Source organism: Pristiophorus japonicus, chromosome 18 (assembly GCF_044704955.1).
Source record: "Pristiophorus japonicus isolate sPriJap1 chromosome 18, sPriJap1.hap1, whole genome shotgun sequence".
Lineage (NCBI taxonomy): Eukaryota > Metazoa > Chordata > Chondrichthyes > Pristiophoridae > Pristiophorus > Pristiophorus japonicus.
In genome coordinates, this window is record NC_091994.1 from 109,563,307 (window position 1) to 109,685,202 (window position 121,896).

At 43.1% G+C, this 121,896-nt stretch overlaps 1 protein-coding gene across 4 annotated transcripts; it reads left to right on the forward strand.

Annotated features, from left to right (window-relative positions):
• The first annotated feature begins 37,301 nt into the window (after window positions 1-37,301).
• clstn1 (calsyntenin 1) lies at window positions 37,302-112,155 on the forward strand. Of its 4 annotated transcripts, XM_070860531.1 has the most exons (19): window positions 37,302-37,468; window positions 71,853-71,975; window positions 78,508-78,537; window positions 82,457-82,652; window positions 86,231-86,439; window positions 88,881-89,030; window positions 89,697-89,882; window positions 91,742-91,999; window positions 94,516-94,637; window positions 96,398-96,560; window positions 98,071-98,121; window positions 99,771-99,928; window positions 102,340-102,488; window positions 104,647-104,873; window positions 105,209-105,379; window positions 107,168-107,313; window positions 107,826-107,961; window positions 109,083-109,267; window positions 109,974-112,155. In XM_070860531.1, the coding sequence occupies exons 1-19, from the start codon at window positions 37,387-37,389 to the stop codon at window positions 110,169-110,171; spliced, it is 2,940 nt and encodes a 979-aa protein (XP_070716632.1). In that variant the 5' UTR covers window positions 37,302-37,386; the 3' UTR covers window positions 110,172-112,155. The 4 variants fall into 4 exon arrangements, with proteins under 4 accessions (XP_070716632.1, XP_070716634.1, XP_070716633.1 ...); XM_070860533.1 differs by lacking the exon at window positions 98,071-98,121; XM_070860532.1 differs by lacking the exon at window positions 78,508-78,537.
• The last annotated feature ends 9,741 nt before the right edge of the window (window positions 112,156-121,896 follow it).

A 121,896-nucleotide genomic window follows, 5' to 3' on the forward strand; every position in this document is an offset into this window, starting at 1 on the left:
AGTGGGCCAGCCCGATTGTTCCAGTACTCAAAAGTGATGACATGGTCAGGATTTGCGACGCTTATAAAGTAACTATTAATCGTTGCTCGCTACAGGACCAATACTCGCTACCTAAAGCAGGCGACCTATTTGCGACGCTGGCAGGAGGCAAGACATTCACCAAGCTTGACCTGACTTCGGCCGACATGACGCAGGAGCTGGAGGAGTCTTCGAAGGGCCTCACCTGCAACAACACGCACAAGGGACTGTTCATCTACAACAGATGCCTGTTTGGAATTCGGTCGGCTGCAGCGATCTTCCAGAGAAACATGGAGAGCCTACTCAAGTCGGTACCACACACGGTGGTCTTTCAGGACGACATATTGGTCACGGGTTGGGACACCGCCGAGCACCTACAAAACCTGGAGAAGGTCCTCCAGCGACTGGATCGCGTAGGGCTGCAGCTGAAGAGGTCGAAATGCGTCTTCATGGCAACAGAAGTGGAGTTTTTGGGGAGAAAGATCGCGGCGGACGGCATTCGGCCCACAGACGCCAAGATAGAGGCTATCAGGAACGCGCCCAGGCCACAGAACGTCACGGAGCTGCGGTCATTCCTGGGACTCCTCAACTATTTTGGTAACTTCTTACCGGGGTTAAGCACCCACTTAGAGCCCCTACATGTGTTATTGCGTAAAGGTGAGAACAGGGTATGGGGGAAAAAACTAAGTAATTGCTTTTGAGAAAGCCAGAAACATTTTATTTTATGCTCCAACAAGCTGCTTGTATTGTATAACCCGTGTAAAAGACTTGTGCTAGCATGTGACGTGTCGTCATACGGAGTCGGGTGTGTATTACAACAAGCTAATGTTGCTGGGATGTTGCAACCTGTCGCCTATGCTTCCAGGAGCTTGTCTAAGGCCGAGAGGGCCTACTGCATGATTGAGAAAGAGGCATTAGCGTGTGTGTTCGGGGTAAAGAAAATGCATCAGTACCTGTTTGGCCTCAAATTTGTGCTGGAGACCGATCACAAGTTCCTCACATCCCTGTTCGCTGAAAACAAGGGGATAAATACTAATGCCTCAGCCCGCATACAAAGGTGGGCACTCGCGCTATCAGCGTATAACTATACCATCCGCCACAGGCCAGGCATCGAGAACTGTGCGGATGCTCTCAGTCGGCTACCATTGCCCACCACAGGGGCGGAAATGGCGCAGCCTGAAAACTTGTTGATGGTGGCGCAGCCCGCAGACTTGTTGATGGTCATGGAAGCGTTTGAAAATGATAAATCACCTGTCACGGCCCGCCAGATTAGGAATTGGACCAGCCAAGATCCTATGCTGTCCCTAGTAAAAAACTGTGTGCTGCATGGGAGCTGGGCCAGCATCCCCGTTGAAATGCAAGAGCCAATCAAGCCGTTCCAGTGGCGAAAGGACGAGCTGTCCATTCAGGCAGACTGCCTGTTGTGGGATAACCGCGTAGTGCTACCAAAAAAGGGCAGGGAGACGTTCATCTCGGATCTCCACAGCACACACCTGGGTATAGTAATGATGAAAGCGATAGCCAGATCCTATGTGAGATGGCCCGGTATCAACTCTGACTTAGAGTCATGTGTACGGCAATGCAGCATATGTGCTCAGTTGAGCAATGCGCCCAGAAAGGCACCACTAAGTTTGTGGTTCTGGCCCTCCAGACCATGGTCGAGGATCCATGTCGACTATGCGGGCCCGTTTCTCGGTAAAATGTTCCTGGTGGTGGTGGATGCTTTTTCAAAATGGATTGAATGTGAAATAATGTCGGGAAGCACCGCCACCGCCACCATTGAAAGCCTGAGGGCCATGTTTGCCACCCACGGCCTGCCTGACATATTGGTCAGTGACAACGGGCCATGTTTAAAGAATTCATGACCCACAATGGGATCAAACATTTCACCTCGGCCCTGTTTCAACCAGCCTCCAATGGGCAGGCAGAGCGGGCAGTACAAACAATCAAACAGAGCCTTAAACAAGTCACAGAAGACTCACTCTAAACCCGCCTGTCCCGAGTACTGCTCAGCTACTGCACGAGACCCCACACGCTCACAGGGGTGCCCCCGGCTGAGCTACTCATGAAAAGGACACTGAAAACCAGACTCTCGCTGGTTCACCCCAACCTGCATGATCAGGTAGAGAGCAGGCGGCAGCAACAAAATGTAAACGATGGTCGCGCCACTGTGTCACGGGAAATTGATCTGAATGACCCTGTGTATGTGCTAAACTATGGACATGGTCCCAAGTGGATCGCGGGCACGGTGATAGCTAAAGAAGAGAATAGGGTGTTTGTAGTCAAACTAGACAATGCACAAGTTTGCAGAAAGCACCTGGACCAAACGAGGCTGCGGTTCACAGACTGCCCTGAACAACCCACAGCAGACACCACCTTTTTCAAGCCCACAACACACACCCAAAGGATCAACGACACCACTCCGGACCAGGAAATCGAACCCATCACACCCAACATCCCAGCAAGGCCAGGCTCAGCCAGCAGCCCTGCAGGGCCACAACACGCCAGCCCAGCAAGGGCACAGCCAACACACCAGAACAGACATTTGTACCGAGGCGGTCCACCAGGGAAAGAAAGGCTCCCGACCGCCTCACCTTGTAAATAGTTTTCACTTTGACTTTGGCGGGGGAGTGATGTTGTGTATCTGTAAAGCATGCACTCCCATGTTCCGCCACCCGGGAGCTCATCCCTGAAGTCCCAAGAGATCCCAGCATCCCTTGGGAGCACTGTATATAAGCCGGCCCCTAAGGCCTGTTCCTCACTCTGGAGTGTCTTAATAAAGACTGAGGTCACTGTTACTTTAACCTCCCTGTGTGCAGTCTCATCTGTGTTAGAAACACAACACCTGGGATACCTGGACCTCTAAGCAGGCCTACCCGTAGAGGCCCAGGGCCACAAATCTCCGTAGATCCGGGACCATCAGGTAAATTCGTAGAAAATGTTCAGGTCAGAGACATCCGCCCGCGGGAAGCCTCCGACCGCAATTTCTGGCCATTAGTAGAGCTCCCCTAGTGGTCTAGTGCATAGAGGCAACACTTGGTACCTGGACCAGAAGTTTTAGCCTGCACTGACTTACCCGATCTCAGTCAGGGCAACGGGTTGCTGTTAGAATTTGCCTCCGTAATTCTGTGTAAGGGAGGAGGGGGGAAACCAGCCAAGGTTCCTGTCCGTGACCACTATCCAGTGACCTCCACTGGAAAGGCTGGATATCACACGATGGCAGGATTGAACTCAGTTGTGATGCCATCAATGATCAAACGGCCTCAACATTTTAGGCCCAAACATGGAGAACAGCCACTTGGGCGAGGTATCGGAGGGTTGTCAATTCTATATCAACCTCCCCCTTATTATTGTTTTGTTCGTCAGCTGTGGCTCCGATCCCACGGCACTATTTCAAAGAAGAGCAGGGGAGTTATCCCCGGTGTCCTGGCCAATATTTATCTCTCAGTCAACATCACTAAAAAAACAGATTATCTGGTCATTAGCACATTGCTGTTTGTGGGAGCTTGCTGTGCACAATATGACTGTTGCGTTTCTCACATTACAACAGTGACGAGACTTCAAAAAGTATTTGATTGGCTGTAGAGGTGCTATATAAATGCAAGTTCCTTCCTTCCTTCCTTCTATTCCTTCCTTCCTGTCTCTGCTATACTAAATGTGTCTGCCATGTATGAGTACCAAAAAGATTTTTTAAAAATCTACAAATCATAAAGAATAATTAATCCCTGTCAGTGAATTGAAAATACTGATTAAATCACTGGGTGCTGCTGTTCATAAACTCAAGCGATGCTGTTATGTTTTATGACACGACAGCAAGGCTTGATTGAAGTACTTCCCCCGTAATTCACTGTGGCTGTCAGCCCTCTGTTCATCTATTTTTAATTTGTAATGCAAAGTCTTAATTTTATCTTTCACATTTTACGATATTGGGGAATCTCATAGCAGCTCTGAGAGATGGAAGAGAGAGTGTAATTCTGGTCTTAAATACGGTAACATTGTGTGGGGAAAACAGTTCAGTCACTTGAATAGATTCTTTTTATTTTATATATTGCTTTACAATTTTGTAAATTGGCTCATACAAGCTGTGAGACCAATAATGTCATGTGATAGTTCTCTGATGTGCGTGGCTTACAAATTTATTTTGACTAAGATAACAGCCTAGCGCTGTGAGGCACCTCCAGTTGAATAAAAAACATCAAAGAGCCAGCTGTAACTATAGCAACCGGGGCCTAATAACTGCACTTGTTCATTGTACCTCACTCTGTGCAAGAATAAAAGGCTATCATATCAGGCCGATTTTTAATGACGTGAGCACATGGGGATCTTATATTGTATATAAGTAGAATATTGCGTAGAAACGTACTGAATATGTGTGGAGGAGGCCTGCATACCTCGCTCACCAACTTCATGTCCAAAGGCCAGGGTCAATCCGTCAGGTAGACTTTTAGCAAAAAGTTAGTTTCCCTTCTGTAATGTATTTGCTCCATGGGTTCTTTGCTGAAGAATTCATAGCAGCACATTGCTATTAAGAACTAGTTGGTTTATTAGCAAAAGGTTTAACAATCACACTACACATTATCAGTTCATCCACCAGGCTCACAACCACCTGCCCCCTCGTGGATCCCTCGAACCCAACTGGCCGGGGTTTTATTGAGTCTTGTGCGCATCACGTGACTGGCTAAGCCACTCCCAACTCAACAGCTCTACCAACCTGACCGGTGCATACGTTACAGCTACCCATGGGATGTGGTGTGGATGGAAAACGTTGCAGGGAGGAAGGGCTCCAGCCTACACTAACCTGTTGCTCGGCACCCTGGAATGAGAGTCAGCTCATGAGGGTGTGCCTATTTGCCGAAGCCTCTTTATGGAAAAAGCTGTATGAAGCAATTAACAACGAGTGAGTCTAGTGCATAGAAATGGCTTGGATGTCAAGAACATCAAAAAGAAAAACAGAAACGTAAGACTTGCATTTATATAGCACCTTTCACATCCACCGCACATCTCAAAGTGCTTTACAGCCAATGGAGTACTTTTGGAGTGTAGTCACTGTTGTAATGTGGGAAACGCGGCAGCCAATTCGCGCACAGCAAGCTCCCACAAACAGCAATGTGATAATGACCAGATAATCTGTTTTTGTTATGTTGATTGAGGGAAAAATATTGGCCCCAGGACACCGGGGATAACTCCCCTGCTCTTCTTCGAAATAGTGCCGTGGGATCTTTTATGTCCACCTGAGAACGCAGATGTGACCTCGGTTTAACGTCCCATGTGAAAGACAGCACCTCCGACAGGGCAGCGCTCCCTCGGCACTGCACTGGGGTAACCAGCCTCGATCTATGTGCTCCAATACCTAAGCCAAGCCGGTCCATAGATATCCAGAACACCGCAGATGATTGGTGGAACCTGCAAGGGTAGACTTGTTGCTGGGGTTTGGAGTCTGCCCACTCAGTGCCAGATAACTATTCAAGCCAAAGTCCCCGTGGCTAGGGAAACCAACCGATGCCCTGTGCTGGCTCTCTGCACTTAGGCAAGGTGTATCCCTATGAGGAGAGTGTATGTAGTCCATATCAGGTAAATTGAATCTCTGTTTAGGTGTCTTTCAAAATTCTCATCCTTGTGAACATCACGTGACTGGCTAAGCCACTCACAACTCAACAGCTCAACAAAACCTGTGAGCGTGCTCACAGTGTGCGTACATTACAGAGTGCAATGATTGGGGAGTTCATTTGATGCCCACAGATACAAAATACCCACTTTAATGGAATTGTCCCAGTGTCATTTTTCATTGTAATACCATATTTATAAACATGCTGTGATTTCCCCAGAGAGAGAGAAAGGCCAAGGAGGAAGTGAAACATTATTGTTGGTTTCACTCTAATGAATTCAGTGAAATGATTACAGAATTTGGATTTTGCTCTCTTCATGGGAACGCAAAACATGGAAAGAGATTCTAAACTAGCCAGTTTGCTCAAACCTTTATCTGGAACCAATAGCAGAAGCCAAAGAATGCATTATGTGTTGAGTTGCGGTTTGTAAACATACAGAGTGACAGCAATACAGTAGTGGGATTTCCCTTTGGAATGCCCATTCTAATCATACCATGGTCGTGTGGTTATTTCCCTCACTGTGCAAGTTGCGGCTGGAAACTACTTTCTCATGTGGCAGTCACAGCCTCCCTTGGCTCCAGATGAACTTGAGGTCCGTGTGATCTCCTGGACTGGTTTTGATCGCCTCAGGAGGATCGGAGAGGAATTTTCCAGATACTTTTCCCCTTATTGTGTCAGCCATGGATCAGTGGGCAGCACTCTCACCTCTGAGTCAGAAGGTTGTGGGTTCAAGTCCCACTCCAGGGACTTGAGCACAAAACATCCAGGCTGACACTCCCAGTGCAGTGCTGAGCGAGTGCTGCACTGTCGGAGGTGCCGTCTTTCAGATGAGATGTTAAACCGAGGCCCTGTCTGCTCTCTCAGGTGGATGTAAAAGATCCCAAGGCATTATTTCGAAGATGAGCTGGGATGTTATCCCCGATGTCCTGAGGCCGATATTTATCCCTGAATCAGCATCACGAAAACAGATTATCTGGTCATTGCTGTTTGTGGGAGCTTGCTGTGCGCAAATTGGCTGCCGCATTTTCCACATTACAACAGTAACTACACTCCAAAAAGTATTTCATTGGCTGTAAAGCGCTTTGAGACACCCGGTGGTCGTGATAGGCGCTATATAAATGCAAGTCTTTCTTTATATAAGAAATAGGAGCAGGAATAGGCCATGCGGCCCCTCGAGCCTGCTCCAACATTCAATAAGATCACGGCTGATGTGATCTTGGCCTCAACTCCACTTCCCTGCCTGTTCCCTACAACCCTTGTGTGTCCCTGGTGTGCAGTGGGAGTGCTGATATCTGTCTGTTCGATCTACTGCTAGCAATAGTCATCTACACTCAGAACTGGGAGGATTTACGGTCTCCGCCCCAATTTATATTCATTCACAAAACCTGTCTGCCATGGAAATTCCTGTGTTCGAAGGAATTGGTTCACACATTCAAGTCAAATTTCAGCCTGCTATTTTAATGAAATCGTCAACTGGTTTTAAAATAGACGTGTTAACGATGACCATGTTTAAGTAGAGAACAGAGGAAAATTCACGTTCACGGTCATAAAACAATTCTTCCAATCATTCAACAGCTTTAACATTTGCCATTTAAAAACACATCATGCTTTGTGAAAGCTTCAAAAGATTTGTCTTGTGATTCGATTTAAACGGTCTTTCCAGACCTTACCTGGGCAGAGTATGCAATGTATTTGTTTCATGGGTTCTTTGCTGAAGAATTCATAGCAACACATTGCTATTAAGAGCTAGTTGGTTTATTAGCAAAGGTTTAACAATCACTCTACACATTACCGGTTCATCCACCAGGCTCACAACCACCTGCCTCATCGTGTATCCCCCGAACCCAACTGGCTGGGGTTTTATTGAGTCTTGTGAACATCACGTGACTGGCTAAGCCACTCCCAACTCAACAGCTCTACAACTATTTTAATTCTAATTTTAAATCAAATGCCCCCTTATTCAAGAGGCACTAAAACCGACAAATAATCAAATTATACTTTTGAAAAACTATTGTCAAATTAAAATTTAGTTGTCAGGGGTGATGATGCACTCCAGTCCCTCTGGCGGAAGGCCGCGAGCGTACCGGTGGACACCGCGTGCTCCATCTCCAGGGACACCCTGGCGCGGATGTAACCGCGGAAGAGAGACAGGCAGTCGGGCTGAACGACCCCCTCGACCGCCCGCTGTCTGGACCGGCTGATGTCAACAGCTCAACAAAACCTGTGAGCGTGCTCACAGTGTGCGTAAATTACAGAGTGCAATGATTGGGGAGTTCATTTGATGCCCACAGATACAAAATACCCACTTTAATGGAATTGTCCCAGTGTCATTTTTCATTGTAATACCATATTTATAAACATGCTGTGATTTCCCCAGAGAGAGAGAAAGGCCAAGGAGGAAGTGAGACACTATTGTTGGTTTCACTCTAATCAATTCACAGAATCTCTTCACGGGAATGCAAAACATGGAAAGAGATTCGAAACTAGCCAGTTTGCTCAAACCTTTGTTTGGAACCAATAGCAGAAGCCAAAGAATGCAGTATGTGTTGAGTTGCGGTTTGTAATACAGTAGTGGGATTTCCCTTGGGAATGCCCATTCTAATCACACCATGTTCGTGTGGTTATTTCCCTCACTGTGAAAGGTGCGTCTGGAAACCACTTTCTCATGGCAGTCACAGCCTCCCATGGCTCCAGATTAACTTAAGGTCCGTGTGATCTCCTGGTTTGGTTTTCCGTGTACTGCTTTCATCTGCACAGTACTACATGTAACGTGATTTACGGAATATACTAAACTGTACCTTGAAATGAAATGCACGTTAGTGCATTGTATGGAACTGCTGTCAGCATCCAAACGAATTGTATGGAATTGCTGACTGCAAGGTACAGAACTATTTTCCAATGTATTGTGAAAATTTTATATGAATAAAGTATAATTTTGGGGAAAAAAAGGTCTGGTTTTGATCACCTGAGGGGAATTGAAGAGGAATCTTCCAGATACCTTTTTCCTTTATTGTGTCAGCCGTGGCTCAGTGGGCAGCACTCTCGCCTCTGAGTCAGAAGGTTGTGGGTTCAAGTCCCACTGCAGGGACTTGAGCAGGAAACATCTAGGCTGACACTCCCAGTGCAGTGCTGAGGGAGCGCTGCACTGTCGGAGGTGCTGTCTTTCGGATGAGATGTTAAACCGAGGCCCTGTCTGCCCTCTCAGGTGGATGTAAAAGATCCCACGGCACTATTTTGAAAAAGAGCGGGGGAGTTATCCCCAGTGTCCTGGGCCAATATTTATCCCTCAATCAACATAACAAAAAACAGATTATCTGGTCATTATCACATTGGTGCTTGTGGGAGCTTGCTGTGTGCAAATTGGCTGCTGCGTTTCCCACATTGCAACAGTGACTACACTCCAAAAGTACTTCATTGGCTGTAAAGCGCTTTGAGACATCCAGTAGTCGTGAAAGGCGCTATAGAAATGCAAGTCTCATCTGAAAGATGGCAGTACAGCTCTCCCTCAGCAGTGCGCTAGAGTGTCAGCCGAGGATTTTTGTGCTGTAGCCTCTGGAGTGGGACTTGAACCCACAACCTTCTGACTCAGAGGCGAGAGTGCTGCCCACTCCTTCCTTCTTGACACTTCCTTCTTGTCTTCCAGGAAGGGTAGTGTGAGGGAAGTCTCTGGATTAATTTAAGAAATAGTGGATGGGCCGTAGGTTGATTCTCAATGGGTGAGCCAGGGTATGCTTTCCTCATCTGTATCTATTTTGTGATTAAATCTGCCACAGTGCATTGAGGCTAGAAAGAGGACAATTGCCCAGGGTGCGTGCTCCTGATTTGCACAGCCTCTGATGACGGAATGTGTGCGTGGATACTGGAGTGGATCGGATCAGACCTGGCTGTGTCGATCCCCACCCTATTGAACAAACAAGCCCGACAATACTCACTGTCATGGCCACTTGGGTGAGGTACTGGAAAGTCCCCAGCACTCTTGGAACCAGCAATGAGTCAATGCCTTCGGGAGAGGAGGGAAGGGGAGGAGGTAATTGGGATTAGACTGGATAACCTTTGTTGGCCTGCGTAGATATAATGGTAAGTACTGCAGGGAATCGAATACAGCCAGGGTGATCTCCTGGACTAGTTTCGATCGCCTGGATGAGTTGGAGAGAAATTTTCCCAGCTTTTTGTTTCTCCCCCAATTAGCCTGGGTTTTTATCTGGTTTTTTTGCCTCTCCCAGGAGATCACATGGCTCCGGTTGGGGTGGAGTGTAGAATGTTTCAGTACAAGGGGTGTCGCAGTTGTGTGGGGCGGACTGGTTGGACCAGGTGCTCTTTACCTTTCCGCCATTGTTCATTGTTCGTAGGTTTATATATAACCTTCAGGGCTGCTGACCGAGGGCCGTGCGGCTCTTTGTCGGCCGGTGCGGACACGATGGGCCGGAATGGCCGCCTTCTGCGCTGTAAATTTCTATGTTTGAGAGTGGGGCAGATAATTGGTGAAAGAAATATAAAAGCAGTATTCCAGTGTTGCTCCTAATGTAAACATCCTACATATATATGTCAGCTACGTGCAGTAATTGTGTTGGAAACCACACCAATAACCAGAAAATAGATTCCTGAGATTTCTAAAACTTTCTTGTAATCCAGAAGTTGCAAATAGATTTTGCGGCATCGAACAGCTTGGGTACTACATGGCCCTGGTTCTAATTAGAGTGAATTGGCATGGTATAAATCCATTCTCAATCTTCCTCGCTGCCATGCTCCACCTCACAGTCAACAAGCTGGAGTGCAACTAAATTACAGAACCAGTGGGAAGCTGTTTAACCTACGCCGGCTCCAGGCCAGGTCCAAGATCACCCCAACCTCCGTCATCGAGCTACAGTATGCAGACGACGCCTGTGTCTGCGCACATTCTGAGGCTGAACTCCAGGATATAACCGATGTATTCACCGAAACATATGAAAGCACGGGCCTTACACTTAACATCCGTAGGACAAAGGTCTTCCACCAGCCTGTCCTCGCCGCACAGCACTGCCCCCCAGTCATCAAGATCCACGGCGCGGCCCTCGACAACGTGGACCACTTCCCATACCTCAGGATCCTCTTATCAACAAAGGCAGACATTGATGCGGACATTCAACACCGCCTCCAGTGCGTCAGCGCAGCCTTCGGCCGCCTGAGGAAAAGAATGTTTGAAGATCAGGCCCTCAAATCTACCACCAAGCTCATGCTCTACAGGGCTGTAGTAATACCCACTCTCCTGTATGGATCTGAGGCATGGACGATGTACAGTAGACACCTCAAGTCGCTGGAGATATATCACCAATGATGTCTCCGCAAGATCCTGCAAATCCCCTGGGAGGACAGGCGCACCAACATCAGTGTCCTCGACCAGGCTAACATCCCCAGTATTGACGCACGAACCACACTCGATCAGCTTCGCTGGGCAGGCCACATTGTTCGCATGGCAGACACGAGACTCCCTAAGCAAATGCTTTATGCGGAGCTCCTTCACGGCAAATGAGCCAAAGGTGGGCAGCGGAAACATTACAAGGACACCCTCAAAGCCTCCCTGGTAAAGTGTGACATCACCACTGACACCTGGGAGAACCTGGCCGAAGACCGCCCTAGGTGGAGAAAGTGCATCTGGGAGGGCGTTGAGCTCTTCGAATCTCAACGCTGAGAGCGTGAAGAGGTCAAGCGCAGGCAACGGAAGGAGTGTGCGGCAAACCAGTCCCACCCAACCCTTCCCTAGGCAAATGTCTGTCCCACATGTGAGAGGATCTGTGGCTCCAGTATTGGACTGTTCAAACAACAAAGAACTCAATTCAGGAGTGGAAGCAAGTCTTCCTCAATTCCGAGGGACTGCCTATGTATTTAACCCTTGGCAACCTGTATCACACCACCACCAGGGGGCCTACTTGTTGGAGTCCCAAGGGATCCCAGCATCCCTCGGGAGCACTGTATACAAAGAGGCCACCCACACGGTACCTGCACTCTGGAGTCTAATTAAAGGAGCTAAGGTCACGCTTATTCATTGCTTACAGTACTCAGTTTCATCCTTTATTATGAGCATATCAATTGGCGATGAGATAACGAACAACTGTGCGAAAATGCAAAGAACAGTCGGTATCCTGGAGAAGTTCTCATAAGGGGATGATTGGGAGGCCTTCCTGGGGAGACTCGACCAATAATTCGTGGCCAACGAGCTGGAGGGGGACGAGAATGTTACCAAACAAAGGGCGATCCTCCTTACCATCTATGGGGCAATAACCTATGGCCTCATGAAGAACCTTCTAGCTCCGGTAAAACCAACAACCAAACCCTGCAAAGAATTGTGTACACTGGTCCGGGAGCACCTAAATCCTAAGGAAAGTGTTTTGATGGCGAGGTATCGGTTCTACACGTGTCAACGGTCGGCGGGCCAGGAAGTGGCGAGCTATGTCGCCGAACTAAGGCGCCTCGCAGGACATTGCGAATTTGATGGATTCCTAGAACAAATGCTGAGAGACTTTTTTGTGCTTGGCATTGACCATGAGGTAATCCTTCGCAAACTATTGACTGTTGAAACACCGAACCTGAGCAAAGTCATAACGATAGCGCAGGCATTTATGTCTACCAGTGATAACATCAAACAGATTTCGCAGAGTAAAGAGGTTTCGGCCAGTACTGTGCACAAAGTAACGTCGTTTTCTAGCAGAAATATACATGGCAGAACGTACACGCTGGCTGCTGCACGACCTCAGATGACCCAGAGTCTGCCATCAATCGTTAATGTGAGGCAGTTAACACCTTGTTGGCGTTGTGGAGATGATCATCGAGCCTATCAATGCCGCTTCAAGCACTATGCGTGCAACGGCTGCAGAACAATGGGACACCTCCAGCGAATGTGCAGGCGAGCTGCAAACCCTGCAAACCACCACGTTGTAGAGGCAGATCGATCCACTGTGGATCAGGCTGAACTAGAGACTCGAACCGAGGAGGCAGAAGTGTACGGGATACATATCTTCACTACAAAATGTCCACCAATAATGTTAAAAGTTGAACAGAACGGAATTCCAGTATCTATTGAACTGGACACGGGTGCGAGTCAGTCCACAATGAGCAAAAAGGCCTTCGACAGGCTGCAGTGCAACAAGACACACAGGCCCAAGCTCAGCCCCATTCACACCAAGCTAAGAACTTACACCAAGGAACTGATCCCTGTAATTGGCAGTGCAGAAGTCAAAGTCTCCTTTGATGGAGCAGTACACGAACTCCCACTATGGATCGTGCCAGGGGATGGCCCCACACTGTTTAGCAGAAGCTGGCTGGGAAAAATCCGCTGGAACTGGGACGACATCTGAGCACTTTCGTCCGTCAACAATGCCTCATGTGCCCAGGTTCAGAGCAGATTTCCATCGTTGTTCGAGCCAGGCATTGGAAGTTTCTCGGGGGCGAAAGTGCAGATCTATTTGGTTCCCGGTACATGACCCATCCACCACAAGGCACGGGTGGTACCGTATATGATGCGAGAGAAAGTGGAAATTGAGCTGGACAGGCTGCAGCGAGAAGGTATCATCGCGCCGGTGGAATTCAACGAATGGGCCAGTCCGATTGTCCTGGTACTCAAAGGTGACGGCAGGGTCAGAATTTGTGGGGACTATAAAATAACGACTAACTGTTTTTCGCTACAGGACCAGTACCCGCTACCCAAGGCAGACGACCTATTTGCGACCCTGGCTGGAGGGAAAACGCTCACCAAGTTAGACCTGACCTCGGCCTACATGATGCAGGAGCTGGAGGAGTCTTCGAAAGGCCTCACCTGCATCAACATGCACAAAGGTTTGTTCATCTATAACCGGTGCCCATTCAGGATTCGGCCGGCCGCGGCAATCTTCCAACGGAACATGGAGGGCCTGCTAAAGTTGATTCCTCACACCGTGGTTTTCTAGGTCGGGACACCATCGAACACTTGAAGAATCTGGAAGAGGTTCTAAGTCGGCTATATCGCGTGGGACTCAGGTTGAAATGCTCGAAGTGTGTTTTCCTGGCGCCGGAGGTCGAGTTCTTGGGAAGAAGAATCGCAGCAGACGGCATCAGACCCACCGACGCCAAGACGGAGGCCATCAAGAACGCGGCAAGACCACAGAACGTGACGGAGCTGCGGTCGTTCCTGGGACTCCTCAACTATTTCGGTAATTTCCTACCTGGGTTAAGCACCCTGCTAGAACCCTTACATGTGCTACTGTGCAAGGGAGATGATTGGGTATGGGGGAATTCGCAAGAGGCTGCCTTTGAGAAAGCCAGAAATCTGTATGTTCAAACAAACCTCTTGTTCTGTATAACCCATGTAAACGATTAATGCTAGCTTGCGATGCTTCGTCATACGGGGTCGGGTGTGTGTTACAACAGGCTAACGAATCGGGGATTTTGCGTCCAGGAGTCTGTCCAAGGCCGAAAGGGCTTACAGCATGATTGAAAAAGAAGCTCTGCCGTGTATTTACGGGGTGAAAAAAATGCACCAGTATTTGTTTGATCTCAAGTTTGAGCTTGAAACTGACCATAAGCCACTCATATCGCTATTCTCAGAGAGCAAAGGGATTAACACTAATGCCTCTGCCCGCATCCAAAGATGGGCACTCATGCTGTCGGCATACAACTATGTAATCTGCCACAGACCGGGCACAGAGAACTGCGCTAATGCTCTCAGTCGGCTACCATTGCCCACCACAGGGGTGGAAATGGCACAGCCTGCAGACTTGCTCATGGTGATGGATGCATTCGAAAACGAAAAGCCACCCTTTACGGCCCGCCAGATCAGGACCTGGACCAGCCAGGATCCTTTACTGTCCCTGGTAAAAAAAACTGTGTCCTCCATGGGAGCTGGTCCAGCGTCCCAGCGGAGATGCAGGAGGCGATTTAGCCATTCCACAGGTCTTTGCAGGCGGACTGTCTTTTGTGGGGTAATTGCATGGTCTTGCCAAGAAAGACAGAGAAACGTTCATTCGTGACCTACACAGCACCCACCCAGGCATTGTAATGATGAAAGCTATAGCCAGATCCCATGTGTGGTGGCCCGGCATCGACTCAGATTTAGAGTCACGCGTGCGCCAGTGCAACACTTGCTCTCAACTGAGCAATGCACCCAGAGAGGCACCGCTAAGTTTGTGGTCGTGGCCCTCCAAACTGTGGTCTAGGATCCACGTTGACTATGGGGGCCCATTTCTAGGCAAAATGTTCTTGGTTGTTGTGGATGCTTATTCAAAGTGGATTGAATGTGTAATAATGTCTGTAAGCACGTCCACCCCCACTATCGAAAGCCTACGAGCCATGTTTGCCACACACGGCCTGTCTGATGTCCTAGTCAGCGACAATGGGCTGTGTTTCACCAGTGCTGAATTCAAGGAATTCATGACCCGCAATGGGATCAAGCACGTCACATCTGCCCCGTTCAAGCCCGCATCCAATAGCCAGGTAGAACGGGCAGTTCAGACCATCAAGCAAAGCTTGAAACACGTGTCGGAAGGCTCCCTGCAGACCCAACTGTCCAGAGTTCTGCTCAGCTACCGCACCAGACCCCACTCAATCACCGGGGTTCCCCCAGCCGAGCTGCTCATGAAAAGGGCGCTCAAAACAAGGCTCTCTCTTGTCCACCCTGATCTACATGATCACATCGAGGGCAGGCGGCATCAACAAAGTATGTACCATGATCACACAAATTTGTCACGCGATATTGAGGTCAATGACCCTGTGTTTGTACTCAATTATGGACATAGTCCCAAATAGCTTGCTGGCACGGTCAAAGCTGAAGAAGAGAGTAGGGTGTTTCAGGTCAAATTGGCCAATGGACTAACGTGCAGAAAGCATTTGGACCAAATCAAATTGCGGTTCACTAACAGCTACGAACAACCCGAAGAAGACACCACCAACTTTGACCCTGCAACACACACACAAGTGGCAACTGACATCATGGTTGACCACGAAGCCGAACTCACCATCCCCAGCAGCCCGGCAAGGCCGGCTGCCCAGCAGCCCAGTGAAGAACCAACCAACTCACCCACACCCGCATTTGTACCGAGACAATCGACAAGGGAGCGAAAAGCCCCAGATCGTCTCACCCTGTAACTCAGTGTACTATTGACTTTACGAGGGAGTGATGTTATGTATTTAACCCTTTGCAACCTGTATCACACCACCACCAGAGGGCTTACCTGTTGGAGTCCCAAGGGATCCCAGCATCCCTTGGGAGCACTGTATACAAAGAGGCCTCCCACACGGTACCTGCACTCTGGAGTCTAATTAAAGGAGCTAAGGTCACACTTACTCATTGCTTACAGTACTCAGTTTCATCCTTTATTATGAGCGTAATAATGATGAAATAGTTATTTATGCCAATCAATTGCACATATGATTTATGTATTTGAATTAATTGCTGCAAAGTTAGAATTCTACTTATGTAAGACATTATTTTGTTAATACTGTATATTCACTCAGATACCTAGATGCCTGATAATTGGTATTCAAACCACAAGTGCCACTTGCATCCCACTCACCTGTCACTGACATTATTATTGTCTATTGATGCATTTGTCCCAAAGGAGCAAGTGGGCTACGGTATGTGAGAGGAAGTGCACGCTTTGCACATTGATTGCATTTCCTCACAAAATGAACTTTGTTTCTACAATTGCAGGATAACTTTTGGCAGTGTTATTTCCTGATAACATTAATTAGGGAGAAGGGACAGTTGTATCTTCTTGAATGAAATGATTCCTGCTTAGCTGCCAGAAGACTACCTCACATGGTGGGCCTTATGTAAAGCATTCCTTCTAGAATTTTAGTCCTGGCTTCAGCCTTTACTATATTGGGGTGGAAATTCGGTCAGGCCTCGTTTGGGGCGTTATCCCGGGCCGGGCGGTAAATTTTGCGCCTGCAAATGCCTTGCGTCTGCTGCCGCAAAATTCATTAGCTGGGCCCGGAGTTTAGAGCGGGGGCACTAAGAGGGGTGTTGCACATCATTCTCGGGGCGCTAGGCCGGCTGAACAAGCGAAAATCCCCCGAGCTAAACAACCGACCTCGGAGCGACCTAACAGAGGCATCGGGGGAGGGGGAAGAAAAACTGAAAAAAAAACACCAAAAATATTCCCAATACATTACTCACGCCACCATAACATAATCATCATCATAGGCAGTCCCTCGGAATCGAGGAAGACTTGATTCCACTCTTAGTTGGCTGAACAGTCCAATACGAGAGCCACAGTCCCTGTCACAGGTGGGACAGAAAGTCGTTGAGGGAAAGGGATGGTGGGGAGTCTGGTTTGCCGCACGCTCTTTTTGCTGCCTGCGCTTGGTCTCTGCATGCTCTCAGCGATGAGACTCGAGGCGCTCAGCACCCTCCCAGATGCACTTCCTCCACTTAGGGCGATCTTTGGCCAGGGACTCCCGGGTGTCGGTGGGTTTGTTGCACTTTATCAAGGAGGCTTTGAGGGTGTCCTCGTAACGTTTCCTCTGTCCATCTTTGGCTCGTTTGCCATGAAGGAGTTCCGAGTAGAGCGTTGCTTTGGGAGTCTCGTGTCTAGCATGCGGACAATGTGGCCCGCCCAGCAGAGCTGATCAAGTGTGGTCAGTGCTTCAATACTGGGGATGTTGGCCTGGACGCGGACACTGATGTTGGTGCGTCTGTCCTCCCAGGGGACTTGCAGGCTCTTGCGGTGGCATCGTTGGTGGGTATTTCTCCAGTAACTTGAGGTGTCTACTGTACATGGTCCATGTCTCTGAGCCATACAGGAGGGCGGGTATTACTACAGCCCTGTAGACCATGACCTTGGTGGCAGATTTGAGGGCCTGGTCTTTGAACACTCTTTTCCTCAGGCGGCCGAAGGCTGCACTGGTGCACTGGAGGCGGTGTTGGATCTCCTCATCAATGTCTGCTTTTGTTAATAAAAGGCTCCCGAGATATGGGAAATGGTCCACGTTGTCCAGGGCCGCGCCATGGATCTTGATGACTGGGGGGCAGTGCTGTGCGGCAAGGACAGGCTGGTGGAGGACCTTTGTCTTACGGATGTTTAGCGTAAGGCCCATGCTTTCGTACACCTCGGTAAATACACCTCGGAACCACAACATAAACCGCAAAAAGAAAACCCCAAAAACAATCACACGTACCTGAGATCAGCATTACTTACCTCACTGTGGCTGCTATAGCTCGGAACACCCGCTTTCACAGCCGGTCCCAGCAGGGGGCGCTCTACGGAACACTACGGCATGGGCAACAGCCAAAAATCGAGCCGGTGTCACAACCAGGGACATTGCATACCGACTCGCTAGTCCAGGGCGGTAATGATCCACGCCCTTTCCAAACCGACCCCCAATGTCCCGGCGAAGCGCTGGAAGCTTGGCTGCACACCCGGAAGTGCTTACCGCCGCCATTGTGCTAACAGGGTCGGCAGAAGACTGAAAATCCAACCCATTTACTCTTCCTTTCCTACTCAGTTTCCAGTGTTGTTTCGTTTCCTCAGCTCTGTCCATTGGAAGTTTAAAGCTCTAAACATCGATGTGACAGCAGCAGTGCACATGATGTATTGAGCCCTAGCTGGCAATAAGCACACTGGCCTATATTCTGCACTCAGCTGCAACAGTGCATTATATATCACAGAAGGTTCACTCGGTTAATTCCGGAGATGAGGGGTTTGACTTATGAGGAAAGGTTGAGTAGGTTGGGTCTCTACTCTTTGGAATTCAGAAGAATGACAGGTGATTTTATCGAAACGTATAAGATTATGAGGGGGCTTGACAAGGTGGATGCAGAGAGGATGTTTCCACTGATGGGGGAGACTAGAACTAGAGGGCATAATCTTAGAATAAGGGGCCGCCCATTTAAAACTGAGATGAGGAGGAATTTCTTCTCTCAGAGGGTTGTAAATCTGTGGAATTCGCTGCCTCAGAGAGCTGTGGAAGCTGGGTCATTGAATAAATTTAAGACAGAGATAGACAGTTTCTTAAACGATAAGGGAATAAGGGGTTATGGGGAGCGGGCAGGGAAGTGGAGCTGAGTCCATGATTGGATCAGCCATGATCGTATTAAATGGCGGAGCAGGCTCGAGGGGCCGTATGGTCTACTCCTGCTCCTATTTCTTATGTTCTTATGTTCCTTTATTCTGTTACGTGCATCCAATATAATGTTTATCTGGCTCTCTTTGAGGGTCTCATACCCCTTCCACTTTCTGTTCTCATGCCCATGTATGACAATTATATTTCCCCAGTTTTCTCCCTCCTTTCTCTGAAGGTAGCCTGCCAGGTTACAGTTTCCTGGGGCTTACAGTACCATGCCCAAATGGCTGTTCTTCATTGATGGTGAGCGCTCTCAGGATATTTTATTGCAGATAGGGATGACACCATTGGCTTCAAGGGCAGCATATAGCCCAGTATGCCAGTGAGGGTTGAATACATCATCTATTCTGCTGTTTGTCCCATAGATATTGACAGCTTTAACTTCCAATGGTAACCATTAAAGGTGAAGCTGAGAAACCGTAAGAGCACTGGAAGAGAGAACGAGTCAGTATATTAAAGGTTGAAATCTAAACATATTCTATAATTATGTTCTCACTCAAAGTCTGCACAGGCACACTTTCCACCAGAGGCCTCTTGAATATCAATTAGGAGCGGAAACGCCGGCTGATTCTTCCCCTCCCTATCTCAGGGCGAATTTACTGCCCCAATTGAGATCTACTACATACAGTTGTAATGTATTTGCTTCATGGGTTCTTTGCTGAAGAATTCATAGCAACACATTGCTATTAAGAACCAGTTGGTTTATTAACAAAAGGTTTAATAATCACACGACACATTACCAGTTCCTCCACCAGGCTCACAACCACTTGCCTCATCATGGATCCCCCGAACCCAACTGGCTGGGGTTTTATTCAGTCTTGTGAACAGTCAGTGCTGGGTGTCCCAGTGTCCAAGTGCTGGGTGTCCCAGTCTCCCAGTGCATCGTGTCCCAGTGTCCAAGTGCTGGTACACACTGCAGCCACTCAGAACTCAACAGCTCCAAAAATTTTGCAGTCGAGTATCCCGCATTTGGGGACATCGCAGCTGTCAGCACACCCTAAGTGCAATGGGCTAGCCTCGTCCTGGGAGAACCACCTTCTTTTCAGTGATCACCAATACCACTCTACTCTAGCCAGCAAATTCTGGGACAGCAATCGCCTGTTGTTACCTCTCGCAAGCTCGTAATCAGCATTCTGAAATCTTCAGTTCTCAGCAGATCACACTATGTGACCAGAATCTCCTCGGACTATTTCACACTAAGTCATAAAGATGATCACTCCGTACTTCACAGCATCTCACCAATGATGAAATGGAATAAAAACATAGCTGGCAAGTACCGTCTACTATGATAGATATAATATGATAAATTCAGGATAAGTGAGCAGGAAAAAGCCACTCAGTCAATTTAATTCACTTGTGCTTGTGGTGCTGTCGTTATTGCAGTCTGTTGTTCAGTGATTTATATGCCATAATGCACTGCCTCCAACTAACATGCAATTATATCTGCTGTTATCTCATTCCAAGCAAAAGGAATCATCAAAGACCCAAAACCAATGCTTTAGTAATACGCTGCAGAATGCGTTCTTCTACGGATTGGTCCCCATGAAATTGGTTACAATGATGCAATTGCATTTGGATCAATACTCAGTGCAGATCAAATTACGGTTTAGTCCAATTGTGTAAGTGGTGCTCATAAAGAAGTCAGATTGTCTTGAACCATCATTTTACTGCCATGAATTAAAATAGAAATAGGTCACCTTACTTAAAGAAGGATATACTAGTTTGGAGGGGGTATAGAGACGATTCACCAGGCTGATTCCGGAGATGAGGGGGTTACCTTATGATGATAGATTGAGTAGACTGGGTCTTTACTCATTGGAGTTCAGAAGGATGAGGGGTGATCTTATAGAAACATTTAAAATAATGAAAGAGATAGACAAGATAGAGGCAGAGAGGTTTTTTCCACTGGTCGGGGAGACTAGAACTAGGGGGCACAGCCTCAGAATACGGGGGAGCCAATTTAAAACCGAGTTGAGAAGGAATTTCTTCTCCCAGAGGGTTGTGAATCTGTGGAATTCTCTGCCTAGGGAAGCAGTTGAGGCTAGCTCATTGAATGTATTCAAATCACAGATAGATACTGAAAGTAGAGAGTCGGGATAAATGGGTCCTTTTCAGGGTGGAAATCGGTGGTTAGTGGTGTGCCACAGGGATCGGTGCTGGGACCACAACTGTTTACAATATATATAGATGACCTGGAAGAGGGGACAGAGTGTAGTGTAACAAAATTTGCAGATGACACAAAGATTAGTGGGAAAGCGGGTTGTGTAGAGGACACAGAGAGGCTGCAAAGAGATTTGGATAGGTTAAGCGAATGGGCTAAGGTTTGGCAGATGGAATACAATGTCGGAAAGTGTGAGGTCATCCACCTTGGGAAAAAAAACAGTAAAAGGGAATATTATTTGAATGGGGAGAAATTACAACATGCTGCGGTGCAGAGGGACCTGGTGGTCCTTGTGCATGAATCCCAAAAAGTTAGTTTGCAGGTGCAGCAGGTAATCAGGAAGGCGAATGGAATGTTGGCCTTCATTGCGAGAGGGATGGAGTACAAAAGCAGGGAGGTCCTGCTGCAACTGTATAGGGTATTGGTAAGGCCGCACCTGGAGTACTGCGTGCAGTTTTGGTCACCTTACTTAAGGAAGGATATACTGGCTTTGGAGGGGGTACAGAGACGATTCACTAGGCTGATTCCGGAGATGAGGGGGTTACCTTATGATGATAGATTGAGCAGACTGGGTCTTTACTCGTTGGAGTTCAGAAGGATGAGGGGTGATCTTATAGAAACATTTAAAATAATGAAAGGGATAGACAAGATAGAGGCGGAGAGGTTGTTTCCACTGGTCGGGGAGACTAGAACTAGGGGGCACAGCCTCAAAATTCGGGGGAGCCAATTTAAAACCGAGTTGAGAAGGAATTTCTTCTCCCAGAGGGTTGTGAATCTGTGGAATTCTCTGCCCAAGGAAGCAGTTGAGGCTAGCTCATTGAATGTATTCAAGTCACAGATAGATAGATTTTTAACCAATAAGGGAATTAAGGGTTACGGGGAGCAGGCGGGTAAGTGGAGCTGAGTCCACGGCCAGATCAGCCATGATCTTATTGAATGGCGGAGCAGGCTCGAGGGGCTAGATGGCTTACTCCTGTTCCTAATTCTTATGTTCTTATGTTATGTTCTTATAGATAAATTTTTAACCAATAAGGGAATTAAGGGTTATGGGGAGCGGGCGGGTAAGTGGAGCTGAGTCCACGGCTAGATCAACCATGATCTTGTTGAATGGCGGAGCAGGCTCGAGGAGCTAGATGGCCTACTCCTGTTCCTAATTCTTATGTTCTTATGAATCTGATAAACAGCTTCAAAAGGCAATTGGGTATTTTAAAAAATTAGTTCCTGGGTTGTGGGCATCGCTGACAAGGCCGGCATTTATTGCCCATCCCTAATTGCCCCTTGAGAAGGTGGTGGTGAGCCGCCGCCTTGAACCGCTGCAATCCGTGTGGTGAAGGTGCTCCCACAGTGCTGTTAGGGAGGGAGTTCCAGGATTTTGACCCAGCGACAATGAAGGAACGGCCGATATATTTTCAAGTCAGGATGGTGTGTGACTGGGAGGGGAACGTGGAGGTGGTGGTGTTCCCATGCACCTGCTGCCCTTGTCCTTCGAGGTGGTACAGGTCGTGGGTTTGGGAGGTGCTGCCGAAGAAGCCTTGGCGAGTTGCTGCAGTGCATCTTGTAGATGGTACACACTGCAGCCACAGTGCGCCGGTGGTGGAGGGAGTGATCATCGTCATAGTCAGTCCCTCGAAATCGAGGAAGACTTGCTTCCACTCTAAAAGTGAGTTCTCAGTTGACTGAACAGTCCAATATGAGAATTACAGTCTCTGTCACAGGTGAGACAGACAGTGGTTGAAAGAAAGGGAGGGTGGGGAGTCTGGTTTGCTGCACGCTCCTTCCGCTACCTGCGCTTGCTTTCTGCATGCTCTCGGCGACGAGACTCAAGGTGCTCAGTGCCTTCCTGAATGCTCCTCCTCCACTTCGGACGGTCTTTGGCCAGGGTGCTGGAGGGAGTGAATGGGATGCCAATCAAGCGGGTTGCTTTGTCCTGGATGGTGTCGAGCTCCTTGAGTGTTGTTGGAGCTGCACTCATCCAGGCAAGTGGAGAGTATTCCATCACACTCCTGACTTGTGCCTTGTCGATGGTGGAACGGCTTTGGGGAGTCAGGAGGTGAGACACTCACCGCAGAATACCCAGCCTCTGATTATGTACTTGAACAAAAAAAATTGCTATGGATAAAGAGCAGGGGAGTGGGACAAAGTAGATAGCTCTTTCAAAAAGCCAGCACAGGCACGATGGGCGGAATGGCCTCCTTCTGTGCTGTGAGATTCTGAAAATTTATATCTGGATAGAATGCAATCTGGATAGATGGGTGGGAAAGCAAATTGTGAGGAGGCCACAAAAAATCTACAAAGGAATATAGACAGGCTAAGTGAGTGGGCAAAAATTTGGCAGATGGAATATAATGTGGGAAAATGTGTGGTTATCCACTTTGGCAGAAAAAATAGAAAAGCAAATTACAATTTAAATGGAGAAAAATTGCAAAGTGCTGCAGTTCAGAGGGACCTGGGTGTCCTTGTGCATGAAACACAAAAAAGTTAGTATGCAGGTACAGCAAGTAATCAGGAAGGCAAATGGAATGTTGGCCTTTATTGCAAGGGGGATAGAGTATAAAAGCAGAGAAGTCCTGCTACAACTGTACAGGGTATTGGTGAAGCCACACCTTGAGTACTGCGTGTAGTTTTGGTCTCCATATTTAAGGAAGGATATACTTGCATTGGAGGCTGTTCAGAGAAGGTTCACAAGGTTGATTCCAGAGAAGATAGGTTGAGTAGGGTGGGCCTATACACATTGGAGTTCACAGAATGAAAGGTGATGTTATCGAAACATATAAGATAATAAGGGATTTTCGACAAGGTGGATGCAGAGAGAATATATCCACTCATGGGGAAACTAAAACTAGGGGACATAGTCTCAGAATAAGGGGCCTCCCATTTAAAACTGAGATGAGGGACAATTTCTTCACTCTGAGGATTGTAAATCTGCGCAATTCTCTGCTCCAGAGAGCTGTGGAGGCTGGGTCATTGAATATATTTAAGGCGGAGACAGACAGATTTTTGTGCAATAAGGGAATAAAGGGTTGTGGGGAGCAGGCAGGGAAGTGGAGCTGAGTCCATGATCTGATCAGACATGATCTTATTGAATGGCGGAGCAGGCTCGAGGGGCCAGGTGGCCTATTCCTGCTCCTATTTCTTATGTTCTTATGGTTCCCCAAAAATGAAAGCTGCAATTCTTTTGATATTGTACTTTATGGAGCGAATTTGTATTGCTGTGACCCTAAAGAAAGAAAAATGGGCTTCGAAATCTGAGCAGCAACACTTTTCCATCAAGTCGCATCAAGAGAGGAATAAAACTGTATGGTTAAACATATAAAGCAGAACATAATTTATTGCTCGAGGCTTCAATGACTTGTACAGAACTGACCTACAGACTGACAGCTTGTTGCTCGATATAGAGAAAGCTTGCATGCAGAGGACCGCGTGACATTGGTTGTTTGAGGAGCAGCAGCGGAGATGATAACAGACCAGCATGTCATAATTGTATGATATTCAGGAAGGTTTACTTATATTCTGGCAACACAGCAGAAGATTAACGTCAGGCCCATGATGCTGGAGACAGAATGCCCTGATATGAAAGCACCACCATTACCAGATAAACATTATGCGATGCAATATTTGTATTCCTTGTGTTTCGAAAAAAATGCCATTTTTGAATAGCTTCATCCTTTAATAATAGATTTTTGTCATCACTAAAGTAATTTGGCAGCATTGCCATTATAGGCCAACATCTTGCTAAGATACTAATGACAGGTATTTGTGTTGGAATAATTCAGGTCCATAGAGGACCCAAACCTTCTATAACAATACGTTTACAACAAGGAATATCGTACATGCAATTAGAATAATGTATCAAAAGTAACAAAAATAAGCAATAGTACTGTTTTACAATTATGATAAGGATGAACTTAAATACTGGGTAAATGCACCGTGGTTTGGCTCAGTGGGTAGCACCCTTGCCTCTGAGTCAGAAGGTTATGGGTTCAAGTCCCACTCCAGAGACTTGAGTATAAAAATCCAGGCTGACACTCCAGTGCAGTGCTGAGTGAGTGCCGCACTGTCGGAGGTGCTGTTTTTTTGGATGAGATGTTAAACTGATATAGCACCTTTCACGACCACCGGACGTCTCAAAGCGCTTTACAATCAATTCAGTACTTTTGGAGTGTAGTCACTGTTGTAATGTGGGAAATGCAGCAGCCAACTTACGCACAGCAAGCTCCCACAAACAGCAATGTGATAATGACCAGATAATCTGTTTTTGTGATGTTGATTGAGGGATAAATATTGTCCAGGACATCAAGGGATGACTCTGGGGATAACTCCCCTGCTCCTCTTCGAAATAGTGCCACGGGACCTTTTACATCCACCTGAGACAGCAGACAGGGTACTTGGTTTAACGTCTCATCTGAAAGACGGCACCTTCAACAGTGCGGCACTCCCTCAGCACTGCACTGGAATGTCAGCCTAGATTTATGTGCCCAAGTCCCTGGAGTGGGACTTGAACCCACAACCTTCTGAGTCAGAGGCAAGGGTGCTGCCCACTGAGCCACAGCTGACACAAGTTGTTGTTGTTGTTGCCTATGATGATGTCACCCAACACGTGTTCTGGAAAGGAGGAGAGAAAATTAGAGGGGAAAAAGACCAAAGGATGAACTTGAACCCAAGAAGGGCACATTAACACCACTTAAAAATATTTTTAAAAAACAGCTGTTTCAAATTCTTTGTCAAGTAGAACTTTGGACCAGAAATTATAACATTATTTCCAGATGTACACAGGAACGATAACATCATAGTACATTTCTGGCTGTGCAACTAGTCATTCCTCTTGGAACTCAACAAGTCTGAACAAAATCCGTGCATGAATACTGGAGTAACGAGGACTGTGGCACTGTTCAGATTATGAAGCAGGCGTGGTATTCCCCCTCTCTCTGTGGAGCATATTGCGGTGTAGAGGACGGTCTATGTAGCTTTGATTGTTTCCATCACGGAGTGTTGTTGCCGTGTGGAGTTTCCAGCCAGAAAAGGACCTGGAACCCTGTGAATGATGAGCTATGACAGTTCAGCTGAAACTTTACATTGATGGCTGCTGTGGTAAAAGCCGTAAAAAACAACAAATGTTGGAAATGCTCAGCGAGTCAGGCAGCATCTGTGGAGAGAGAGAAACAGAGTTAACCGAGTAAGCTCGCTGGCCTTTTGTCAGAACCAAAAAACTTAGACATACAACAGGTTTTAAGCAAGTGCAGAGGCAGGGAAAGGGGAGAGGGGAGGGAAAAATCAGAACATTTATTATTTAAATGGAGAAAGATTGCAAAGTGCTGCAGTACAGCGGGTTCTGGGGGTACTTGTGCATGAAACACAAAAGGATAGTATGCAGGTACAGCAAGTGATCAGGAAGGCCAATGGAATCTTGGCCTTTATCGCAAAGGGGATGGAGTATAAAAGCAAGGAAGTCTTGCTACAGTTGTACAGGGTACTGGCAAGACGACACCTGGAATACTGCGTGCAGTTTTGGTTTCCATATTTACGAAAGGATATACTTGCTTTGGAGGCAGTTCAGAGAAGGTTCACTAGGTTGATTCCGGGGATGAGGTTGACTTATGAGGAAACGTTAAGTAGGTTGGGCCTCTACTCATTGGAATTCAGAAGAATGAGAGGTGATCTTATCGAAACGTATAAGATTATGAGGGAGCCTGACAAGGTGGATGCAGAGAAGATGTTTCCCCTCGTGGGGGAGACTAGAACTAGAGGGCATGATCTTAGAATAAGGGGCCGCACATTTAAAACAGAGATGAGGAGAAATTTCTTCTCTCAGAGGGTTGTAAATCTGTGGAATTCGCTGCCTCAGTGGAAGCTGGGACATTGAATAAATTTGACAGAAATAGACATTTTCTTAAACGATAAGGGGATAAGGGGTTATGGGGAGCGGGCAGGGAAGTGGAGCTGAGTCCATGATCAGATCAGCCATGATTGTATTGAATGGCAGAGTAGGCTCGAGGGGTTGTATGGCCTACTCCTGCTCCTATTATGTTCTTATGTTCTTATGAAAGAACAAAAGGGAAGGTCTGTGATTGGGTGGAAGGCAGGAGAGATTAAATGACAAAAGGGATGATGGTGCGAGGCAAAAGGAGATGGTAACAGGACAAGTAAAGAAACAAAAGATGGGTCTGGAGGGGGTGTAAATGGGGATAACAGAATCATCAACAGCTGCCATCCAAAAAATGGGGCAGTGGCTATGATCTCAAAGGCTGTAAAGTGCCTAAACGAAAGATGAGGTACTGTTCCTCGAGCTTGCGTGGAGCTTCATTGGAACAGTGTAGAAGGCCGAGGACAGAAACAGTATTTAAACAGTGATAGGAAAATAATACCCTTGCTTTGTAGGAAATAATTATTTCCATTTGTCTACTATAATTATGCTAATGTTAGTGCAAAAACTGTGTAATGAACATAATCTGCACAAGAATGACTGAATGCAGCAGGGGCAAGTTTACAGTACCAAGTGTTAACCATTGTCATTGTACTGTTAGATGATATTGTGAACTTTTGCAGATTAAATGTAATAAACCACTTTTTTAAAAACTGTGCAAAAGCAACCATTCCGATTTCTATTTAAAACAGCTAAATGTTTGAGAAATATATTAAATAGGATTACACGGGATATACGGCCCAGAAACAGACCATTCGGCCCAACCAGTCCATGCCGGCGTTTATGTTCCACTCGAGCCTCCTCCCGTCTTTCCTCATCTAAATCTATCAGCATAACCCTCTATTCCCTTCTCACCCATATGCTTGTCTAGCCTCCCCTTAAATGCATCGATACTATTCGCCTCAACCACTCCCTGTGGTAGTGAGTTCCACATTCTCACCACTCTCTGGGTAAAGAAGTTTCTTCTGAATTCCCTATTGGATTTCTTGGTGACTATCTTATATTGATGGCCTCTAGTTATGCTCTTCCCCACAAGTGGAAACATTCTCTCTGTATCCACTCTATCCAAACCTTTCATCATTTTAAAGACCTCTATTAGGTCACCCCTCAGTCGTCTTGTTTTCAAGAGTAAAGAGACCCAGCCTGTTCATCCTTTCCTGATATGTATACCATCGCATTTCTGGTATCATCCTGTAAATATTATCTGCATCCTCTCCATCCTTTGTATAATATGGAGACCAGAGCTATACGCAGTACTCCAAAATGTACTCATATTGACCAAAATGATTGTAATATTTAATTAGTAATGTGACATGAGTCTTGATTAAACTTAAAGGCTATTGATGATTAGTAAAGAACTAATATAAGAAAAAAACGAACAGAAAATTGTGGAACACATGAAAATAATCCCATATGTGGCATTGAGAAAGTATAAGAAAGGGTCATTAAAGCCAAGGAAATTGCGACAATCACTTTCTTCTCTCTATTAATAAATGCAAAAGGGCTGGTTTCTAATCTAAAAGGAGTGCTGTTGCCAGGAGTGAATGAATGAATTAACTCGGGGCTAATACAGGGCACAGAATGACAGCAACTCAACCTAATTTGTGCAGTTACATTTTAAAAGGATTGCAAACACAAATTCATTGTGCAAAAGAGTGCTTGGAGCTATAGATGGAGGAAGTGTGATCCTAGTCTGCTATGTTGACAGCCATAGATGGTGTTGATAGAAGTAGTCTGTTTGAATAGGTCTGAGAGTTCAGAACTGGAGCATGCAGGTTTAAAATGAGCTTGCCTCAAGTGAAACTGGAGATCAGAGGATGTTTTCACCCCCAAAGGACTTGTGGAACAGATTCTCAGAAAAGGCAATGGCTGCTGTGCTAATTTACTCCTTCAAGGAAGGATATACTAGCTTTGGAGGGGGTACAGAGACGATTCACTAGGCTGATTCCGGAGATGAGGGGGTTACCTTATGATGATAGATTGAGAAGACTGGGTCTTTACTCGTTGGAGTTCAGAAGGATGAGGGGTGATCTTATAGAAACATTTAAAATAATGAAAGGGATAGACAAGATAGAGGCAGAGAGGTTGTTTCCACTGGTCGGGGAGACTAGAACTAGGGGGCACAGCCTCAAAATACGGGGGAGCCAATTTAAAACCGAGTTGAGAAGGAATTTCTTCTCCCAGAGGGTTGTGAATCTGTGGAATTCTCTGCCCAAGGAAGCAGTTGAGGCTAGCTCATTGAATGTATTCAAATCACAGATAGATAGATTTTTAACCAATAAGGGAATTAAGGGTTACGGGGAGCGGGCGGGTAAGTGGAGCTGAGTCCACGGCCAGATCAACCATGATCTTGTTGAATGGCGGAGCAGGCTCGAGGGGCTAGATGGCCTACTCCTGTTCCTAATTCTTATGTTCTTATGTTCAAATAAGAAGCTGGACAAATATACGATGGGGCAAAACAAATGAAAAATACTGGGGGATGCTGGAAATTTGAGATGAAAACAGGAAATGCTGGAAATTCTCAGCGGGTCAGGCAGCATCTGTGGAGCGAGAAACAGAGTTAACGTTTCAGGTCAATGACCCTTCGCCAGAACAGGAAACAGTTAGAGATGGAACAGGTTTTTAAGCAAGTGTAGGGGCAGGGAAAGGGGGGAGGGGAGGAAAAGACAGAAGGGAAGGTCTGTGATAGGGTGGAAGGCAGGGGTGATTAAGGGACAAAGAGGATGGTCCTTGCATTTGTCTTGCACCATCATCCCTCAATGTGGCCAGGATGGTGGGGCCAAGTCTGATTTCTCTCCTCTATATTGATGTTCAACATTCTTACATTGGTCATCGCTGGCTGCCAATAAGGGCCTTAGATTTGTAGCTCCTTCTCTTCTTCTTAAGCAATCCCTCGGAGCCGAGGATGACTTGCTTCCACACTGATACGAGTTCTCAGGTGACTGATGAGACCAATGCGGGACCTACAGTCTCTGTCACAGGTGGGGCAGGGGGTGGTTGGAGGGACGGGTGGGGGGGGGCTTGGGTTGCTGTGCGCTCCTTCCGGTGTTCGTATTTGGCTTCCGCGTGCCCCCAGCGAAGAGGCTCGAGGTGTTCGGCGCCTTCCTGGATGCTCCTCCTCCACTTTGAGCGGCCTTGGGCCGGGGCTTCCCAGATGTCGGTGGGGATGTTACATTTTTCATGGAGGCTCTGAGGGTGTCCTTGAAGCATTTTCTCTGCCCCCCGCTGGGGCTCGCTTGCTGTGATGGAGCTCAGAGTAGAGCGCATGTTTCGGGAGTCTAGTATCAGGCATGCGGACAATGTGGCCCATCTCTCGGAGCATGCTCAATGCTTCCCAAGAATTTGTAACATGGGGAAGTGGTCAGCCTACCTTCAAACATCTGTGTTGCCATGCATTAATGATAGGATTTCACTGGTTACAATTACAATCTTTCTCCATAGCAGATTTTGGAAAGATTGAGAGAAACTGTTCCCATTCAAACAAAAGCAAAATACTGCGGATACTGGAATCTGGAATAAAGCCAAAAAATGCTGGAAATCTCAGCAGGCAGTGTCTGTGGAGAGGAAGCAGAGTTAACGTTTCAGGTCGATGGGTTCTGACAAAGGGCCACTGACCTGAAACGTTAACTCTGTTTCTCTCTCCACAGATGCTGCCTGACTTGCTGTGATTTCCAGCATTTTCTGTTTTGAAACTGTTCCCATTGGCGGAAGGGTCGCGAACCAGAGGACACAGATTTAAGGCGATTGGCAAAAGAACCAAATGCAACAGGAGGAAAAACTTTTTTACGCAGCGAGGGGTTAGGATCTGGAATGCGCTGCCTGAGAGGGTGGTGGAGGCAGACTCAATCGTGGCTTTCAAAAGGGAATTGGATAAGTACCTGAAGGGAAAAAATTCAGAGCAACGGGGAAAGGACGGGGGAGTGGAGCTAGCCGAGGTGCTCTTGCAGAGATGCCGGCACGGGCTCGATGGGCCGAATGGCCTCCTTCTGTGCTGTAACCGTTCTGTGATTCTGTGATTAAGTACAGGACAGTGAGTTGAAATGCACCTTAGGCAGTAGCACAAAGCAGGTGGTATCGAGTTGGCCGCCAGTCATTGGCCCAGTTCCATTGACTTCAATGGAACAGAATGTCAGGCAGGGTGTATAATGGGTAACAGATTCAGTACACCCGCTTGGCATGACTGCCTGAGACGAATTCCGACTCCCGTGAGTCTTACAGTGATGGAATGCAATTAGTACAATCAGTTAAAAAGACAAGTTTATTTTGAGCGAGTTCTTTGGCTGTGTTTGTATCGTGTAGTATAAGCAGCCGGGTTGCAGCCAGAAGCAACTGGACTAGGACAGATGTTTCACGAGTTGAGCCCCGGCAGCTGGTGGAAGCCGATTATTTGTAGCAGAGGATACACTGCACTGGGTAAGATTGGCTATCGCAGTATTTGCAGGATGTTGCATCTTTAAGGATTTTCCTACTTATTTATACTTTTACAGCTGAAAGCAGCTCTGAATGTACTCCCATAATAATAAATAAATCCAACTGGTGAAAAAGGAAATTATTGTTGGTTTATTTATTTATATACTTTCCCAAATCTGAATAGCTCTGGGTTGCCAACATAATAAATCCTTAAATCTACAAGGGCATAAAAACATAAGAAAAGTCAGGGTTGAGAAAAGGGCATTTGGCTTATTCAAGTTCACCCCTCATACATATTGGGGCAGATTTTTCTCTGCTTTATGCCCCGGACTATGCCTCTTTCTCATGCACAAATTAAAATACAGGATAAGGGGTCGGCCATTTACGATTGAGATGAGGAGGAATTTTTTCAATCAGAGGGTTGTGAATCTTTGGAATTCTCTGTCCCAGAGGGCTGTGGATGCTGAGTCGTTGAGTATATTCAAGGCTGAGGTCAATAGATTTTTGGACACTAGCGGAATCGAGGGATATGGGGATCGCTTGGGAAAGTGGAGTTGAGGTCGAAGATCAGCCATAAACAAAAAAGAAAGCCTTGGATTTATATAGAGCCTTTCACGACCACCGGACATCTCAAAGCGCTTTGCAGCCAATGAAGTACTTTTGGAGTGTAGTCACTGTTGTAATGTGGGAACATCAGCCATGATTTTATTGAATGGCGGAGCAGACAGGAAGGGACGTATGGTCTACTCCTGCTCCTAATTCTTATGTTCTTAAATCCATAATGCTGGGCTTCTGGGGGTTTTTCCCTGAGATGGGGCAGAGTGCTCCACCTGGATCAGGCGAAAGCTTTCAAACGGCACTGTAATGCGGCAGGAATTATGTCAACTTGCCCCCTGCCTCATTTCCTGGGCTTCTGCCCGACAGACACCCAGAAGCCTACTTGCCTGTTGCGAGTGAGCCTCTGAGCTTGTGATTAGCCTTTTCACATTAGTGGCTCTACAAAGAGAGTTGCCAGTAACCTCTCCCACATTCCAACAGTGACAAAGCAAGCGCTCTACTCGGAACTCGTCTACAGCCATCGAGCCAAAGGTAGGCAGCAGAAACGTTACAAGGACACCCTCAAAGTCTCCCTGATAAAGAGCAACATCCCCACCGACACCTGGGATTCCCTGGCCAAAGACCGCCCTAAGTGGAGGAAGTGCATCCGGGAGGGCGCTGAGCACCTCGAGTCTCGTCGCCGAGAGCATGCAGAAACCAAGTGCAGGCAGTGGAAGGAGCGTGCGGCAAACCAGTCCCACCCACCCTTTCCTTCAACCACTGTCTGTCCCACCTGTGACAGAGACTGTAATTCCCGTATTGGACTGTTGAGAGTGGAAGCAAGTCTTCCTAGATTCTGAGGGACTGCCTATGATGATGTTGCTACAGTTGTACAGGGCCTTGGTGAGGCCACACCTGGAGTATTGTGTACAGTTTTGGTCTCCTAACTTGAGGAAGGACATTCTTGCTATTGAGGGAGTGCAGCGAAGGTTCACCAGACTGATTCCCGGGATGGCGGGACTGACATATCAAGAAAGACTGGATCAACTGGGCTTGTATTCACTGGAGTTCAGAAGAATGAGAGGGGATCTCATAGAAACGTTTAAAATTCTGATGGGTTTAGACAGGTTAGATGCAGGAAGAATGTTCCCAATGTTGGGGAAGTCCAGAACCAGGGGTCACAGTCTAAGGATAAGGGGTAAGCCATTTAGGACCGAGATGAGGAGAAACTTCTTCACCCAGAGAGTGGTGAACCTGTGGAATTCTCTACCACAGGAAGTTGTTGAGGCCAATTCACTAAATATATTCAAAAAGGAGTTAGATGTAGTCCTTGCTACTAGGGGGATCAAGGGGTATGGCGAGAAAGCAAGAATGGGGTACTGAAGTTGCATGTTCAGCCATGAACTCATTGAATGGCGGTGCAGGCTCGAAGGGCCGAATGGCCTACTCCTGCACCTATTTTCTATGTTTCTATGTTTTTATGATGATGACACTCCAAGAGTGCTTCATTGGCTGTAAAGTGCTTTGAGACGTCCGGTGGTCGTGAAAGGCGCTATAAAAATGCAAGTCTTTCTTTCTTTCTTTCTTTTTCTCTTTCTTTTTCTCTCTCTCTCTCTCCTCACCTGCCACCTTCTCGGGAGTCTGGAGGCCTTGCGGCTTATGTTTCTGAACAGCAGTCGGAAGGTCCTGTGGCCGTTAATGAAGTTTTTCGCAACAGTCTACTCTCGTTCCCCCAATTTTGGGGGTGAGCTGGGGAAGTGTGAGGACCATGATTAATGACCTGTACCAAAAATTCAGATTGGTTCCGAAACTTCAGATCCTTTTAAACGGGACTTGCACAGTGGGAGAGCAACTCTTCCATAATAGTATCAATAGCCCCAATGTTTTTGCCTCTTTTACCTCGCTTGGTAAATTATTCCAAGCATTTCTATGTATAAGATATATAACATACACAAACTCATATACATGTGTATATGTATATGTATATGTATGTATGCACACACATATACTTTGAGCAGTAGGAGGGAACTCCCCTGCTCTTCTTCAAAATAGTGCCATGTGGTCTGTTACCTCCACCTAAGAGAGCAGACAGAGTCTCAGTTTAACATCTCCTCTGAAAAATGGCACCTCTGACAGTACAGCATTCCCTCAGCACTGCACTGGGAGTATCAGCCTAGATTTATGTGCTGAAGTCTCTGGAGTGGGACTTGAACCCACAACCTTCCTGACTCAGAGGTGAGGGTGCTACCCACTGAACCACAGCAGACATATATAATACACACATCTATCTATATATATATACATACAGCAGCAACAAATGTGTATTTATATAGCGCATTTAATATAGTGAAATATCCCAAGACGCTTACAGGAGTATTATGAGATAAAACATTTATATGTATTTGTCTATATATGTGAATGTATGTATATATGTGTTTGTTATATATGTAATATATATGTATATATGTATGTTTATGTGTGTATGTATATATACGTGTGTGTGTATATGCATATATGTATATAATAATAACTTTTATTTATATAGCGCCTTTAACGTAGTAAAACGTCCCAAGGTGCTTCACAACAGTGTTACAGACAAACAGATAAATTTGAGTCCGAGGAAATTAAGGCAGATGATCAAAAGCTTGTTTAAAGAGGTCAGTTTTAACGGGTGTCTTAAAGGTGGAAAGAGAGGTAGAGAGGCGGAGAGGTTTGGACAGGGAATTCCAGAGCTAAGGGCCCAGGCAACAGAAGGCATGGCTTCCGATGGTTGAGCAGTTATAATGAGGGGTGTTCAAGAGGCCAGAATTTGAGGAGCGCAGACATCTTGTGGGGTTGTGAGGCTGAAAAAGATCACAGAGATAGGGAGCGGCAAGTCCATGGAGTGATTTGTAAACAAGGATGAGAATTTTGAAATCGAGACGTTGTTTAACTGGGAGCCAATGTAGATCAGAAAGCACAGGGGTGATGGGTGATCTTGACTTGGTGCGGGTTAGTACACGGGCTGCTGAGTTTTGGATGACTTCAAGTTTACGTAGTGTGGAATGTGGGAGGCCGGCCAGGAGTGAGTTGGAGTAGTCAAGTCTAGAGGTAACAAAGGCACGAATGAGGTTTTCGGCAGCAGAAGAGCTGAGGTAGGGGCGGAGGCAGGCGATGTTACGGAGGTGGAAAAAGGTGGTTTTAGTTATGTCGCGGATATGTGGCTGGAAACTCATTTCAGGGTCAAATATGACACCTAGGTTGTGAACAGTCTTGTTCACCCTGAGGTTGATGCTAGTGAGAGGGATGGAGTCAGTGGTTAGGGAGCGCAGTTTGTGGCAGGGACCAAAGATAATGGCTTCGGTCTTCACAATATTTAATTGGAGAAAATTTCAGCTCATCCAGTACTGAATGTCGGACAAGCAATCTGACAATTTAGATATCTAGAAGGGGTCGACAGAAGTGTTGGAGGGGTAGAGCTGGGTGTCGTCTGCATACATGTGGAAAATATATGTTATATATGCAATATATGTTATACATACATATCTCTGTATATGTATGTATATGTATGCGTATGTGTGTATGTATATATATATATATATGTGTGTGTGTATTATATATGCAATATATATTACAAACACATATATGTGTGTATATATATGTAATATGTAGTACACACATGTGTATATGTATATGTGTGTATCTGTATATATGTGTGTGAATGCATAAATATATATGTGTGTGTGTCTGTATAAATATATGTGTGAATGTATCAATATATATGTGTGTGTCTATATATGTGTGTGCGTGTCTGTATATATGTGTTTGTTGTATATATATGTGTGTGTGTGTGTTGTATGTATATGCGTGTGATGATGTATATATATATGTGTGTGTGTGTCTATATATATGTGTGTCTATATATATATATATGTGTGTGTGTGTGTCTATATATATATATGCATGTATATATATGTGTGTGTGTGTGTGTTGTATATATATGTGTGTGTGTATCTGTGTATATGTGTGTGTGTTGTATATATATATACATTCACATTTTCCTTACTCAAGAGCCATCAAGTTCTTAACAAGAATCTCCCAGTGCAAGAATGTAGATGTATTTCACACTACTTGTATGTCTAAGAGAACACTGAAATTCAGTGATTAAACATCGCAAGTTTCTACCAACGTTGATTCAAAGATTTCCAGCAGAGCTGATCTTAATTTTAAGCAAATATCCTTTGAGAATGTTAGTAATGCATCTTGGACTTGGTCTCCAGTCGTCTTGGGTAACCCTTGCCATTGGATCAAGACCGAGCTCTGTCAAGCCCGTGTGGTAGCTGGTGTGCAACGGCCACCCCACGTTAAAAGAATCCACGCACAGGCATCTTCCACCATTCAATATCTAGTTTGGGACCTAGAGTGTCAGGTCCCTCATTGAAACACCTGTGAACTCATCCCTTTTTGGTGTGGAAGCGGGTCATCCTCAATGCGAGGGACTGCCTAATACTATATATATGTGTGTGTGTGTTGTATATATATATATATATAAATATGTGTGTGTGTGTTGTATATATATATATATATATATATAAATATGTGTGTGTGTGTTGTATATATATATATATATATATAAATATGTGTGTGTGTGTTGTATATATATATATATATATATATAAATATGTGTGTGTGTGTTGTATATATATATATATATATAAATATGTGTGTGTGTGTTGTATATATATATATATATATATAAATATGTGTGTGTGTGTTGTATATATATATATATATATAAATATGTGTGTGTGTGTTGTATATATATATATATATATAAATATGTGTGTGTGTGTTGTATATATATATATATATAAATATGTGTGTGTGTGTTGTATATATATATATATGTGTGTGTGCGTGTGTGTGTTGTATATATAAATACATGTGTGTGTGTGCATGTGTGTGGGTTATATATATATGTGTGTGTGTGTTGTATATATTTATGTGTGTGTTGTATATATATATGTGTGTGTGTGTTGTATATATAAATACATGTGTGTGTGTTGTATATATATGTATGTGTGCTTGTTGTATATACATGTGTGTGTTAAATATATATATGTGTGTGTATGTGTGTTGTATATATAAATACATGTGTGTGTATGTGTGTGGGTTATATATATGTATGTGTGTTTGTTGTATATATATGTGTGTGTTGTATATATATATGTGTGTGTGTGTGTGTGTGTTGTATATATATGTGTGTGTGCTGTATATATATGTGTGTGTGTGTGTGTGGGCTGTATATATATGTGTGTGTGTTGTATAGATATGTGTGTGTGTGTGTGTGTGGGCTGTATATATATGTGTGTGTGTGTTGTATAGATATGTGTGTGTGTGTGTGTGTGTGTGTGGGCTGTATATATATGTGTGTGTGTGTGTGTGTGTGTTGTATATATGTGTATGTATGTGTGTTGTATATCGGCAATATACTGTATATCGCAACAAAGCAGAGTTGTTGTCCCTTTAACAGTCACGTGGGGCGGGCCGGGCCGCCCCCAGGCGGGAGGGGGAGCGGTGACGTCAGCGGGCCCGGGGCTGCGGAGCGCGAGCGGCCGCCATTTTAGCGCCTGAGCCCGGCCCGGCGGAGGAGAGAGAGAGAGAGAGAGCGCGCGGGAGGGAGCATGGATCCCGTTAGGTGTAAACTCTCCGCCTCGCTCGCCTGCCTCCTGCTCACCGTTTGCACCGGCCTTTCAGCCGCCAAAGGTGAGGCCTTCTTCCCCCCCCCCCCCCACCCACCAACCCGCCGTCTTCTTCTTGATTAAATCGTAACTAGTGTGTGTTTTGTTGTCGGTCAGTGTTTTTGCGCGGTGTTTTTGCTCTCGCTTGTGGCCCCGGCCATGTTCTGGGTGTTGATGCTGAGGAGAAAAAAAATATAGGATGGTTTATTTACATTGTATTTTAAAAAAAAATATTGTGTGTTTACAACAGTTTCAACAAATACATGATTGATTTAGATTTATTGGTGAGCTGGGATGAGGAATCCCTCTCTCCAAAACCCATTCTCCATCGAGATGATGGGAGGCAAAAGGGACATCTCGCCCTCGATTTATTTTTTAATTAAAACCTCTCATTCAGCACAGGAATCCGCCTGCCACAAAAATACTTGTCTTATTATTTCCCCCCCCCCCCCCCCCTTGGTTTATGTTGCTGGTGATGCGCTGTGAAGGAGAGAGGAGGAGGAGGGGGCAATCTTTGCCTTATTTTTAATTTTGCTCTTCCAAAAATGTTTTTGCAAGCCTTACACATTTTAAAATTGTGTTTGACCCCCCCCCCCTCCCTGATTCCTTGCAGCTAAATATTCCAGGGAGAGTATGGCTTTGGTTCCAGGCTTAGCAAAGGGCTAGGCTTTGTTTTTATATAGATCCAAAATGACGTTACTTAACTGCAGCAGCAAAGTGTATACTAATCTTAAATATTCATGGTAATTAAAGGATTTTCTGTCTCCTGATGGCTTTCCAGTCTCACGTTGAATAAACGCTCCACATTTAGCTCCTGCCATTCCTTCCTTCCACCCCCCCCACACACACACACACAAAAAAATGTTTCCCTTTTTAAATTAAGGAGTTCTGTTGAAATTCTCAGTTGTCATATTTATATTTTTGGTCCGTGCATCAGTACTGCGTGCATCATTGCAGCATTTTTAATGTATAGGTTTCAATAATTTAAACGCACAACCTATGCCTTTCACCTCTTTACTGCTAAAGTTTTTTGGGGGTTATATTGAGAACTTGATTGCAGCTGCAAGAATTACAAATGGTTGTGTTCTTACAGTATTGTCCATTAAGTTTTCTCAGACATTGATAAATGACCAAGTTATCCAGACTTTAAAAAAAAAATGGTTCATATTAAATATTGATTATCCTTTTAAAGCTCAAAAGTAGACGCATTGCAGCTTCTTTTGAATTGTACCATCAAACATTCTTGATAAAATTTGAGTATTTCCAGTTACTTGTTACAGTTTAATGAAATGATTCCAATGCCGATAAATTTTTATTGTTGAAATAAATATCTGATAAACATCATTCAGTTACTTTTGTGGAGATGCTGCATGTAGCAGGTCTATTGAGGATGGCTCTTAGTGAGAAAATAATGCAATTGAAATATTCACTGCTTTGGTGTTTTGTATCTTTTAATTATAGTTAATGCAATGTAGGTATTAAACTTAAAATCATTTATAGTCAGCCTCTCTCAAAACATTCTTGATAAAATTAGAATATTTCCATCAATAGTAAGCAATACAATTCTGTTTCACCCCTCTTTTTGTATTTGAGATTTTTATTTCAATGAGGAATGACTTATCAACTGCTTAAAACAAGTTGCTAAGCTCAATAATGTCAAGGAAGTGGCAGTAACAGTGGAGAAATTATTATTGATCCAAGGTGTTCTAATGTGATTTTTTTTAAATGGTAGACCTGCTCTTGCTCAGTGACTACACTTCAAATGTACTTTATTGACTTGTAAAACACTTTGAGATGCTCAGTGGTCGTGAAAGGCGCTATCTATATAAATTCGAGTCTTTATTTTCTTTCACATTGCTGAGCTGAGATATTTTTACTTTTGCCTCTTTCCAAAATGTCGTCATATTTGCTGTTGTGGCAGAGCAATTCCTGGAAAGGTTGTTGAAGATAACTTGTGCTCCATAGAAAAAGGAGCACTGGGCAGCTCCCAGAATCCATCAAATTTGTTACAGATGAAAGTTTTGTTAATTCTTACGAATGCTAAACAACAGACATCTGAATGGTGGATATGGTTCACTGTTTTCTGGGCATTGAGATTGAGTGGTGAAAACTCTGGTTTAAAATATGAAACGGCGATTGAAAAATTGTGTTTTGGACAGCATTGAGTAGCACAGATCAATACCTGTATTTGAACAAAATACTTTATTAAATGGCAAAAACCTGTTTGCCTGCTCAATGCAGTTTAAACGTGTACTTTTCTTCAACTTCCATGTCCAAATGCAACTGGATACTCAAGCTATCATAATTTGTGGTATGGTATTTTTGTTTCGGGCTGGTGGCGTGGTTAAAGTCTTTCTTTTGGGGTGATTTCAGATTCAGTTAATTATGCAGATCATTTCAGGAATTTAGAAAGTTTTTTTTGCTGATTGCATACAACATCGTGTACAAACCATGTTATTAGGCTGCAAACAGCTAACCTATTTGTACCATGTTACAAGATTTGTTTTGACTAGATGATTGCGATACTTGGTCACAAACAATGCATTTGCTTTGAAATGGCCTCGTTAGTTCACTCTTTTTTGCTTTGTGATTAGTGGTGTATGTGTGTTGGGGGGGGGGGGGGCAGAATCCCCATGTAATTTACTTTGCTCATATCTCTTCTCTCAAATTCCTTTTCTTGGGAAATGTTTCATTCCATTATCCTATCTTTTTGCAGTGTCCATGGTTAGATTTTAATCTTTTCACTAGATAATAGTGAATGTTTGCATACAGCTATAATGAATGCTTCCATTTGAAGTGGATTGGTTTATTTTACCACAGATGCTTGCCATAAAAAGCCACTTTCAGAAAAGATCTGCATGAGATTGATAAATCTAGTGCAAGATCATTTTTTAGAAGTGCTTTAAGATCTAGAATAATTCAGATTGCTTGTAATGCAGTATAATACTCCCTGGGATGGGTCTTTTTATTTTACCCTGATACTGTTCTAATCTTAAACAAATGTAGTAAGGGTATTTATTAGAGATGCAGCGATGCAGTGGGGCACCTGGAATAAGCTTATTATTGCATTTCTCTCGGTGAGATCTGTGAAAATCTGCACCTGTTCCAGTATTTAGTGCACATTAATCTTGCTTGCAAGGATACCAGTTACAAATTCAAAAGCAGTACAGCAGATATAGATGACTTCAACTCTTGTAACTGATCTGGAGCCCAGATATAATTGACTAATCAAATTTCTTGCTGGTCTGGCTTTGTATTTAAGCATTTGATCTTCAGCTTCCACAAATACTCTTAGGAAGTGTTCTACTTCCACAGCAACACGCAAGATCCTAAAGTTGCTGGAGACCAATGTAAAATAAATGAAGTTAATTTTGTTTTGGATCCTCTTGCAGTAAACAAAATGTTACACGATGCATTAACAAAATTAACTACTTTCCATGCCAAGTAATGTGGTATATTTTATCCTGAGGTCTTCCAATTCTGTGTTTTATTAATAAGAAAGCAGTAGAATATTATTCCATGGGTTGGTAGGATACAGGTTTGTGTTTGTTTGGCTGCTTATAGTCAATTCTTGATCTTGGTTGTACCATCAGAGCAATGAGTGATTTGGGGTCATATGCTTTCCTGTGTGAAGGAAAATGAGGTGGACGGTGTAACGAGAATGAAGCCTATGAAGAGCGATGTCTTTGTTTTTCAAGGTGGGAGGGTGAATTACATGACTATTTAAAAAAAATCATGCATTTTTGTGCACTTCATGTCAACTTTTTTCCATTATAAATTCTTGTGTCCAATTTATAATAGAAACTTCTAATGCAAGCATGCAATTTTGTAATTACACTTCTCTTCCTGCCCCCCCCCCCCCCCCCCCCCCCCCCCGGGTTGAACGTATTGTAGCGTCACTACTGGCAACAGATTATGATTATAGGTCATTGATTGCAGTGTGGGCAGGCACAGCAGGAGGGGTGAAGGAGCGGCAAGAGTTTGTAGAGGGAAGTGACCAGGGCCCAGGATAGGTGAGAGTTTGGGGCCTAGAAGAGGCGAGGGCCCAGGGGCAGCACGGGCCAGCCCACACTGTGATGTGTGCGCGCGCTCGGTCTGTGCAGCAGAGCAGGTCTCCAGTCGTCTTGGGTAGTCCTTGCCACTGGACCAAGACCTAGCTCTGTCAAGCCCGTGTGGTTTAACGGCCACACACGTTGTTAAAATCCACGCACAGGCATCTTCCACCCTTCAAGATGTAGTTCGGGATCTGGAGTATTAGGTTCTTCATTGAAACACCTGTGAGCTCATCCCTTTTTGGCGTGGAAGCAAGTCATCCTCGCTGCGAGGGACTGCCTATGATGATGATGACAGTATGGCAAGTTTACCGAGGCACTTCCTGTTATAAATTGAACTATGTCTCTACACCCTAACCAAAATATCCTTTGGCCTCTAATTCAGTTTCACCTGAAGAGTTCATTTGATCTTGATTGCCAGTGTGCATCTAGATGTAGTCTAGGAAGACCATGAAGAGCCTTGTGTGGTGGAATTAGGAGTTGTCATATCCTTTGTGGTCTGTGTTTGAATCCATTCCAGAACAGTGTGTCTGGTTGTAAGTGAATGAGCCTGGACAGTTGCCCAAGTCCATAAATGCTGAATTGACGATCCCACTCTAGCACTTGTTAATGTGGAGGGAGAAAATTCATCTGTTACTCTGATGTAGCTGTTAGAGCAGTATAGGAGGGCTGTAATCTGACTTGGTGCTTGTCTGATGCTGACATTTTGTGCAAATGTTGTTAATGTTCCATTGCTCTTCTCACTCCTTTGCGTAATCATTAATTATGGATACAGAATAATTCCCCTCAAAGTTCAGTAGAGTGCCATGGTTTGTTGGTGTGATTCTGAATGACTGTGCTTTAACATGTAATTGGTGCACATAAAAATAACTTGCAGTTGCCCTATAATCTACTTGCAACAGTTATCTTGCATTTACTAATCACCTTTGTCTTAACGAGCCTGGGTTATCTATTATATTGGTTTTACTAAAAGGAAATCCGATGTTGTACACTTAATAGATAATATAGTCCCTTATCTTGACGTTTAAGTTTTCACGGTATTGGCGGGTGCGAAAATCAATATACATTTTATTACAATTTTAGTATTTTCAAACGTTTTATTGTAGTCAGTGCAAAGCTGAGATTCTATTCTCAATTTCATACCATTTCAATTGTGATTTTTGATATTACACCAAAGTGGTTGAGGGTTAAAATGTTTGGTTAATATTAGAAAGAAACCAGTGTGATTTCATCAGATTACAACAGCACAGCTGGGTTTAAATAGTGGGTTCTGCACTGATGGTAGGAAAATGTGCTAATAATTCAAAAAACATTTTCATGAGATATATTGCTAATATTTCACAGTCTTGCAAAAAAAAATGGAAAACCATATGGAGAACCAAGGGCTAGACGTTTAATCACCATTTCAATATATGACCAGTACTATATTCTCCTCTATTTTCTAAAGCAGATTTTTGTTCCAAATCTCCAGCTTGTCTAACTTCATTTAGGTTTGAGAAGAATCACATACAATATATCAAACTGTTCTTTTAAATTTGTAGTTATGGCACAGAAAGAGGCCATTCAGTCTATTGTGGCTGTGCCAGCCAAAAAAGAGCTATCTAGCTTAATCCCATTTTCCAGCTCTTGGTCCGTAGCCCTGCAGGCCACGGCATTTCAAGTGCGCATCCAAGCACTTTTTAAATGCTATGAGTGTTTCTGCCTCAACCATCCTTTCAGGCATTGAGTTCCAGACCCCCACCACCCTCTGGGTGGAAGAAAAATTCTCCTCAAATCCCCTCTAAACCTCCTACCAATTACTTTAAATCTATGCCCCGTGATTGTTGACCTCTCTACTAAGGGAAATAGATCCTTCCTATCCACTCTCTCTCAGCTCCTCATAATTTTATACATCTCAATTAAATCTCTGCGCCTCCTCTGTTCCAAAGAAAACAACCCCAGCCTATCCAATCTTTCCTCATAGCTACAATTCTTCAGTCCTAGTGACATCCTCGTAAATCTCTTTGTACCGTCTTTAGTGCAATCACATATTTCATGAATAGAATGAATAATGTTTGGCACTCAGTATCACATTCAGTTTAGCAAGCTCATAAATGAGGAGTTTAAATTATAAAAAAAATCCTATAGCATTATGGAATAATGAGCCATTTTGGCATTTCTGGAATGTTCTATCCTGAAACTCTTTAGGGCAGATGGCACTTTTCATGTTTTTGTTTGCTTCCAGTATGTTGAACTACAGTTTTTTTTGACCAACCGAAACTTGTAATCAAATTCTGTTTTTCACTCTTGAAAATCTTAATTTGTTTACAACTGTTTTGTCCAATAGAAAGCAAAATCCCTGATGAATTGCCATCATCTGATCAGTAATTGTCATTATTTTAGGATCCCGAGTTTGGGTATTAATACAACTTCATAATGTTGATGCAATTGATGTTGGCTGTTATTTGTGGTCGGTTTGAATGAGAGAGGGTGTTCTTTTAACAAAAATGTGTTATTTTGGGAGGAAGAGCCTGTTGCTTGCTGCCAGAAATTCATTTGTCAATTTTTTTTGAACAGATCTAAAATGTATATTTTTCTAAATTGAGTAAACTAGCAAAGTAGCTTATAAATGTCATTTGATTTTGAGGAGAAATGGAATATATTCTGCAGTTTGTGAAAGGCTTTCTTTAAATCTTTCTGTGATAGTTGTGGTGGCAACTTATTCAAAAGGTTCTGCCAATGCTAGGATACATGTACAAGCTGATGCAGAATTTTTGGTTAAAAAGAATCTCTTGCTCACTCTAGAATTTCTGAATCTTGAAAAATAAACTTTTACTTGTTTTTTTTCACTCGTCTGAAAGTGTTGGATTTTGCTGGATAGGCTCGTGCATCTAGCCCAAGTCGTCATTCTTCGTGTGTGAGAGTCTAGACAATGAGCGTCTGCAGGCTGTTCTATTGTGGCTGAGCCTGATTCTGTTCTTGCCAGAAGCGCGTATGTGCACTTTCTAACGAGGGTCAGTGGATAGCAATCACAAACTGGAACCCTAGCTGTTGTTTAAAATATCTTCTCCCTACGAGCTGGGGTACTGAGGCCAATTGTTCACCCAACTTATTCCCTGGCCGAAACCAGTTAACAAATCTGGGACCTTCTGCCCATTGGGGGAGCTTAAGAAATGCTTAAAATTGAATATAATAAATATTTGTGTAGTGTCATTATGCGCAATACAGGTGCGACTTCGCGGGACAGAGGCCGTTCCGCATTTCGGAACATATTTCCGATGTCCTGAATCTGGAAACGCCTAGGTCGAGGTTCGGGTATTACCAGATTTCGGAGACATAATCCGACGTCCAGAATTCGGAAACCTATTTGGCTCGGCGGTGACCCGTAGTTAGTAAGAAAAAAAACACCCGGGGGAAACCTGCGTTGCAACCCTTGGGACAGCAGTTGGTATGAAGACCTGCAAAAAACATAAGTTAAAGTTTTTATTAATTCTTTTGCAGCGATTTGATAAAGTGTCTTGTGAATGTTTTGTGATTTTGTGTTTTTTGCGATTTGGTGTGCGTGTGGTGGTGGGGAGGGGGTGTGTATTATTTACTGTTGTGAAAGAAATGTCTGGATTTCGGAATATTTTTACAGATTTTGGACGTCCCCTCGAACGATCTGCGCGACGTCCGGATTTTGGAACGTTCCGGAGTTTGGAATTCCGGATTTGGGAGGTTGCACCTGTACATGCCTTTTGATACCCTTGACATCTATCTTTCCATGCTTTTGCTTGGTCTCAGTTTATACTGGTACTGCAAGTATATTACTGGTCTCTCTTACCACTAGACTTTAGATTTTGATGTGAAAAGTAAGCATTCCTTATATTGTCAGTCTTCTAAACATGCCAAAATATCTTTGTTCTTTCATTGTATATCCCAGGTATTAATAAAGGCTTTTATTAGTTACCTTCCCAAAGTTTTTCTTTAGAGACAAATTTTGACCAAATATCTACATAATTAAGATATTTTGACCAAATATCTACATAATTAAGATTAGTCCAAATTTTTCATTAGTATCCCTATTGCAAAATGCCTGCTAGTGGATAATCTGCCATGTTGTGGTTGTTGGAGGTCAATTATCCCAGCCCCAGGACATTGCTGCAGGAGTTCCTCAGGGCAGTGTCCTAGGCCCAACCATCTTCAGCTGCTTCCATCAATGACCTTCCCTCCATTATAAGGTCAGAAGTGTGGATGTTCGCTGATGATCGCATAATGTTCAGTTCCATTCACAACTCCTCAGAAAATGAAGCAGTCTGTGCCCGCATGCAGCAAGACCTGGTTAACATTCAGGCTTGGGCTGATAAGTGGCAGGTAACATATGCGCCACACAAGTGCCAGGCAATGACCATCTCCAACAAGCGAGAGTCTAAACCCCCCCCCCCCCCCCCCCCCACCCCCGATATTCAACGGCATTACCATCGCCGAATCCCCCATCAACATCCTGGGGGTCACCATTGACCAGAAACTTAGCTGGACCAGCCACATAAATACCATGGCAACAGGAGAAGGTCCGAGGCTGGGTATTCTGCGACGAGTGTCTCCTCCTGACTCCCAAAAGCCTTTCCACCATTTACAGGCACAAGTCAGGAGTGTAATGGAATATTCCCCACTTGCCTGGATGAACAACTCCAACACTCAAGAAGCTCGACAGACAAAGCAGTCCGCTTGATTGGCGCACCTTTAATATTCGCACCCTCCATCACCGGCATACCGTGGCTGCAGTGTGTACCATCTACAAGATGCACTGCAGCAACTCGCCAAGGTTTCTTCGGCAGCACCTCCCAAACCCACGACCTCTTCAACCTAGAGGGATAAGGGTAGCAGGTGCATGGGAGCACCATCACCTCCAAGTTCCTCTCCACGTTACACACCATCCTGACTTGGAAATATATTGCTGTTCCTTCATCGTCACTGGGTCAAAATCTTGGAACTCCCTCCCTAACAGCACTGTGAGTTCCTTAACCGCAAGAACTGCAGCAGTTCAAGGCGGCGGCTCACCACCACCTTCTCGAGGGCAATTAGGGATGGGCAATAAATGCTGGCCTTGCCAGTGACGCCTACACCCCAGAATGAATTTTAAAAAAATGTACATGATTTTGTTGGCTCTAATAGCCCTCTGCTTCCAATTTCTCAAATAGTTATGACACAAGAACAATGGAGGGCTACACAAGTGGGTGGGTGTTAAAGGCATTACCCAGTGTTGCGCTCGATAAACCACGGAGCAGATAAAAGCAACAGAAGAAAGTCAAAGAACATAACCACTGTTCTGGAAGCCCACATGACACACATATGGACACTAATTTGAAATGTTTTTGTACCTACTTAGATTTGTATTGATCAGGTTTTCCAGAGTCACTGAAAAATCTGTGTATGGAGAGTTAAGGTAAGCATTTGAACAGCATGACACTAAAGATACTTATTATTGTGCAAGAGCAGTGCTTTTGGTACTGGTCTCCTGAAGTGTGTGTCTTGCTTACCTGGTATCAAGCCAAATGTAAAATTGCCAGAATTTGGAAAGGCTGTCTGACGGCTAGACCTCTTTTTAGCCAGTCTCCCTGGATGCTGATTTTGGCATGTCCAGGGAGTTTTACATTTGGTTTGTAACTGGCGGTGTGAGATTTGGGCTTTGGGAACCAGGTGGTAATAGTGTATGTAAAAGCACCTGAAGGAAGGTAAAGCTCTGGAGTTTTAGGAATTTAAAACAAAATTGCAAAAAGAAATGTGAGCAACTGGAGATGTCAGGAACAGAAAAGTTGAGCAACTAACTACAGTTTTAGGATATTACATAAATCTTTGATCACAAACCGGCTAATACATTGAGTCAGAATCCTACTAGAGAGAGAGAGACTGCTTAGCAAAACAGATGAAAGGTGATTTTAAAATTGCATAGGTTTCTCTTGGCTGACAGCATCACTGAAATATGCTTGACAGATTTGCTTGCCTAGTGCTGAGGAAGTTCGTTTTGTGTACTAGCACAGCACTAAGCATAATATGAAGATAGCTTTTAAGTAGGTGTAAATCGGAGCTCTCTAGAGATTGCAATCGAGCCTGGTCATAGTTGATGCACTGTAGCAGAAAGTGAGCTAGTGCATTCTTGCAAATAGTGGTTCGTGTCTGAAAAACAGCCCCAGTAAGATTTAAAGAATCAGAGAGGTAAAATATGCCAGCACTATTGCCCTGATCACTGTGGGAGGGGAAATCAGACTCGACTTGTATTCCTGGTATCTGTCCAGTGATCGCTGTTGGAAAATGCACATATTTAGATGTTGATGGGAACAGTATTGGGTTTGGTTGTGATTTCACAACTGCTACTTACTGTGTAACATTGCATTTGAAGAAAAGCCATTGGATAAGGTATTGGAGGGCTTGGGAGCAGGGGGGAGAAAATACTGGCGATTTCAGATCAGAATTATTGAGGGACCAAATCTACACGCATATGCTTGTTAACCAAGATAGATGGCATGCTATTTACTTGTGATTTTTTTTTTTAATGTATCTGTTCAGATGAGGGATATTGGTGCTGGGGTATTTTTGCATTCCGGACACTCTAGTGTCAAGCATCCAGCACTGTCAGGTCAGGGATAATGCAGGCAGCTGCAGCGAAACATTCCCTCTACTGTCTCATCGATGTGCCTTGGTCTTCAGAAAAACATGCTCCCAATACACCCACAAGATATTTGTATCTCCCACAGTAGGCAACTTGTGGCCTTTGAGTGAAGTTGCCATTGTCAGTTTTGTGCTGTGGCTATGTGCCTACTAGGAACTGGGATGAGGCTGCAGAAATACATTTTGCTAGGGATACTAAGGGTGGGAAAAGGAGAAATCAGTTTCGTGAACTGTTAGTTATCATTCAATATCCAGTTACCGAGTAGCAATTTTAGATAAGTGTAAATTATAGGGAATTATCATAGGTGTAACAGCTGAGTGCAATCTATTGGTAAATTTTCCTTGTCTGGAACACTGGGGAGGTTCCCTATTATTTACACTTATCTAAAATTAGCTACTAGTTAACATGATATTGAATGATAACTGTTAAGTAAGATTAACAGTTCACAAAACTAATTTATCCTCTTCCCACCCTTGGTATCCCTAGCTATCCCCTCTTGTCGAAATAATGGTGTGGTGGTTTAACTTGCTTACCTTTTGGATTGCAATTGTGCCTTTTGGGAAAATTGTATTTAAGCCAGTAATATTATGATACTCCATGTAAAATGACTTTGCCACTATTGTAGCTGGAAATATTCTTTCCACACATCCCAAGTTTGGAAAGACAATCTATAATTGTGTTGCTGGGTATTTTTCATAATTCCTGCATTCATTTCATTTTATTGAAATTCTGATGACAACTTTGATACCACATTAACTTTGCCCTCTTGACAGCAATGGAGAGCTGGTTGGCAAATAGATAAAGTAAAGTTAGTGGCAGTTCTGCAGTCAACAGCTCAGAAGGAAACGGCCTGCAGTTTGCCGCTGGCACCCCTTCCCATCACTAATATAAATCCCTTTTCCGCTGCACCCTCTGAGGTGTGTCCGTCAATGCATTTCATACTGATGTTATGATGTGCTAAATGTAGTGGGAAGACATACGTCAGATTTGAAAAGGAAAAATATCTAGATGAACTGGAGCAAAGTAACATTTGGAGGGACATGTGAACTTAGTTGACAATAATTTGAAGTCCAGGAGAGTAAGGATTACGTATCAGATGGAGCTTTTTCTCTTGCTCAGTGCAATTGAAAATTTGGATGAGCTTGGGTTTTATGGAGTGTTCGTCTGATGAAAAAGAAAACGAAGCTGTTTGGAGGTAGCTTCAAGTAGACTTGCACGATATGTGAAGATGCAAAGAAGCTATCTTTGAGAAATGAAAGGAAACTAGATTCTCATCGCTGACTTTGCCAGTTACTAAGAAGAAAAATTCTGTTGAAACCATTTAAGCCCCAAACTACTATACTTTTTCATTCTACTGGTTCTAAAGAATTCATTCAAGTCATCATCATCATCAAGTATGAAGTTGGGGATTGCAGTTTCTGATGTCAGCATACTTCAACAAAAAGCTTTTCAAAGACCAATTTTTTGCTACTTGTGTAACCATCATTAGTAAAATACTTCAATTGAAGCCATTTCATCAGCATGACAAATTTTAAATTGACTATACTGGGACTTTTATTCCCAATAAACATTTTATTTAGCCTCTAAAACCACTTGTATTCTGAATCTTCACTGGTGTAAACAGACACACTTCATCAGTTAGTCACGTATTGATAATCCTATGGTCCCCTGTCATGTAAACCAAACCAGCACTTTACTATGCAACCCTTCCCATTCTGGCATGCTATATTTAAACCATCTGCGTGGGAATGCACTATCCAGTATGTGCAGCTATCTTTGTAAAATTTTATAAAGATACAGGAGAGGAAGCTTTAGACATGCATAGCTACCAATAGAACTGTGCTCAAAATAGCGCAAATTTGCATTGAGTCTCCACATAATTCAGTCTCTGACCCTCTGCACCTTTCAGTGGCTTTCCATATGTACTAGAGATCTGATGAAATATAGGGAACTGGAGAAAGAAATTAGGTATAGCATGTTAGACATGCATCAGACTAGTTTATACTGGAACTGATTCAAGTTCCATGAATTGGCCAGAATGTATTCTAATTGAACATTGCTCATCTGCATTTATGGGGAATGACCACCTATTTGTAAAAAAAATTATCAGATAATCTGAGTCTCTCATGTGCACAATCTGTAACTGGTAACTTGCATGTAGTGTGCTGATGAAGGCCAGTCCCCTACCCATTAATGGTCTTAACCTAAACCCCTCTACCTCTCTTTCCTCCTTTTGAGACGCTCCTTAAATCCTACCTCTTTGACCAAGCTTTCAGTCATCTGCACTAATATCTCGTTATGTGGCTTGGGACAATGCTCCTGTGAAGCACATTGGGACGTTTTTACTAAGGTAAAGGTGCTATATAAATACAAGTTGTTGGTAGCGTAGTTCAGAGGCTGTTAAGTTCTAGATTTGTTTTCGTCTCCCTTCAGTTTGTGTGGGAATTATAATGGGAGAGGGGGGAGGGGGTGTGTGTGTGTGCTACCGACCCACTCCCAGGAGGTGAATTAGTCTTTTAAATCGAATGAGGCTGCATGCCTCAGATTTAACCTATGTTTCAGGTTTAAGCCTCACCTGCCGGGTTTCCTGGGCTTCAGAAAACCTGGCAGCTAAAGAGAGGCGAGGACAGCTTTGTGGAAGAGGTAAGTGCCTTCACAGCACCACTTGTAGGCCAGGAGAAGCAGAGGTGCTTCCTCTAAGCTTACCTGTCTGCCATCGTAACATGCCCCCACCAGCAGACCCACCCACCTCCCAGGCAGGAAGCCTGTCAAGTTGCTGGACAAAGATACGCACGCCATCATGTTACAAAACCCACCCCAGTCAAGATCTCTGCCAATATTTCAGAAATTCCCTAATGACTCTTGTATGTCTTCAACCTGTAGTGGGCAATGTTCCCTTTTCGCTCTCGGGACCTCCCACACAACTGGCTTTCCAATGCATGGTATTTTGAATGGGCCACGCCGCCCCTTAGAGGTTGTGCACCCAGAAAAGAAATAAGAGGGAACATTGGTAATCAGTTAGTTTGCTTTTAATTTAGTAATGTCCTCTTGTAATTGAACCTCTTTGGCGGCCAAAGTAAGTTGTCCCTCCAGTAATAGCATAGGCAATCTTGATCTGTCAGTATGCGGTAGATGTAGGTCATGCAATTTGCATATATCGTATATAAATTGATGTCTATAAAGATCTGTTACTGACTTTAAACATGCCAACAAATCCTCAGAACTAACATTTTGTATCCTTTCTCTTTCCCCCCCCCCCCCCCCCCCAATGAACCTACATTCAAAATTCTCAATCTTTATTTCAAATCCCTCCATGGTCTCACCCCTCCCTAGCTCTGTAATCTCCTCCAGCCCCCCCCCCCCCGAGATGTCTGCTTTCCTCTAATTCTGCCCTCATGAGCATCTCTGATAATCGCTCAGCCATTGGTGGCTGTGCTTTCTGTTGCCTAGGCCCCAAGCTCTACAACTCCCTGCCGAAACCTCTCCGACTCTCCTACCTCTTTCCTCCTTTGACTAAGTTTTTGGTCACCTGTGCTAATTTCTACTTGTGCGGCTCGTGTCAAATTTTTTATCTCCTTATGCTCCTGTGAAGCGCCTTAGGAAAGGCGCTATATAAATACAAGTTGCATTTTGTTTATTTCACTGCAAGAAATTGATTGCAAATGCCTATTTTATTGACCTCACTGGGCGTAACAATAGGAGTACTATAGTTCCCAAAAACCACGACAACACTCAGTAATTCCTTCTGCTGGCTTTTCTTAAACAGTGAAAATTAGATGTTTCTTCAATATATCTTCTATATTAAACTATGACACAACGCACATAGCCGAGCTTACTGGTGTTTATAGAAATACTGGTGTTTAAGTGACGTGGCTGATTCCTTGCTACATTGCATTTTTCTAAATGCCTCCATCTGCTACTTAAAACTATCCTTTATATTTTGATTCTGATTTGTTGTGTGCATCCTCATTTGACCTCGGGCAATTTTTGTGATATATTTTGAAGGGAAGAAATAGGATTTCTGGATTGGAGAATATCTGCTGATTTAAGTACTTAGTAACTGCACCTTGAGTTATTGAGATGGGTTAACACTTATTCCTAGCAGTGTGATTTAGGTGCTCTCACCAGCTCTCTCTCGATGTTTACATGTGCAATCTTTAGCACCTTGTGTCTCAAACCTGAATTCACATACAATTAATGACTTTAATGCACGTGTGCAGTGCAAAATTTTATGCATGAACAAATTGTAGATCTTTAATCTGCAATTGTTTCTTACCAATGTTTTCTGTTTGTATGTGACAATAACTACATGCATGCATTTGTCAGCCTATGTGTCAGCCATGACTCAGTGGGTAGCACCCTCACTGAGTCAGAATGTTGTGGGTTCAAGTCCCACTTTGAGCACAAAAATCGAGGCTCACACTCCAGTGCAGTACTAAGGGGGTGCTACACTGTTGCAGGTGTTGTCTCTTGGATGAGATGTTAAACCGAGGCCCCGTCTGCCCTCAGTTGGATGTAAAAGATCCCATGGCGCTATTTCAAAGAAGAGCAGGGGAGTTATCCCCCGTGTCCTGGTCAATATTTATCCCTCAATCAACATCACTTTTTAAAAAAAGATTATCTGGTCATTGTTGGGTTGTGGGAGCTTGCTGTGTGCAAATTGGCTGCCACGTTTCCTGCAATACAACAATGACTACACTTCAAAAAGTACTTCATTGGCTGTAAAGCGCTTTGGAACGTCCGGTGGTCGTGAAAGACTCTATATAAATGCAAGTCTTTCTTTGTATTTGCTATTGATTTTGTACTCTAGGTTAATTGTGCTGTAGCTTTATCCTGCAGGAAGCTTCACTTGCATAGATCATCATCATAGGCAGTCCCTCGGAATCGAGGAAGACTTGCTTCCACTCCAAAAATGAGTCCTTATGTGGCTGAACAGTCCAATACGAGAACCACAGTCTCTGTCATGGGTGAGACAGATAGCCGTTGAGGGAAAGGGTGGGTGGGACTGGTTTGCCGCACGCTCTTTCCGCTGCCTGTGCTTGGTTTCTGCATGCTCTCGGTGACGAGACTCGAGTTGCTCAGCGCCCTCCTGAATGCACTTCCTCCACTTAGGGCGGTCTTTGGCTCCCAGGTGTCAGTGAGGATGTTGCACTTTATCAGGGAGGCTTTGAGGGTGCCCTTGTAAAGTTTTCTCTGCCACCTTTGGCTCGTTTGCCGTGAAGGAGTTCCGAGTAGAGCGCTTGCTTTGGGAGTCTCATGTCTGGCATGCGAACGATGTGGCCTGCCCAACGGAGCTGATCAAGTGTGGTCAGTGCTTCAATGCTGTGGATGTTGGCCTGGCGTTGGTGCGTCTGTCCTCCCAGGGGATTTGCAGGATCTTGCGGAGACATCGTTGGTGGTATTTCTCCAGCGACTTGAGGTGTCTACTGTACATGGTCCATGTCTCTGAGCCATACAGGAAGGCGGGTATTACTACAGCCCTGTAAACCATGAGCATCATAGACTATGGATGTTAAATGCAATTGCCTGTGGGGAAGGTAGTGTGTTGTGATTTTAATACCCTATTTAGATTGCACCTGATCAGCTACAAACGTAAAATTAAGTGACTGGCAATTAGTTACTTGCATCATATATTGGCCTGTGGGCCACATCTGGGCTGTAAGGTAGGTTATTCACTCACAGCTCATAAACAGCATAGTGGGATTAATTCAGCCTGATTTAACAAGACAACAGCCACTACAGCTGTTGGGTAAGTAACACAGTCGGTATACAATTTTCAGATCCTCAGGATATAAATCTTGATTTGTTTTAACGGCCAGTTTTATATTGCAGGACATTTGCTGCACCAACTATTACTGCAATGTGCTAGGGACTCCTGATGCTATGTAAGAGAATGCAGAGTCAGGGGACAAGTAGCAGAATGGATAGCTAGCTGGCTTCAAGATTGAAAGCGGGGAGTAGGTAGCTATTCACAGTGGCAGAAAATGGGTAGTGTGTTCCACAAGGATCAGTGCTGGGACCACTGCTTTTCACAATTTACATTAAAGATTTAGGGCCCAAGTTTCGGGCCGCGCCGAGAACGGCGCAGCCCCGACCTGGACGCCCATTTTTCGCGCCACAAAGTGCGCCTGAAAAAAACTTCCAGATTCTCCGGCTCCCTGCAGGTCCTCTGGCCCTCGGCGCGGCGCAGCACGAGCTGTAGGGGGCGGAGCCAGATCCCTGCGCTGAAAACAGTGCCGGGACCTCTGCACATGCGCGCTACAGTGGGCTCGCAAGTGCAGTAGCTCCAGGCGCCCAAAACTGTGTGGGAGGGGCCCGAAGTACGCAGCCCCTAGCCCTGGCCGAATGGCCTCACTGGGGCTGTGTGCATAAGGCTCCTCCCACGGCCAGCTCCTGCTTCCGGACCCGACTTGACTCCCGCCCCCCCCCCCCCAACCGGACCGCTCCCCCCCCCCCCCGACCGATCTACCCCCTCGCCCCGATCCGCGTTCCTGATGACCCCCCCCCGGTCCCGACGCCACCTACCTGTCAATCCGGTAAGTCTAAGCTCGAAGTCTTGGGCCGGGCCTGTTCAGCCTCTCTCTCTCTCTCTCTCTCTCTCTTTCTTTTTCTTTCTCTCTCTCTCTCTCTCTCTCTCTCTCTCTCTCTCTCTCTCTCTCTCTCTCTCTCTCTCTCTCTCTCTCTCTCTTCACCCCCCCACTCCCTTCTCTTCCCTCCCTTCTCTTTCTCCCCCCCCTCCCTGCCTTCTCACTCCCCCCTCCCTTCTCAACCCCCTCTTCCCCATCCTCCCCCACCCCTCGCTGTCAGAAACACACAACACTGACAGAGAGTGAGAGACACACAGACCGAGATAGAGACACTGACAGAGACACACTGGGGGGGGGGGGGGGGGGGAGAGAGAGATCCCAGCACGCTGTTGGAGGGCTCCCGGTGCTGCAGTTGGTAAGTAGAACATGTTTTATTTATTGATTTAAAAAAAAAATTATTTCTTATTAATTTTTTTTGATTGGTTTATTGGTTGATTTATTGATGTTTTTATCATTTATTATTGATGGCTCTTTATTTGTAAAACTGAAGTGTTTAATGTTTGTAAACTTCCCTTTAAACCCCCCTCCCCCCATTCCCTACGCCTGATTTGTAACCTACGCCTGATTTTCTAAAGTGTAGACAAGGTTTTTTCGAGCGTACAAAAATCTTCACTTACTCCATTTTAGGTTAGTTTGGAGTAAGTTTTCACTGACGAAACTTTGAAAACAGGCGTAAGTGGCCGGAAACGCCCCCTTTTGGGAAAAAAAAATTCTGTACCAAAGTGAAACTGTTCTAACTGACTAGAACTGGAGCAGACTAAATGCCGAGAATTTTAATTTCTAAGATACTCCGTTCTACACCAGTGGCTCCAAAAAATCAGAAGCAACTGAGGCCGAAACTTGGGCCCTTAGACTCTGGAATCAAAAACACAATTTTTAAATTTGCAGATGGCTCCAAATTTGGGGGGATAGTCAACACTGAGGAGGACTAACAAATTATAGGAGGGCATTAATAAACTTGTGGAATGGCACATAATTTGGCAGATAAGCACTCACCTCAATCAGAAAGTTTGAGCACATATACTAAGCTGATGCATTAGTGCAATGCTGAAGGACTGCTTTATTGTCACTGGCATTTTTTGGATCAGATGTTAAATTTGTCTGAGTTAGCTATAATAGATTCTTGGCTTTATTCAGAGAAGAGCAAAAAGTTCTCCTGATGTGTTGGCCACCATTCCTCCTTTAACTGACATTCATCCCTCAACTATAACAATCACCAAATACAAATTAACTGAGCATTTGTCTCTCTTGTTTGGCTACTGGTTTGTCCACAGCATTAAAAACAAATCACCAAATGTAATTCATTGGCTGTGAAGGGATTGGAGATCACTGATGGCATGAATGACACCACTCTGAATGAAGGGGATTGAATGAACCCATGTCTAGTCCCTTCATGGCAGTGTATGGAACTCTGAGTGTGTGTTAGCATATGACCACCATATTTAAACATTAGCTGGTGACGCAGTGTGATCTGGTGTGTCTTGCCACAGAATTTTGGGATGAAAGCTTACAGCATTTTTGCAATTTTTTGGGCCACGGTGAGACCATACCTAGAGTATTGTGTACAGTTTTGGTCGTCTGACCTAAGGAAGGATATAAGGGAGTGCAATGAAGGTTCACCAGACTGATCCCTGGAATGGGGGGATTGTCCTATGAGGAGAGATTGAGCAGACTAGGCCTATATTCTCTAGAGTTTAGAAGAATGAGAGGTGATCTCATTGAAACATACAACATTCTTAGAGCTTGACAGGGTAGATGCAGGGAGGATGTTTCCCCTGGCTGGGGAGTCTAGAACCAGGGGTCACAGTCTCGGAATAAGGGGTCGGCCATTTAGGACTGAGATGAGGAGAAACTTCTTCACTCAGGGTGGTGAATCTTTGGAATTCTCTAGAGGGCTGTGGGGGTTCAGTTGTTGAGTATGCAAGATCGAATTTTTGGAAATTTCGGGAATCACGGGATGTGGGGATAGTGCAGGAATGTGGAGTTGAGGTAGATGATCAACCATGATCTTATTGAATGGCGGAGCAGGCTCGAGGGGCCGAATGGCCGCCTCCTATTATTTTCTCGGCTCAATGGACCTTGAGTGCAGGCAGGAAAATTGGCAATTGAGTTGCCTTTCTAATGTGTTGCATGAGGCACGGGCAGGTCTGGAAGCAGGTCCTTAACCTGATTCCTTTATTTATTTAAGATAGAAGGCTTGTTTTAAAAACAAAGTTAAAGATAGCTCTTAATGTATTTCAATTTTCAAATCAAACTTAATGCTGTAACAGCTATGTCAATGTTCCAAGCAGTAAATCTCCTGTTTTTAGGACATTTTTAGCCTGAGGATTTATGAATAGCTGATCTGTGAGAAGTAAAGCAGGACTTTAGGAAATGGCAAGACATTAATATTGAATATCTGGGTGTGTCATTTTATGGTTAACGTCTGCTTTGCATGCTTAGACAGCCCCTGTTCAATAGGTGAAGTGAAGTAGCTTATTTCAGCATGTTGGTATAGTTTTTTTTTAAAGTAATCCCTAAAGCTATATTTTTATAAGCTGTTCACAGTACATTGAGAGCGAAGATCAGACGTTGACGGGCTGTATGGCCTACTGCTACTCCTGCTCCTAATTCTTACATTTTTATGTACTCGTTCACTTCTAACTGGGTTAAGTTTTGAATTATATTGAGATCAACGTTCTCTCTAAGCTGTGTGGACACACGCACCCCAGGACTGGCCTTTCCCAATGTGAAATTTCGCCGAATGGGCTGTTAAAGGGAGCATGTCCCCAAAAAGAATTACAGGGAAGGTTGGTTGAAGTGCCATCTTACAGACCCAACGTTCGAGTCCCCGTCTTCCCGTCTTCCCCCTCTGGTGAATGTATTCAAAGAAGAGCAGGAACCTTCCCCTGGTATCTTGGCTGAGATTTATCTCTCAACCAATATCACTAAAAACAAATTATCTGGTCGTTTATCTCATTGTTGTTTGTGGAAGATTGCTGTGCACAAAATGGCTGCTGCCTTTCCCTACATTTCAACTGTGACTACACTTCAAAAGTAATTAATTGGCTGTAAAACACTTTGAACCTCCTGAGTTGATTGCAGTATATAAATACATTTCTTTCTATTTTACTCCTGTGGAGCATTGTTATAGTCAGCTTCATTTCATGACAAGTCATGGAGTGTTCTATTTCACTTAACATTTTATGCTTTTTTTAATTAAAAAATACAAACTGCAAAAGAAAGCAATTTGAATGGGCACTTATTTCTTATGATTGGTTCCACAAGAACTATTACATTTCCTGTGAAGTCCATGTTCAATTCCTTCTCAAGTAACTTGAAGTGATGTACTTTTAGTTTCCTGAAAATTTCAGAGCAATGTCTGCAGGTGTTTTCCCAAGTTAGGGATGGGCAATAATGCTGACCTCACCAGTGATGCCCACATCCCGGAACAAATAATAAAAAATTGCAAAGCTGAACACTTTTTTTTTAAAGAAAGAAATTATTCCCTCTGCTGGTAACTGCCATCTGTTAAGTTTAATTTCTGTTAACTTGAAATTATCTAGGCTGATTATAGCTACAGAAGTGATGCTGTTAATTATTCTTTTGACATTGGCTGCATTCTTTAGGGGTGGTAGTGTTGCCTAGTAACTAATATCATTGCCCCTCTCCAAATGTTATCTTATCACAGGTTTTCCTATGGCCATAGTTCTTATGTGGTCTAGAAAATGACTGATTTACTTCTGGACCATAGTCAGTGTTGTTCTTGGCTAGCTTGCAGGAACGGTCCAGTGCCACAAATGAGAGCCATTAGTTGACAGAGAACAATAATTCTTCCCCCCCCCCCCCCCCCTTCCAGTCTTGTGTACAGTACAGATACACCTTTTGTATGTTGCCTCTCCCTAACTTTATATATAGTATAGCGTTGAAGTGTGTTTTTATGCATTATTTTGCATTTATGTAATCCTCTAATTCATTAAACTTGGTGTAGTCTAATGTTGCAAATCTTCAACGTTGTATAATAAGCCAAGACAAGTTATAATTTGCTGCAAGCCCAGTGATATCCCATCATTGGCATGTTTCAGCTTCCTGTGATAGCAGCTTATTTTATTTGATAGCCATGTAAAGTGGAGTATAGGCTTGGGAACAGCACCACCTAGAATATCAAGGAAGCTGCACCAAACCTGAAGTTTTCAAAATCGTTCATTCGAGAAGTTATGTTATGATGGGAGGCAGTACTGTGTGGTACCCCAAGGATTGGTATTGGGATCACTGTTGTTTCTAATTTACATCACTGGTTTGGATTCAGAATCTTGATGCAAATTGGTTAAATTTGCAGAAAAGTGAAGAAAGGATTGCATTTATATAGGGCTTTTCACAACTGCGGGACGTCCCAAAACACTTTACAGCCAGTGAAGTATTTTTTGCAGTCACTGTTGTCATGTAGAAAACGTGGCAGCCCATTTGTGCACAGCAAGGTCCCACAGATGGCAATATGATGATGACAGATAATTTGTTTTGGGTGTTGGTTGAGGGTTAAATATTGGCCAGGACGCCAGGGAGAACTCTTCTTCCTACCATTGGTGGCAGAGCCTTCAGCAGCCTGCTCTTCTAACCCTCTGCACACCTCTCCTTTAACCTTCTCAAAACTCATCTCTTCGACCAAGCTTTCAATCACCCTTCTTCCTGAACCAACATCCATTCTCCAAACAGTTATCTAAAGTGCCTTGGGGTATTTTTACATTGGAGATGCATGGCAGATGAAGTATAATGTGGATAAATGTGAGGTTATCCACTTTGGTGGTAAAACAGAGAGACAGACTATTATCTGAATGGTGACAGATTAGGAAAAGGGGAGGTGCAAAGAGACCTGGGTGTCATGGTACATCAATCATTGAAGGTTGACATGCAGGTACAGCAGGCGGTTAAGAAAGCAAATGGCATGTTGGCCTTCATAGCGAGGGGATTTGAGTACAAGGGCAGGGAGGTGTTGCTACAATTGTACAGGGCCTTGGTGAGGCCACACCTGGAGTATTGTGTACAGTTTTGGTCTCCTAACCTGAGGAAGGACATTCTTGCTATTGAGGGAGTGCAGCGAAGGTTCACCAGACTGATTCCCGGGATGGCGGGACTGACCTATCAAGAAAGACTGGATCAACTGGGCTTGTATTCACTGGAGTTCAGAAGAATGAGAGGGGACCTCATAGAAACGTTTAAAATTCTGACGGGGTTAGACAGGTTAGATGCAGGAAGAATGTTCCCAATGTTGGGGAAGTCCAGAACCAGGGGACACAGTCTAAGGATAAGGGGGAAGCCATTTAGGACCGAGATGAGGAGAAATTTCTTCACCCAGAGAGTGGTGAACCTGTGGAATTCTCTACCACAGAAAGTTGTTGAGGCCAATTCACTAAATATATTCAAAAAGGAGTTAGATGAAGTCCTTACTACTTGGGGAAATCAAGGGGTATGGTGAGAAAGCAGGAATGGGGTACTGAAGTTGCATGTTCAGCCATGAACTCATTGAATGGCGGTGCAGGCTCGAAGGGCCGAATGGCCTACTCCACCTATTTTCTATGTTTCTATGTTTCTAAGACGCAATATGAACGCAAGTTGTTAGAGCTGGTGGTGGCACAGAGACCAAGCTCAAAGTGGTTTCTTGTGCCACTAGTAGTGCTACTTGTTGCTTGCCATTTTGGCTGTGGGTGATAGAATGCATTCTTAGCTCACTCAAAGGCAGCAAATTTTAAAGTTGCAAATTGAAGCTGAGAGTGTTGGCAGATGCTCTGAATTGCATTCTGCAATGCGAGTTTCAACGGGCTGAATTGATGCATTGTTTACCTGTAATACGTCCATCATTCAGTTTAGAACTTTTATGAATACATGATAAAAGAATTGCAGTCAGTTCTTGTTTTTATAGAGAAAAAGTATTTTCTTTGGAGATGTGCCAAGGAAGTTTCAAGAGCATTTCCTGTTTGGGATTAGTTAACTGATAATCCAGGCATGTTTTGTACTGTTTCTGTTCATGAGTGGAGAGTTCACCTCTTCGCCTTTTTTCCCTCTAATCAAGTGGCCTTTAAACAAGGTTGTTAAATAGCACAAAGTGGTACCTTTTTTAAATCTGGCATTGCTCATTGTGGTTTGATCAGAGTTTTATGACTGGTTACTGCTAGTAAAATATGAGTGCGAGGCAGATCATTTGTTTGGTTTTATACAGTGAAGATTCTGATCTGATCGCTGGAGGTTAGACTGTTCACATTTTGTGAAATATGATCACAAACATTTTACTGTTTTACTGCATTGCAGTATAAGTTTTGAATACTGCATCAGTTTTCTAGGTGAAGATATCTTTAATTTATTGGATTCTGTTATATCAAGGTTCAGTGATTTTCTGATGTTTCTGCAAGAATGATTGCACTGAATGGAGTAGACATACAGAACTATGAGCATGGTTATGTGTATGGAAATGTACATTGGGAATAAATGATAGCTGATGAGCCTAATTAAGATCTTTAAAAATGGGTTGGCAGCAGTGCAAACTGGCAGATCCCCCATTCATCTGTGGTCCGCCCTCTGTGTTGGGAAACCAGTTGCAGTAGAACAACTAGCTGGTTTCTCCATACTGATCAACCTTGCAGTATTTTGCATGTGGTGAGTTGGACCATTGTGATCACCCTTGTGGCCATTGCGTTGCTTTTAAGCAAATTTGAGAATTATATAACTGCTTTCAATTGTGTAAACCTCCAGGATAATAGAGCTCCTGGGATATTCTGCTATCCATAATTGCAGGCTAGCATGATTTTGGTGCAGTTGTACTACAAATGTATTGCTGCAAAAAGAATGGTCTTCTGCCTCCCCAGTGAGTAATACTAGTTCAGTGCAAGTTATTTTCCAGAAAAGATGGGCAGGGTGTTTTATTACTAATCAGAAAATGGTATCCGCATTGACTCAGTAGGTGCAAAATGTCATTTTGATTTGAGGTTCAATTGGATCTCAAAATATGAAAAACTACATTCAATTTAGTGTTAGTCTTATAATCCACTGTGGTTTCTACACCAGTTAGAATCATCATTCCTGTGACTACTCATTTGAAAGAGCTGTCCAATTAGTCGCACTCTTCTGATCTTTCGTCATAGTCCTGCAAATGTTTCCATTTCAAGTGTATATCCAATTCCTTTTTGAAAGTTACTATTGAATTTGCTTCCACCACCCTTTCGGGCAGTGCATTCCAGATCATCATAACTCGCTGCGTTAAAACATTGGCCCTGAAATTCCGAGGAGGGCTTCCCACGGGTAAATCCTGAAAAAAAATAGAAATAAACTGCGCACTTACCTGGAGCTGCTGCACAAGTTGGGATTTCCGATTCACAGGCCTCCTCTCCCAACGACGCGCAGCGCGTGCACGTTAGGACGTCCGCAGGAGTCACGTGTGCCTGGACACCCAATCACAGGTAACTTTGGAATCTGCTATACTATGAATGAGAACCCCCAAAACGCACAAACGCTATGCAAAACATTAAAAAAAACACCTCGCACAATAAACTAATAGAAATTAAAAATGTTACATGTTTTTTAAATTTAAAAAATTCCTGATTTTTAAAAAAAAAAGGTTGGGGTTTAAAATAAAATTGAGTGGGCAGGGTTTTAATGAGTTTAAATTTTTATTTTAATGTTTTTTCTATGTATTTAAACTCTTGCGCCTGCTTTTTCAGGCGCAAGATTTTAAAAGGACATTTGCAGGACAAGATCTTCGTAAATACTGGAAATCTTGCCCTGCAAGTGTCCTCGCTCCCGAGATATGGAGGATCTGTCAAGCCAGAAATTTGACAGATCGGAAATGCTGGTTTTCAACGCATGCGCATTGCGCGCTGAAATCAGAATTTCGGGGCCATTATTTTGCCAGTTATCTTAAATCTGTGTCCTTTGGCTATCAGCTGTCCTACCAGTGGAAACAGTTTCTCCTTATTTATTCTCGGTATCCCTCATAATTTTGAGCACCTATTAAATCTCTTAACCTTCTCTTTAAGGAAAACAATCCCAACTTCTCTAGTTTCTCTACATAACTGAAGTCTTTCATCCCTGATATTCTGGTAAATCTCCACTGCATACACTCCATCTTTCCTAAAATGTGGTGTCCAGAACTGGATAATACTCCACCCAAGGCCAAATCAGTGATTTTATAAAGGCATAACTTATTTGCTTTTGTACTCTACGCTGCTATTTCTAAAGCCAAGGATCCCGTCCCGTATGCTATATTTTATTTCCAGTTATATTTTAAATTACTCATTCTGGTACTTGTCTTGCTCTGTGTACTGCCTCTTAATGTTATTGTGCACATGGATGCACACAACAGTAGATTTGATGGCCAGCTGAATTAATCTTAGAATCATAGAAATTTACAGCACGGAAAGAGGCCATTTCGGTCCATCGTGTCCGTGCAGGCCGACCAAGACCTATCCCGCCTAAATCCACTTTCCAGCTCTTGGTCCGTAGCTCTGTAGATTGCGACACCAAGTGCATATCCAAGTATTTTTTTAATGTGGTGAGGGTTTCTGCCTCTACCACCCTTTCAAGCAGTGAGTTCCAGACCCCCACCGCCCTCTGGGTGAAGAAATTTCCCGTCGTATCTCCTCCAAACCTCCCCCCAATTAACTTAAATCTATGGCCCCTGGTTGTTGACCCCTCTGCCAAGGGAAACAGGTCCTTCCTATCCACTCTATCCAGGCCCCTTGTAATTTTAGACACCTCAATCAGGTCTCCCCTCAGCCTCCTCTGTTTCAAAGAAAACAGACCCAGCATCTCCAATCTTTCCTCATAGCCAAAATTCTCCAGTCCAGGCAACATTCTTGTAAATCTCTGCACCCTTTCCAGTGCAAGCACATCTGTCCTGTAATATGGTGACCAGAACTGTACACAGTACTCCAGCTGCGGCCTATCCAGTGTATAACCGCCCTGCTCTTGTATTCCATGCCTCGACTAATAAAGGCAAGTATTCCATATGCCGCCTTAATCGCCTTATCTACCTAGCCTGCTACCGTCAGGGATTTGTGGACCTGCACTCCAAGGTCCCTTTGTTCCTCTACACTTTTCAGTGTCATACCATTTAATATGTATTCCCTTGCCTTGTTAGACCTTCCCAAATGTATTACCTCACACTTAGCCGGATTGAATTCCATTTGCCATTGTTCTGCCCACCTGACCAGTACATTGATATCTTCCTGCAGTCTGCAGCTTTTTTCGTCTTTATCAACCACACAGCCTATTTTAATGTAATCCGCAAACTTTTTAATCATACCCCCAACATTCAAGTCCAAGTCATTGATATATACCACAAAAAGCAAGGGACCCAGCACTGAGCCCTGTGGAATTCCGCTGGATACAGCCTTCCAGTCACAAAAACACCCATCAATCATTACCCTTTGCTTCCTGCCTCTGAGCCAATTTTGGATCCAACTTGCCACTTGCCACTTTGCCCTGGATCCCATGGGCTTTTACTTTTGTGACCAGTCTGCCATGTGGGACCTTAGCAAAAGCTTTGCTAAAATCCATATACACTGCCCTCATCAACCCTCCTGGTTACCTCCTCTCAAAATTCAATCGGGTTAGTCAGACATGACCTTCCCTTAATAAATCCATGCTAACTGTCCTTGATTAATCTGTGTCTTTCTAAATGATTTATCCTGTCCCTCAGGAGTTTTTCCAATAATTTTCCTACTACTGAGGTTAGGCTGATTGGCCTGTAGTTACTCGGTCTATCCCTTTCTCCCCTATTGTACAACTGAAGTAGCTTCTTGGCCTTGGTTCAGTGGTGGCACTCTTGCTTTTGAGTCAGAAAGTCATGGGTTCAAGTGCCACTCCAGAGATTTGAACACACAGTCTAGGCTGGCACTTTAGTGCAGTACTGAGGGAGTGCTGCTTTGTCGAGGTGTTGTCTTTTGGGTGAGATGTTAGTCAGTCTCCATCTGCCCCCTCAGGTGGACGTAAAAGATCCCATGGCACTAGTCGAAGAGCAAGCCAGTGTTCTGGCCAACATTTATCCTTCAACCAACACCTAAAACAGATTACCGAGTCGTTTATTTCATTGCTGTTTGTGGGACCTTGCTCTGTCAAAATTAGCATTTCCTACATTACAACAATGACTACACTTTAAAAGTACTTCATTAGCTGTAAAGTGCTTTGAGATGCCCTGAGGTCATGAAAGATGCAAGAAATTACAAGACTTTTCTTAATCCATTCTCATGGATTTGGTGTACTGATTGCAGATTATGTCTGTCTCAATATCTGCATTCCACATGTTTAACTGTCAAGTGTTTTTAGCAGAAATTTAAAATTTGCCGCCTTTGCTATTAGTGATGAAAAATGGCTGTAAATTTTAGAATCAAGAATGGGTTACTTGCAATCGATGGTAGTCACTTTCAGTGGCTACACTTGTTTTGAGATGGCGGTTTTGGAATTGTTTCTGCAACACGCTCCAATACATTTTGCACTGCAAAAATGACATTTTTGTGCGTGTGTGCATGCTTTACTTGCATGAAAATGGCCACTTGTGTTACTGGGGGGCCACATGTACCTGTGGACCTGTAACATAGTAAGAATGTGTACTTTGTGAAGCAGGGAACATTGCAAAACCCCAACAAAACATTCATATTCATTTTTAAAAATGTATATTCAATGTCTATTAGTACATTAGCAATATACTATTGCTTACCTTGGTTGCATTTGCAATTTTTCAACAAAATCTTAGTGAGCTCCAGCATTTATTTTGCTTGTGTCTGGCTTTAAATATGATTGAATCCATCTAGTCTTTTGTATTACAAGTTGCAGTCCAGTAAGATGCTGAGGTACCATTGGCCTTTACAGGCATGGATTCTGGAAAGTGCAAGAATATTTCTGCTCAATTGATCTGTTAATGCATTTGTGGATACCAGGTGACTTTACAGCTGATCTCTTGTTGTCAAACTGATCCTCTGCTCACTGACCGGTCTTGCGCATGAAGTATGTCTAATCGTATGAGGTACCAGAAAGCTGCTGACAGTGAGAATATAGAGAGGCCAATGATACAGACTATGGATAAAAACGGAATGCTTAGCAAAAGCTATGACCGTGGGATAAATGCAACCCACGTGCTCTGGCAAATCGTTTTCTGTGGGAATCCGCTGCTGAAGCCCTCATCCATGCCTTTGTTACCTCTAGACTTGACCATTCCAATGCATTCCTGGCCGGCCTCCCAAATTCTACCCGACGTAAACTAGAGGTGATCCAAAACTTGGCTGCCCGTGTCCTAACTCTCCAAGTCTCGCTCACCCATCACCCTTGTGCTCGCTGGCCTTTCGGTTGAGCAACGCCTCGATTTTAAAATTCTCATCCTTATTTACAAATCCCTCCATGGCCTCGTTTCTCCCTATCTGTGTAGTCTCCTCCAGCCCCACAACCCTCCCAGAGATGTCTGCGCATTTCTAATTCTGCCCTCCTGAGCATCCCTGATTGTAATCACATAAACCACTGGTAGCCGTGCCTTCTGATGCCGAGGCCCCAAGCTCTGGAACCCCCTGCCTAAACCTCTCCACCTCTTTACATCTCTCTCCTTCAAGATGCTCCTTAAAACATACCTCTATCCCCGTGCTATTTTCTACTTACAGGGCTCGGTGTCAAATTTTTACCGCATAACAGTCCTGTGACGTGCATTTGGATGTTCCACTACGTTAAAGGCGCTATATAAATACAAGTTGTTGTCTGCGCTTGTATTTGTTCACAAATTTGTCTTTCAGTTTTGTGTGTCTTTGGATATTTCTGGTCTAATTATTGCTCCCTTCCCCTCCTTTCTTGAGAGCTAACTCTTGCAAGAGTTCAGTTCTACAGGTTTTGAGGCCATCCTGTACCTTGGCCAGATTATCTTTCCATGTGAGTCTCAAAAGTTTGTTGATGGCATGGCGATTATAGGTCGGGGCCTTCAAAGGAGCAGTGTGGTGGCCTGGTATTCGGCGCAGCTGCCCCAACTTGCAAGGGACATCAGCAGATTGGGGCCTTTAGAGGAGCAGAGAGGAGCAATACCACTTCAAGGTGCGGCGCGAGCCGATTCAAGAGGGCGACGGCTGTGAAGAGGGCAACTGGATTGGATGTCACCATAACCCAGATCGGTGATTGGAGCGTGGGCAGGTACAGCAGGAGCGGGGAGAGATTGCATGCGACATGATCGGGGCCCAGGAGAGGCGTGAGTTCGAGGGCCCAGGGGCAACACGGGCCACTCCACACTGCGATATGTGTGCGCAGCAGAGGTCTGTGCAGCAGAGCTGGTCTCCAGTCGCCTTGGTTAATCCTTGCCACTGGACCAAGACCTAGCTCTGTCAAGCTGTGCAATGTCCACCACACATTTAAAAAAAAAAAAAATCCATGCACAGGCATCTTCCACCCTTCAACATGTCATTTGGGACCTGGAACATTAGGTCCTTCATTGAAACACCTGTGAACTCATCCCTTTTTGGAGTGGATACGAGGGACCGCCGATGATGATTATAGCCAGGCATATTCCTGGTCACATTCATATGTACACTGGATGATGGTCAGGAGTGAACTTTTGGAGTAGTCATTCCCCTCTCCCACCCCAGACCATAGGAATGCTGAGGCTCACTGTTCTCCAATTGTACTGTCACTCTAGCTGAATTCCCCAAGAATAGGAGCCAAACCAGAAACCCTCTGGTCTATGTGGGTCAATTACACATCTTTATCATCTGAGCTATTCAGTAAGTTTCTCCACATGATTAGCAATTTATCAGATTGAGCCAAGCCAAGTATCTTTTAACGTGCCGAATTTATAAAGCATAAGTGGAAACAGGCTGGTAAATAATTTTGTATGCTTAAACCTTTCGCTCCGCATCGGCTAAACTGAATATGACCAGGTAATTACATCGAGCACATTTGTGGATCAGGAGTTGTCCAGTTTTTATTTTCTGAAGTTTGATATTCTGCAAAATTGTGTTAATGTTAAATTCAAATACTGTAAAGGTTACATGATTGACTACTGATGAAGTGAATAGGCCCTAGTACATCCTGTGCACATAAACCATAAAACATAGTGTCATGAATTTGATTTTAAATTTGTTTTGTATTTGGTGTAGATCGATTGTTTGCAAAAGTTCAAATGCAGTAAGTGGCTGTGGATCATATTTTAAAGATTTGTCACATGCCAAGGCATTGTATTCTACAGAATAACAAAATATAGGAAATAAATCCTCTGGAGACTGCTCCAAATCTCCAACGTAACTGCAGTCATGCAGAACAGGTGTAGTTATTGTTGGGCCAATTTTCCCAATCTAACACACACTTCTTCCATTGTAAACTTTTCCAGAAATTAACAAATCTCTTGCATTTTAAACATGCGCCTTTTGGAGAGTGTTTTGGGAAGAGGTTAGTTATTTCAGTGGGCTTAATGTTAAACATGTTCAGACAATTTACGGGAAATCCTTAAGCGGGTACAACTTTAAATGGCAGCAGGATTTTGCTTTTTGATCATCAAGGAAAGTGCGGAATGGAAGCCAAGTTGCTCGCGGCAAAGGAAATTTGTACAGCAAGTTACCACTTGCAAACCACAGGGCCAGTTAAAGGCATATTGCAAAGATCCGGATTCCATTTGCTTCATCATAGGCAGTCCCTCGGAATCAAGGAGGACTTGCTTCCACTCTTAACGTGAGTTCTTGGGTGGCTGAACAGTCCAATACAAGAACCACAGACTCTGTCACAGGTGGGACAGATAGTCGTTGAGGGAAGGGGTGGGTGGGGCTGGTTTGCCGCACACTCTTTCCACTGCCTGTGCTTGTTTTCTGCTTGCTCTTGGTGATGAGACTCGAGGTGCTCAGCGCCCTCCCGGATGCACTTCCTCCACTTAGGGTGGTCTCTAGCCAGGGACTCCCAGATGTCGGTGGGGATGTTGCACTTTATCAGGGAGGCTTTGAGGGTGTCCTTGTTAACGTTTCCTGCCCACCGGGGACTCGTTTGCTGTGAAGGAGTACAGAGTAGAGCGCTTGCTTTGGGAGTCTTGTCAGGCAATTTGTTTACCTGCTGTAGAGTAATCATTGGAAAATTTCAGTCCTGCTACTATAGTAACGTACATTAGGTTTTGATCAATATGGTTTCCCATCACCACTTTAGGGCAACTAGGAAGATGGGCAATAAATGCTGGCCTTGCCACTGGCACCCACATCCCAAGAATGATTTTTTTAATAAAGCTCCTAGTCTGACATTGCAAGTTCTTTTTGAATAAATCAGAGTGATGTGGTGGAAATTCTCTACAGTTACTGATCTCCAATAACTGGAGAAAGCGCTAAGTGGCCCCTTGGCACTCCTTCCACAAAAAAGAAAAATCACCAGGGACTCTTTCTGCGCATCTTCTATCAGCTGATGAAAGTTCCAGTAGTAGAAGTCGAGGGCTAGGAACAGCACACACAACTTCCTGGGCACAAGGTATGGATAACAGTTTGAGACCTGAAAAAGCAGAAGCTGATGGGAAAAACTGGCAGAATATCAAATCTTTGCATAAATTAGTAGACTTGTGGCTCATTTCCCCTTGCATTACTACTTTAGACATCCACTCATTCTTCTGTCCCATCTGTTTGACGATGGAAAAAGACTATTCACAATCTCTTGTGTTGCAGGCAAAAATGTTGTTTTCCATGAAAATATTTAGTGGAGCAATTCATCAACACAATTAATTTGGTTCCACCAAATCTGTCGGCTTGATTTAAGTACTGGGGTTGGATTATGGCTGCAGAAATCCAGTATAAACAAACCTTTTGTTCAGATTTTTACTACATGATTCACAGCGCAAATTCTCTGGTTTGATTACCTGATTAGTTTTGTCATTTAAAAAAAATTCAGTTACATATGGCACGATGCTTTACTTGTCACTAAATTACTTTTGAAGTCCAGTCTACTTTTGAGTAGGCAAACGTGGCAGCCAATCCGAATACAGCACAGTTCTGCAAACAGCAACTGAAATGATTAACTAGTTAATCTATTTCTGGTGGAGTTGATTGAAAGGAATGGTAGTCAGGACATGAGAGAGTGTCCTGCTCTTAGAACAATGTCATTGGATCTTCTAAGTTTACCCAGTCATCCAAAAGAGAGTACCACTGATAATACAGCACTCCCTGAATTAGCAGCCTAGATTACATACTCAAGTCCAGGATTGCGGCTTGAACTCCCAACCTGCTGACTCAGATGTTGAGTGGTATCAACTGAGCGAAGTTGGCACTAGCATTAAAATTAATCGATATACAGGTTAAACTGAAAAGAAGCTTGCAATTGGAAATATTCTCCATGCATCAGTCTAATTTTATTTGTTCAAATTGGCTTCCCGTTGCAAATATGTTTAATGAGTATTGAAAAGCAAACGTATTGGAGCATAGTGCTTGAACGGTCCTCTTTTTTTTTTGTCTGAGACCGGGGTTCAAATTCAACCCAACCCTTTTGTAAGAGTCCTAAGTGAATTGAATTTGGTGATTCTCAACTGAGTTCCTAGCAGGTATAAGTTTACAGCACAAAATTGGCCATATATTTGAAGTTTTGAGGGACTGGTAACATTTATGAGAAATGGGAATGCCACATTGGTGTAGCATTAGCTCAAGCACATTGAGGTACCTTTTCATGTGTTAAACACCCCAGTGAGCTTCACCGCAGGAATGGATAACAAGTGGTAGGAGAATGATATGCGGGGGGGGGTCGGAAAGTTACATTTTAAGGAGGCTTTTGAGGATGAGTAAAAGTAATAATGAGGTGGAGAGGTTTAAGTAGGGAATTCCATAATGCAGGGACGAGACCACTGAAAGCTCTGCCACGATGGTAGAGCTTATAGATGGACAAAGAACTGCACAATAGGCCAGAGGTGGAAGAGCAGAAGGCATGGGCATACGGCTGGAAAAGGTTTGAGGCCTGTGCAGCTGAACTCGAGGGTATTTTAATTTGGCTTGTAAATAAAAATGGCACCTTTTCAAATAAGATTTTTTACTACATTCGTTGTACTTTGTTAAAGGTAAAATAATCTCTAATTGCCTAATTTTCCCCAAATGTTACACCGTCCTCTGTTCATTGTAGCTTGGAATTATGCTTTGCAGTTGCTGGTTAGAGGCATCCTGGAAATAAACATTTTGTATTGAATTCCTTCTGATGGGTCTACATGAAATTCTGCTCCATGGACAAAAATAGGGAATGTTGCTGGTAGCTTACTGTGACATTGCATTGGAACTTCATGACTCATTCAGAATTATATACAGAATGACTTACCATATTAAAGGCAGCTGGTCATGAAGATTTTACAAGGATTCAGACAGAGGATACTTATTTTAAAAAAAAACAGTACTTTATTCCAGTGTGTTTCTGTGACAGCTTCCACCGGTCTCACCAACCTGATGTGTTCTCCTTGTATTCCCCACAAGTTTGGGCCAGTTTTCCCTCCATTTTACATTCTGCACTACCCTCTCCCCTTTTCTCTCTTTTTTGCATTAGGCATGAACTGACTTTTATTATAAATGTAACTAGGTAACCCTACAGTAATGAGATATGATATTTGCACTCTGCTGCTTGATTTACATCTGTATCCATATAAATCCAGCACTGTGCTGATGGTTCAATAGTAAGGTATATAGATTTACATGGAATTGATGTCTCTAATGCTACTGTCCAAGAGTGGTCTAGCTGCATGTTGATCATGCTGTCTCTTGTAAAAACTGGTCTCCATGCAAGTGAAATTTATTTAGCCGATAACCACCTGTATATATTAATATTTGTATTATATTAATATGCCTCAAGTGGAGCATAAACACGGCATGGACTGGTTGGGCAGTATAGTATATATTATATATATCACAATTGTGAGGTGCTTGTCATTTATATTGTAGTCAAGGGTGCAGCAACAGCTTTGGCGATCAATAATTGTCTAGTTATCATCTTTGGATGATTATATTGTCATTTTGAAACTGCTTTGGGATACCTGGTTATTTTGTTCAAAATTTGCAAGGTTTGGATTGATCGGAAACCACCAGAGGTTTTATTTAATGCAATAAGTATTAATATTTCTCACCTTGGTATTGTAAGTTCAGAATTTAAAATTTTGTAAAATGAATAAAATGTCTTGCTTTGGTCAACCAGTGATGTTTTTCATGTTTTCCCCTGTAGTTAACAAGCACAAACCATGGATAGAAACCACTTACCATGGTATTGTAACAGAAAATGACATCACAGTCCTGCTGGACCCTCCGTTAATTGCCCTGGATAAAGATGCCCCTCTGCGTTATGCAGGTATGTAGATTGGTCTGTGTATGTGCTGCTTATATCCAAACGCTAAATTATGCTCCACATTTAAATCCAGGGAATCCATGGATTTCTTAATCAACTTTGCCACATGAGTTTTCTTTTGAATTGCAGTTCTTTGCCGTCATTAAAATGATTGACTTGTTAAACAAAAAGCTACATGAACCATTTTATGTACGTGCAACTTTATGGGAGATTTGTAAATTGTGGTAGACAATTTGAGCAGTATGCTAAGGTGACAGTCATTGGCTGATAATAACTGTAGCAGTCATTGTTATACATTTGTGATGCCATAAGTCCATTATTTTCTCAGCTTAATACAATTTACGTGGTAGTGACTTAAATTTACCAGAGTGCGCACAAACTGATTTTTAATTTAGCATCATACCACCCAGGGGCAGTAATAGTAATCATCCAGATTCATTCAAATGTTTAGGATATTGGCATTGAATAGAATCTTTAAAAAAAAAGAAAAAAATTAAACGTGAAAACTTCTGCTGATGCCTTGTCGAAGGTTTTCTGTTGACTCTGATCATTCATTGCTGAAATTTAAACGGTTATTTTAATGCCTGTTTTGAAATACCTGAAATCCTTGATCATGTTAAACTGCAGACCAGTTATGGTACACATGCATTAAGATGTTTAAAAGTTGGATTTGTAGGTGGAAATGTAAGGAAGAAATCATTTAATATAATGTACATAATACAGACCATCATCCATTTTTGGTAAGATCTGCGCAGGGGAAAATAACTCTAAATGCAAAGTGCTTGGTTAAAGTTTTGAGGAGCACGGTAAATTCAGAGTTTGTAGAGCTGCTTACAGAAGTGCTGATACTAAGTTTTGTTTTGCAAAGCTTTGATGATGTAGAAACATGTTTGATCTACTGGGTGTCAGCCGTGGCTCAGTGGGTAGCACACTGAGTCAGAAGGTTGTTCATTTGAAGTCCCACTCCAGAGATTCAAGCACAAAATCCAGACCGGCACGCCCAGTGCAGTACTGAGGGAGCGCTGCACTGTCTTGTCTGAGGTGCTGTCTTTCAGATGAGACATTAAACTGAGGCCCCGTCTGCCAGCACATTTCTAATGGTGGCGAGGATTTTGGGTTTAAATGTGCATATGCTTCCCAAGATATTCAGAAGTTGAATTTCTGTAGCTAGAATGCAGAAGCTATGTTCAGGATCATTTTTAATAGAACTGGGAACAAGACATTGTAAGATGAAAATAATTCAGTGCTTAGTCATGTTTCTCGCCTTCATTTGATTCTGTAACACTTGGATTCAAAAGTTGAGTTTGTTACAGTCTTGGTCTTCACGTATACTAGAGACAATAGGAAATGTAAAAATAAATTCACCAGAAAGCGAATTAGATTCTACCACCCCAGCATCGGTGCCAAGTTTTATACAATTGATTAAAAACACGCATTTTGAAAAAAGATTGGAAAAGCTGATGTAACTAAGTTTAATTGAGAAAGTTGCTACGTTTTAAAAAAAAAAAATCTTGGGTGACTAGTTTTGTTCATTCTGTTCTCTTGTATCTCTACACTTGGAAACATGTTGATCCACATGTATTTGTTTTTTCCCCTTCATCTCCCCGTCTGGTTGTGACCAAAGCAGCGCCTTCTGTGAATGTCAAAGTCTCTTTAAACTGCAGGAGTACGCACCCAGGCCATTCGCTGCATACTGCAGATCGCTCACTGTTTAGTAATAAGGCAGCTAGATAAAAACATTTCCACAAACAGGAAACCTTTGTAACTGAAATGAACCAAAACATAAAGCACCTTTTATAAAAACACAGCCCCACTTAACAGCTTAATCTGCACACTGCAGGCTATGGTGACATTTTATTTTCAGATTTTATATATTTGGGTAGACCTACATGTACAACTGATATTTTAATAAAAATATGTTTAGTTTTCTTTTGAATACCTCATCAGACGAAACATAACTTGAGCGAAGTACCCAGGCACCATATAACATTGGATAGTAAAGTGCACTTGTGTTTCTTCGTGCTGCCAACAGTCACCCACTGTAATGTGGAATTTCTGCACTCTCTCTTGCATTGAATTTGAAACCGTTTCCCTGTGGAACTTGCAGTTTCATGTTTACACCCACCACTGGAGCAGGGAGAACTCTGCAAAGTACAGAATTTGCAAAACAGAAATACTCTACAGTTTTTTTTTACATTACCTCAATCTTGGAAATATCAAACATTTGATTTACTGGTTAGCACCCTTCATATCTGCTGCATGACAATCCGTGCCTTTGGTCTGCTCTCATCATCAGAGCTGTTCCAGAAGCTTTATTTGCGATGCAGCCAGCAATTTTACATTTATATAAAATATTTAAGCTAATCTATCATCATCATTGTTCAATTTACTAAGGTTATGCCAAATAAATTAACAGTTTAGACACATTGAGTACCAGATGGTGTTATTATCCCAGCAGTTGTGTAGAATTTCAGTAAACGCTCAGTATTAAATCTTTTGATCCCCAAGAACTTATTGAATGGCCCACTATCCAATTAATGCAAATGACTGCAGGGTTTTAAGCCCAATGATCACCATGTATTCTTGCTCAAAACTACTGTGGGGTGGGGGGAGGGGGGGAAGGAAGGAAAGTTAATTAAAAAAAAAACACATTTGTGGTGGTTGCCTAAACCTACACTCTGTCCACTAATTGCAAGTCCTGCCATTGATTACCACAGTCCTGTTTGCATATATGGATGGTGCGAAAGATGACCCAACTACTTGTCACATTCTGCCTGAGAAAGGCAACTGTGCTTAATTAAATCCAAGAAGGGATCAGCTGGACCCAGACCCCTAGCTAGCTCGTCTCAAGGATACTCTTCAACTGCTTTCAAGGTTGGATTTTCTTCAGAAACCTGGCCTGCAGATGAAAAAAAAAGTAACATTAAAATATATTAAAGACTGATCCGCCTCCTGAAAGTGGGTTGGTTATTTGCCCCCTGACCCGCCTCTTAAAACTGGAATGTGCTGGTTTGGTTCGGTTGACAATTAATATATAACCTCCACCTGGAGTTGGGGCAGGCACTGTTAAAATTGATCCCCCTTTGTCTCTCTTTTTTCTCTTTTCCCCCCCCCCCCCCCCATCCCGCCAGATTAAAAACATAAGAAATAGAAGTCGGCCACCTGGCCCCTCAAGCCTGTTCCGCCACTTAATAAGATCATGGTTAATCTGGTCTTGGCTGCAACTCCGCTTCCCTGCCCGCTCCCCATAATCCTTGACTCCCTTATCGTTCAAAAATTTGTATTTCTCTAACTGAAATATATTCAATGACCCAGCTTCCACAGCTCTCTGGGGTAAAGAATTCCAAAGATTCACGCCCCTCCTGAGAAAAAATTCCTCCTCATCTCAGTTTTAATTGGATGGCCCCTTATTCTGAGACTATGTCCCCTAGTTTTAGTTTCCCCTATGAGTAGAAATATCTCTGCATCCACCTTATCGAACCCCCTCATTATCTTGTATGTTTCACTAAGATCACATTCTTTTGAACTCCCAATGAGTAGAGGCCCAACCTACTCAGCCTATCTTCTTAAGTCAACCCCCTCATCTCCGGAATCAATCTAGTGAACCGCCTTCAATGCAAGTATATCCTTCCTTAAATGCGGAGTCCAAAACTGTATGTAATACTCTGTGTTGCCCCACTAATACACCCTGTACAGTTGTAGCAGGACTTCTCTGCTCCTATACTCTCTCCCCCTCGCAATAAAGGCCAACCATTTGCCTTCCTGATTACTTACTTTACCTGAATACTAACTTTTTGCGTTTCATGCGCAAGGATCCCCAGGTCCCTCTACTGCAACACTTGGTAATTTTTCTTCATTTAAATTCTAATTTGTTTTTCTATTTTTTTTCTGCCTAAGTGGATAACCTCACATTTTCCCACATTATACTCCATCTGCCAAATTTTGCCCACTCACTTAGCCTGTCTATATCCCTTTGCAGATTTTGTGTGTCCTCCTCACAATTTGCTTTCCCACCCATCTTTGTATCGTCATTGCATCCAGTTCCTTCATCCAAGTCATTAATATAGATTGTAAATAGTTGAGGACCCAGCACCGATCCCTGCGGCACCCCACTAGTCGCTGTTTGCCAACCGAAAAATGACCCATTTATCCCAACACTCTGTTTGTTTTCTGTTAATTAACCAATCCTCTATCCATGCTAATATATTACCCCCAACCCTGTGCACGTTTATCTTGTGCAGTAACTTTTTATGTGGCACCTATCGAATGCCTTCTGGAAATCCAAATACACCACATCCAGTGGTTTCCACCCTACTCGTTAAATCCTCGAACTTCAGCATATTTGTCAAACATGATTTCCCTTTCATAAAACCATGCTGACTCTGCTTGATTGAATTATGCTTTTCCAAATGTTCTGCTACTGCTTCCTTAATAATGGACACCAGCATTTTCCCAACGACAGATGTTAGGCTAACTGGTCTATAGTTTCCTGCTTTTTGTCTGCCTCCTTTTTTAAATAGGGGCATTACATTTGTGATTTTCCAATCTGCTGGGACCGCCCCAGAATAAAGGGAATTTTGGTAGTTTAAAACCAATGCATCCACTATCTCTACAGCCACCTCTCTCGAGACCCTAGGATGTAAGCCATCAGGTCCAGGGGACTTGTCTGCCTTTAGTCCAATTATTTTACCTAGTAATACTTCATTAGTGATAGTGATTGTATTAAGTTCCTCCCTCCCAAAGCCCCTTGATTATCCCCTATTGGAATGTTTTTATTATCTTCTACCGTGAAGACCGATGCAAAATATTTGTTCAACGTCTCTGCCATTTCCCTGTTCTGCTAATTCCCCAGTCTCATCCTCTAGGGGCCCAACATTTACTTAAACCACTCTTTTTTTTCCTTTTCCTGTAGAAACTCTTACTACCTGTGTTTATATTTCATACTAGTTTATTTTCATCATCTATCTTCCGTCTCTATCATTTTTTTAGTGTTCTTTGCTGGCTTTTAAAAGTTTCCTAATCCTCTGGCCTCCCACTGGTCTTGACCACATTGTATGCCCTTATTTTCAATTTGATACCATCCCTTATTTCCTTAGTTAGCCACAGATAGTTATCCTTCCACTAGTCTTTCCTTCTGATTGGAATATATTTTTGTTGCGAGTTATGAAATATCTCCTTAAATGTCTGCCACTGCTTATCAACTTTAATCTATTTTCCCAGCCCACTTTAGCCATGAAGGGAAACATCCTCTCTGCATCTACCCTGTCCAGCCCCCTCAGAATTTTATACATTTCAATAAGATCACACCTCATCCATCTAAACTCCAATGAGTATAGGCTCAACCTTTCTTCATAAGACAAACCCCTTCATCTCAGGAATCAACCTAGTGAACCTTCTCTGAACTGCCTCCAGTGCACAAGACTTTCCTACTTTTATACTCCATCCCCCTTTGCCCTTTTGTTTTCCCCCCAGATTAAAACTAAAGTTAGAAAACAGACTAAAATATATAACTAATTTATTTTCCCAAAGACTAAATGACAACTCAACTGAAGATCCAGAGATGGGACTAAAACTTTAAAATATTTCAAAAAATTCTCCCTTTAATGATTCTAAGGATATTGACTGCATTAAATAATAATGGGTGTGTGGTGATGTGGCAGGTTTACTGGCAGGAGTTACAAAGTGCAATTTTATATTGATCTAAATTTCTAATACATCTTGAGGTGTACGCATTGTTTTGGACCTAATGGCTATCAGTTGACACAAATGTATTTGGATGATTTTGAAGGGAGAGAGTGCAAGGCTTAAAATGGAAAATGTTATTGATTTAATGTTCAATTATGTATATGCCTTTTATGCAATATCATGTAGCTCTAGTACTAGACACAACTGCAAGGTCAAGAACTGTGACTATTACCAAAATGTGGAGCACTTGCTGGAAAAGTTGGGGACTAAAATGTGATTGCAGCAAAAGGATCCGTGTTGGTGATGCTCAATTATTACTGTTACCTGAAATAAACTTCAATCCAGTGAAGATTCTGTAATCTGTAGCACTATATGCACGAGGTGCAATATGTGTATGACATTTTGATGGCAGTATTCTGAATAATTTGGATTATCTTCTAAATGGGTATAATTTACTTGATATTTAAAGTTACTGCAGTCAACACATTGCTTAATTATGAATCTTGTTAGATAATTTGTCATTTCTTTCATGTAAACTGTCTTTAAAGAGAACCTGGAACCTGTGAAGGTTAGTATGTTTTTAAAAAGCTATGTTGCTGTCTATTTTTCTTTAAATGATCTTCGTGAACTGAAAATTCCATTGTTGGTTTGACAAAGATCTTGGAGTTGTCTGTGCATGAAGAACATGTAATTTAATTTAAAAATTGCTGTTATGAATCAAGTGCAGTACTGGAGTTTGAATATCAGTTGTTTAGTATTTGCATTGATCCTTTGACTTATTCCCTGTCTTCACTCTTTTGCTTTCTTACCTTGATGACTGACCTCTGTTTATCTTTTCTTCCCCTTATAGAGAGGTATGAGGTGACATTCACCAAAGAAGGTGATACCCTGGGTTCTTTCTTTCTTTCATCATGAACAATTATATTAACCCACTAACTCTGGTCATAAAATGGGGAATCAGCACTTAAACAGCAAATCCTGTCATCAGTATTATTCCCCATTATTATCCAGGTTTATCTGCAAAAATTACTGGATGAGAAGTTTAATAGAGTTTGTTAGAAATATCAGTTGTTTGACATCCTTTCCATTTCATTCTTTTTAGGAGGTTATATTTAGCTCAAACTCTCTTCTGACTCGAGTGCACAAGATAAATGAAAGATCTTCCCCTACTTTGGGTACTCATCATTGCTGTAGGTTAACCTGGCAGTGTGGTAATAAAAATCGACTTGTGTGCAGATTCTTGGGTTCCTGATGTCTAGAATACTTTATACTAATGTATAATCAGCCACTTTATGCTCACAACTTTACCAAACTGCCTGGGCAACTTGCTACAGCTGAAGTAATTAAGTTCTGTTTCTTGTACCCAATAGTAAATTACTCCATTTTAGCTGACCAGATACTATATTGTTACATTCCATTGAAAGATTATTCAATATGCTATCCCTCTGAGTGGTAAAATGCAGGCTTGAATTTATAGTCCCAAGCATGGTTTAGTTCCTAGGCAGTAGTTGAGGAATCCTGCCCAGTTACCCCAGGATGGTCTTTTATACAAGTGACTTGTTGGCTTAGTTGGCAGAAAGTTTTGGATTGAAGCTATTCCTTCAGATTTGAATGCAATCTTTTATTTAAAAGAAATTATAATATGCTAGCCCTTTGGTGCAGTACAGAGGGAATGCTCCATTGTCGGAGGTGCTGTCCTTTGGGTTAAACATAAGCAAGAGCCTGTTTGCCTCATCGTAAAAGATTCAGTAGCACTATTTGAAGAAGAGCAGGAAACTTGATATCCTGGCCAATATTTTTCCCTCAGCCAACACCACCACTTTAAAAACTGGTTATCCATTCACTTACTGTTGGTGCATAAATTGGGTGCTGCATTTGGCTTGATATGTGACTGCCTTTCAGTGGGCCCAAATTTCCCCAGGAGTTGCTCCATTTTGTTTGGGAGCAACTTGATTTTTCTTAAAAATCCCCATTCTGCATTTTAATTTGCGCCGTGTAAGAGAGTTAGTTAGGATTTTTTTGAGTTTAGTTTTTTTTTCAAAAGGGCGTGTTACCAGCCATCTACGCCTGTTTCGGCCATTTAAGCCAGTTTGGATAGCTAATAGTTGCACCAAACTAACTTAGGTCAACGTATGTGGCTGCACAGAAAACCCTTGCGGAGAGTTAAGAAATCAGCGTAGGTAGCCTCCAAATGACAGTTCTGATAGGAATGCTAGTTTTTTTTTAAATCCCAAGCAGCGAGACTGGACAGGGTGTAGGTGCTATCAGCCTGATTAAACCAAGGATGGGTTTTTACAAGAATAAAAATGATCTTGTAATGAAGTATAGGGGCCACTTAAGCAAGGGGAGGATTTTCTTTGTAAATAATAGATCAAGAGCACCAACGCTCTAGCCTAATGGATTCCAGTGCAGCAACACACCACATTGGATTTTGACGTCTGCAGCACCAAAGAATTGCCCTGACGAGGTTTAGAAATTTAAAATGTTAGACTTAACAAAAAACGCATGTCAAAATGTAAACTTAAATTTTGGTCAGCATTGCATAGTGTGACTCTGATCATTAGTAATACTTTAGAATTCTATGTAGTAGTGGGTGAGCTGTAAGATACTGCAGGTAAGGAATTTTTTTTAGTAAAGATAGCTAGATATTAAAATACTGGAAAATCTTTGAAGATTCTTCTCTTTTCCCCCCCCCCCAATCAAGACTCTCTTCCCCTCACCAACCTGTTTCTTGTAGCTCTCAACATGGGAAGGCAGGCGGCTCGGCCCGGGATAGGTGCGGGACGCATTGGGTCCCACACTGCAGGCATCATCATAATCATGGGAGGAGTTACTGTGCATGCGTGAACGCTCCAACGCGCATGTGCAATGCTGCAGGCACTCTTACAGACGCTGGGCCCTAGCCCCCCCCCCCGGCTCTGTTTCAGCAGGGCCCTAGCCCCCCACCGGCTCTGTTTCAGCAGCACGGCCCTAGTTCCGTCCCCCCCCCCCCCCCATTGCTTTTGCCACGCCATGCCAAGGCCTAGCACGGTCCACGGAGCGGGGAGAATATGGAGCTACATTTTTGCCGCCGTTTTGGGAGCAGAAAGTTGGCGCACCTTGGATAAGTGCCGAAAAAAACCAGAGGGACATTTGGGCCCATCTGCACTCTAGTCCATTTATCCCCTGCTCTCCCTACAGGTTATATTTGGTCTTGGCTCCCCATGTGCAATGCCACAGGAGTTCAACTAGTTTGAAAAAAATATTGCAAGCTAGCTTGAGTGAACAATTGAATCATTCAAACTAAAAGGTTCCCGATTCTTCTAGTCTCTACTGCATTAGCTATCTAACACAAGGTGGTAGGAGAGCTCTCAATGACCGACTAAAGTGGAAAATCAGACAGGCTTCCAATTTCTGGTTGCTTTGCAGTAAAGCTTGCTGTAAGTGTGCATATCTTGGCATTGGTTAAAGACCAGATTAGGTTTGGCTGTTAAGTCCTTTACTCAAATAGCCAGATGCCATATGTCAAGACTCACCTGAATAATGGCCACTTAAGGGAGTTCCAATAGAAGGACCAGTAACCATGAACTGTGTGCTTCTAAGGAATGGATGTTTTCAGAAGATGAAGTGAAAAAGGAAAACATGAGTTAAATTTATGGTAGTATTTAAAATCTAATGCAGAACCTTTTCATCTTGGGTGTTTAGCAAGAGGTTCTAATAGCATGCATTTCCACAAGTCTAGCTAATTATTTGTGTCTGTTCACCAACATCTGCAGTTTTGACCTTGTGTTAGCGTTGTGAAATCATACTTTTGATCACCGCTCAGGATTGCGAATAGATTGGGAGTCAAAATGGTTGAGTTAGTCGGACCATCCAGCCCATTTTGCAGTGTAATCTTTCCAACTTGCCCTGACATTAGTGGAAGAAGTTGGTTGGAAGGGGGACACCTGGCCTTTTCGAACGCTGGATTTGAGGTTCAGGTATAATGTATAATCCTCCTTGCTACTTTATTCTAGTTTTTCAAAATCCATGGAGGAAAGTTTGAGTTTTCAGATCAGTTACAGTCAACCCCGAGCACTCTGAACCCAACGATGATGTTGGATGTATTGGCTGTTTCAGGCTCAATAGATGGTCGTTGCTACTTGTCGAAAGGACTGGTACACTCACTGAAATGAGCACATCATATGCAAAGTGTTCATTTTCTGGAATAGGGTATCAAACTGATATTTCTAATGCTGAATTGCCATCCAGTGGTTTGTCTTGGTTTCCTAATTGTGGACAGATACATTGCACAGGAAGACTTAAAATTCCTCACCTTTCAAAGAAATTGACAGAATTTGTGAAACTGTGCTGAACCTATGTCAAACGCTTGTACATCTCCAGACTTTTAACTTTGCTCTTTAACTTTTTGTCCTGGTCAGAATAGGCAGCCCAGCGCTGTCCAGTAGCTTGGCATAGAAGATGCCAGCAGCCATGGCTGTATGTTACAAGTTATAGCTGTCCTAAGTACTCCTGTGAAATGGCTGTCTCTCTCTCTCTCTCTCTCTCTCTCTCTCTCTCTCTCTCTCTCTGTCTCTCTCTCTCTCTCCTGCATGAATGGATGCAATGTAATCCAGTGGCTTGGAAGGCAGACATATGCTCCTTTTACTAAGTCCCAGAACTCACCCAACAAGGCACAGGCTTTGCTTTCTCCACAGACCCTCACAATAAAAACAATATCCCTGGCTGTGAAGTTTGGACTGCTGTTGCACATTAAACCTTTTTTTGTTAAATTTGTACATTATTGTCCCAGCTCTAACTTGCTGTTTGTTAAACTCTAGGTGAGATTTGTGGATTTAGAATTCATGGACAGAATGTTCCTTTTGAAGCTGTGGTGGTTGATAAAACTACTGGTGAAGGTGTCATACGTTCAAAAGAGAAGATGGACTGTGAGTTGCAGAAAGAGTACACCTTTACTATCCAGGCGTATGACTGTGGAGAGGGTCCAGATGGAGGAAATATGAAGAAGTCCCATAAGTAAGTTTGCATGTTTATTTTGTAATCTTTTGCTTGGATCAAAGCACATGCTACAATCGGTGTAAAACCAGAGTTGCTAATTGCTGCCAATCAGCAATAGGATATAGATGGTAATATTGAATGTCTGCTCATTTTTGAAAGGATCTATTTGGCCTTGGTTATACGTACAAAACGGTTCACAGTTGAAGCACTTTTGTCTCCATGTTGTGTTTTGGTGCTGCTTCCAGGTGACATGTGTTTCCCTTTTCTCTTTCTCCAAACCCTAACGGCAGTGTGAATGGATGATGTGACTGCTAGGATATATTCCTATTTTGTGCCACCAAATATTTGCTGCTTCTATCCTCTGCTGCAAAAATGAGTAATAAGGAGGCTGCTTTTAACTTGGAAGGATTGGCCCATTCTACAGCAAGTCACCAGAACTATGTCAATCCATCGTTGAGACTTTTACCTGTGCAGTTTTCAAGCAGCATTTTAGAGATACATGTATTAAGACGGCAATTTATATTCAAAGAGCAAAATGCTACAGGATCAGAAGTTCTGATGTCATGAATCTTATATTAAGAAAATTGCATTACTGTTAAGTTTTTGCATGCATGTCCTGTCATGTTTACTTTTCTGACACATTTTCCTTTAACCATATTAAGCCAAGATGAAGTTGGCAGCAGATTTATAAAATTATTTGGTTGTTACAGTTTCAGGCTGTTTCACCTTGAGGGGGGGGGGGAGAGAACTCTATCTCGATTAGTTAGATCTGTTCAGGGTGTTTTGTGTATTTGCAGCATAACTTTCTCCATTGCTTAAGGCTCTGAGTGGCTTATCCCTCTTGCTACCGGTGAAAGAAGCTCAGTAATCCAAGCTTTCATAAAATTCAAAAGCAGTTCATCCCAGGGTAAAAAGTTAGAGAAAATAACTTTTTTTAAGATTGCTTTCAAAAGAAATTGCATTTCAAGTCTAGGCAAGTATATGGATATTGAAAGCATTGATTTCATCTGTGGTTTAATTATTTCCTTTAAACATGTATGTCTTTATATTAAAAAAAAATGTCCGAGGCCCTGACATGCCCTGGCAATTAGTTGGATGTCCGGATGTCCTGGCTGCTCCTGCCTCATTCACTGGACAGAATAGCCCTGCTGATCGCCAGACCCAATTCCCAAATCACTTTTTTTTAAATTGGAAATTAAAAAACTTGGGTAATGGAGGAGCAAATCATTGCAGTTTAACTTTAATATTCTTCATATGGTCAACCTGCTAAAATGAATAGAAACATCCCTCTGCTGATGGAAGAAAATCCAGCTTGGGACACTATCCCAAGTGGTGTATTTGAACTTTCAAAAAGCTTTTGACAAGGTCCCACACAAGAGATTGTTGTGCAAAATTAAAGCACATGGTATTGGGGGTAATCTATTTACGTGGATAGAGAACTGGTTGGCAGACAGGAAGCAGAGTGTCGGGATAAACGGGTCCTTTTTAAGAATGGCAGGCAGTAACTAGTGGGGTGCCGCAGGGCTCAGTGCTGGGATCCCAGCTATTTACAATATACATTAATGATTTAGATGAAGAAATTGAGTGTAATATCTCCAAGTTTGCAGATGACACTAAACTGGGTGGCGGTGTGAGCTGTGAGGAGGACGCTAAGAGGCTGTAGGGTGACTTAGGACGGGTTAGGTGAGTGGGCAAATGCATGGCAGATGCAGTATAATGTGGATAAATGTGAGGTTATCCACTTTGGTGGCAAAAACATGAAGGCAGAATCTTATCTGAATGGTGGCAGATTAGGAAAAGGGGAGGTGCAACGAGACCTGGGTGTCATGGTACATCAGTCACTGAAAGTTGGTATGCAGGTACAGCAGGTGGTGAAGAAGGCACATGGCATGTTGGCCTTCATAGCTAGGGGATTTGAGTATAGGAGCAGGGAGGTCTTGCTGCAGTTGTACAGGGCCTTGTTGAGGCCTCACCTGGAATATTGTTCAGTTTTGGTCTCCTAATCTGAGGAAGGACATTCTTGCTATTGAGGGAGTGCAGCGAAGGTTCACCAGACTGATTTCCGAGATGGCAAGACTGACATATGAGGAGAGACTGGGTCGACTGAGCCTGTATTCACTAGAGTTTAGAAGGATGAGAGAGGATCTCATAAACATATAAAATTCTGACGGGACTGGACAGGTTAGATGCATGGAAGAATGTTCCCGATGTTGGGGAAGTCCAGAACCAGGGGTCACAGTCTAAGGATAAGGGGTAAGCCATTTAGGACCGAGATGAGGAGAAACTTCTTCACTCAGAGAGTGGTGAACCTGTGGAATTCTCTACCGCAGAGTGTTGTTGAGGCCAGTTCGTTAGATATATTCAAGAGAGAGTTAGATATGACCCTTATGGCTAAAGGGATCAAGGGGTATGGAGAGAAAGGAGGAAAGGGGTACTGAGGTGAATGATCAGCCATGATCTTATTGAATGGTGGTGCAGGCTTGAAGGGCCGAATGATCTACTGCTCCACCTATTTTCTGTTTCTATCCCATAAATTTTCGCACTCCCAGTCGGGCAGTCCTCGTTGTTTTTCCTTCGCAAATCATCCAGATCACCTCACTGGAATTATGAAAATTAAAGGAATGAGGGAAAACTTGACAATTTACATGTGCAGGGTGAACTTCATGGAAGAATGGGAATGTCTGCATTGCGGTAATTATATTTCTAAAACTTGAGATCAGTGCCATGATCCATATGCTGTGAATTGCATATGACTGAATAGTGAAGTGCCCCAATTTTTCTGGATGGTATCGCCATTCTTCTCGTGAAGATGTTCCCTCTATGCTGGTCATCTGAGCAATACTTGCCCAAGTGGTCAATTTTCATGTTTAAACTTTAAAAGTGAATACTATCTAACTGCTTACCTGCTTGGGCTGTCGCAGCCAGGTCATGTCTTCATGTGACAGACACACAGGTACATTTCCAGTATTTGCTGTTGGATAATTAGCAGAAGGCACCTCCTCTGTCTTCTATTCTCCCCTGCTGCTTGTACCCTAACTCGCACCAAATCCCGCTCACCCATCACCCCTGCTTGCTGACTTACATTGGTTCCAGGTCCGGCTTTTTAAAATTGTGATTCTTATTTTCAAATCGCTCCATGACCTCGCCCCTCCCTAACTCTCGAATCTTCTCCAGCCCTTCAACACTCGCATTTCTGTGCTCCCGGATACTGGCCACTTTGCATCCCCGATTTCCTTCGCTCCACCATTGGTGGTCGTACCCCAAGCGCTGGAATTTCTTCCCTAAACCTCTCCGCCTCTCCCTCCTTTTAGTCGCTCCTTTAACCTCCCTCTTTGGCCAAACATTTGATCACCTGTCCTAATACCTGTGTGGCTCTATCAAATTTTATCTGATAACATTCCTTTGGGACATTTTACTACATTAAAAGGCGTTCTATAAATGAAAGTTGTCATTTAGAACACTCCAACCAATTGTAGCACCTATACCCTGTACTGCTATCCTGGCTGCGGTTGGCTAGTTTACCATGCACTATGGGTTGAATCTGGTCTTTCATGAGTAACCACCACAGTACCTCTGACAGTATTTCTGCTTTACAGGGCTAATGTTCATATCCAGGTGAATGATATAAATGAATACTCCCCAGTTTTTAAGGAGAAGTCCTACAAAGCTACAATCATTGAAGGAAAGACGTACGACAGCATCTTGAGAGTGGAAGCAATTGATGCAGACTGTTCACCTCAATTCAGTCAAATATGTAGTTACGAAATTGTTACTCCGGATGTGCCATTCACTGTTGATAAAGATGGTAAGTTGTGAGCCATACTGATTCTTGTTTTCACATCGCTCCATGGCCTCGTCCCTTGCTAACTCTAATCTCCTCCAGCCCGACGACCCTCAGATTTCTGTGCTCTCGAATACTGGCCACTTGTGCATCCCTGATTTCCTATACACTTTTTACAAAAATAGACAAATTAAATTTGGGTTCCTGTTGCTGAAATTTAAATAAAAGTTAAATTTCCGGAATAAAATGTCAAAAGTCAAGACAGAAGGGTTCATGTAGACTGGATGCAGCCCAAGGCAAGTAGCCCAAGATTCCTGGCGACCCCATCTCTGGCAACAAGTACTTCTGTATTATTTCTTTGTGTATGAAGAACACCAAAATCTGAGCTGCGTGCAAATTAATGGGAACATTGACTTAAACTCCGCACACTTTCCCCGCGGTGTGTACTAACGCAGCCCACAAAGGTGAAACGTTTGTGCATGCCTGAACTAAACTATAAAATTTGATATTTGCCCGGAATTTACAGGGCCTATGATGGCGTACGCACGTATGCTGTGCCTGGCACATGCACGAAAACCCGGAACTTGCAAACTGTCAACTTTCTCGACAAATTGTCTGCATACGCTGTAAATTCACTTTCGCTGGCACAATGTTGGGCTATTTGCCCAACTACTGCCCAGCGAACACTCACGAACCCCTGCGCCTGGTTAAAAGCAGGCCTAAGGCCTACGTTTACCAGCATAAAGGTTAAAATAAATGCTAAAATAAATCTTTCAAATAATTTAAACATTCACTTGCATTTAAAATCAGCTGGGTAATTTTTGTCCCATTTTAAAAAAAAAACGTTTAATTTATTTTTCACAATTTACACTTTTTATATTCAATGTTTAATTAAAGGGTATTTAAATTAATTTTGAAACTGATCATTTATTTTTATTTTAATGGTGTGAAAAAAATTTCTTGGATGATTTCTATTATGCTTATGGGGGATTCCTTACATGAATGGAATCCCCATAACTATAATCGGAATCCCCCTTTGTCTTTGGCCTGGCCACGTGGCCCCCAGGGACACTGGCGAACCGCCTGCGCCCCTGGGCTGTGTGGGCCTTTACGCAGGCGATGCCTTCAGGCCCAGGACCACAAGAGTCCGAAGCTCCAGAGACACCAGGTAAGTATGGAGTTTTCTCTCGGTTTGGAGGTGTACAGGGGAGCCCAGCCTCCGACCGTAATTTCAGGGCCATTTTGTGGTGAAGTTTATAAATTACTTAATCAGGAAAAAAATCATTTTTCTTTTATTTTGATTTTTTTTTTAAACCATCTTAATCCCTAATGGTGGTTTGTCGATGTTTGCTGTTAGTTTAGTTTTTGTGGATTGCATCTTGGTTTCTCCTTTCCATTATATTTCTATTTTTGATGGGAATATAATGGAAGGAGAGTATGATTTAACAGATTTCTACTTTCTTTTCACTTCCCTTCGCCCTTCTTTCTCCCCATCTCTCCTAAAGACCTGCTGCTGGCAGCCCTCCAATACCTAACCCAAGCAGATATAAGAACATAAGAAATAGGAGCAGGAGTAGGCCATACGGCCCCTTGAGCCTGCTCCGCCATTTAATAAGATCATGGCTGATCTGATCATGAACTCAGCTCTACTTCGCTGCCTGTTCCCCATAACCCCATATTCCCTTATCATTTTAAGAAACTGTCTATTTCTGTCTTAAATTTATTCAATGTCCCAGCTTCCACAGCTCTCTGAGGCAGCAAATTCCACAGATTTACAACCTTCAGAAGAAATTTCTCATCTGTTTTAAATGGGTGGCCCCTTATTCTAAGATCATGCCCTCTAGTTCTAGTCTCCCCCATCAGTGCATCTCTGCATCCACCCTGTCAAGCCCCCTCATAATCTTATGCATTTCAATAAGATCACCTCTCATTCTTCTGAATCCCAATGAGTAGAGGCTCAACCTTTCCTCATGTTAACCCCCTTATCCCCGGAATCAAGCTAGTGAACCTTCTCTGAACTGCCTCCAAAGCAAGTATATCCTTTCGTAAATATGGAAACCAAAACTGCACGCAGTATTCTTGTGTAAGCCTGGACAGTGATTGTTAACAGGCTATTGAATGCCTCACACTTGAAACCAATTCTGATCACACCTGGCATCAGCACATGCACTTTCCAACATGAGTCACTGGATAGTGATCGGTCCTGATCATTTTTTTTTGTTCTTTCTCCCCGTCGTAGCAGTCCAAAGCTTGTAACTCAGACTAAGAAAATTCCATCTCCTATAAGTTGATAAAGTTTTAGTATTAAGCCACCAATTTGAAAGCTATTTTATTTTAATCTATATTGTAATATTACTGTGGTTTCTGAGAGGAATGGAGTATAAGGTCTACATTTGTCAAGATGCGCACCATATTTGCTTTTGGCTCATGAGGACTAATGTGTTGTAAACTGGTGATTTTTGCAGGGTATATTAAGAACTCTGAGAAGATAAACTATAACAAAGACCGACAGTATAAGCTTGCAGTGACTGCATATGACTGTGGGAAAAAGCGTTCAACAGAAGATGTTCTCGTTAAGATCAACATTAAACCTACATGCAAGCCTGGCTGGCAAGGTAATGAGCATGAATAGATTTAACATGAATATGATAAAATAGTTGAGACATTGTTTGATTGTTTCACATTGCAACTGTGACTATTAAACATCTGTGCTGCTTTAAATTATCACTTACTTTCCTATTTAATGAAAGCTTTTAAGATAGAAAATAATTCTTTCTCCCTATCTGAAATCTAAAAGTACAGGTTGAACCACCCCTCGTCCAGAACCATTCCCGGCTACCGGGTGGCGCACGCGCAGAACTCCAACATGTCTAACCAATTCAAAAAATGGAATTCCTTCCTCCCTGCCGACTCCCGCAATTGCTGGCCTGACCCCGCCATCCACTGCCACCCCGCCATGATCTCTCTGCTGCACTCCCAGCCCCAAGCCAGCCAGCCCCGATATCCCCTTGCTCAGTACCTGTACCATCCAATTTTAACGTGACCACCCCTCGTCCGGAAAAATCCCTTATCCAGAACAGGCCAGGTCCCGAGGGTTCCGGCTAAGGGAGGTTCAACCTGTAGTGGATACCTTGTAACCTGGTTGTGAAATCGAGGTGGCAAAACTTAAAATACTTGAACTGAATCAGCAAAGCACTGCAAAAAGAGCATATGTACAGTGTGATGGTGATGATGCCTCTGGTAATGCACTATTAATGGCCATTAATGTTTTCATCATATAGGTTGGAGCAAAAGAATTGAATACGAGCCAGGCACTGGAAGTTTGGCTTTGTTTCCAAGTATGCATTTGGAGACGTGTGATGAACCTATTATATCTATTCAAGCAGCGTTTGAATTAGAAACCAGTCATATTGGCAAAGGATGTGACAGGGACACGTATTCTGAAAGATCACTCCACAGATTATGTGGTAAGGCTTTTGATAACTATCAGTGCAGAATCTCGTAAACTTTCCTTGCCACATCTTTCTCTGAACAGCCCATTGTTTGTTTCTTACATATGCTTATAACTGCGTTATAATTTCAGGTGTTTTTACCTACTTGTTGAGATGTGTAGGGTGTGTGAATTTCTCCTCTGTAGCCAAAAGGACACTGTCTTTTAAAACTAATTTCTATGCTTTGGGAAATACTTGCATGTGGAAACTCAACCCAACTAAGTAGCAGCGAATTGGCCTCTGAGGTACATTTATGAAATGCCATCCTTAAACAATGTGTGGCTTCGTTTTGTGTTTCGAAATGCGGCCCAAGTACATAAAAAAATAAAGTTGCTGACCCCTTAATGCAGCGCCAACATTGATTGAAATCTTATTCACCTGAAGGCAGGCGTTTAATGTACTTTAGACAAATGGGTGAACTTGCCCAAAGGAAGTTTATTCAACTAGGTCTCATTTTTGTTTATAGCATTCTTTCAAAAGTGTGTACCATCAACCAGCATATTGCTGATTTAATCTGGTACTACACCAATTCTCTTTGTGACTGACTGCCTTTACAAGCATATTTTGACTTGTACCACGAGTCAAATTTGCCTAAAAGTTTGTTAATCTTTTATATTTCTGTAGTTTTTGGGGATCGAGTAACTTCCAACAGGTCAGTCCTATATGAACACTCCACCTAACTTGCCTTAATCTTTAAACTTTCTTCAGATGTATTTTTTTAAAAGATTATAAAAGTAAACTATAGAAAGTTTATTGTGGAATTTTGGAAATTTACACTGTTCCATCCCGCACATCTCATTTAAACCAAACACATTTTTCGTTTTTAGACTTTGTTCATTCTGCCTGCTGTTAAATACAGGTCAACCTGTCGACAGTTAAAGTTGACCAATATCCTCAATAACGAGAATGATAGAATCATTAATGACTTCCGTGTCTGTGTTTCGCTAGACATTTATTGAAACCTGGTTAATTAAAATAACTTTTTATTCATTCGTGGGATGTGGGAGCCACCTTCTTGAACCGCTGCAGTCCGTGTGGTGAAGGTGCTCCCACAGTGCTGTGAGGGAGGGAGTGCCAGGATTATGACACAGCGACGATGAAGGAACGGTCGACTTATATTTCCAAGTCGGGATGGTGTGTGACTTGGAGGGGAACGTGGAGGTGGTGGTGTTCCCATGCGCCTGCTGCCCTTGGCCTTCTAGGCGGTAGAGGTCACGGGTTTGGGAGGTGCTATCTAAGAAGCCGTGGCAAGTTGCGGAAGTGCATCTTGTAGATGGTACACACTGCAGGCACGGCTCGCTGGTCGTGGAAGAAGTCAATGTTTAAGGTGGTGGATGGGGTGCCAATCAAGCGAGCTGCTTTTGTCCTGGATGATGTTGAGCTTCTTGAGTTGAAGCTGCACTCATCCAGGCAAGTGGAGAGTATTCCATCACACTCCTGACTTATGCCTTGTAGGTGGTGGAAAGGCTTTGGGGAGTCTATTAAGTTTTGGAGATAATAACTATACTTTAGGCCACAGGTTGCAAGTATAAATTGTAAATACAGAGGTCCTTGCAACAAGAGGCTCGGAATGTGGTATTTTTATTTGATCTGTGCTGTTACACTTCAAGCCAAAAACTTAGTTTATTAATTTTGACAATTCTCCCTGAAAATGTTTTTTTTTTAAAACTAAGATTCAGTAATTTCAAACCCAGCGTGAGTCTGATATTCAAGAGTCTGAATCGAACAAGCCTACTGTTTAGTCTATTAATGTGCCATTACTAAAGATTAGTGCCAGTATTAGCCTTGTCTGTCTCGATGTAATGCACATGTCTAATTTTCTCATTTGATTTCAGGTGCTGCTTCTGGTACAATTGATCTCCTTCCCTCACCAAGTAGCAATACAAATTGGACAGTCGGCCTTCCCACTGATAACGGCCATGACAGTGATCAAGTCTTTGAATTCAATGGCACTCAAGCGGTGAAAATCCCAGAAGGTGTTTTGACGACAAATCTAAAGGAACCATTTACTATTTCCGTGTGGATGCGGCATGGGCCTGGCTCTAGTGTTCATGGGGAAAAGGAAACTATCCTTTGCAACTCTGACAAAAGAGGTATGCATCAGCTTATATTGAAGTTCCCTAAACTTCTCTGCTTCTCCATCTCCTCCTTTTTAAGATCCTCCTTAACCTACCTCCATGACCAAGCTTCTGGTCACCTCCTAATATCTCCTTTGGCTGGGTGTCAATTTTTGTCCTCTGTGAAGCCATGTGACTCTTGCATTAAAGACACTATAGAAATGCAAGTTGTTAAAAGTTCCCATCAAAGTACTAAGAGATGTCTGAGGAGGAAAATGGGTTCCAAACACTTTTGATCTGCACAACTAAGCATTAACTGTCCTACCCTAATCCTGTAAAGAATAAAAGTTCACACGTTGCTTATATGATTATGGCTTATATGATTATGGATGTAACAAGTCATTCCATATTTTTTTAGACATTTATTAAAGTTAGTGAAAAGATTAAAATTATGGAAGAAGTGTTTGATCTGAATGCATGATTGAGCATCCAGATCAGTAAGCTGTGGTTCCAGGCAATAGAAGCCTCGAAGCAGGTTCTCATCACTTGGAAGTAAGTAGATATGATGAACAAAAGCAAAATACTGAGGATGCTGGAATCTGAAATAAAAACAGAAAATGCTGGAAATCTCAGTGGGTCAAGCAGCAGCTGTGGGGAGAAGCTGAATTAACGTTTTGGGTTGATGACCCTTCGTCAAAACTGGCAATGTTTGAAATGAACAGATTCTTAAGGAGCACTGAAAGGGGGAGGTGAGGGGAAGGTCTGTGATAGGGTGGAAGACCGGAGAGATTAGAGAGACAAAAGGGATAATGGGCCGACCTGAGTCTTGGCAGATACTTGATCAAACACGATATAGTGAATGTTGGGACTGAATTTCTGAAGGTGAGTAGAAATATGTTTTGCTTTTGAGAAACTCAGCAGGCTGCTGCTGAAATGAGTTATTTTTGGTGCTCCAGGTTTAATTAGTCATTCACAGTGAAAATCAAAATGAATGCAAGATTATACACTACACTATCTCACATGAAATTGAGTGGTTTAAATGGTAATTTTAGTCTTGCATTAAGAAGTGGCTCGCTTCAATATAGAATTATTAACAGATAATTTAATCCAGACTCCCTTAATAGACTGGAGGGGAAAGCACTTCGTGTTGTAGCACTATCCTCTAGCCCAGTATACACCGGTTTGATTCAGCGTCTCCCTGAATTAAGCTGATTTAGAATCAGCCTCGGCAGCCTTGGGCTAAGGGCAATAAAGTCAGCCAGGGTTCTCGCTCCTGATTGCTATCTAGTGACCTCTGGTGGTGTGTGTATGTATTACTTGTATGTCTGCTGAGAACGCGAACCTGCTCTGCTGTGTTGCCTTCCAAGCTCAAACAGCCTGCTGGCCAGCGTTCCTGCTAAGCTGCGTGGCTGCAGAGCTATCCGCCGGTGCCTGTGCACCCAAAAACAAAATTACAGATAACACTGTTGCTGATTGGCGCACAAGTAAGTGGCCACTTATAAATTTCTAATTAAATTCAATGTAAAAGCCTAAGTGATCAGAATTAATTGCCGAGCTGTGATATCGAAGGTGACAATTAGCAACATGCTATTGTACAGCATTAACAGAATTTTCTAAACTCATTGTTCACATTTTATATAACCTGAGCTGAGAATAAATAGTTAGTTAGTTGCTGGAGTCAGGCAGTTTGATGCATTAGTCTATAGACTGGTGGTTACTTTTGATCAAATGCAGTTGCAAGTCTGAAAAGTTCCCTTCTCCTTTCCAATTGGGTCCCCTAAATGTCACACACCAGACATCGGGTAATACTGCCCTCCCCACAGTAACACAGACTGAGATTGGAAACTTGTGATGTAGGGAATTATGGTGACAAACCCTCATCCTGTAACTTTCTGTTGTGTTTTGAGTCTCCCAATATGCAACGAAGGTTCACTAGACTGATTCCTGGGTGGGTGGGGGGGGGGGGGGGGGAATTGTCCGATGCGAGATTGAGTAGACTAGGCCTAGTTTAGAAGAATGAGAGGTGATCTCATTGAAACGTACAAGATTCTTATGGGGCTTGATAGGGTAGATGCAGGGAGGATGTTTTCCCGGGCTGGGGAGTCTAGAACCAAGGGTCACAGTCTCATAATAAGGGCTCGGCCATTTAGGACTGAGATGAGGAGAAACTTCTTCACTCAGGTGGTGAATTTTTGGAATTCTCTGCCCCAGAATGAATTCTCAGTCTTTTCTCAGTGGAGGCTCAGTCTTTGAGCATATTCAATACTGAGATCGATAGATTTTTAAATATTAAGGGGATATGGGAACAGTGCAAGAAAGTGGAGTTGAGTCCATGATCACATCAGCCATGATCTTGTTGAATGGCAGAGCAGGCTCAAGGGGCAGAATGGCCTACTCTTGCTCCTATTATGTTCTTATGATCTATCCTTTAATTTGTCTTTTTTTTCTTCAGTCCTTTTATTTGCTCTAAATATCTTCATTAACAGGAATTAAAATCGATGAACTTTGGTGCTACACATTTGGTAATGTATACCGCTGGTTGTGTTTTACAGAAATGAATCGTCACCACTACTCCCTTTACGTGTACAACTGCCGTCTGGTTTTCCTCTTCCGTCAAAATCCTTCTGAGAATGAGAACTTTCGACCTGCAGAGTTCCATTGGAAGCTTGATCAGGTTTGAAAAACCTTGTATAATAGATGTATATCTGGCGAGTGTGGATAAGACCCTGGTCAGATAGGTAGACCTGCAGTCGTGCAGTTTTACTGCAGGAATTTTTGACTTATTCATGGTTGAGTTTTGGCAAGTTGAACTTCTGTGTGCACTTGAATATATCTTGCAGCAGCCGTGTACTACACCGATGAACCTTGGATACATGTCCAAATCTTTTTGAAAGCAAATGCTTTTCTTATGCAATAATAAAACAAAAAGGCACATGATCATGCTCTCTCCTATTGGGCACAAGTTGGATGACTAGAGCCATTTGGGTTTTTTTTTCCTCTCGTACAGATAAAACTTTAAAATGAAAAAATGGATTCTGGATTTATAAAGGATGCCTGTGACAAGTTATGTGAATCCATCCATGCAACACCATTTAAGTTTATAAATATGTTTGGGGGAACTAGATGGCCCAGTGGGTTGGCACAGGAGTTATAGCTGTGGAGCCTGTGTTCAAATGTTGCTCTGACTGAATGCTCATTTCCTTTGTGTGATAGTTGTAAGGATCCTGTGATTTCGGCGATCCTAATCCAGTTCCTAGCACAAAACTGCCCTAATTTGGCATTAATGAGCAAACACATTCATATTGAAGGTGTCACACAAATAGGAAAATATTGTTCTAATGCAATCTTCTGCATCTGGGGCTGAGGCACATTTTTGGGCCAGTGTCATTTACTCTGCATCTAGCTGGGTAGATTTACCCTCCTTTAATTTAATGCGAAGTAAAGTTGCATCGGAATTTGCTGCAATTCCTGATGCTGTCATCAGTAAATGTTCAGACAAGCCAGTGTAGAATGGGTATCTGTGGAGAGTCATCATAGGCTCGAAACGAGGATGACTTGCTTCCACGCCAAAAAAAGGGTGAGTTCACAGGTGTTTCAAATGAAGAACCCGAACTACATCCTGAAGGGTGGAAGATGCCTGTGCGTGGATTTTTTTAACGTGTGGTGGCTGTTACACACCAGCCACCACACTGGCTTGACAGAGCCAGGTCTTGGTCCAGTGGCAAGAATTACCCAAGACAACTGGAGACCTGCTCTGCTCGGACCTAGTGCACACACATCGCAGTGTGGGCTGGCCCGCGCTGCCCCTGGCCCCGAACTCGTATCTCCCCTGGACCCTGATCACATCCATCCACTGTCTCTCTCTGCTCCTTTGCCCCGAGCTCGCCACACCTGCTGCATTTGCCCACGCTCCAATTACCGACCTGGACCTTGCTGACGTCACTCTTTGCTGTGTTGCCCTCCTGCTCCCTGAAGCGGTACGCCTCCACGCTGCTCCCGGGGCCGCCGCTCCTTTTCTGCTGATGGCTTCTCGCAGGTCGGGGCCGTCATGCTGTGGAGAATACTCATAGTGGCAACCGAACTTTCGGGTTATATTATACCGTGAAAGAGAAAGATGGGAGAACTAAAATACATGCTGAACCTATTTTATTGTACTGGGGTTAAGATAATAACTATTCAAAATAAATGTTTGAAACTTCTTGATGAAGCAAGTAGCATGTTAACATTCCTGTTTGCACATTGAATTCGCAACAGAACAGAAAGTAAACACATTGCAGAATCCATATAATGAGATTGGATGTTAATAGCTTACATTTTATATAGAGATTCGATTTATAGATTTGGATGAATATATTGATTTATGCTTGGTTAAATATTAATTTGCTGAGCAGATACACTTCCTCTGTCTTAATATTGCTTTCCTACATCTTGTAGGCATGTGATAAAGAATGGCATCATTATGTGCTGAATGTTGACATCCCCACTGTGGCCTTGTATGTGGATGGAGTTTCATATGATCCATTCTTAGTTACTGAAGATTATCCACTGCACCATTCAAAGATTGAAACTCAGTTGATAGTTGGAGCATGCTGGCAAGGTAAAATGATATCAAACTGCTTTTGGGGGGGCGGGGGTGTATTCGGTCAGTAGCATATTATTAAACTCTGGATTTTATTCCCTGAATTTTTGTGCTTTCAATGGGTGTTGATGGAAGTAAGCAATTGGGTATTTATGATGGTGCTTTTAACCAGTGTTCCAACAGCTGATTGCTATGCAGTAACCGCTTTTGAAAAACCTGCGTTTGTGGATGCCATGCAAGGGCGAGATCATGCTCAACTGTGATTGTTAGCAGGTCATGCAACCCCAATATTTGCATAATCTGCTAACATTCGCTGTGCAGGCTGACACTTGACCAGCCACAGAGCTAAAGTTGCAGATGGTTTGTGGGATCTGTACTCCAGCACAAGCCACTGCCTTCTGAAAAGAAGGGAGGAAGGTTTCAGGAATAAAACTCATAATGTATGCTTTGGCTTCATTTTTTACAAAGGGTAATCTGGTATGGGAATTATTGCATCTGGTTTTAATGACTCCTTCATGCAGGAAATACTTGTATATGTTCTTTTTTCTATATATAAATGGAAGTCGGTTTTAGAAACAATTTAACTGTTTAAATATGAAGAATGATACTCGAGTACAATTTAAATACTATTTATATAAGAAATAGGAGCAAGAGTCGGCCATTTGGCCCCTCGAGCTTGCTCCGCCATTCAATAAGATCATGGCTGATCTGATCTTGACCTCAACTCCACTTCCCTGCCTGCTCCCCATAACCCTCGACTCCCTTTATCATTCAAAAATCTGTCTATCTCCACCTTAAATATATTCAATGATCCAGCCTCCATAGCTCTCTGGGGCAGAGAATTCCACAGATTCACAACCCTCAGAAGAAATTCTTCCGCATTTCCGTTTTAAATGGGTGACCCCTTATTCTGAATTTACTTTTTGGGTTAATGTAAAATGTGAATTTAATAGCCAGTGGGTAAAGGCACCATGTTTGCAGCACTAGGCTATACAGATCAGAGGTCCTAGTTTTGATTTCTGGTCTGCCCTTAGCTGATGGGGTGCTACAATTAGGCTCAGCACTCCGGAGCTAGGAAGATGAAATGTCTGTTGGGGTTCCTGCTCCTGATTGCTATCCAGCAGCTCCTACTGCAAGTGCATAGTTGTAAATCTCTGAGACCCACCCAGCTGCCCTGCATGGCCCTGCAGACCCGCCGCACACATGACTGACAATTTGGACAAGTTACTGCAGAGCTGTTACTGCCTTTGGATCCATACCCCGCCAAGAGTCAGCAACTTCAGGAGAGGGGAGAAAGATAAATGAATTTAATGTTACTTCAGAGAACTGTTGCTGTGTAATTGGCCAAATATGGATAAATATTTAATACAAGAAAGTAAACTTAACAGTTTCATTCCGTAGTTTAGGATTGCCAATAACCTCTTGGCCACAGGATTTTTCCATTATCTTCACATGTGCAATTAGATTCCCCAACAATCATTAGTCCTTTACTCCCATATTTCCTTTTTTTTTTCTTACTTTTCTACAGAATATACAGGAAACGAAAATGAAAATGAAACTGTGACTGAAGCCTATCCAGGTTGCTGGGGGGGGTTCCCTCCTGTTTATGTATATTTCCACAATTAGCATGAAATGTTTATCATATGTTTTTTTTTATCCACTTTGGCTGCATCATACCCTGCTTCTTGACTTGTTTCTGCATTGTGCTACCTAGATTTCTTTTGGAGAGTGTGGAGTGGTTGTGGAGGTTGGATTTCTGTGTGCTGGCTGAATGGCAGTGAGGTGGTTTTAAGTAGAGTGGCATTATCTAGGAAAACCTTTTAAATTTTAATGGGGCTGTTATTTCAAAGTGGACATTCCCAAATTTAGTCAATGTTGGTGTTTTCAATTTGACGTGAGGTTTAAAATTGCAGAACAATGCAGTTTTGATCTAATGTAATTTGACTACTCAGACTTTGGGCATAAATTCCCCAAAGCCTTCTGTAAATGTAATGAGCCAGACCTGTGAAGCTCGTGTTCCAGACAAATATGGCTCTGGTTCATTTTAGTATGAGTGTGTCTAGTTAAATCATTGAGCTGAAACAAAAGCGATTGTTTGCTTTTCTACATTTACATATTTAATTCTTTTGCATTTTCTGCTCTAGTACAGAGTATTCTGTGCTCACTTATGGCAACACAAGTGGCTTACTGATTCTGGTGAATGTAATTGAGGGCTTACAGTTTCTACAAAGCCTATGCACCTCCCACTCCCCACAGAGCAAAGCATGTGCCCTACCCATCAATGTAAAGCAGCGCTCTCCAATCCTTAAATAATTAACCCATAAATCACAGGCTATGGTGCTTCATGTAAATAAGGTGCAACTCTGTTCCATTTACTGTACAGGACAGTCAGCAGTGTAACTACTGGAATTTTAGTCCTGAATGGCCAAGGTTTCTGCCTCTTTTCTGGTCCACCATATTGAAAATCCCTGGGAGGGTTATCTGAAAGAATGTAATTCATTCCCTTTTATCTAAAAATTCGGGCATGAATTTCGTGTGATAAGTGCTTCACTTTGAATTTAGGATTACTTAAAGGCACAAGAGACATGGCAACAGGAGCATGTAAAATCTTACCCATGCACATGAAGCAGAATGGAGTTCAGAAGTTTTGGAATCAAAGTCTGACAATTTCACTGAACTTTTAACATTAAACAGGCTTAATACAACCGAGTGTGCAGGCAACTAATGCAACAAAGCAGCTGAGCTTTTTTTGGTTATGCAGTCAGATGATGTCTGATACTAGACAGATCAGCTATTTTAGTTGTGTGATGCTACAATTTTTGAAATATTTTCTAGTTTCCTGGAGGAGTTTCCTTAAATTGGATTCACTATATAAGTCTTAGTCTGTTGGTTAGTTTTTAGCAAATAGCATAGCTTTATTTTGATTATTCATGTACCACCTCACTGTATTTTAAAAAAAATAGCTGGCACAACAAACCCCCCACCCCCCATTCCTTCCATCTTCATCAATTATACTTGACTGCAGTGAAGTGCTGCGTTTTCCCAAGTCCATATGCATGAGGGCAAGTGCCCGGCTGCAAGTCATCCGTTATGCACATGAGGACAAAAGCTAACCATGGAAAGAATGGACGTTTCACTAACCTGCATGAATGCACGTACATGGCAATTATAAAAGATGGCTACATGTAAAACAGCAATGCATGTCTACATTAACTTTTCTCATTCCAGGAGGTGAATTTCGCATGACTCAGTTCTTCAAAGGCAATCTCGCTGGTTTGATGATTCGGACCGGCAAAATTGAGAGCAAGAAGGTGATTGACTGCTTGTACACGTGTAAAGAGGGACTGGATCTCTTAGATTCTGAGAATCTTGACAAAGGCGTGATGGTAAGAGCTGTTGAGGTTGTTTTCCTCACATTTACGCATGAGAGGCATCACTTGTATTTTATGCACCTGTGAGGATGTTCACAGGTTTGTAGAGCTGTTGCACGCGGTGTCCACTGGTACGCTCGCGGCCTTCCGCGAGAGGTGGGCGCCGGAGGAACTGGAGTGCATCATCACCCTCGGCAACCAAATTTTAATTTGATTTTATATGTTTTAAAAGTTTAATTTGTTTTATTGCTGAGTTTGAGTGTTCCCCTCCACTTTTATAGGGGGCACTTGTGGTTTTAGTGCCAAAAAAACCCACAAAAAAAACAACAAAAAGGCACTTGTAAACTGTTTGGAGTGTGCCCCCCCCCTCCCTTTAATAAGGGGGCACTTGATTTAATGTTTATTTATTGTTTTGTAAAATAGTTGTAGAGCTGTTGAGTTGGGAGTGGCTTAGCCAGTCACGTGATGTTCACAAGACTCAATAAAATCCCAGCCAGTTGGATTTGGGGAACCCACAACAAGCCAGGTGGTTGTGAGCTGATGGATGAACCGGTAATGTGTAGTGTGATTGTTAAACCGTTTGCTAATAAACCAACTACTTCTTAATAGCAATGTGTTGCTATGAATTCTTAAGTAAAGAACCCATGACGCAAATACATTACATCACCCCAGTTATGTTTTCTTTCCCCAAGAAATAATTTAAAAAAATATCCTGCTCTGTAGAGTCAGAACCAGGTACTAATCATCTCCTCAGTGGCAAGTGCTTACATGAAGGGAATAACTCGTTCTGGGATAAAATTACAAAGGGACGGGCTGCCCACTGATACCCTCTTGAAGTAGCCATTCTTTGTGTGTGAGCGAGATTATGTTGATAAAATGGGTTGGGGTGTTATTGAGACATGGCTGAAAAATGGCAGCTCAACATTCCTGGTTACAGGGTTTTCAGACGAGATAGTGGGGATAAAAAAGGAAGGGGGGGGGATGTGATGGCGGTATTTTTTTTTTTACGCCAGCTGGCATGAACACGATGGGCCAAATGGCGGCCCCCCTGTGCTGTCAATTTCTATGATTTCTTTATAACCACACCCGATTTTGGCTCCAGGCATGCACTTTCTAACAAGGGGTTACTTCAGTTATTTTCCCTTCCCCCTTTATTGTTTTTAAGACACAGTGGGCCAAATGACCATCATCTGTGCCGTAAATTTCTATGATTTTTATCTCGAGTCAGTGGAAATCCTCAGGTTACAAAACTGTGTTTCCAGTTTTCTGTTATAATCTACAAATGTATTGATTGTACCTCTGGTTATTGCATGCCCTGGTCAGCTGGGACATAGTCAAATCATGTTGCTCCATCAGTTTTTACCTTATAAGTAGTCACATTTTGATGCCAATCAAAATACCCACTTTTTTTTGTTCAGTTTCAGACATCTATATCAGCCAATGGGCCAAATCAGGTCAAAAGCATTGGGAATGTTGACACTCTTTTATAATAGCTTTGCACAGCTGTGTGTCAGCTGTGGCTCAGCAGGCAGTACACTCATCTGAGTCAAAAGGTTGAGGGTTCAAGTCCCACTCCAGGTACTTGAGCACACAAATAGGCTGACACTCCAGTGCAGTGCTGAGGGAGTGCTGCACTGTTGGAGATGCCGTCTTTCGGATGAGACGCTAAACTGAGGCCCCGTCTGCCCCCTCAGGTGGACGCAAAAGATCTCTTGCCACTATTTTGAAGAAGAGCAGGGGAGTTCTCCCTGGAGCCAATATTTATCCCTCAATCAACATCACTCAAAAAAACGATTATCTGGTCATTATCACAGTGCTGTTTGTGGGAGCTTGTTGTGCTCAAATTGGCTGCTGCATTTCCCACATTACAACAGGAACTACACTCCAAAAAAAGGTACTTCATTGGCTGTAAAGTGCTTTGAGACATCCAGTGGTCGTGAAAGATGCTATATAAATCCAAGGTGTGTGGTGACTTGAATTTAAAAAGCTGCATTCAACTGCACGATATTTAATTTGTTTTAATCAGTAGGGTATAGTGGTGGCTGAACCCAAGTGCAGGTTATCCTTTGCATGGCTCAAGACGAGTTCTTAAAGCTATTGATTAGAAGGTACAATGGGCATTGGTTCTAATTGCTGTTCTGCGTTGATATTTCAGAGGCCCTGATGGATAGTAACTTGAGCCTGGACACTGGCATTGATGAGCCTTGAGCACAGCAGGCGTTCAGGCTTCCAGTGCGCTCTGACTTACTGCCTACATCTCCCTGTGCTCGGGTTCAGAATAGGCCTTTGTGGAGCTCTAAGGGCTGATGTGCTGTAGAGCAATATTGGCCCCAGTGAGTGTCTCTGGGCAATCGAGCAAATCTTACCTGGACATTGACAGCTCCAACTCCCTATTTAGAAAACTTGAATAAACTTTTATTTTTTAGGTTCATTTCAATCCGACCCAGTCAGTGCTTGCCCTGGAAGGGGATGATACTGAAAACTTTGACAAGAGTATGCAGCATGTGTCATACCTCAACTCTCGGCAGTTCCCAACACCTGGAATCCGAAGATTGAAAATCACCACTATTGTGAAGTAAGTTGGATAATTGAAATTGGTTAATGCTAATATTTAGGATTTTATTTTCAATATTTAGACTGCCAGTTTAAAATTTTGTATAGAATCTAGAAGTGTGAAGTTTTAATCCTTCAAATGTACATCCCTTTTTAACTCAAGATGTATGTTATAGTAACCAAGATTTTGTGCAAGCTTTTAAAAGTAGCCCTAATGAATGGTGTAGCTCTATTGACTGACTGAAGTATTTTGAATAGTAATTGTTGCTTTAAGGCAACTGCAGGATTTATAAGGAAACACATTTAATGTGCTTACATAGGGAGTCAAGGGTTATGGGGAACAGGTAAGGGAAGTGGAGTTGAGGCCAAGATGAGATCAGCCATGATCTTATTGAATGGCGGTGCAGGCTCAAAGGGTCGAATGGCCGACTCCTGCTCCTAACAGCCGCATATTCTTCCCAAGAGTTGCACTACAATTTTTTAGCCTTTTGATGATTACTGTTTGTGAAAAGGAATGGCTTTACTTGGAAATGTTGACGTTTTACAGTACGCCACTGCCATTTTTACCCTTTTTAATTGTAGGATGGTAGAATGTGGGTTATTGCTGGGTAGCTGTTTGATATTATTCATGGTTCCAAAGGAATTGCTTCTCTAAGGCACAGCAGTTATAAATTCTGATAGAAGTGCCTGGGAGCAGGGAGCATGCCACCAAGGTGTGCACGAGTTGGAGTAGCTACACAGGACAGGAATGAGACTGATCCCATAGGTAAATCGGATATGCTATGAGAAGAGATTAGATGAGCTCAAGCACTACAGCCTAGAAAGATAGTTTAAGAGTGACCTAATTGTGGTATTAAAAAGTGCTAAATGGTGAAGTAAATTAATCGACCCCAGCAGTGGAGGGAGGTCTGCATCTTCTGGGTCAGTCAGCTGACTTCCCCATCCAGCGCAGTAGGAATCTCTCGGGAGCTCATAAAACAAATTACCGAGGATACTGAATACTATTGTTTCTATGCGGAGGGGGGGGGGGGAAGAAACTATAGATAGACACATTGGTGAACAGATTAGTAAGCCAAGTTGTAAAATGCATCTAGTGCTGTTACCTGGCAGTGCAAGGAGCATCTGGTGGAAGTTGGCTCATTCTATTATTGCTGAGACATTTTGTGGGCTGATATTGAGACGACATCATCTCACTTCCCCCGTCCCCACACACTCCCTTAATTCAAAACGGTGTAATTTGTATCAATATATGGCACTGTGGCAAAGCACGCATTTGAGTACAAGGCATGATGGTGAAATAGGCTGTTAAACTGGTATATGGGCGCCCATCAAGGATCATCTTCACCCTGTCGGTGTAGGGCCTTGCAGCTGTGTTTACTGATGCTGATCATTGGTAACCCTTGGCATTTTTTCTCCTGGCTAATCCAGGGACACAGAGGCCAGTGGTAGCAGTCTTAATAGGCATAATAGGCATAGGCTTCCACAGCATACATGAAACATCAAACCTGGGACTTGCCTATTCAGCCCGACTCCATACTAAAGCATGTCGATGCATTTACCTATTGAGCTATAAGGGGTGATATTTGCTAAAGCGATAGTTGAAGCTATTTTTGCACCAAGATTTGCGTTCTGATTGCGTAGATTAGCATGATGTGTTGCAATCCTCAGCATTTGGGTCTTCAGTTCCATTACCAGTCATTGTACTACTTTCACGTAATTGTATATGGAGGTTAAATAAATGAGGGCGAGTATTGCATGATCTGTTGTGGATATGGCCATCTTGATTGCTGTAAAGAATTAACATCCGCATTCAGCGATCCTGTCCAATCTATCCCAAAATTATCTCTGTTGGACATACTAATGTAAAAGTTTTGAGCTGTTTGCTTGCATTACCATTTGATCACTGTTTCGTATGGTTTAAAAGAATCAAAAGTAAGGTTCAGAATGATATCCTGTGTATAGTGGCATGGGGGAAGATCAGCTAGCCAAAAGGACAGAGCAAGGGTGGAAATTTAAGGTAGAGTTATTTGTGGTTGTTCTTCCCCCCCCCCCCACCCCCTCTGGATGCTAAATCTTAAATTGTGCAGGACAAACTGCGAAAGCGTGCAAAAAAACATATTCTAAGCTCGTTAACATTTTTGGAGAATACTGCACTAAACTTATTTTTTTTTAAATTCCAGGTGCTTCAATGAAGAGACTTGTATCAGTGTCCCGGAGGTGGAGGGCTATGTAATGGTACTTCAGCCCGATGAACCAAAGATAAGCCTGACTGGGATTGACCACTTTGCACGTGCTGCCTCTGAATTTGAAAGTAACGAGGGTGTTCCACTGTTCCCAGAGCTGAAGATTGTGAGTACCATCACACGAGAAATGCCGCTGGAAGGAGAGGATGAAGATGAACCTACAGGTAACATTTCCATCAGCAATTAATTGTTATATTATAGATTGCTGTGAGCTGATGGATTTTTCTTCCCATATCTTTTACCAAAGAAGATAATCAAACCAGAGGTTTATTATTAAGGTAGTGCTCATACCAGATATTGGTGTCCAGATCTTCCCCCAGATCGACATACTGCATTACATCTCTGTTCACAGAACCCCCACTCCCAATTGTCTTAGCATAAAAGATTGGAGCCATTGGGGTTTTAGGATGTTGATTTTACTCTCCATTCCATCTCCATTTCTCAGTAATCTTGATTGAGCTGAAACTTATTCTGCCTTTAATGGTTTTTTTGTTTGCAGTCCAAGAGTCGATGGTATCTGAAGAGATAATGCACAATCTGGACACATGCGAGGTCTCCGTTATTGGAGATGAGCTGAACGCAGAACAGGAGAGCTTTGAAGTTGATCATTCTCAACTCCGACAAAGGGGCATGGAAATGAGTAACTCCTCTACTGGCATGATTATCACGGGTGAGTTTTAACGAGTGGGAGGCAGAAGGCACTTGAGAGATGTGCAGAGCAAGTATTGACAGTGTTGTCTTGAACATAGGTTATCAAATTGAGGCACCTCATGCCTAGCAAGTTCACATGCAGCTCCCAAGGTCATTGGATTTCAACTTGTTCATCAAATTTCTGCATTTCTCTGTTTATTGACTAGCATGTTGCTATTTCTGTATTCTGAAACGTTCTTCAAAAACAGCATGGTTCTCCTTTGAGTAGCTGAGTTTAGCTGTCAGAATTTGTCAGCCGTGGCTCAGTGGGCAGCACTCTCACCTCCGAGTCAGAAGGTTGTGGGTTCAAGTCCCACTCCAGGGACTTGAGCACAAAAATCTAGGCTGACATTCCAATGCAGTGCTGAGGGAGTGCTGCACTGTCAAAGATGACGTCTTTCAGATGAGATGTTAAACCGAGGCGCCGTCTGCCCTCTCAGGTGGACGTAAAAGATCCCATGGCACTATTTTGAAGAAGAGCAGGGGAATTATCCCTGGTGTCCTGGCCAATATTTATCCATCAATCAACATAACAAAACAGATTATCTGGTCATTATCACATTGCTGTTTGTGAGAGCTTGCTGTGTGCAAATTGGCTGCTGCGTTTCCTACATTACAACAGTGACTACACTTCAAAAGTGGCTGTGACGGTCATGAAAGACTCTATATAAATGCAAGTCTTCCAGAAGTTAGGATAGGGGTCTCAGGAATCACCAATATTTGCAGGGATCCTCAATACATTTTGAAAACCACTGGTTTGAGGGATTGCAGATGTGACTGGTGGTATGCTTTTTGTGTGAGGCTTAAGGATACTTATTTTAAAGAATGTTTTTGAAAATAGGAAAAATATTAATCTCTTTCCCTAACCCCCTCTCCAAATGGTTGTCGTACCCGTGGACATCAAAAAATTCAATATTTTTAGGTGGCATTGCAGATGCTACAAATGACCTTTATGGTTTTGGGGAGGGAAAACAGCTGGAGTTCATGTTTCCAATAACAATCCATTGACCTCTACTGGAATTGTGCATGTAACAGCAAGGACAGGACCAAGCTCAACTGTGATGATCTGCATCTACTATCATTATCTGTCTGCAGAATTAGCATTTGAATGAGGTGCTGCAGGACCACCTGTGGAGCTATAGCTGGAGCATTGGAGAAAAATTGAAATTGGATGGGAAGAATATAATTTTTAGGTATTACCTTGAGCTTAAATGTGCATTACTGCACCATAATATAACCAACTTAAAGCATAACAGGGACTGAATTGCATTAGCAGTAGATAATTTTATATGGTAAAAAATCCCTGCAATTGATGATCTTGCCAATTTTATATAATTCATCAAATCTCTTGAATGTTTTAACTCTTTGTTGGGTCCACTTCTATAGATCCCAGATGCCCTCTAGTACCTCATCTATTATTAAGTGCGAGCCTTGGCTGTAATTTCCAGCACCTATTTGACTGCAGGAGTTATCACTTGCAGCAAAGATCACTGGTCAGCAATCTGAAATAGCAACCCTAACCGTCCCTCTCCCTCTCCCTTAACCTAGGGATGCTAATACTAATATTAACACTACTATCCCTCTCTGGCAGATAGAATAGCAGATCGGGGGTGTTAGCGAGGGCCTCTAATCTGGTTCAGCTGCTCACTGGATAAGCCTGCTGAGCTTTGAGTCTTCTGCCTTGCAACAATTTTGGAATGAAAATCCTAATACTAGATATCCTTTTTGAAACCTGTTTCATGTTCTTGCATTAATATGATTTGTACAGGTGTTGACACAATGGCAAATTATGAAGACATGTTGCATTTGATCCGTTACCGAAACTGGAACAGTGAGTCACTGTTTGAAAGGAAGTTTAAACTTGTTTGCTCAGAGCTGAATGGACGCTATGCCAGTAATGAGTTCAAAGTTGAGGTAGGTGAAAACTCCTTTAGACTTTGGTAGAAGAAGCTTGCAAACTTCTGTTGCATTGGAATCTTAAAAAAATTGAATACAAAATTATTGGGTGATCAGGAGATAACATTTTTTAAATTCGTTCCAGGATGTGAGTGTCACTGGCAAGGCCAGCATTTATTGCCCATCCTTAATTACCCTCTAGGGCAATTAGGGATGGGCAACTTTCTCAACTTTGAAGGATAGCTTGTGTATTTGACAGCAAAGAAAACTTTAATTCTTTTGCTTTGGAACATTGATTTCAATAGAAGCCCAGTGTATAAATCTGAATCCTTATCCAAGAATGTACAAAATTCTTGGTCTGTTTGGAATTCTTATTGTGCAGGTTTTACATTGGTAACCTAGTCCCTTTTGAGGTTTAAATTGTAGCCAAACAGGACCTGGCTTGGTATCTGTTACATCAAATTTCAACTTTATACGCTCTAATCTGAGTCCTGCAATCAATTTAACTGAGATCTGTATGTTATTTTCAGGTCAATGTGATTCACACTGCTAATCCAGTGGAGCATCCAAACCATGTATTGGCGCAGCCAGAGTTTGTTCGTCCGGTTCATCATGCTTCAGTTGACTTGTCTGGACACAATCTTGCAAATCCCCATCCATCCTCAGGTACCTGGAAAAGTTAAATTATAAATACAGCTTTTATATACAAGGTGGTTTTTGAAATCTCTGCCATTTATGGGGTTTTTTCCCCCAAAGTTCGAGGCAATAGCTTTCAATTCAGTGGAATTTCTGATAAGACCTTGGTTTAATTAAAAGTACTGTACTGGGTGAAATGTTTTATTCGATATTAAAAATGTATAAGCCTCAATCCTAATGAGAGAAATGAAAGGGGCACCAAGCCACACAGTCTACATCCTTGCATGCATGATTTTCCCAAATTTGCAATGTATATCAAACCTCATTCTCTGAAGCCAACCAAGGATTTTCGCTCATCGAATCAATCCCAGTATTTACAGTAAGAAGGTTTTTTTTTAGTTTGCCTTTGGTTAATTTCTTGACAATTCATTGGCTCAGAATTTGCGGTCAAGCTGACGGTGAACTGGCAGCGTTTGCTGTCATTCTGTCTTTGAAATTGACCGCAACTTTGGGACTTGGCAATGCAGAAATTCTGAAGTTGCGATATGTCAACGACCACTCCGAAACTGGCTGTGCTGTGATCATGGGATTTGCATTGGTTATAGTGATATTTAAAGTGCCTGTGTGCTCATGATTTTTTTCCTTGTTATTCCCTGTGAATACCCAAGATATGTAATAACATTTGTTCAATTCTGTGTGTTCTTCCAGCATCAGAACTGAGAGTAACCTGCTTTCAGGCGGTTACCAATTTACCTCTAATTTGTCACCTCCTCAAGTAGCTGTCTCACATTGGATGGAAGTCCCCTGTGGTTCCATTTGGTGGCTTCCTTAAGGCTTGGAGCAAATTGCTTCAACTGGAGAATGGTCTGGGAGAGCCCAAGGATGAGGTTTTAAAAATAAAGTTTACAATAAATGCCAAATAGCCATATTACAAAACCTAGTTAATTTGGTTAGAATACAGCTGTTAATTTGGTGTTAAAATACAACCATTGCAGTGTGCAGCTGGGGTAAAATATCATGCTGTTCCAAGCAAATCCTGATCTTTTGTGCAAGGCAGTTTTAGTGAATGCAGATGTTCTTGTGAGCCATGTTCTTGGCTATAAATTGTTGCCTTTTTTAATTTATTTAAAGAAAATGCTTTTGTTTCCAAGTTGTGCCCAGTGCAGCAACAATTGTCATCGTGGTCTGTGTCAGCTTCCTGATCTTCATGATAATCCTGGGGGTTTTCCGAATCCGTGCTGCACATCAGCGGACTATGCGGGATCAGGAGAATGGGAAAGAGAATGAGATGGATTGGGATGATTCAGCCTTGACCATTACAGTGAACCCTATGGAGGTAAATAGCTATTTAATCCAAAGCATGTTTTGAAATTCCTATTCACCTGGGAAATAAATTGTTGACTGTGTATGTGTGTGTGTGTGTGTGTGTGTGTGCGCGCGCGCGCGCACGTATGTTTTTATATATACACACACGCACACCACTGCAGGAGGGCGAAGGCTGCAAAGCCAAATCGCTGATTGTAGTGCGGGCAAGCACAGCAGGAGGGGCGAAGGAGCAGCAAGAGTTTGTAGAAGGAAGTGACCGGGGCCCAGGAGAGGCGTGAGTTGAGGGCCCAGGGGCAGCACGGGCCAGCCCACACTGTGATTGTGTGCACACTAGGCCCATGCAGCAGAGCTGGTCTCCAGTCGTCCTGGTTAACCCTTGCCACTGGACCAAGACCTAGCTCTGTCAAGCCCGTGTGGTGGCTGGTGTGCAACGGCCACCCCACGTTTTTAAAAAAAAAAAAAATAAATAAATAAATAAAAATAAAAAATCCACGCACAGGCATCTTCCACCCTTCAACATGTAGTTTGGGATCTGGAATATTAGGTCCTTCATTGAAACACCTGTAAACTCATCCCTTTTTGGCGTGGAAGCAAGTCATCCTCGATACGAGGGACCGTCTATGATGATGATGTGTATATATCTGTTTGTTATGTCTTGGAAGAGACTGAGGTCATCAAATTGGTTGTAGTAATGATCTGTTCTGTTGCCTCACTAGACATACGAAGACCAGCATAGTAGTGAGGAGGAGGAGGAGGAAGAGGAGGAAGAAAGTGAGGAAGGTGATGAGGAAGATGACATTACTAGTGCGGAATCTGAAAGCAGCGAGGAAGAAGAAGGTGAGCAGGAAGAAGACCAGCAGAATGTAAACCGACAGCAGCAACTTGAATGGGATGACTCGACTCTTACCTATTGATTTTCCCTGCTGTTGCTTTGTGCTTTTGGAGACTCCGTTGCCCACTCCATCTTACCTAAGGAACCATCTTGCACTTTTTTCTTGTCATCTGATGAGTGACTCTAGCTAGACAATACACACGATTTTCAGGACTGTCCCTTTTGCTCTAAGAAGCAGCTTTGCTATTTTCTGTTTCCATTGAAAGAAGAAAAATTGCATTGAGTAGCGTTTAAAGTTGCTTGGTTTTGGCCTGGTCATAAATTTTTTTCTAGTGCATGTGGAAAAAAATTGCAGAAGAGGTCGATTTATGTAGAGGAATAATGAGATTTTTAATATTTTGTAAATATATTGAAATTATGTAATTAATGTCAATGTGGTAGTGAAAACAGGGATTGGACAAACTTGAGTTTGAAAAGCAGAAGTTTAAAGAGACAGTGTATCTTTTATGTTGGCCGTTTGAGGTTCTATCTGCTCAACATACTTTTAAACTATTCTGGCTGTGTTGTAACTAAGTTTAATTTTGATAAAGTCACCCTTACTGATGCGACATAAAGTAGTACTGCTGTAATTTACATTTCAATGTATTCAACTGTTAAAGCTGAAGTAAGGGGAGAAATGTGTTTTTTTTGGCAATTTTAACTGCTCAACCAGCATAAACCTATAGTTAATAAGACTGTATGCCCTTTGGCGTAAAACTTCTCCAAATTTCAAATATTTATTTCCCCAGTTAAAATGAAAGTAAAGGTTAACCGGAATGTAGAATTGGCAACCACTTGGTGACTCTGCATTGGGTGGGTGGATTGGACCAAAGCAGACCCTGTATAGACCAAGCAAAGGTAATACTGTCTTTTTAAAATGGAGGATTTACAATGGGGAGAGATGGACTCGACAAAACCAAGAACTTAATGGGCTTTCTTTGAGAACCATCCCTGTTGGATCAGTACACATTTCAAATAACTACCAATAGTTCCTGTACATTGAATTGTACTGTAGTTTTATGCTCTTTGTTTACATTTAGTAAACTTTGGTTTCTCCTGGTAATATTGTAGTTGAAATTGTACAAAGAAATTGGCTCATATTTGTGAATCACGTGTTTGGTGGTTTTAAAACAGTGCTCTGCCTCCATGTTTTTTAAATGAATTTTTAATGGATATGAAAGAATGTTTGCCAGAAAGGTACTAAAATGTGCAGCTATGGTGAGATGCACAGAGCAGACCTGGCTGAATGAACTTTGGAGACATTGAAACGAATCTCTGAGGATCTCACAGGAGTATTTGTGGTCAAAATGATTGGGAAGATTATAGCTGTTGCAAAATTTATGTGAGGACTTTTGTTGTGACTGAGGTAATGTGCAAATGGTTAGAAGGGATGAGATGAATTTGGCTACTCTCAAAGAAAAAGCAAGACTTGGTGGGAAGTGGATATAATGACACTTCTATGCTTTGGCACCCTTTTCTTATCCTCAAATTACTTGGAATTGCAAATGTCTTGAGAATTAAAAACTCTTGCGACATTTCTGCAATTTGAAAAATATCTTGAATCCAAGGGAATGCTCGATTGAGAGTTTTTGCCATTGCCGTTTCAAATGGGAATGCCCATAGCATTTCAGTATCAAATAGAAAGACAAGAGTTTTCAGGTCTGAGTTACTTCGGGTAAACCTTAGAAATCAGAAGTGTACATCGAGATATATTCTTGTTCGAGTGCAGAGAATGTAGTTAAGCGTCATTTATGATATCCAAGCATTGTGAAAAGGCCAGCATCACAGACATCTCAAAAGTAGAGCCTCTATGAGCTGCTATGTGAATGACAATACCATTCGCCTATGATGATGATGAATTGTTACTGATCTGTGTGGCTAAGAAATTAAGTCATAACACTGCCTAAAGTGAAAATGCAGCTCTTTCACAAACTTAGTAACCTTCCACTGAGATCTTCAAGCTCTATTTTGTAACGGGTTTTCCAAAAGCCCGTCTGTCTTCGTGGTGAATAAACTACTGTGACGAACGGTTGTAGAATTGGTCTATTATTTCACATCAGAGAGAGAATTGCTATTGATAGATAATTGGGAATGTTGTACACCAGCATCTTAACCAGGGATGGGCCAGTAGTATTTATACCGCTAATTGAAAATATATCTGTGTGCTGCTAAATTAGTGATTTGTTGGTGGTTGAAGATGAGATCTGAAGTCCAGACACGAGGATGCAAGGTTATTATTTAAATGGAAGTTGAGAATGTAGCGTTTCTGTACAGAATGTGCTATTAATCAGGATTTTCACACATCCTTCCCAACCATACAGCATCTAATTCCATGCTGTGACCACAGTCACTCCTTGAAGCCAGGTCTGCATTTTTTTACATCTTGCTTCTCCCATTCCATGGATCAGGATCTGTCCTGGGCAGAAACATGTGGATTGAGATGAGCTGGTTGGGAGTGCCTTGATTTTTGCAAATAGCGTAACTTAATGATGTACATCCAGGAAGTGGAATAGTCTAAAAATAATTATTTTGTAACTTTAAATTGTAGATTTCCTAACAGTGGGGGAATATGGTTTTACTTGATTTTTTTTCTCGCCAAGTTTTTAAAAAAAGTGCTAGTTTTTTTTCAAAAGGTGGAAAAGTATAAATCCTATGTTTAAAGTATTTGTCTGACATAGTTGTCTTGTGTTCATGTTGTGTATGAGACTTGAAGTCTATCCATATATTGTCATCGTAGATAATGTATTAGACTTAAAGGCTATCATGTTAAAAGCTAACAAAGGTGTAATCATGTTCTGAATTTTATGTAGCCAATATGGGTATTACTTACAGATCTGTATATGATAGGTCAGTTTGGACAGTCTTTGAGCTACAATAAATTTCCAGCCCTAAACACTACAATATTGTCTAGCATGTTTTAATGAGGTCTGTATGTGCAATTTCTTGGGGTGATGAATCTTTCTGCCTGTTGCACTACAGTGTCAAATAAAGAAAGAACACTTAAAACCGGCGTTTGTCTTTTTGGTGATTGTGTAAAATGGCTCATTGTTTCAGCAGATGAGCTGCAACCTGTTAATGTTGCGTTGTACGTGAGTGTATTCAAACAGCGACTTCGTGTCCATGTTGTGTTGAGATGCAAATACATAACAGTAGCTTGAGTATTTTGGTAGAATAATGTGTGAATGTTCAGTATTAATGTCAGTCACTGGATTTATCTACCAATTTGTTTGCACCGCATGGAAGAAATATAAAAGTATAATTCAGGAAGAAGCGTGCCTGGAGGTGACTGCACGTGGTTGATTTGTAACTGATCAGTTAGGTGGTAACAAAGCAAAGATGTGTTTTGGTGATGATGCGGTGGGATTAAGCAGGCATTTATTCTCGAGAAAAATCTTAACCAGAATTTGGTCTTGTGAAAGCTTTATTGGCAAAACCATTTCCATAGTTAAAATGGGATTACATTTCTCAAAAAAATGAATAGTTGGAGGAACAAACAGTAATTGTGGAATAAAACACACAATGCTGAAACATCAGTTGGGTCACGCAGCATCTGTGGAGATAGGAAGTTGGGGCTAACGTTTTGGGTCCATGCCCTTTTGTCAGAACCCTTGTGAAGATTGTTGGAAGATTGTTTAAAAACTCAACCGGTTCACCAGTGTCCTTTTTTAGGGAAGAAAACCTGTGTCCTTACCCAGTCCCACACCAATGTGCTTGACTATTGACTCCCCTCTGAACTGGTTTAGCAAGCCACTCCGTTGTATCCAACCACCAGCAGGTCAAGAAGAAGGCCTATCATCATTTTTTTTTTAAATGGGGACAAGGGTCCAATTATCTGAGACACTGGGCAAGTCGTTTGATCTGTAAAGTTGTTGAGATACAAAGTTCTGGCTGCTGATCAAATTATGTGGTTTAATCCGTTGATATGAGACCTGGACTAAGTGCGAACACCTCATTCGTATGAAATGCAAGCATCCACCATTGCCTTTGATTTAAGTAACAGTTCTAGGGTACAGTAGCACAGTGGTGATACTGGACTAGTAATCCAGAGGCCTAATGATCCGGGGACATGAGTTCAAATCCCACCACGGCAGCTGGGGAATTTAAATTCAGTTAATTAAAAAAAAAGTCCGTTTATAAAAAGTGAGTATCAGTAATGGTGACCATGAAACTACCAGACCCACAACAATTTGATTGACTCTAAATTGTCCCCTGAAATGGTGGCTCACCACCACCTTCTCGAGGGCAGTTAGTGATAGGGCAATAAATGCTGGCCATGCCAGTGACTCCCACATCCCACACTGAACGAATAAAAAAATATATAAGTTCTTCATTCTGAGGCCTTTGCTTGTGGAATATGTAGGCACCTCCTGATGTTCAATTTGCTTGTGAAGTTCAACTGAGATTGACTGGAATCTTATCACTCAACACTGCAACGGGCTGTCTGAGAAAAAAACTTTAAACTGCAAATCGTGTTAATATCACAACATGAGAAATGCATTGTAAAAAGAATATTTGAACCCCTTGTGGACTGATTATTTTTGTTTGAAGTATTGTACTATTGTGTCTTACTGATGTGCATTATTTTAGCTGTAAATAAATCTTACTATTAGCCTATACACATTGGTCTCACGGTGTCCTGTTTACCGCCTTTGAGAGACAGAATGTGGCGGAGATCCCACATGATCTGTGTTGTGCCACATTTCAGGAGTTAGTCAGGTAGCAGGCTATCCCACTTATGGAATGCATAATTGATGGTGGGTACCCTTCCCTTTCTTTTTCTCCCTGCTAACCCCCCCCCCCCCCCTACCCCACACTCCCTTACACTTAACCCAAGTTTGTTGCGGTAAATTGTAGTTCTCTCTGCACTTCCTGAGATCAGCTGGCAAGGTGCATCAGGCCAGGATTGATGCTGTGGAGCTTAACCAATGATCCTAATCTCAGTCGAGCCGGTGATGTTTAAGGGGAGGGAGGAAAAAATAATTCATAACTGGAGCAATACAGGAAAACGGGGACATCAATAATCCTAATTAAATGGAGCTGCTCCTTTCCCCTAAACACGCAGGAATGTAATATGTGCCTGGACAATGTTGTAGATTCCCTTTTATTTAAAAAAAAACTTCAAAGGACTCTTTCTCTTCACCCCATGGTAATATATGACCTATGTAGCCCCACCTTCTGGTAATCGATTACTTCCATAATAGATGTATAATGCTGGAGCTCAGGGTAGAACATAAGAAATAGGAGCCGGCCATTTGGCCCCTCGAGCCTGCTCCGCCATTCAATAAGATCATATCTGATCATGGACTCCGCTCCACTTCCCTGCCTGCTCCCCATAACCCTTTACTCCAATGCAAGTATATCCCCCCTCAAATATGGAGACCAAAACTGTACGCAGTACTCCAGGTGTGGTCTCACCAGTGCCCTATACGGTTGTAGCAGGACTTCCCTGCTTTTATACTCTCTTCCCCCGCCCCCCCCCCCCCCCCTTGCAATAAAGGCCAACATTCAATTTGCCTTCCTGATTACTTGCTGTACCTGCATACTAACTTTGTGTTTCGTGCACAAGGACCCCCAGGTGTGTCTCTACTCGTGGTGGGTCAGTCACTTGACTCGTTTATGCTTGAAACTGAATTTCTTATTACAAACCTTTGTTTGCTTTCACTCTCGGAGATTTGAATTACAGACTGTTGCCAGAAGTGGGTAGGTTCCTGTCCGGTTGAAGTAATGCATCTCGCTGGAATTTGACCTGTGGAGACGAGTGGCCTCGCAAAGTGTTTTTCCTTCGACTCTCAACCTCATAAATCTTGCAATCAGACTTAAAAACTTAATCTCCAGAGATCTTCCAGATTCTGCGTCGGTGCAGGATAAGATCAACAAAAAGGCACATGGATATCCTGTTGAGCTTAAATAGCTGGAGATCCAAGATGATTGATTTTGTTCTGATGTTCTGGGGGAGAGGGGCTGGTGTAGGAGATGTACAGTTGCTGCTTTTTGAACACCTCTTCCAGGGAGACACTGAGAACAGTTTGCCTGGGCTGGGGAGTCTAGGACCAGGGGTCACAGTCTCAGAATAAGGGGTCAGCCATTTAGGATTGAGATGAGAGATTTCTTCACTCGGAGGATGATGAATCTTTGGAATTCTCTACCCCAGAGGGCTGTGGAGGCTCAGTCTTTGAGTATGTTCAAGTCATAGATCGCTAGATTTTTGGATATTAAGGGATATGGGGACAGTGCAGGAAAGTTGAGGTAGTAGATCGTCATGAGCTTATTGAATGGCGGAGCAGGCTCGAGGGGCCGAGTGGCCTACTCCTGCTAATTCTTATGTTAACCATTGCAAGGCAAGTTGAGTGGGGATAGCTCAGTTTTGAATGCGGTAGATGAAATCTGTCTTCTAATTTGGAAAGCGATCCCAAGACATGTTTCTATGAGACCATCCTTTCGGTCACAAGATCAAAACACTTATTGGGAAGCAATGAAAGGATTGCTCAGGAATACTTTAGTTGGAGCGGTGCTTTGGAACTCTCGAACCAAATGTGGTTCTTTGTGGTTTCCTGAGCAATTCAGACCAGGAAGATCCCGGAGTGATGTCCTTGATGTGGAACCTGGTTGGAGACGCAGATAACGACACAGATCTGAATGTTCATGAGCTGAGGAGAAAAATCAGATGGGATTGCAAATCCAGTTCAACGCAAGCTCGAGGAACAGCACCTCATCTTTCGATTAGGCACTTTACAGCCTTCTGGATTCAACATTGAGTTCAACAATTTCAGATCGTAACCTCTTCCCCCATTTTTTGAGATAGCAGCTATTGATGATTCTGCAATTTCCATTTTCACCACTTCTAGATTCCTCTTGTCCCTTTCCTTGTCCCATTACCATCTCCTTTTGCCTCACATTATCACCCCATGTCACTTAATCTCTCCTGACTTCCACCCTATCACAGACCTTCCTTCCCTTTTGTTCTTTCCTCCCTGCCCCTGCATTTGCTGAAAACCTGTGACATCTCTAACTTTTTTAAGTTCTGACAAAAAGACACTGGGGATAACTCCCCTGCTTTAGTACCACAGGATCTTTTACATCCACCTGAGAGGGCAGACGGGGCCTTGGTTTAACGTCTCATCCAAAAGGCGGCACCTCCGACAGTGCAGCACTCCCTCAGCACTGGGAGTGGCGAGGTGAGGCACTTCAGGTTGGGATGCCTGCAGAACCAATCCCAGCAGGGTCGACCTGAAACGTTAACTCTGTTTCTCTCTCCACAGATGCTGCCTGACCCGCTGAATATTTCCAGCATTTCTGTATTTTTATTTTAAATTTTATTAAAATTATTTAAATTTTAAATCCAGTGCCTGCTCTTGGAAAATGTATGCATATGGAAGTCAGCTGAGGAAGAAGTGTGGACTTGAATGCAGTACCTCTGCTGATTCTATGCTTGAAGGCAGTTCAGAGAAGGTTCACTCGGTTGATTCCAGAGATGAGGGGGTTGACTTATGAGGAAAGGTTGAGTAAGTTGGGCCTCTACTCATTGGAGTTCAGAAGAATGAGAGGTGATCTTATTAAAACTTATAAGATAATGAGGGGGTTCAACAAGGTGGATGCAGAGAGGATATTTCCACTCATAGGGGAAACTAAAACTAGGGGGCAGAGACTCAGAATAAGGGGCCGCCCATTTAAAACTGAGATGAGGAATTTTTTCTCTGAGGGTTGTAAATCTGTGGAATTCTCTGCCCCAGAGATTTGTGGAGGCTGGGTCATTGAATAAATTCAAGGCGGAGATAGACAGATTTTTGAGCGATAAGGGAGTAAAGGGTTATGGGGAGCGGGCAGGGAAGTGGAGCAGAGTCCATGATCAGATCAGCCATGGTCTTATTGAATGGCGGAGCAGGCTCGAGGGACCCTCATTATTAGTATGTTGTATGAAGAATGGCAATTTGAATGAACTTGAGGGATGATGACACCGCTCAAGGGGATGGTCGAAAATTTCAACGGATAAGTTTGATTTATTTTGAAAAGTTGCTTTCTAATTTTGACCACTAGAGGGAATTGTACTTCCTATCCTGTTCAAATTGTTCTGCAGAATTGGTGTCGAGCTTTCCAGCATGTGGTATTCAACAGCCAATGCACTGGTTACTTCAAATGTTGGCAGTTTCTCCCCAAAGGGTGATGAAGCTCGATGTTATGCCACAGACGTGCAATGCTACTGTCGTGAGGGTCATTTCCCTCCATGCTGCGATGGTGATCTCTGCACTCCTGTGTAGAGAAAGTGATTGGGAGACATTTCCAAATCAAAATCTTGGCCAGAGCATAACACTCAGTGCAATGTATTTGCTTCATGGGTTCTTTGCTTAAGAATTCATAGCAACACATTGCTATTAAGAACGAGTTGGTTTATTGACTAGGGCTAACAATCACACTGCACATTACCAGTTCATCCTCATCATAGGCAGTCCCTCGAAATCGAGGAAGACTTGCTTCCACTCTAAAAATGCGTTCTTAGGTGACTGTATGGGAATTACAGTCTCTGTCACAGGTGGGACAGACAGTGGTTGAGGGAAAGGGTGGGTGGGACTGGTTTGCCGCACGCTCCTTCCGCTGCCTGCGCTTGTTTTCTGCCACTATTTCATCTCAAAACTGCATACCTCATCGTGGATGACCTAGACCCGACTGGCTGGGGTTTTATTGAGTCTTGTGAACATCACGTGACTGGCCAAGCCACTCACAATGCAACAGCTCCACAAACCCGTGAGCATACTCACAGGGGCATACATTACACTCAGCAACCAGCTGCCTTGAAGGCCTTGGATAAATAACCCCACTCTTTTGACCGTAAGAGTTGTGTGAGCTGAAGACCATGGCACAAAGGAGAAAAATGACCTACTTGTGACACAAGAGCCAACCTCTGCTTTTGTTTCCTTTTCAGCTGTAACATGTTTCTTTGCTAAGAGGGTGGCTCGGCCAGGTGGCCTCCTCCCTGCTCAAGGCCAGGTAACCTTCTCCCCTGCTCAAGGTCAGGTGACCTTCTCCCCAGCTCAAGGTCAGGTGACCTCCCCGGCTCAAGGCCAGGTGACCTGGCTCAAGGTCAGGTGACCACCTCCCGGCTCAAGGTCAGGTGACCACCTCCCCGGCTCAAGGTCAGGTGACCACCTCCCCGGCTCAAGGTCAGGTGACCACCTCCCCGGGCTCAAGGCCAGGTGACCACCTCCCTGCTCAAGGTCAGGTGACCACCTCCCTGCTCAAGGTCAGGTGACCTTCTCCCTGCTCAAGGTCAGGTGACCTCCCTGCTCAAGGCCAGGTGGCCTTCTCCCCGGCTCAAGGCCCGGTGACCACCTCCCCGTCTCAAGGTCAGGTGACCTTCTCCCGGCTAAATGCCTGTGATCCAAGGTGACCTGCATGCCGATGTTTCCCGTCCTCTCTCTGGGTAGGGTTTATTTTATAAAAGGTGGGTGATATAGTGGCCTTGGAAAAGGTCCAGAGGAGAAATCACTCACTTAACTAACTTCAGCTACTCCAATAAGCTCAAGGATCTTGGTCTTGTTACTTCAGACTAACATAGACTTGGGTGACCTGATAGAGGTCTATAAAATAACTAAAGGGCTGGCTGGCGTGCTTATTGACATATTATTAGTTTAGCAGATTGGGAAGGACCAGAGGACACTTGGCTAAATTATGAAGACTGGATGTTGGGCAGTCATTTCCCAGTAAATCATCATCCTCATCACAGGCGGTCCCTCGAACGAGGATGACTTGCTTCCACAAGAGTTCACAGATGCTTCAATGAAGGACCCGATGTTCCAGTCCTGAACTCCAATTGACGGGGTGGAAGATGCCTGTGCGTGGATTTTTTTAAACGTGGGTTGACCGTTGCACACCAGCCACCACACGGGCTTGACAGAGCTAGGCCTTGGTCCAGTGGCAAGGGTTAACCAGGACGACTGGAGTCCTGCTCTGCTGCACGGACCTAGTGCGCACATATACGCAGTGTGGGCCGGCCCGTACTGCCCCTGGGCCCTCACCTCTCCTGGACCCCGTGAGCCTCTGGAATATATTGCCGGCTGATGTGGTGGGCGCTGACTCGCTCTTGTCTTCAGCTCGGGGCTGGACTGCGTGACTAGGGAAGAGATCACATCATATAGACGGTAAGTGTCTTCATAAAAAATACTTGGTCCGTGTGATCTCCTGGACTTATTTTGATGAATCGACGTGGTTGGAGAGGAAATTTTCGAATAATTTTTTGCCTTATTGCTTTTGGGTTTTTTCTCAGATTTTTCTGCCTCTCCCCAGAAAGGACGTGTCTGCAGGGCTGGGAGGGAGGGAGGGAGGAAGTGTTTAGTCCTGATGTTCTGGCTGTCACGGGTTGGCTTGATGGACCAGATGTTTTTTTTCTCCCCATGGTCATATGTCACCACTGGGGACTCTCTTAAATTCAAACTATTGCACCGATTAATGATTGCGTATTCTTTTGGGTTTTATATCTTAACACGAATATATAAAGCTTCCGCTTAATCTGTCCAAAAGGACCAAGAACATTTTCTTGCAAGTCCCCTAGTTTTTGATTGCAGCATTGTTGAATTCTGCCTGAATTTGGACCCTTCCAAAGGATGACCAGAGATGTAACGAGTTTCTGGAAGATAAAATCCATTGGGCCCCTCTCTTTCATCCCTCTGCCCCCCACCTCCTCCCCACTTAATTGTGGAGCACATATACACGTTACTCATATGCTGCACTTTCTCTGAGAGAATACATTTTTATGGCAAGATTTTTCCTGATTATTTATCTTTTAGATATTGCACAAGTGCTGAGTACCAAAATGTCCTGGGCAATATTTATCCCTCACCCAACATAACTAAAAACAAATGATCTGGTCATTATCTCATTGCTGTCAATGGGGGCTTGCTGTGTGCAAATTGGCTGCTGCGTTTCCTACATTACAACAGTGACAACACTCCAAAAGTTAATCATTGGCTGTAAAGCGCAATAGGGTGTCCTGACGTCACAAAAGGCGCTATATAAATGCAAGTCTTTCTTTCAAAATGTTCCTTTTTTCGTTCAGACTTATGCGCACATGAGAAATGTGTAACTGTTTTCTTTTGCTTTCAGCCTGGTGAAGGCAGCTGGTATCCGTGATAGAGCGGCAGAACAAGAATGTCATGGGCAAGTTTTAGGAGCTGGAATTTGACGGTGGACCTCCCTGTCCCACTTTCCGCTGATCAATGCTCTGGGACCACCTGCAAATGGGTAAGTTCCCAGAGGAAAGTCCAAGCCATCTTGTCTCCTGCCCTCCATTTTGTAGTTGGATAAGGAAATCTGGCTTCCATTTTAACTCAGAATTGTATGTGGCTCAGTGGCCAGCACTCTGGCCTCTGAGTCAGAAGGTTGTGGGTTCAAGTCCCACTCCAGGCTCTTGAGCACATAACTCTAGGCTGACCCTCCCAGTGCAGTGCTGAGGGAGTGCTGCACTGTCGGAGGTGCCGTCTTTCAGATGAGACGTTAAACCGAGACCCCGTCTGCTCTCTCAGGTGGACGTAAAAGATCCCATGGCACTATCTTGAAGAAGAGCATGGGAGTTATCCCCGGTGTCCTGTGGCCAATATTTATCCCTCAATCAACATCACTAAAACAGATTATCTGGTCATTATCACATTGCTGTTTGTGGGAGCTTGCTGTGCGCAAATTGGCTGCCGCATTTCCCACATTACAACAGTGACTACACTCCAAAAGTACCTCATTGGCTGTAAAGCGATTTGAGACGTCTGGTCGTGAAAGGCGCTATA

What these genes read in the sequence shown, in the direction of transcription:
- clstn1 (XM_070860531.1), top strand. Translation starts at nt 37,387, where the DNA reads ATGGATCCCGTTAGGTGTAAACTCTCCGCCTCGCTCGCCTGCCTCCTG. An exon ending in ATGCAAGCCTGGCTGGCAAG is followed by an intron (nt 89,031 to 89,696) that starts GTAATGAGCATG and finishes TTCATCATATAG; the next exon opens with GTTGGAGCAAAAGAATTGAA. An exon ending in GGATGAAGATGAACCTACAG is followed by an intron (nt 104,874 to 105,208) that starts GTAACATTTCCA and finishes TTTTGTTTGCAG; the next exon opens with TCCAAGAGTCGATGGTATCT.